Source organism: Lactuca sativa, chromosome 8 (genome assembly GCF_002870075.4).
Source record: "Lactuca sativa cultivar Salinas chromosome 8, Lsat_Salinas_v11, whole genome shotgun sequence".
In the NCBI taxonomy this organism is placed as follows: domain Eukaryota; kingdom Viridiplantae; phylum Streptophyta; class Magnoliopsida; order Asterales; family Asteraceae; genus Lactuca; species Lactuca sativa.
Genome location: NC_056630.2, coordinates 118,323,696 through 118,462,336, shown reverse-complemented (window position 1 = coordinate 118,462,336; position 138,641 = coordinate 118,323,696). Strand labels below are relative to the sequence as shown.

Sequence of the window (138,641 nt, the reverse complement as noted above, 5' to 3'; positions counted from 1 at the left end):
TTTTCGTATTAATTATTGTTGGTCTCAAGATAAAGACAACAAAATTTGGTTGCGTTAAAAAACCCTAATCCTTACTTAATAAAAGTATATTTGAAAGAAAAAATTAAAAAAAAAAATGTTATTTATATATGGTATTATTCTTGGATTTTAAGGAAAGGGGGAAAATAAAATTACATTTTTATGTATAGTAGGAGTATTTTTGGGTTTTAAAAGAAAAAAGAAAAAGAAATACAATAAATCTATTTCCAAGGATATTTGTTGGTTAAAAAAAAAATAAAAAAAAAAATAAAAAAAAAAGTTTGAAAAAATGAGTAAGTTTTGTGCGCTCAAAACCATATCAAAGAAGAGTAGAAGGCATTCTTTGTGGTCTCTATAGGTTCCAAGACAAAAATGTTTATCCTTTTCTTCTCCTTCTTAAAAAAACTCAAGAACTACTTTTTCTTTTTCCTTTCATTCCTTTTAAAAGAAACTAAAGAACAGAGAGTTAATCTCTTCATGTGCGATAAGATCATACAAAACAAAAAACAAAGATAAAGATTTAGAGATGGAAGACAATGTTGAGATTGAGATTGAGATTGAGAGAAGAGAAGACGCAACAGCAACTCCAACTCCAACTCGATGTTTTTGTTGGTGACAGAGGATGGAAGCACTACTAGAGGCGTCAGTTATGGTCACCCCTAAGGTGGCAGTGGTAGACGTATTTGCTTATGGTGATTAGATTTGTACAATGTTATACCATTAAAGCCTTCCTCTTATCCGGTTTAGTTAGATTCTTAAGGTATTTCTCTAAACCTAAGTCAAGAATTAATTTTAATGGATTTAGTTACATACACTTTATGAAGATTGACTCTTGAAATTGAATCTAAAACTGTTAAATGCATGTTGGAATTAAGTTGGATTTGTGAAATGCTCCAAGAAATAAATTAAAAGCATTAGGGACATGCTTAATGCTTGTGAATACAGTTTTTGATAAATTGGTATTGAATAAATTTGAATTATTAATATTCTTAGTTATTGAATAAATTGAAATAATTGTTATTCTTAACATATGTAAAATAAAAATACTTGAATGAGTGGTTGAAAGTGAACTTGGAAACTAAAAAATGGTCTACAACGACGCACCAAATAATTTATGTGTTTAAAAGACATTTATTGATAATGATTCGAAGCAGATGAAGCAGAAGAGGGTGATGTAAGGGACAACAAGAGTAGATAGACAGTGGAGTGGCGGGAGTTATATTGAAGGAAATCCGGCCTAGAACAGGACCCGGCCCGGGTCGGATACTGTCATAAGATGGTCTCTGAATTTATATGTATATATAATTGATAAACATTTAAATAATAATCTGTAAGTTAATTAATACTAAAAGATATAACTAATTTAATTATTTATAATTGATAAATATCTATTATACTGTTAAGAATAATATAGTTAGAGAAATTGAGTAAATTAACAAAATGCTATGGGTAAGTATAAGAAATTAACCACTTGATTATCATTTTTGTAAAATGACTATCTACTTTGGAATGGTCCATTACAGAGTAAGTTATCCAGCCCAGGCGACCAACCCATTTTGTATAGTGTTTCGGAATGAATGTTCACTACATATGAGATTCTAGAATATAAGCTGAAATATCTTTATATTTCAGATTAAGTATGGAAAGAAGAAATGACATTTGATTCCAATGAGTTTGAAGTTTTACAGTTCATTTACATCTACTTATTGATTTTTTCTAGTTTAACTGAGCACCCTAAATCTGAAACATGAATAATATGTTGGGAATGCAAATATCAGGAATTTCTTATTAATCGATACAAAGTGTCTTAGATAGGTAGTTATTTAGTCTTAATAGCGACCCAAAATATTAGATAAGTAGTTAGGTTAACAATAGTAACCTACTAGTAATTTCAGAATGATTTTTGTTTTCCAGAATACAAAGAACAATTATGGAATACAATGAACTAATCTGAATATGAATAAACAGTCTTAGTAATGACCCAAAAGATTGGATAAGTAGTTTTTTTAAAACAGCAAATCTAATTTACCCATAAACTCCTCCTAATTTCACTTATGTCCAAAACGGGACTTATACATCGACCGCAAGTAAGAAGGGTAACACCTAATATTGCTAGGTTAGAAACTGTTTGGAAGAAACTCAATGATTTAGTGTTGAACCATTTAGATTTTATGATGCATGAACCATTATGAAGCTTGAATCATTCATGTGGATACTTGTTGAACGGATATTTTGAATGAAAAAATTATCATTTTACCCTTCCAACAAAAACAACTTCAACTGCATATAAAATAGGATAGTAAAAAATACATTTTTTAAAGGCACAAATATTTAACAACAAACTAATGTAATAAATATATTAGTAATTAGAAAAAGAAAATTAGTTAACGGGGATGTTATTAGGGGTGAGAATTTGGTTAGATGGACCGGTACCAATTTTATGTATTTGGGCCGGATTTCGGTTCTTGGATTGTCAATTTGGCAGTTCCAATTGTACTATACGTAATAAATAATGGACCCGACCGGTTGAATGCAATGAATGTTGTACACATCCAAGAACCAGAAAAACGGTCCAAATGCACACGCTAGGTGTAAAGCCATTTGTTTTGTGCCTAGGTACAAACTAAACGAAAGTGAAACCAAGAGAAGAGAATGAATTTTTTTTACAAGCTTTATATCCATATGATTTTCACCAGAAACACAACACAACACAACACAGACACAGACCCAGTTCCAACTTCATCACTGTTCTAATTTTCTACATATCTCCCTCTCCTTCTACGTAAATGGCAACACTTCCATTCCCATCAACAACATCCTCAAGAGGCCTTTTTTTTAGCAGAAAAGCTCTTGCCTCTCAACATAAAATAGTAATAGTAATAATAATAATAATACAAAAGGCTTTCTTACACTCTCTACTATTATAAAGATGAAGATCGTGTGTTCTTCTTCAGTGTATAAAAACTTAACTCTGTAGTAAACCTATGTTGACTGACCTGAACTTGAAGACGACTGCTTTGACTTACTCCCGTTTTCTTCACCACTCAGCAAATGTGGTGGAGCCAAGTTGAACCCGTTTTCCTTGATGGACCCAAACGGGTCCTCTTTCTGTTTTTGGAAAGCTTCTATTCGTTTTAAAGATGGAACGTTTCCGTTACAGTAGCCTCGCCACATGTCCCGGTAAGCAGATTCCAATCCGGTGATGAATTTGGATCCGTTGCAGAGAGGGGAATTGGCCATGAGATTCCGGAGGTCCATTCTCAGGTTTGAGAGTGCGGTGATGTTTGAAGCTAACTCCAGTGCTGACCGGATATATTCTTCTTCGTTTTTTGCAACAAGGTGTTTTAAGCCTGGAATTACAAAGTAAAATCAAATTTACTAATATATAAATCAACTCTTAGTCTTAGCTTACTTAGGTAGGCCATAATCGAAAAGGAATGGAATGGAGTACTCCTAATGTGAATCTTTTTTCATTCTGGAATGGAATAGTATATTATAGAGTAAATCACATTTTTGATCCCTGAGTATAGCTGTTTTCAGTTTTGGTCCTAAAAATCGTACTCTCGCAATTTTGGTCCATGTTCCAAGTAAAATTACTGTTTTCAAGACCAAAATTGCAATAGTCACTGATACGCAAGGACTAAGAATGGTCATTTTACTTGGAACAGAGAACAAAAATGTTACCAAAACTTGTTGAAACCAAAATTGAATAAAATTAGCTTATAATAGACTCTATATCACATCTATAATCTATTTAATTTTTTTTATTCAAGTGATAAGTACACTTTTTTCAGATGACAAGAAATATAGTTATCTACAATTTGTTTAACGTAATATAATTATTTATTACCTTGTTCATTCCATATTTCCATTCCAACAATCACAGGGAAATAAATGTGAAGTGGAAAAATAAAAGATTGAAGAGGTCTTACCAACTGCATTTAAAAGACTGACACCAACATTATGCGCGTGTACTGACCCACCCATGGTGACACATGGCACTCCCATGTAAAGAGATTCACATGTGGTTGTAGTTCCAGCATATGGAAAAGTATCCAAGCTGCATACAAAAAAAATTAAATATCTTTTTTTCTGCAACCATTTGAATTGAAGATATGAACAAGAAGGAAGATTTAAAGATTGACCTGATGTCCATAAGAGAATAGGCTTGCATATGATCATGATTTAGCAGAATCAAAGGCAAAAGATCAACACGTAAAGATTCCAAACCTAATTGCTCCAATGTAGCCAGGAATCTCTGTCTTACACTATCACAGCAGAAAGGTTTGCACTTGACAATAAGCCGAGAGTTTGGAACTGCACATAAAATCTTCGCCCAAACTTGAAGCACTTTCGGAGTTATCTGATACATCAATCAAATCAAATCAAACTCAATGCTTGCTTGCTTGCTTGCTTTGTTATTAATTAATGAATGAAAACAACAAGACATACATACGGATGTTTTTATATTATAATTATAATACCTTTGCTAAATTGTTGAAACTACCAAATGTAACAAAACCGTTTGAAAGAGCAGGTGCTGGTGATGCGGGACCCGCCTCGGGAGATGGTGTGTAACAAAGAAAACAGTCTGGTAACCGAACCAGGTCCTCAACATGCCTGCCCATAATAATACATACAAATATAAAATACTTGCATATACTTTACTTTATTATTTATAATAAAACTTGTATGTCGGATCATTAGAATATAAAAGAATACAGATGGTTTGTTTGGTTCGATGGAATGGAATGAGTAGTTACATTCCGTGATCCTGTTTTGCTGGCCAGTAGGAATGGAATGAATTTTCACATAAATTTTTAATATTCTATAGGTTAAGTAAATACAGTGTATAATTTCAATTCTACTTTCTAAATTATTTTAATCATAACGAATCAACTTTTAAATAATTAAACATAGTAAAAGCTCACTAAAGAGTAACAAAAAATTATACTTTTTAGTTATTTTAGAAAAAAATAAAATTGTAATTTAATTAAAACTATGAAATTTTATTCATTAAAATAACATAAATAAAAGTTGTGCTATATTGCAAATTCTCATTCCATGATGGACCAGAAATAAATAAATAAATAACCCCCACTAAAATATAAAGATTAACAAAATGCAAGGAATTGTATTCCTTAAGGAATGATCCACTGCATTCCATTGGGAAAAACAAAAGGTTTTTTTTTCATTCCAGTGGAATAAACCATTCCAGTCCTTCTCTAATTCCATCATACCAAACACTAACTAAAAACATACTTTTGTTTTGTATCAGGAGGATCAGCTAAGGCGTCAGTGATTCGGTAGTCAATAGTAGGCAAGCCAGTGGTATTTGGGTACCCAATCCAAGTCACCTATTCAGTAAATGAAGCCAATAATCATCACTATACATATTTTACTCCACTTTTCATTAACAATATATGATAGACTTTCCTAATATGTTATCAAGAATATAATATTAATCTCCATGATTTTGTCAACTAGATAATAAGCATACCTGAAGAGGTGCAGGCCTGCAAGCCATCATTCCTAGTTTATTATTAGCAGTATGACCAGTAAGCTCCACCAAAATATCAACTTTATCTTCACGAACCAAACTTGCAACTTTCTTTTCATCAATTCCATAAATATCCCTCCATGCACCACCTCTTTTCAAAACCCTGTCTCTGAATTTCATAGTTTTTGCATCAGCCTGCACATGTACAACAAATATAAACATAAAATTTATAAATAAAAGCTGGTATATTTCACATAGATAAACACATACGTACCTTAACAACCGCTGAGTAAACAACCACCTTATAATTAGCATAGTCATGATAAATAAGAGGCGCTTCAATGAAATAAGATACTGAGTGTGTAAAATAATCAGGAGACACGTATCCAATAACAAGTGGTCTTTCTGGATCTTTTGGATTGTCCCATGTTGTATATTGAGAATATAATCTCATGAACCTCCGCCCCCAGTCCCTACAACCATATAGACAAAAAAAAAATTTACAAAAATGCCCTTGACATGAAATGGGTTAGAATTGGAGTTACAAGAACCTGTGGGCTTCAAATAGCTTTTCATCTGTTCCTTCATTAATGTAGTTCATTGCAAGTAATCGATTCTGCAACAAACAGTCAACAAATGGTCAACGTAAAGTCAACTAAACATCCAAAGGCTTAAAATAATACCTGGCCCGCATTACGAGAATCTGGGTCTATTTTAAGGCACTGTTCATATGCTTCAATGGCCAAAGATATACTTCCAGCATCTCTGTAAAGAACCCCTAAGTTATTGTAAGCTTCAGCATACGTGGGATTTGCCACAATTGCTTTTTCTATCATGCTAGCAGCAGCATCCATTTTACCCTGAATTAATATTATTAAAATATAAAAACGATTAAAAAGAGAAGAATATTAAATATTGTTAGATGCTGAGAGATTATATTTACCTGAACTGTGTAGACTACTCCAAGGTTGTTCAAAGACTGGGAGAAATTGGGCTTGATTGATAGAGCCAACTTCAAGAGGATAAAAAAAATATATAATCTATTAAAATTAAACCAACATGTATTATTGTATTTGACATCTGAGAAGTGTAAAAAGAAAATTTAATTACCTGATAACACTCCACTGCTTTATCAAGATTGTCTCTATCTTTATATATAACTCCAAGATTATTGCATGCCTCAGCACAATGGGGATTGAAGTGGAAAGCAAGTTCATAAAATACAATTGCCTGCACAGAAATGGGATCTTAATACAATTTCTACTGAATGTATTTCTTTTATATTTTAAATAAAAGATAAAGAAAGTGGTTTAAAATTCAATGATACCATTTCAAACTTCAGCATTTCTCCATAAGCAACACCAAGATTGTACATGGCATCCGCATAATGCCAATTATAATACAAAGCTCTTTTGTAATATGCCACACCTTGGTTAATGTCTCCCTCCAATTTGACCTAAAAAGATTATATAAGTAAAATAACTGAAAAAACAAGAATGGAAGGATTAGAAATAACCATGAAATTGTTACTACCTTAGTGCCTAGGTCTGTTAAAGCAATTGCCATGTTATTCTTCGCAATCTCAAAATTCGGTGACACAGCCAGACACCTGAGAAAATACATGAAAACCATATAAACAATTAGCAAAATAGAACAATGGTTACTAACCCCATTGGAAAATGATAAAAAAGACATTTATAACCTCTCATAACAAGCAATAGCTGACTCCAGATCTCCACGGTTTTTATAAATGACCCCCATGTTACAATATGCTTCAGCATACATCGGCCTCTCTAAAGCAGCCTTTTCATAGCAATTAAGTGCTGTATCATATTGCATCATTTCAGAATACACAACTCCTAGATTGTAATATGCAGGCTGCCATAAGGAAAAAAAAACCAACAAGATTAACATTGAGAATAGATTAGATGGAAAGACACCTGTAAAGAAGTATAAAGAACATGAAATGAAATTACAGCATAGTGAGGATCAATCTTGATAGCATCATAATACTTCTGAATTCCATCTTGTGTGTTGCCAGCAAGCTTTAAACTTGTTCCAATATCTGTTAGTACGATTGACAAACATTCTGCTGCTGGTTTATATGATGAATCTGCCTCCAAAGCCTTACGATATGACTGCATGAGTGAATAGCAAACTTATAAAAGATAATTATAGGAAAGATAAATACAAGTATGATTCATAATGTACAAACATACCTCAGCAGCCTCCACTAATCGACCTTCATCTTTATACAAGATACCACAATGAGTGAGTGCACATGCATTTTGTGGGTCTAACCTGACAGCTTCTGAAAAGCTCTCAAAAGACAGTCTTCCCATATTTTGCATCTGTAAGCAGATTCCTTTTCCAATATGAGCCTCAACATTGGTTTTATCTTTCTCTAGTATACTTTCATATATAACAAGAGCTTCCACAAATTTGTTTCTGGAACGAAGAACATTGGCATAACCAAGTGCGTCCTTCCCTTCATATCTCATTTCTATTGGACTAGTGGTTGATGTAGAATCGGTGACACTTAAGGACGGTTCTGTTGCTTTCAAGAAACCATTATCTTCAGTTAGACCCTTCTCTTTCCCTCCACCAACGCCCTCTGTCAATGCCATTCTAAACAGCTACAAGCTCTGATTCATGAACCAATTGCAACATATACACGTAGTTGATCCGCCTTAAAACCCTAATACAAGCACATGGGAGATACATCAAAACTACCAATCACATATAAACCTCGAAACCCCAGCCTCGTGCATTAGGGATCATGGATTTAGACTTTCCCCGAGTAATGGAAATTAAATTATTAAAAAACCTAAAAGAACATAATACGTTTTCATACGCACAATCTAATAATTACGAAAACAACTCCACAACAAAAATGCGCAAGACAAATTATGTAAACACGCATTCGAACCGGAGGTTTGAAGTGTAAGAGCGTTTGCGATGCTTACCTGTATTGCTTCCGGAAGAGATACCACACAGAGAGGTGAGGGGCTTAAGAAGGGTTTCTTTTGTGTGTGTGACGGCAGAAAAACGAAGATGATGAAAAGTTACTTGCCACCGCTGACACCGACACGGTGGTAGGATGACTGTTGGCGAGCAACGGAGCGCCACCGCGGCGGTGGTGTTGGGCAATCAAGCAGTGGCAGGCAGCAGAAAGAGGAAACAGCAATAATCGTGTATAGTCAATTGTTAACCCTGTTCGTCTATGATTTTGCCCGCGTTCCACTGCAACCCTGGCCCGAATAATAAATAATCAAAAAAAAAAAATAGTAATATTATTACTATATGTTTCAATAAACTACAAAATAGCCTCTCAACTTTTGACATATGGACATTTTCAGTCCCTGTACCTTTCTTTTGGCTCTCTTCCATCCAACAAGAATTGTTATGGCTCACGTGCAAAGCACATGACTTACTTTTTAAAGATATATGGCCATTTTTAGGGATGGCAAAAAACCCGAACCCCGAAGATTTTGGGGCGGGTCGGGTCACTCTTATCGGGTTTCGGGTCGGGTTTCGGGTCATTATCGGGTTTTTAGTTCGGGTTCGGGTCAGGGAGTGGGGTATGCATGCCCCGACCCGTCCCGACCCGAAAAATTATATATATATATAATGAGATTTCATCCCTCTTACCCATTTCAGCCACCCAAAGACTCTAACCTTCAATCCCATCACATATTCTCAATTTGTCACTATTGTGATAAATTTAGTTACAATATTAGACTTTACTAATTTCTATTTGGTTCACTTATGTTAAGAACTTATTTGTATTTTAAGCATTTGTAAGGTTTTAATTTCTCAATTGTTTTATTGTAGTTTTCCTAATTTTTTCTGCCACCATTTTCGGGTCTATATCGGGTTTCGGGTTTCGGGTCGGGTTCGGGGATATTTTAGCCCCGACGGGGCGCCCCGATAAGAAACCCGTCGGGTTTCAGGTCGGGCTCGGGGATAAATATAAATATCAGGTTCAGGTATGAGATATGCCGCCCCGCCCCGAACCCGTCCCGTTGTCATTCCTAGCTATTTTGACTTAACTACGTATAAAGCATTAAAGAGGCAAATTTTGGTTTGTATTGAATTCAGTATTTCACTAATTTGTATTAATATACCCCATGTGCGGTTGACTTGGAGAACAAAGACTCCTTTCCAACAATAAATATCTTCTTATTTCTATTATAATAAAAAATATATATTTAATCTCCTATTGACAAGTATCATACAATTAAAACATTTCATTAATATCTCCATCTCCATATTCTAATAAATGAATAGTTTTTAATCTCTATTTAACATGTGTCACTCTAATACAATTTTTCATTAATATCATGCCACATGTAAAAGAGATATATTAGGCAACATTTTAAAATCCAAATTTACTTTTTCTAATTATACGTTAAATTTGAAGTTATAATAACTTTAAAATTTTTGTATATCTCATAATTAATGATTTATTTAAAGTAATTGATAAATAATTTATGAATTTTTACTATGAAAATTGAATTTATTTTGTAATCGTGGTTCCCACGGGTTATAAACTAGTTATATATTATATATCACTTGTCATCCACTGTCAACTTATTAATTATTCATTTCAAATTTTAAATTTTATCACTTTAATTACATTAAACTAATAATTGATTATTTATTTTAAATTTTCTCACTTTAATTATATTAAATTAATAGCATTAGATTGAAAAATAAAATAAAATTAATACATATTATAAGATGATATAATTTCACGTATTTATTTAAATCAATGGTTATAATTTTATATAACTAAAAAAATATTTCTTAAATAATAAAATTAATAATTTTGATTTTTTGATATGAAAGTTTAATTATTTTTATAACTGTGGTTCTGACGGATTATAAACTATATTTATATGATGATATTATAAATATGGAAGCGATATTTATTTATGGAATTTTGATATAATAACGCATTGTGGGCTAACTAAGAACATATAGTGAAAAGGTGTCTCAAAGTCGGAATCCATGAGCTACCGTGCTACGAAAGAGTTGAGCCAAAAAAAACTACTTTTTTATTTTATTATAGGAGAGTATGTGTTAATTTGGAAGACTATTTCCACTGGTATAAATCCACCACGAAAACAAATTACGACTTTACGATGGTCTTAACCATCACAATAAATAAATGATACAAGACGAAGAATTGGTGTTGAGAGGTCAAATCCATATGTGACAATATTTATCAACGCAAATAACCTTTTTTATTTCATAAAATGTTGAGTAAATTACAAAAATGGTCCATATAATACAATGAAATTCACAGTTAAGTTTCGATTTTGTTGATTATCATCCTTATGATTCCGTATTGTTATGGTTTTAGTCATGTGGTTAAATTTAACCCGTTCAAGTTTTTGTTTTTATTGTTGTTTATACCCTACAACACTCATTTAAAGGGTAAATGACACAAAAAACATTTTTTTACACAAAAATTCGATTTTAACATCGTGTTTTTTTGTGTCAATTTTGACACTGTGTTTTCCAATTTGTTACAATTCTAACCACTTGATCGGTTAACCAGGTTGCATGATGACGTGTCAGTTTTGATGACGTGGCATGCTGACATGATATGTTGACGTGTCAAAATTGAAATTTTTTTCTCACAAAAAACACTAAGTTTAATTTTTTCTTTCAACTTTGACACTATGTTTTTTTGTTCCAAATCGAACATCATTTTTTCTAATTTTGTTCAATGTTGACAATTTTCTATTTGAAACCGTATAAATATTTTTTTAATACATTTAAACCGTATAAATATGTTTTTTTTTTCATTTAAAAACCATAGTTTTTTATAAATACATTTTTTTACACTCAAACCATATTTTTATGTATAAATATGTATTATTTATATAAAAATTGCACTTTATATTAAATATGCAACTTTAAAATATGTTTGGGGTTTGAAGGCGTGTAGTCGATCAAAACTCGGATATCAAGTTTGCAACCCATCAAATTTTTACATCTTATTAGAAGCTTATGGTTAGTTTGATTCTCATGATATAACTAATACTTTGAATGTAAGAAAAAAAAACACCTTGTATTTAAATAAAAATGTGGTTTTTAAACGAGAAAAAAATATGTTATACGGTTTAAAATGTAATAAAAAAAATATATTTATACGGTTTCAAATGGAAAATAGACAAAACTGAACAAAATTTGATAAATGATGTTCGATTGGAACAAAAAAAACATAGTGTCAAAATTGAAATAAAAAATTAAACTTAGTGACAAAATCGAAAAAAAATGAAAACTTAGTGTTTTTTGTGAAAAAAAATCAATTTTGACACGTCATCATGTCAGGTTAACCGGTCAAGTGGTCAGAATTGTAACAAATTGGAAAACATAGTGTCAAAATTGACACAAAAAAAAACACAGTGTCAATATCGAATTTCTATGTAAAATGTGTGTTTTTTGTGTCATTTACCCCTCATTTAAACATCCAAAATCCAATTACAAATCACTAACACAAATCATGCACAAAACACCAAAAAGGCAAAAACACACTTTCACCCCATTTTTTCAAACACGTCAAGAAAGATATGAAAAACGAGATCCATTGTTTTGTTTCCTCAACTTCTTGAGTTTTATCATTTAGTTGTGAAATGAAGTATGACAATGATACGGCGACGGTGTAAGTAACAATTACTATATATACAATGAAGGAGGTATTGATATCCTCTCAATTTAAAACATATTGGAAGTCGATGTGTCAACAACCTGCTCATATGGGTTGCAACATCTAGATGGCTAATGACTTGCTTAATTATGTAGTAAGCACATGTATATGAGAATACAAAAAAGCAAATGTATATGAGAATGGTACATTCTTTACATTCATGATAAGCATGTAATTTGTCTTGTATATTGTTCTATGTCTCATCCATGTAATGGACTGTGGCGTCACATTAGGGTTTCAACTCGCAATACTCTAACAATATGTAATGTTTGACATAACAATATGTAATGTTTTGCATTTCCAGATCGATCAATAAAAAATCATAATGTTCACTTATATAATTATGCTAAAATAAAACTTCAAAATAAAATTAAATGTATCTTGATTGTATATATAAAACCCATGAGGGTAGTTGTACTTTTGAAATTTCTTAGTGCCTCCAAAATATAGCCATCGGTTTTTTTCAAATTAAGTCGTTAGTTCCTTATTACACCAAGAAATGACATTAAAGTGATAAATGGCATGATATTTGTCAAAAGGCATCAATATCATATACCAGGATAAGTGTTTAATCGTTGTTGGGATGGCAAGACTCTTTCCTATATAATACGCTGGAACATCCCAAAAATCATGACCAAAAAAATTTGTTTTTAAACCATTAAATAAACCATAGTTATCAAAAACATCCCATCAAAACATAAGTCATATTATCTCAAAACATCATATCAAAACACATGTCACTATATCAGAGTAAAACATCTCATGCTAAAACATTGTGGTGTGTGGAATGCAGTCATCCCGAGCTCTTCCCCTTGCTACCGGAAGTACCTTAAACCAAAACTGAAAACTATAAACACGAAGCTTAGTGAGTCTTCCCAAACTACCACATACCATACACATAATCACATAATAACATATCATGGGGCTTGTCCGCTTCATCGAGCCCCGCCCGGCATTGGACAATGTCCGGCATCGAACCCCTCCCAGCATCGGACCAAAATTCGACATCGGGCCCCGCCCGACATCGAGCAAAGCTCGGTATACATATAAACATGTCAATAAATACACATAAATAATCACATCACGTAAACATATAAAGATTCCTCGAGCCTCGCCTGGCATCGGACCGAAATCTAGAAGCATACAAACATTCCCCAGGCTTTGCGTGACATCGGACCGAAGTCTGGAACATAGAAAATAGACACATGCAATAATCACAAAGACATCAAGCATACAAACATTCATTGGGCACTGCCCCGCATCAGACCTTGGTCCAAAACATACTAGCATACATATACGGGCTGAGATTGGTGCCTTCGACCCATTCATAAAGGAGGAAACTCACCTCGCAAAGCTGAATGCTGAATCTCACGGTAAGGAATCTCTAACGGCTGCTCCAACGACTCCCTGACTGTCATTATCACAATAACACTTAATCAAAATCCAATAATCCTTCTTAGGGTAAAATGACCACTCTACCCCTGATCTAATGTGGGCCATAACCTAGGCACAATTCCATAACATCCATGGTCCAATTCTATATAACCTTTCCAAGCCCATTTATGGCCCAATTTTCTAAATTGGGCCAAACTCCTCAAATGTGTCTTTCCTTAAGCCCAAACATGTCCTTATCCCAATAACTGACTTTTTATGGCCCGCTAAGGCCCAATAACTAATAAATCCAAAGATTGGCCCAAACCGAGGCCTAAACGACGAAGAATCTGAATCCAGTGAGTATGCGGGGTGTACTCCTATATACACTAAGCGTACAGGCTGCATGGCTTGTACGCTGCACGCTTGCACGTACGGGCTTGTACGCCTATCGTACTACCCTGTTAATCCATAAACTCCAAGAGGTCTTATTCCCTTAAGACCTTAAGCTCCAAACACAGATATAAGTCCACTAAAGTGTCTTAATCCATAAAGTCGATTGCTTGGTGGCTTGCAACCAACCAAATGGACCCAAACTTGAAATATGACAACTATCTTCCATGGAAATGACTAGAAATCATTTATGGACACAAAAGGACCTTCAAGATTGAAACTTTTATGTTCTTGTGACTCATATAGCACTAAGGGTGGCAACACTAAGCCTAGAAACGGATTTGGACCATAAAAATCCATTATTGGGACCAAAAAGGACCCAAAACACCATTATCATAAATCTAAGCATTCATGAGGCAAGTTGTGAGCTTTTTACCTCAAATGAGTGCTAAATGGTGATGTTGTCTCAGATCCTTTAGCTGAAGCTACTCAAGGTCTTCTTCGTCAAGTTCTTATTTCTCCTTCTAAGCTTCAAAACACCACAATGAGCTTCACATGGCCAAAAACACACAAAGATGAGGAATGAAAGGTTTCTAGGGTTTCTGAGGTTGAGAGGTTGGTAAGGAGGCTAGGGTTGGGGACATAATGTGGTATTTATATGGCTTAAACCCTAAAAATTAGGGTTTTGAGTTTGCACACATACGTTGTGCGTACTCCTTAGTACGTTGCGCGTACACATATTGGTCCCTTGAATCCAATGTTGTACTACGTCCCGCGTACGCCAAGCTTACGCCCAACGTACGTCTCCTGGTAGCCCAATAAACAAGCGGCCCACTGACTGAGGCCCAACTTAACAATCCAATAGTAAAATCATAGTCCCACCATTAATTATAGAGAAATTAAATAATTATCATCACCTCGAGTCATGGGTGTTACATATGCTCTCCAACATATATATGATACACACATGCACCAAATCCTCGTCTGGTAAGCGCCTAAGTGAGTTTTAGAAGGCATATGATACATGTTCTTGCTTCACCGACTCAAGTTAGTTATTAAACAAAAACATTCACTTTTTAAAGTTTTGTTGAGCTCAACCAATGACCAAAATAATTCAGAAACTACAAAACCATGTTAGAATAAGGGAGAATAAGACGGATTGAAATCAAAATATTGTTAGATACATGATTTATTTATAGGTTGATTCCCATAACTAATATTTTGACCATATATATATATATATATATATATATATATATATATATATATATATATATATATATATATATATATAGGTTTCACAATAATCAAATTCGATATAATCCACCAAGGGCACTTAAATTTATCCATGAAAAAAAAAATCAACATACCAGAGAATATAGGAATGTTTCGTATTTTAATATAGTTCCAAAATGCTGAATTATAAGTATAAATACTCATATTATCCAAAACAATAGGAAATTGATAATATAGTGGGTTTTAGTACTTACTAAACAATTGTGAAATAACCTTCGGACAACTCGAGTTGTTTGCAAAAAACTACCATTCAAGTTGTACAAGACAAGATTACCTTAACAACTTGATTTGTCTAAGGCAGCATGGTTGTCAAGCAGCTTGGGTTGTTAATAACTTTAGTTGTCGCACAATATGTGTAACATCTCAAAAATCACTGTAAATTTTAACTTTTCAAAAACACCCCAATAACCATGATTATTTACAAATCCATTGTACCAAATGTGTATTTCAATAAGCAGAGTATCCCAAATTCCAAATAACATAAATCTGAAGGATGTGCACGATCACGTTTTCGCCTTGCCACGGTCGTCTAAAGCACCTGAAACAATCAACTGGAACTGTAAGCCAAAACTTAGTGAGTTCCCATAAAGTACCACCACACAAACACATAACCAAACAAATAACGTGTCCACAACCTCCTGGCTCACAAGCTTACAATTGGAATGCCTCGACCCACAACCTTACGGTTGGCTTGCCCAATACATAACGGGTCCAAAACCTCCTGGTTAGATTACCCCCGGCCCACAACCTCCCGGTTGGAATGCCCCAGTATGTTGACCGACAGCACAAAGCAGTACAATATTAGTCCGACCATACCATGTCGACATATATATAACAAATAATATACACCCAACAACAGATAATCATATAGCCAGTCAACAGACAAACAGACAGATCTACTGATTACTACAGCATAGCAATATCTTATACAATGGTGAATCTAGAAGAAAAACCATGTGGTTCCTTAATTAAGTAAAGCTAACAAAAATAAAAGAATCAACAATACATATAACGGGTAGACCTAGAATCAACGGTCTTGGGCCGATTCGGCGCAGGCTGTGACTGCGTTGGGTCCTGCCTCTGTTCCCACAACTGTAACTCAATCTCCAGCTCACGCCGCCTAGCGGCCTCCTGTAACTCCAACAGTGCATCACAACGTTGGGTAGCAACAAACTGATGGATGTCGGTCTTGAGCATGCGCATATAACATGTCATCTGAGCATGCTCGGAAGCAAACTCCGGGCAAAACATCGCCCTCTCAGTGAAACATACGGGTGATCTCTATCACCGACTCCGTAACATGCCTTAAATCCAAAAACTCATGCAACGAGCGCGAAACTTCTCCCTGAACTGATCCCAAGTAACCGCAACTCTTTGATCATCAGTATATAACCCAATCATCAACCTCCACCAGTCCTTTGCTTCAGACCTCAGCATGTTCATAGCACATCTGACCTTCTGGTCAGCAGGACATGAGCATGTGAAGAAGCATCCGTCCACGTCAGACAGCCACCTCATGGCTACAATCGGGTCCTAAATACCATCAAAAGCCATAGGATTCGTGTTATCGAAGTCCCAGTACTGAAAAGTCTGGCTGCTCCCACCATAGCGGTCTTGATAGACCCAAACATCTCCGGCAACTGTGCCTGGAATAGTGTAGCAACGTCATCCTGCAAGATCTCCAGAATCCTGGCATCCAACTCATCTTGCCTCGTCTAACCAATAGTCTCGGGCACTGCTAGTCTACCCTGACTGCCCTTTCCTGATCCCGATCCGGATCCGGTCACAAACCGCCTCGTAGTCACCATGCTAAAAATATACCAGGAAGATATCAGACATTCCATATAATAACGAGGAACCAACTCCAAACTAAAACCCTAGGGGTTGTGACTTCCCTGCTACGCGTATGGGTCTTGTGCTTTCAGTAGTACGGGCTCATACTACCTTCCACGCCTACTTATATTTGTCTCAAGTATCATCACAAAACCCTAACAATATACATATGCATGGCGAGCGCTCAATCCTCACTCCTAGAGGAAGGCTAAATATCTCGTAACTGGTCGACTGACCCCGCACAACTCATCCATGAAGCTTCTACCAACTCTGCAACACTAGTGTATGCTACTCATACATAACATTGGACCCTATAGACACCCGAATATTTGATCCTACCCTAATCCCTTCATCAAACAAGAACGGTAAATAAGGCCAAACCAAACATTCTCAGGTCATAAGATATTAGTTATATACCACCGTGATGCATACACTAAGCAACTACAATAATGATGTCAATTTCATATAAGGAAAACGCTAGGCTATCAGGCATCATATACCCGGACAATTCTATCATGCAATTCATGAAGATCCCTAGCCTATCACTAGCATGCTATTCTAACATATCATAATATCAAATATCTGTATGGTATTTTGGGGTCTACTTACGGGCTCCGGTTGATCGTATTCTTTGCGACCTCCTTTAGTATTTTGAAAACCATTTGAAAATCATTTTGAAAATCTTTTCCTTGGTTTGAGACTAGATTCACACGAGTGTTCCTCTAATTCACTCAAACCAAGACTTTGATACTAACTTGTAACATCCATAAAATTCAAGAAAATTTAAAACTTTTCAAGCATTCAAAACCATTAATTATTACAAAATGTTTTCAAAATAGTTTCATATCAGAGTATCCCAGAAATCAAAATCATAAAATATGAGTAGATGCACGATCACGCCTTCACCTTCCCGCGATCATCTAAAGTATCTGAAACAAAATCCAAAATTGTAAGCCTGAAGCGTAGTGAGTTCCCCCCAAAATAACAACGTCATACAACATAACCATATCATAGCAAATAAACAACATGCATACCGAGCCATCAGCCTGACTAGACCGCCTCTTAGGGCCATCATCCTATTTGGACCGCTCTTCGAGTCATCAACACGTCTGGATCGCCTCGCGGGCCTTCAGCCTATCTGGACCGCTCGTCGGGCCTCCGGTTTGACTAGTACGCCCTTACCGGGTCTACAGTCTATCCGGGTCGCCCTGGGTATGTTGTCCTAGAGCAAAAAGTAGAGACCGCCTCAACCCATCCCCAACCACACAATCAACATATAAATCATATCAAATGCTAGCATATACAAACAGTCAGACCGATCTAACAGATCACTAACATAGCATCATCCTATATACCAGGATACCGACCTAACAAGTCACTAACATAGCATCATCCTATATAACAGGATACCAACCTAACAGGTCACTAAGTATATCTTCATGCAATAAACCCATATACAAATCCGAAAAGAAGGCCCCGCATTGGTGCCTTCTACCATGTTAGTATAGTGTGGATAACTCACCTCACAATGTCGATATGTAGTGATAAAATCAAACTCCTAAATCATATCCACGAACTCCACCACCTATAACCACTATAGGACCAAGTCCATCAAAACCCCAAATTACCAAGATACCTTCAAAAGTCCCACCGTTCAACCCTTAGTCAAAGTCAAAGTCAACGATCAAGGCCAACAGTCCATGTTGACCAAACTCGTCGAGTTCCTTCAGAACTCAAGGAATCGTGAAAACCTCAGTTGACTCGCCAAGTTTCCAGACAACTCGTCGAGTCCATGTTGTGTCCAAAATGTCGGGAAAACCCTAACCAACTCGCCGAGTTCATGCATAATCCAGAAATCGGGAAACCCTCATCCAACTCTTCGATTTGGCTATGCAACTCGTCGAGTTCCTTCAATCCTTTTCTTATTCAAACGCTTTTAAGTGAAACCAAGGCTCTAAACTATAGATCTAGCCTACTAGGGCGCAGTTACCACGTAAAGTTGCAAACTTTACGTGCATGCAAGGCTCCATGAAGCTAAAACACTCAATACTAGCCTTAGGAAGAGGTATTGCACATGGAGGAGGGCCAAAGATTTATAACGCTTGAGGCTTTGAAACCATGCCCTTGTGACAAGCTCAAATCCGAAAGCGACTCCATTTTTACACCAAAATTCCCATTTACTAACATAAGAAGAGATATAAGAAATGGAAAGCCAAGGTAATGACTTTTTACCTTCAATTGGATGCAACCACAATGTAGATTCTGGATCTACGAGCTTTCACTTGTTCCAAGCCTCTAAATCTTCAAGCATCTTCAAGAAATGCACCAAACACACACTTTTAGCCTCACACACATGCAAAATAGGGTTAGATCGATTAGGGTTTGCTCATAGACGTAAAAAGTGGTAAGGGTGGCTTGGGGAAATGACTTAAGGTCCTTTAAATAGGGTGCAAACCCTAAAAATTAGGGTTTTCATGCACAACTTCTACCCGTCGAGTTAGGGTCCTCCAACTCGTCGAGTAGGTTCCATAAACCACACGGCCGGCCATAACCGTTTCTACACGACGAGTTGGGGCAGCCAACTCATTGAGTAGGTCTCTAATAATGAATATAAAATTTTAAAATTTATACTTGGGAGTCGGTGTGTTACATTCATGTACTTCCGGTTCGAAAGGGAAAAACATCCCCCAAAGTTTATTCCGCATTAATAATTTTTACGCTGATGTTTATATACTATTTTTATCCTAAATGGTTTTTAGAACAATTTGTTATATGAATTATTGTATTAAAAATGAAAATTTATCATGTATTTTCGGGACGTTACACAAAACAAGTTATGGATTTTTAAGTTACTAAGTCAAAAGAAATATAACAAACTAAAAATCACTTTTCAAAATAGTTTTTTCATTAGCTCCAAAAGAGAGATTTTAAATAAACATATAAAACTTGGTTTTTAAATTCCTTTTAGCTTCTTAACCACAAGAGTTACAACAATAAGAATTGAAGTTAAATATTTTTTTAACTTATTGACTTATTATCCTTTGCAATAAAAAACATTAATCCAAACATTTAAAATTTTTTTTATCATCATCATAAATCAATAAACATTTTTATCCAAAAACTATTTAAAATAAAAAAAAAAAATCCCAAACAACCCCTAAAAATTGATTTCAGGAGACAAATGAATGAAACAAAATCTCCAAAAAAAGTTTCATTATTTTGGAAAAAATAAGAATCAAGTCCCCTAAAAAAATTGACTAGAAAAACTCAAGAAACCAACAAATTTCTTCACTTTAGCCTATTCTAACATGTTCAGAAAGTCATAAGACTAAATCATTGTAACATCCCGGTTTTCAGAAGTACAATTTAAGAGTTTAAAGTGTAATTTCGAAGAAGGGACTCGACGAGTAGGTACGCTTACTCGCCGAGTCGGAGCGGGTTTGGGTCGCGAATTAAGTGACCAACTCGCCGAGTCGGAAGCTGGACTCGACGAGTTGGTTTTGGGATGAGAAAAACCCTAATCTTAGGGTTTGCACCCTATTTAAAGGACTTAATGTCCTCCCCTCAGCTCCCTTAGCCCCCTTTGAGATCCAGTAAACCCTAGCTCGTGTGTATAAGGCCATTGGAGGGAGATTGAAACTTTGAAGAGGTGTTCTAGTGGAATAAACTTGAAGATCAAAAAGGGTTTGCATCAAGAAAGTAGTGTAGATCCAGAATCTATTGCAGTTTTGGGCACATCTGGGAGGTAATGAGATGTTACCTTTCCTTTGTTGTTTCTAGATTTATTCTTGAATGAGATTTGGGGCCATTTTGGTATGATTGAGATCCACTTCGGGTTTGGAGTCCAGATCTGAGGTTGCTACTTCAGATCTAGACTTGTATTGGTCCAGAAAATCATAAAGCATCAGTTATTGAATTGTTGGTGAAGCCATTTTGTCTAAAACCCAAGCCCTAGTGTGTTTTGGGCCTATATCTCTTTGGTTTCACGTAAAGTTTGCAACTTTATGTGAGGGATAGATTGTAGAAGGGTGGACCTACGGATTGAAGCCTCAGCATGGCTCGAAAAGCCTCTGAATGGATTGAGAATTGGAAAGACTCGGCGAGTCACATGGGTGTACTCTACGAGTTGTATGAACACGTGCATGGACTCGACGAGTTGGAAGAACAACTCGGCGAGTCTGTTGAAGATTGCCTTGGACTCGGCGAGTCTGTTCTTGGACTCGACGAGTCAGGTCGCAGAACCCCAACCTTTTTTGGTTAAAACCTTGGATTAGTGAGTCGGTTGGCGACTCAGTGAGTTGGACAAGATGGGACTCAGCGATCGTTGGACTCGACGAGTCTTGGGGTGACTCGGCGAGTTAAGTTGTGTCATGAGAGTTTTCTGGGTAAGGGAACTCGGCGAGTCGACGGGGTGGCTCGGCGAGTAGAGTCAACCAGGAAGGTTGACTTTGACTCAGGACTTTGACCTTGACCAAGAGTTGACCAGTTTGACTTCCAAGGTACTTTGGTAATATTGGTATTTATGGAATTGGTTCTTTGGTAGTGTGCAGTGGTCGCGATCGTGTCGGAGGTCGGAGCATCCTGGTCTTATCTTTTCAGTCAGCAATTTCAGGTGAGTTATCCTCACTATATCAATAGGGTCTAAGGCACCAAGGCCGACCCTTTTAGTTGTTATCTTGGTTACAGTATGTTACATGTGGTTATGATCTGTTAGATTGGTATCAGAATAGACAATATTGTAACTTCCCAAAAATACAGGCCAAAAATTTCATTTTTAAATACGTCATTATAAAACCAACAGTGTAATAAAACATTTGTAATATCATGTCATGTCAAAACCAAAGTAGAAATAATTAAACATGTTATCCTAAAACAATATCAAAGTGTAATCCCAAAGATCTCATTTGCGGAAAACCATAGTGTGATGCGCTGCGATCAAGCCGACTCCTTTCCTTTAGACACGAAGTACCTGAAACCAAAACTGAAAACCGTAAGCACGGAGCCTAGTGAGTTCCCCTATCATATCACATACCATAATCACATAACATACATATATTGTCAGGCATATCTGGGTGCCCAACCTACCCCTTCGGTCCTCTCGACCGGATACTGGTTAGCATATCTGGGTGCTGGCCTCCCCTTTGGTCCTCTCAACCGGATACTGGCTAGCATATTTGGGTGCTGGCCTCCCCTTCGGTCCTCTCGACCGGATACTAGCTAGCATATCTGGGTGCTGGCCTACTCTTCGGTCCTGTCGACCGGTAACCGGGGACTATTTCACCCCTACTACTACCACATAATATCATATCACATATATCATAATCTGGCTAGCGTGGTTGGGTACTAGACTTACCCTTCGGTCCTATGGACCGGTAACCGGGGACTATTTCACCCCTACTACTACTATCACATAACATCATAGCATACTAGCACATAAACATATTAAGTAGTAGCAAACCTAGATGAATATCATAAAGACAATCATCTAACATACGACTCCTACTGGTGGGATGGCATTGTGGTCGTAGACCCACCACTACTGGAAGGTAACTCACCTGAAGTGGAAATCACCGAATAACCACTGAACTGATTGAGATGGACTGTCCAGCTCCTTAAACACCTACAACCCAAATCCATATTTTATACTTAGCTTATGCTTTAAAAATATTCCTTAATATTACTTAGTATCATACTTATTTGCATTAATAATAAATAACGCCTTGATCGATTTACCCTTCCAAATCCCATCAAATATTCTCGTGTGCATTTAATTCATATGACCATTAGCTAATAAATAGTTAAATAATTTATCGATCCAATTTAGATATAATATGAGCCCACATACTTTTGCAAGAGCTTAATTCAAGTCTCATCTATAAACGTGTTTCATTTAATCATTTATTCAATCTATATATTTCAAATTATCATTCCATTAAATTACAAATAAATTTCACAGCCATAGATTATAATCCCAGTTAGATTAATTATGTTCTTCAATATGCCCAATTCGCATAGTCAATTACATGCCACCAGCCCATGATACGCATCAACCCATTAGCCCATGATACTCATCAACCCATTAAAGCCCAACAGGAGTTCAATTAGCGTACCTAGCTTCCAGGTGGCGCACCAGAGAAATCCTTCGACGGTGGTTGGATTTTTCGCTCACCGGGAAAAGCAACTCCACAACCAAATTATGAGTTCTACAAACCCATGCTCCGACAGATGTCGATTTCCAGGCCTTCATTCTGGCCATTGGAGACTAGTACCTCGTCTTCTTCCTTACTGTTATTGTTGGATGTCCAAAAACAGTCACCGGAAAAGCATTACGCCAAGAAAAGGGAATCAAAATCATCAATTAGTCTCTCTCTAATTGAAGTCACCGGTGAGGGATAAGAGGTTGATATGGGCTTGTTTAGTTATAAAATTCATGCATTATCTTAATACTTTATGTTGATTTTATCTCATTTAATGAACAAGAGGTGCTTAATTAGTTTATAATTTCATTTTTTCAGCAACAATGACATGCTCGGATGGAAAAGGAAGCGGAACTAGCGATTGGAAGCTTGGATCTTGGATTTTGAAGAAAGAAGGATGTTGCTGGACAGCTTGACCCCTCGTCAATGTTTTGGACATATCTCATGAACCGTAACTCCGATTTATGAGATTCAAAATGTTCTGAAAACTAGACACAATTTCGGACGACTTTCATGTTTTGAGAAAATGCTGATTCCAAATGGACTCGGCGAGTAGGCCATCAACTCGCCGAGTTGGTCAGAAGTTTCGCGATTCTTGACTTTGCCTTGCTGTACACGGGATTTTAAGTGATGGAATCGGCGAGTAGGTCACTGGACTCGCCGAGTAGCCCCTGTTTTCATAATATATATATATATATATATATATATATATATATATATATATATATATATATATATATATATATAGAGAGAGAGAGAGAGAGAGAGAGAGAGAGAGAGAAACGCTTCTAATTCGAACCCTAACGAATGAGGGAAGTTTAGGACGATTTTTGGAGGCCAGAAGGGTTCTTAGAAGTTGTGGTTTTCAAGATTTCAACCTAGATATCAACTTGGAAGAAGATCAAAGGCAATAACACACTACTTTTATCTTAATCTTTTGCATAAACCATGTTTCAATCATTAGATTATGTTTTTAGTTTGTTATTTGTTGTAGATATGAGCTAAAAACTCACAACTTCTGTTTAGAATAGATGATTTTGTGATTATGGTTTGATTTATGGTAGGATTGATTTAATATTGGTGATTTTGTTGATTCTAGCTTGTTAAAGAACCTTATGTGTGAATGATAACTATTTTTCTGTTAGTAGGAGGATAATTGAGCTGCATGAACATCTCTTAGTTGTTAACCTCATATGTTTATATGACCACGTTATCATATGTCTAGGATTAATGAACATGAAACTAGAATTAATAAGAAAAATAGGTAAATTCATGTGTGAGCTTGTTTGATGAACATCAGCAAGAGGTTAATTGAAGGGCCAATTTAATTAACCATTACAAGTCTTATTTAACCCGAATCAATAACTATAAAATCCGTTAATTTAGACAACTGGCCACTGCTTGAGTTAATTTGTTTCCTAAGGATTAGTAATAACGAACGTGAAACTATTCATCTTAGTCGGTAGCCAATGAAGAATTAATCCGATACATTGAAATCATCCATGGGAACAAATGAGTCGAACATAAACAGAAGTCCTCTTTATTATTGAATTTAGTTGATTTTTATTTGCTTAGCTCTTAGTTTCTTAGTTTAAGTTTTAGTTAATTGTTTAAGTTTCTAGTCTTGCAAAACTAGAGAAACCCCCTTTCTATTACTAGTTTTATTTAGATAATATTAGCATTTCTTTTAATTGTTTACCGTTCCCTGTGTTCGATACCCTACTTACCTGAACTAAACTGCTAATTGATAGGTACACTGCCTTTCGTGTGTTCGTGTTTGTGTTTAAGTTAGTAGGATTAAAACTAGTTCGTTTCACACACATCAAGTTTTTGGCGCCGTTGCTAGGGACAGTTCAAATATTTAATTTTATTTGCTAATTGTTATCGTTTTTATTTTATTGATTAATTTTTTTTATAGTTTAATTTTTATTTATTATGTATTTTCCAAATCTTGTTGCTTTTGATGCTTTTCTTGAGGATGTAGTACAGGAAATTGAGCAAGAGGATGAGGAGTATGACTTAGATGAAGATTTGAAGAAATTTGGAAGATGGTTAGATAATATATTGCCTAACACAGAAGGGACATTTGAGTTACAAGATGAAGAATTTAATCCAGAAAGAGACTTGGAGGAGTTGGAAAGATTGCTAGCAGAGAGGTCAGACGAAGAACAAGAACAAGCTGAATTGCAGGAACCAAGCTGTAGTTTGACCATTACCACGACATGGCCCCCTGTATTTTCAGTTTGTGTTTCGAAGCATGGGGTGACGATTCCAACTTTGGAGAAAGTTCTGAAGCGCAGTCCATTTCTGATTAGTATCCAACCAGTTCCAACCCTTGTCAAGATTGTTGGGTTTCATGAATTCAAGCTTGTTTGGCCAATTTTTGAATCAAAGAGCCAGATTTTACAATTTGGTCCAAAGAAAATATTTAATGCAACGGATGGATTAGCATTGATTTTATTGGAAGTTTATTAAGTTGAGAGTCCAGCTAAAGACTCGCACAAAAAGAAGCGCTTGCGGGAGGCAACCCGTCATTAGAGTTTGCTTTTCTTTTTCTTTTTAAACTTCTAGTTTGTTAGGGTAATTTAGGAATTTAATTTTGATGTTTATTTTCCTATTTCTATTACTTGTGTGTTGTTTTGATCTTTTCAGTTTGAAGCTTAGGATTGCATGTGAGGGTCTAGAGTCAAGGCTAACGAAGTGAGAAATCGAGTCTAGGCGAGAGAGGAAATGAAGTTTTGAGTCAAGCTATGAGTCCAACTGATAGAAGGATTATAGAGTGTTTATTCCCTGAAGAAAAATGAGGGAAATTATTGGTTTATATAACCCCCATACATCAGAGACGAACTTGGGCAAAATAATTTTTTTTTGTCACACAGCGGTATACTCGCCGAGTCCATGTGAAAATTCACGATTCTTCTGCCATTTAAGCTTCAACTCGGCGAGTCTACATACTTACTCAACGAGTCGCTCATTCTTCTTACTTTTCAGCTGAAGATTTGATGACATTTGATATGGGCATTGGTTCTATTCTTTGAAGACCATTTTCCGAGCATTTCCAAGAGTTTTTCCCTTATATTTGGAGCTTTTATAAAGACTGTACCACACGAGATTTTGACACCCAAGACATGGATGAGCTGTTCCCATGTCTAAAGTCAATTGAAGATGGAGCTTAAAGACGAAATATCAACTTCGCACTACTAGCCCAGGGGAGTTTGTTCCAATTCTCTCTTTATTTTATTGTTCTTTATCATGCATAATATGCAATGGGGACATTGCATAAATTAAGTGTGGGGTAGGGGGTTGGTTAAATTAGTTAAAATTTTAGTTAAATTTCGAAAATCTTGAAATTTTAGTTAATTTTGAAACTTTTGCATTAAAATTGCTAGAGCTAATTTAGAAAATTTTGGTAAAGCAATTAGGGATCATGCTAGTATTATATTTGATGTTTCTATGAAAACCCAAATGTTTAGTTGAGCATATATACGTTCTAGTGCATTTGTGGCTTCCTTATTCTAGTGAAATCACGGGATAAAAGCACGACCTCGCTTATTTTGAGGGATGCAATATGTTTAGCATCGTGTACCAGAAATGTATCCAGGAAAATTATTATCGTTAACCAATAAAGGTTGAAGTTGAGCGCCCCTGCTTAAACATGTAGGGTTTTGAGTGAAAAAAAAGTGAGGTACATGTAAAAAAAAAAAAGAGAATTACAAGAAAATTTTGAAGAATTTTTGGAGCATCAAAGTTAAGTATGAAATTAGAAGATCGAAAATTCTGAAGAAATTCAAAAATTGAAGATACCAAAAATCAAACAATAAGGTGGTGAATTCAAAGAAATCAAAGATCAAATTATCAAGGAAATGAAGAATTCAAAAAAAAGCTCCAATGTGGTATCACAAATTGTAATTGTCTAGATTATGTATGCTTGGGTTGCTCAACCAAAAATACCTTGAGGTTAAGAGGTTTTCTGAGGATGGATTCGGAGGGATGCATAAAATGAGCATTGTTCGAAAAAAGTGGGCGAATGTTTATGAGGATTGTGAGTATTTGGAGTATGGGAGGTTATTAGGAAAATTTTAGACACAAATGCATGCGTTGCGGTCTTGGCATAATGGCTGGGTTCGATTGGAGTTGTCTTATGTGATTCTAATGTGTTAAAATTCAGTTTTGCTTGGGGGCAAGCAAAAGTCAAGTGTGGGGTATTTTGATATGGGTTTATTTAGTTATAAAATTCATGCATTATCTTAATACTTTATGTTGATTTTATCTCATTTAATGAACAAAAGGTGCTTAATTAGTTTATAATTTCATTTTGCAGCAACAATGACATGCTCGGATGGAAAAGGAAGCGGAACTAGCGATTGGAAGCTTGGATCTTGGATTTTGAAGAAAGAAGGATGTTGCTGGACAGCTTGACCCCTCGTCAGTGTTTTGGTCATATCTCATGAAACGTAACTCCGATTGATGAGATTCAAAATATTCTGAAAACTAGACACAATTTCGGACGACTTTCATGTTTTGAGAAAATGCTGATTCCAAATGGACTCGGCGAGTAGGCCATCACCTCGCCGAGTTGGTCAGAAGTTTCGCGATTCTTGACTTTGCCTTGCCGTACACGAGATTTTAAGTGATGGACTCGGCGAGTAGGTCACTGGACTCGCCGAGTGTCCCCTGTTTTCATAATATATATAGAAACACTTCTAATTCGAACCCTAACGAATGAGGGAAGTTTAGGACGTTTTTTGGAGGCCAGAAGGGTTCTTAGAAGCTGTGGTTTTCAAGATTTCAACCTAGATATCAACTTGGAAGAAGATCAAAGGCAATAACACACTACTTTTATCTTAATCTTTTGCATAAACCATGTTTCAATCATTAGATTGTGTTTTTAGTTTGTTATTTGTTGTAGATATGAGCTAAAAACTCATAACTTCTGTTTAGAATAGATGATTTTGTGATTATGGTTTGATTTATGGTAGGATTGATTTAATATTGGTGATTTTGTTGATTCTAGCTTGTTAAAGAACCTTATGTGTGAATGATAACTATTTTTCTGTTAGTAGGAAGATAATTGAGTTGCATGAACATCTCTTAGTTGTTAACCTCATATGTTTATGTGACCACTTTATCATATGTCTAGGATTAATGAACATGAAACTAGAATTAAAAAGAAAAATAGGTAAATTCATGTGTGAGCTTGTTTGATGAACATCAGCAAGAGGTTAATTGAAGGGCCAATTTAATTAACCATTAAAAGTCTTATTTAACCCAAATCAATAACTAGAAAATCCGTTAATTTAGACAACTGACCACTGCTTGAGTTAATTTGTTTCCTAAGGATTAGTAATAACGAACGTGAAACTAATCATCTTAGTCGGTAGCCAATGAAGAATTAATCTGGTACATTGAAATCATCCATGAGAACAAATGAGTCGAACCTAAACATAAGTCCTCTTTATTGTTGAATTTAGTTGATTTTTATTTGCTTAGCTCTTAGTTTCTTAGTTTAAGTTTTAGTTAATTGTTTAAGTTTCTAGTCTTGCAAAACTAAAGAAACCCCCTTTCTATTACTTGTTTTATTTAGATAATATTAGCATTTCTTTTAATTGTTTACCGTTCCCTGTGTTCGATACCCTACTTACCTGAACTAAACTGCTAATTGATAGGTACACTGCCTTTTGTGTGTTCGTCTTTGTGTTTAAGTTAGTAGGATTAAAACTAGTTCGTTTCACACACATCAGAGGTCAAAGGATAAACTGAGCCTTACCTGCCCTTACTGGTTTGGAGGACATACGGGATTCATCGAGTCCCATGAAATTGTCAGAGGATGACGTATCCACTGGAAGGCGCATCCCCATCCCCACCAGGTTCATGGTGTCGCGTAGAACTGGTGCTGACAGAATGATCTCGTTCTCACTAAACTATCCCTACAGCTTTCTCTCAAGTAACGATCCAGTGAGAGTTCTGAATGATGCCATAGACTAGTGATTACATCCCTTCTACATTTGATGATAAAACCAATCGAACAGGTCAGAAATGATGACCTTATACCTAAAATCAACACCTCGCATGGAGCCCCTCATTGCTATTTCTCACTCTCTATATGGTTGTTTTCGGCAGGAGTTGAGACCGTCGGTGAAACATGGCAATGGTAGCTTCACCCTTCCTCATACGATTTCTTTGTGCGGCTCACTTCCTAAACCTAGCTCTCATTACAATAATATATATAAGAATTTTTGGTTAAACATCCAATTGCCTTCAAGGAGACGTGCTTCTCGCACGATAGAAAAAGAGAAGGATGTACCAGATCCTGTCGGGTAGCAGGGGAGGAAGAAAACGCAGAACCACAATCTGGCAGTTATGGTCCCTAGGGTTTAGCCTTATGACAAAATCTATCCTGGATGGAAATAACTCCTTAAAACTAATTTCTTCATAATTACAATTTAAACCCTCTACTTATATGCTTAACTTGTACTTACTAATTATTTTTTTACTTTTTTACTATCATTGTTAAATATCAAAATCTATTAAGTTTGTATGTTAACATTTAATATTTATTTCACTTAGCTTTCTAATACCATATAATTCGCTAAACCCCATTTTTATAAAAAGGTATTGATAATAAATAATTAAATATGACGGTAAAATAGGGCATCATAATTCTCCCCCACTTAAATTAGATTTCATCCTCGGAATCATTCCTTACTATTTTTTATATGCCAGACAACTTCTAGTAACATGATCACCGTCTTGGGCTCACCCTAGCCTTCCCAGGGTAGCTGTGACCAATCTTCGCAGAGCCATAATATCCTCATATGTACGAATTCTTCGCAACAGGTTCACATCTACTTCATCTGAATCTACTATCTCGAGATGGTCTGATTCCCCAACATACCACTTATACTAAATCATTATCATTGAATCCAGTCCGTTCATCCATCAACATGCTACTCAACTTATGATAGCTTTAGGTTATCACTATAAAACAGGTTCACAGACCTAATTATCTCTACAGATCACTTGTACCTGGCCAAGGCTTAGATACTCCTGTTGTGAGTGACTTGTCACTCCCCAATAAACCAGCTATTCCATGAGTACTTGCAACCTGAAACACAAATACTAATACTGCCCAAACACTAAAACTGCCCGAATACTGAACTGCTTGAAGCAGTATACGCTGCTACATAGCTGCTTACCAAAGGCTACCGAGACCTCCTGGGTCTCAATTCGCTTGCCAATCCTATGAAATACTGGGTTTACACCTGGCTGCGGCGCCAAAGGACTCACTACTTAGTCGCCTCACACGACTTCTAAACGAAATCCTTCTCTGGAACTAGTTGCCACTAGTTATAATGACACTGTGACTCTACTACTTTCTGATATAACCGATCGGGTCCATACGTCGAATCTTGTCATCTTCAAATCCAAGGCTGAAAGTGATTGCTACCTGACCAATGGTAGCCTTATCTTGCATGTCCTGAAGCAGTCCGTTGCTTCTCTGATCTCACAACTGTAGTGGTGCTCCTACAGTCCTATCACTGGCCCAACCAGATATAATCCATCTGGGTAATTCCGAAATCCAATCCGTGGGTTTCCTTATCCTTACTGCTACACCCGAGCTGGTGGGTACTACTATTCCTTCTGCGTCCTAACAGCGCGCTCACACTATCTACTAACCTAGTGAATGTTGCAGCTACACCCGCAGTCTCACAACACTTTATCATTATCTGACCGCTAGTAAATGCTACAGCTACCCCCGCAGTCTTACAATACTTTCCATACTATCTGACTACTATTGAATGCTACGGCTACCCCCGTAGTCTTACAACACTTTCCATACCATCTGACTACTAGTGAATGTTACGGCTACCCTCGTAGTCTTACAACACTTTCCATACCATCTGACTACTAGTGAATGCTACGGCTACCCCCGTAGTCTTACAACACTTTCCATACCAGGTCGGGCACGCACTCGACCTAACACATCATTGAACTAGAGTCCTAACCGGAACTCTGACATGGTTCCCGAAACCTGCTGTCATGTGACCCCACTGTATCAGTACCGTACCCATGCCCGTGATCAAAGCGTCACAGTAAACCATGAAATCATCTACACCCTCTTGCAGGGTGAGAATCAGTGCCTCGCACAACTGCTGTCTGAGATTATTGAAGGCTGCCTGCTATTCAGGCCCTCAACGAAAAGCCATCGACTTCTTGGTCAGTCGGGTCAAAGGAACCGCAATCTCAGAGAAGACCCATGTAAATCTCCGGTAGTAACCTGCTAGACCCAAGAAACTCCGAATCTCAGATGGAGACCTCGGAATCTCCCACTGCATCACGGCCTCTATCTTGGTCGGATCAACTAGAATCCCTTCTGGTTGACAAGGTGCCCAAGAGATTGCACCCCGCGCAACCAGAACTCACATTTGGAGAACTTTATAAAAAGTCTATCCCCCACTTAAATTCGACTAAGTCTTCACTGTACGCAAAATTTGGAGGATTTTCAATCCTTCTCGCTTTCTAATATCCCACTGATGACAACCTGTGCCTGCCAATGATAGTGTTTAATCACCGATTAAACCTTAAGATCTCACATCCTCGAAAATCTCGATGAGTACTCTTGACATCTGATCCAGTCTGATACCTCGATCCATCTATCATGTTGTCAATTGAAGGTCTCAATCTTCACTCTGGTTGACGAATCCTCGTTCTCATTTCCAATCTTGCAATACCACTGAACTCTAACCGAACACAGCCCATGCGGAAATACAATTCTCCTGAACATGCGATGACCAGCCACTTATGCATCTAACACCCACGACTGACACTACCCTTTTCATGTCACCAGCTCTGTCCTAGAAACGGTAGTGCCTTGAACTCCAAAGTTCATCCATAGACAATTACTGACCATACTTGAATAATGATAGAACCCCTGAACGCTGACTTCACTGTAGAACTATCACTCTAACCCTAACAGAGGATCTTCTAAACAATACTCCTGCACAGATCTCGACAAAGATCAGGAATGATAATGGTACACGCGGAACCCGCTCCGCAAGATGCATCCCTCTGTGGGTTCGTCAAGGACCTTTCGGCATGAAGGATGGCACATATGATTCTTGATAACTCAAACAATAGCAGGAAACCGACCCGAGATCTATCTTATCCAAACTCACTCATAACTCCAACGTGATACGTATCCCCAACATCCATCTAGTAGCAATGGAAGATGACATACCCACAACATCTGGAGGAATACTAATCACCTTCTGCTGACATGATCAACCTTGCTACCCTGAAGTAGCCTAAACCCTTGGAGTGACAAACTCCCTTGTGCACTGTCCTGTACGTGCTGCACTGACTCCGGCCCTGCTGGCCTTTCACCTGATGATCAGAAATCATGGGTCTCTTCCCGGGACCCTTACTATACGCACCTAGCACAAACCTCTCTTCTCAAAGTGCTCCAAATCGATCTCGCATCTGCAACTTCATGGAAATCATACCCCTCGGGGTCTGACACCCTGCTACGCTCACTAACTCACTTGCCATTGGCTAAGATGCAGCGACTGGAACATCCTCTGTCCCCAAACTGGGTCACAAAGTCTTCCATGAAGCTTCTCAGATTCTCCAAGACTCTCACTGATTCGAGTACGGATCATGTGCTTTCAATAGTACGGGCCCAATACTACCTTCCACACTTATCCATACTTTCCTCAACAATCCTCCCGAATCCTCCGAGTCACTTCCTCAACTGGTACACCCAATTCTAACTGAGCCTCACTACTAACTCACTGAAATATATCCTAGGCTTCCCTAGGTTCCCGAACTCACCCAGTCCTCAGCTGCTGAAAGATTCCCAGTAATGTCAACTAGCTACCTCATGAATACAACCACATGCAACAAAGATCAAATAATCCTTCAAGTAACACACTCATCCCTATAACGGTTAGACTCAAACGTGAGCTGCGCAATAGGGTCAAATCTATCACTCTGAGATTATCCATCCTGTGCCACATGTGACTTAGCATATTCACTTAATAGCTAACTCACATTACTAAGAGTCCCACAAAGCACAAAGCAAGCAACATTCAGACAATGGAAAATCTAACCATCATATTCCAATCAAATCATTCTATCCTCTAATCAGGAATCTGTACATGCAATCAAAGGCTCATACAATCAGGCATAACCTAAACAGGCTATACTATCACTAACTGATCAGTACTAGCATGCAAGTTTACAAGCACATATAATAGGCATATAAGGCATCCTCCTAGATCCTTAGCCCTAATCTAGCATGTAGTTCTCATAATCATATCAGAGCATAACATATCATAACATGTATGGGTATCTTGGGGAAAACTTACTTGAGCTTGACTGATTGCACGCATCACACACCTTGTTCTTTTCAAACTTCTGTTCTCTTTTCAAATTCTTTTCAAACTTCTTTTTATAAAATGATTTTACTTTTTGAAAATTTCCATACCAAGTCCTTAGTTTGAGTTCAGAACATCCGAGAGCGAGCCCGAATCCCTCAAACCAAGGCTCTGATACCAACTTGTAACATCCCAAAAATATAGGTCAAAAATTTCATTTTTAAATACGTCATTATAAAACCAACAGTGTAATAAAACATTTGTAATTTCATGTCATGTCAAAACCAAAGTAGAAATAATTAAACATGTTATCATAAAACAATATCAAAGTGTAATCCCAAAGATCTCATTTGCGGAAAACCATAGTGTGATGCGCTGCGATCAAGCCGACTCCTTTCCTTTAGACACGAAGTACCTGAAACCAAAACTGAAAATCGTAAGCACGGAGCTTAGTGAGTTCCCCCATCATACCACATACCATGATCACATAACATACATATATTGTCAGGCATATCTGGGTGCCTAACCTACCCCTTCGGTCCTCTCGATCGGATACTGGCTAGCATATCTGGGTGCTGGCCTCCCCTTCGGTCCTCTCAACCGGATACTGGCTAGCATATCTGGGTGCTGGCCTACTCTTCGGTCCTGTCGACCGGTAACCGGGGACTATTTCACCCCTACTACTACCACATTATATCATATCATATCATAATCTGGCTAGCATGGTTGGGTACTAGACTTACCCTTTCGGTCCTATGGACCGGTAACCGGGGACTATTTCACCCCTACTACTACTATCACATAACATCATAGCATACTAGCACATAAACATATTAAGTAGTAGCAAACCTAGATGAATATCACAAAGACAATCATCTAACATACGACTCCTACTGGTGGGCTGGCATTGTGGCCGTAGACCCACTACTACTGGAAGGTAACTCACCTGAAGTAGAAATCACCGAATAACCACTGAACTGATTGAGATGGACTGTCCAGCTCCTTAAACACCTACAACCCAAATCCATATTTTATACTTAGCTTATGCTTCAAAAATATTCCTTAATATCACTTAGTATCATACTTATTTGCATTATTAATAAATAACGCCTTGATCGATTTACCCTTCCAAATCCCATCAAATATTCCCGTGTGCATTTAGTTCATATGACCATTAGCTAATAAATAGTTAAATAATTTATCGATCCAATTTAGATATAATATGAGCCCACATACTTTTACTAGAGCTTAATTCAAGTCTCATCTATAAATGTGTTTCATTTAATCATCTATTCAATCCATATATTTCAAATTATCATTCCATTAAATTACAAATAAATTTCACAGCCATAGATTATAATCCCAGTTAGATTAATTATGTTCTTCAATAAGCCCAATTCGCATAGTCAATTACATGCCACCAGCCCATGATACGCATCAACCCATTAGCCCATGATACTCATCAACCCATTAAAGCCCAACATGAGTTCAATTAGCGTACCTAGCTTCCAGGTGGCGCACCAGAGAAATCCTTCGACGGTGGTTGGATTCTTCGCTCACCAGGAAATGCAACTCCACAACCAAATTATGAGTTCTACAAACCCATGCTCCGAAAGATGTCGATTTCCAAGCCTTCATTTTGGCCATTGGAGACTAGTACCTCGTCTTCTTCCTTACTGTTGCTGCTGGATATCCCAAAACAGTCGCCGGAAAAGCATTACGCCAAGAAAAGGGAATCAAAACTCATCAATTAGTCTCTCTCTAATTGAAGTCACCGGTGAGGGATAAGAGGTCAAAGGATAAACTGAGCCTTACCTGCCCTTACTGGTCTGGAGGACATACGGGATTCATCGAGTCCCATGAAATTGTCGGAGGATGACGTATCCATTGGAAGGCGCATCCCCATCCCCACCAGGTTCATGGTGTCACGTAGAACTGGTGCTGACAGAATGATCTTGTTCTCACTAAACTATCCCCACGACTTTCTCTCAAGTAACGATCTAGTGAGAGTTCTGAACGATGCCATAGACTAGTGATTACATCCCTTCTACACTTGATGATAAAACCAATCGAACAGGTTAGAAATGATGACCTTATACCTGAAATCAACACCTCGCATGGAGCCCCTCGTTGCTATTTCTCACTCTCTCTATGGTTGTTTTCGGCAAGAGATGAGGCCGACGGTGAAACATGGCAATAGCAACTTCACCCTTCCTCATACGATTTCTTTGTGCGGCTCACTTCCTAACCCTAGTTCTCATTACAATAATATATATAAGAATTCTTGGTTAAACATCCAATTGCCTTCAAGGAGACGTACTTTTCGCACAATAGAAAAAGAGAAGGATGTACCAGATCCTGTCGGGTAGCAGGGGAGGAAGAAAACGCAGAACCACAATCTGGCAGTTATGGTCCCTAGGGTTTAGCCTTATGACAAAATCTACCCTGGATGGAAATAACTCCTTAAAACTAATTTCTTCATAATTACAATTTAAACCCTCTACTTATATGCTTAACTTGTAGTTACTAATTATTGTTTTACTTTATTTACTATCATTGTTAAATATCAAAATCTATTAAGTTTGTATGTTAACATTTATTATTTGTTTCACTTAGTTTTCTAATACCATATAATTCGCTAAACCCCATTTTTATAAAAAGGTATTGATAATAAATAATTAAATATGACGGAAAAATAGGGCATTACAAATATGCTGTTATGCTCGTGTGATCCGTTAGGATTGGTATGTCAGTGACCTGGTTAGGTCGATGCCTTGGTCATGAGAGATTGCTATGATCGATGATCTGTGAGATAGTTATACCTGATATCTGTACTTGTACTATTGATGTGCTTATTGATCTGTTAGATCGGCGTCCTTGTAATTAAGATAGTATTATGTTAGTGACCTGGTTTAGGTCGGTATCCTGGTATATAGGATGATGCTATGTTAATGACATCGTTTAGGTCGGTATCCTGGTATATAGGATGATGCTATGTTAGTGACTTGGTTTAGGTCGGTATCCTGGTATATAGGATGATGCTATGTTAGTGACCTGATTTAGGTCGGTATCCTGATATATAGGATGATGCTATGTTAGTGACCGGTTAGGTCAATATCCTGGTAAGGATGATGTTATGCTTTACGATCTGATTGATCGATTTGTTTTCCTATGGACTATTTTGTGATTTCCTGTTATATGTACACATGGTTATTTGCTTGATGTTGGGTTGAGGCGGTCCTGCTTTGTGCTGAAGGCCAACATACCCTACGAGCGGTCCAAATAGATTGTAGGCCCGTATGGCGGTCCAGTCATATCGAAGGCTCAGATAGATCCAGATAGACTGAAGGCTCGGTGCAGGCGGTCCAGGCATACTGTAGACTCAGAGAGTAGACCAGGTGAACCGAAGGCCTGTTGAGGGCATACCAGTCACGTTGCAGACTTGAGAGGCATGGCTGTTCTGTATTGTGATACAATATGTTAAGATTATGGTTGTATGTGGTTGGTATTTTGGGGGTAACTCACTAAGCTTTCGGGCTTACAGTTCAATGTATTATTTCAGGTACTTCAGGAGATTGTGGCAAGATGAAGGCGTGATCGTACCGCTCCTCATGTTTTATGATTCATGTGATATGGTTATGAGGGATACTCTGATGTTTAAACTATTTTAAAAATAAGATGTATGAACTTAATGGTTTTTGAATGAAATAAAATGTTTTAAATTGGCTCAAGTTTTTGGTCGTTACAATCATTATTATTTTTTTCCAAAAGAAGGACTTTTAATACAATTTTTTTTTTTCAAAATTTGTATAGAATGTATAAACATAGGGATAATGACTTAGGAGGGTAATAACGTTTCTCGTTTGTTCGTATTAGGTCCTAACGTATTTTTTGTGTGTATTGCACCATTAAGGTTATTATAACCGTTTAGAAATAATTCATTTTACCGGTTTCTTCCTGTTAAAATGACTATTTGTAAACGGTTAGAATAACCTTAATGGTGTAATACGCACAAAAAATACGTAGGGACATAAAATGGACAAACAGGAAACATTATTAAGATTTTTAGTACTTATTATTTCGAATATATATATTTTTAAGATTTTTAATATTTATTTTTATATGTGTATTTCATATAAAGTTGTTGAAATTAAAAAGAATAAAAAGTAGAAATGTTTGGATTGGATTGTATTGGATTTTGTAACCACATCATCCAATTAACTTTTAGCAAAACAACCTCTAGCAAGGAGCTCGAGAGAATAACAAATTAAGGTCGGATTTGATTTTGTAACCACATAATCCATTTAACCCGAGCCTTAGAATTATGAAACGAAAACCAACGAAAATAAAGATCCATAACAAAATCAAAGAGCCTATATTTTCTAGGTTTATTGCTACTAAAAAGTAAATAATTACGAAACGTCCAAAGCACTCATATGACCACCATGAACATCGACTCAACAATCGGGTGTTCCATATTAACCGTTGGTATAGAATTCACCCAATCCACCACATCACGGATAGATGAAAACACAGGAAGGTCCGAATGAAGCCAATGTCCAACCAGACTCCAAACCTGACCAGCAACCGAAAACTGTAGCAACAAATGCTTCACACTTTCTTGAGAATTATGACACACAGAACACAATAAGGAATCTATCACCACCCCCTTTCCACCAGTTTAGCTCTTACCGAAATGCAATCCAAAACCACACACCATAAAAAAATGTTAATTTTATTAAGGAAAAAACGGTTCCACCTAGTAGGCATACTACCCATAGGAAACGTCATATCATTAACCGAATTCTGTGTTGACTTAACAGTAAAGATACCTGACGATTCAAGCTCCCAAGACCACTTATCCGACATTTCCCCTATGCGAATAGGATTTAATATCTCCACAAGATAATCAAATTGGGTCGATTCAGCCCCTCATTTAATCTCCCGATGCCAATGAAAATTACATCCCCCCGAATCCCATTATTCACTTACTCGAGCATCTTGATTAAAGGCCAAAGCAAAGAGCCTCCCGAACCGCTCCCTAAGAGGAATATCCAAGCACCAAACATCTTTTTAGAACCTCATTTGAGTCCCATCCCCCACCACTCTATACATGGAATTAGAAGGAATACAACAATTCTCATGGAGGTGATTAATGGATCCTACAATCTTTTGCCAAACACCCCCTCCAGTTCCTATTCTCGAATCGTCCGAAAAACCATCACCTTCCCCATGACAAAATTTGAAAATTTTAACCCATAGAACTCCATTGTCATTAAGAAACCACCACTTCCATTTATAAAGAAGACCGGGGTTAAAAATATCAAAACTACCAACCCCAAGACCTACAAGTTTCTTATTTAAAAAATAAAAATTTACTATAAGGGTTTATAGTTTCATACGGGGATAATGACTTAGGAGGCTAATAACGTTTTCCGTTTGTCCATATTATGTCTCTAACGTATTTTTGTGTGTATTACACCATTAAGGTTGTTATAACCATTTAGAAATATTCCCTTTTACCGGTTTCTTCCTGTTAAAAGGACTATTTGTAAATGGTTATAATAACCTTAATGGTGTAATACGCATAAAAAATACGTTAGAGACCTAAAATGGACAAACAGAAAACGTTATTACCCTCTTAAGTCATTATCCCATAAACATATTTTATGTCTCTATTTGTATTTTTTAAGTATTTTAACATATTTTCATGTATTTAAGTATTTTAAGTATTTTAAATATGTAAACATATTTTTTTATGTATTTATATAAAATTTTAAGTATTTTTATGTATTTTTCACATATTTATGTAATTTTACGTTTTTTATATAGTTTTTTTACATATTTTTATGTATTTTAAATGTATAATTTTTTTTACGTCTGTGTATATATATATATATATATATATATATATATATATATATATATATATATATATATATATATATATATATATATATATATATATATATATATATATATATATTTTGGTGTATTTTTTTACGTAATTTTTATTTTAAATTTCATCGTAAACTAACTATTAGACCTTATAAATGAAAAAAAACACTAAAGTACTTCAAAACAAACATTTTCCAAAGACGATCTTTAGCAATCAATGTCATTTTTGTAGATAAATTCTTCATTTTATTTTTTGAACTCAGTTTGTAGATGAATAAAGTTTACGACAATCTTTGATGTTAATAAAAATATTTGTAAACTTTGTTCATTTACAAATTGAATTCAAGAAAAAAACGAAGAATTACCTACAAAAATGACGTTGATTGTTATTATCGTCTTTGAAATATGTTGGGTTTGAAGGACTCAAATGTTTTTTTCTTAACGTACAAAGTTTAATAGTTAACTTACAATACATAAATACGTAAAAAATATATACCACAATACATAAAAGTACTTAAAAATACATATAAATATGTAAAAAAAATACATAAATACTTGAAAACATATACCAAAATACATGAAAGTACTTAAAAATCCATATAAATACATAAACAAATACATTTATATATTTAAAATACATAAAAAATTATATAATTTTTTTAAAAAAATACATAAATACAAAAATATGTATAATAAGTTAAAATACTTAAAAAATACATAAAAATACATTTATACATTATATATATTTTGAAGAAATCTATAAAAATAAATTATAATTTTGAAAAAGTTAACAATTTGATTTTATAGCTCAATAGATATAATTGGCTAAAATGAAGTTATTGGTTTTTTAGGTTTTAATTAGGGGTATCGAACGGGTAATTATCGGGTTTCGGGTAGAACGGGTATTTCCTTAAGAAAATAATACCCGATACCTGACCTATATTGTAATTCGGGTTTTCGGGTTTGAGGTCGTGTCGAGTAATTATCGGGTATACCCGAAAATTTCTTAAATGACACTTATTGATATATTTTTTTTAAATGTTGGGTGGTTTAATAAAAAATTAGGTAGGAAAATACTCTATACAATTAACAAGTACATATATAATAACAATATAAATCATTATAATATTTATGTACTTTTTTTTTAATTCAATTCCAAATTTTGATAAAAAAAACATGAATATGATTAGCATGGAATAATAGGTCTAAACACGACAAAAAAAGTCTAAATAATTAAAGTGTAAACATAACAAAAAAAAGTCTAAACATAACAAAAGAGTAAAATTCATAAGTGGTATCCTAACTCCAAACATAAAAGTCTAAACATAACAAAAAAAAGTAAAATTCATAAGCCATAACCCAGCTCAAAACATAAAAGTCTAAACATAACAAAAAAAGTTTTGCATCTTCATGTTGCCATATTCATTTCCATATTCAATCTGAGCTCTAATTAGACATACCAACTTCTCCCAATCCTATACAAATGGAGGAGTCGATGAGGGTTAAGGGTAAACTGAGAAACTGAGAATTGTCATGTCGTGCGATAGTGAGAAACTGAGAATTGTGATGACGGTTCAGGACTTCAGCTTCAACGTCGTATTCTCTTTGCAAGTTTGCGACGACTGTCGAGCCGTCGTTCATAAGAAGGAAACAAAAGGTTTTGTTTTATTTGAAGCGTGCGTACGCGAATGCATTGTATATTCGATATTATTTAAAAAAACGAATTCGGGTATACCCAAAAATAAATATTATTACCTAAAAACCGACTTATATTATTATCGGGTTAACTTATTACCCGAATGTTCATACCCGTTATCCGTTCTACCCGAATTCGAAAATAATCGATCGGGTAGAACGGGCTTAGGTTTATTTTGATAGACCTAATTTTAATCGTTAGTTTCAGCAAATTACGAACGAAGGACCTCCAAAAATATAAGACTAAAATGTACATGTTGTTCTCTCGTGGACGGTCGGTGGTGGGGATGATTATGAAAACAGGCATGACTAGCAACACACAGAGATTAACGTTCTCCAGAACCAAAATTTATCCTTCAAAATGTCGGTTATTGCATTCGAAGAGATCTTCAATTCCTCATCATCATCCAATAAAATTGAAAAACCCTACACTTTCACTGCCTTGCTAATTCATGGCTTACTGGGTTGTCGAGACGACTTTGTAGATTTTGCTAAATCCCTCGTTTCGTCTCTCTCTACTGGTTCTACTCTCTTCTCTCTAAATTTAATGCATTTTGTACACACACATTACACCTAGCTGGATAAGTATCTGGAATCGACTAGGATTGACGATACTCGGTTTGCTATTCGTTTTCTGATGTGAGAAACAGGCATAATCGTGATCTCCACTTTCTACTTTCTGTTGCTTTGCGATTATGATTTCCATGTCTTATGGACGGAATCAGAATTGGGAATTTTGTTATATTGCTGAATAGTTCACCTGCAACTAATCAATCACATATGTAAAGCAATAAATCATAGTTACTCTTTAAGGATTACTTGGTAACATATCTAATTTATAAGCAGATTGGAGGATGGTTGTTGTGGATTTGAGGAACCATGGAAGGTCGGTTGATCGAGAAGGTTTATCCCCACCTCACGACACACCAAATGCTGCTAGAGATTTAGCAAATCTCATTAAGTCTCTTGATTGGGCTTGGCCAGATGTTGTCATTGGGCATTCTGTTGGCGGCAAAATTGCCTTGCAATTTGCTTCAAGTTGTGCTAATGGTGATTATGGTGATTCAGCTCAGCTGCCTAAACAGGTATGACCGTATGATTAGAACTGTTTGACTATTAGTCAATTATATGAAATACGATTTCATCACAATTTAAAATCAACAAATGAATGTCTAATGAGACTTGAATAATCATAATTATGAATAAGATAATTAGTCAATCAGGTTCTCGAAGTTAAAGATTTGTTATGTAACTGTATATTTATCTCAATAACCAGTTTTTTACAGCAATCTTTTATGAATCTGGTTATTTTAACCCTTGAGCTGATTTGAATTAGGTGTGGGCATTGGATTCTGTACCTGGAAAAGTCAAGAATAAAAGTCATTATGAAGAAATGGAGAAAGCTTTCCATACACTACAGACACTTCCGACTCCCATCCAGTCACAAGAGTGGAGACCTAATTTCCCTTATTTGATCATAAACTGAAAAATTGTCTTTTTTTTTTCATCTTCTTAAAGTTAAAGATTACATTTCAGGTGGCTGGTAGATCATTTGATGAATCTTGGATTCTCAAAGTTCTTATCAGAGTGGATAAGTAGCAGTCTCAAGAAATTTGGAGAACACATGACATTTTCTTTCGATATTGATGGTGTTATACAGATGTTTGAATCCACCAGGTAAATCTTATACTTTTCAATAACCTAATTCTACCCTTATAAGACGAGAAGGGCATTCACGTCTTTTCTTTTGAACATACGACTAAGCCCCTGCCCCAATTTGTTCAACCCTTTTTGTGTGGGACAAAAAGCTAATGCATGCCAAACACAGTATATTTTGTTTTGTCTTGTCCTGGTTTTAGATGTGTTTTGGTGATAGTTTTGATTTTTGATGGTGGTTGTATTTTGTAGGAATAGTGATTATTGGTCGTTGCTAGAGGAGCCTCCAAAGGGAATAGAGATATGTGTAGTGCGTAGTGAAAGCCGAGTCACGTGGGACCCGGATGTGGTCAAGAGGCTTGAGAGTCTTGCTAGCCGGGAAAGTGATGAATCAAGAGGCAAAGTCTCGGTTCATGTTGTTCCTCGTTCCGGACACTGGATTTACAAGGATGAACCAAAGAGGCTCTTGGAGGTTATGACCCCAAAAATCGCCGCTCTGGTTCTACTTGTAAGTTACCAGCTAGACTAGACTTTTTAGCTAGTCCGACCTGAATATTTTGTATTAACATCAGATTTGATGTTAAAGTTCATTTGTACAAATTGGTTTTTCAACTATGAATGTATATACTTTTAGTTTGAATTTGTATAATAATATTTTACATGTTATAATTGTTACTTACTTGCTTGTGATATTATATTGAACTAAATTGCTATTAATTTATTATGTATATTATATTTATCTCAAATTTGTTTTACTTATTTATAAAATATATAATTATTATTAATTTTAATCTTTCAAACTTCTTTAAAATGGTTGCCTTAATAGTATGCCAATATGGGACTAGCCCATTTGGTAGAAGAGGAAGCCTTTTAGAAAGAAGGCCTCCGGTTCAAACATCGGTATAAACGAATTGACTAACTTGATGAATTTTAACATATAACCATGAACCTGCGATTCAAAATATATATATATATATATATATATATATATATATATATATATATATATATATATATATATATTGGTTATAACTGGTTATAATAATATGATATAATTCATAACGTTTCCTATAATATACGTGATCAAATTTATAGAATACTAATAATATTCGTTTTCTTTAATTTAAAATTAAAGTAACATCTATGAGATGTCTAAGGAAGGGATTATATTTAGACAAAATATTACATTATTTCATCATTTCGGTAAAAGAAAAAATATTTAATAACTGGGATATTTCTTAAGTTAGGGATTGGATAGATTTTTGGTGACCCACATGTACATGTGTGTCTCATCACACAAAATGGATGATAAGGAAAACAAGCATGGCACAAAGATAAAATATTAACGTTCTCCTCCCCCAAATTGTTGGTTCAATTAAAATGTCGGTTATCGCATTCAAAGAGATCTTCAATTCATCATCCGGTGGAAGTGAAAAAACCTACAGTTTCACGGCCTTTCTAATTCACGGCTTATTGGGTTGCGGAGATGACTTTGCAGATTTCGCCAACTCCCTCGTTACTTCTCTCTCTACTGGTTAATTCCAATTTCTTCTCTCTAAATCCAATGCATATCACGCACACACATAATACCTAAAACACTATGCATGTACATAATGCAACACAACATCCAACTGAGAGAGGATACGGATCGGATGTCTTACACATGTGAGTTGTAAGTGAGTTCCCGACCCGGTTCCTAACTGCCATCATCATGCTTTTTATTGCTTCACTTGTGATTAGGATATGGACTTTGATTTCTAGGTTTTATTTTATGGACCACTTTAGAATTGGGAGTTTAGTTGTACTACTAAATAGTTCATCTGTAACTCAATGGAACGATCGGTTCCCAAAACATAGTGAAAAGATTGTTATTTCTATTTTTATGGTCTATTAAGATTCTTTGGTGACGTATTGAATTTGTAAGCAGATTGGAGGATGGTTCTTGTGGATTTGAGGTGTCATGGGAACTCAACTGATCGAGAAGGTTTAGCCCCACCTAATGACACTGCAAATGCTGCTAGAGATTTGGCAAACCTCGTGAAATCTCTTGATTGGGATTGGCCAGATGTTGTTATCGGCCATTCTTTAGGTGGTAAGGTGGCCTTGCAATATGCTTTAAGTTGTGCTAATGGTGATTATGGTGATTCAGCACAATTGCCTAAACAGGTATAAAAATCACATTTTAAAATCAAGTTATTGGATATTTGGTTGTGTGTTTTTACTTTTCATATTGGGTCTAAACCAATGTGATTGTTTTGACCCGAAATCGGATTTCAAACAGGTATGGGTAATAGATGTTGGGCCTGGAAAAGCCGAAGATAAAAGTCAATATCAAGAACTGGTGGATGCGTTGCAAAAGTTGCATACACTTCCGTCGCTTTTCCCATCACAAGAGTAGAGACATCATTTCGCCTTTTTATCTTTAAAGATTCACATTTTAATTACGTTTTTTTTTTTTTTTTTTTTTTTTCAGGTGGTTGTTGAATCAGATGATTGATCTTGGGTTTCCAAAGTTCTTATCAGAGTGGATAAGCAACAGCCTCAAGAAATCAGGAGAATACATGACATTTTCATTCAATATTGATGGTGCTATACAGCTGTTCGAATCCGCCGTGTAAACCCTAATTTTTCACCTCACCCTTGTAAATTGTAATATGCACTCAACGACTAGATCATGAAATGATGGACCAAACCTATAAATTTTGAGATTGTCTGTCTTCCTTGATAAAGATGATGAGGGCATTCTTGTCCTTTCCATATACGCGGCCTACAAAAAAAAGTCTTAATTTTCGTAGAATTATATAACATTTTGACTTGCGTAACAATTTGATTGGGTGGTTGTATGTTGTAGAGAAAGTGATTATTGGTCATTGCTTGAGGAAACTCCAAAGGGAATGGAGATAGCTATAGTGCGTACTGAAAGCCAACTCTCGTGGACTCAGGATGTGGTAGAGAGGCTCGAGAGTCTTGCTAGCCGAGAAAGTGATGAATCAAGAGGCAAAGTCTTGGTTTATGTTGTTTCCGATTCTGGACATTGGATTTACAAGGATCAACCAGAGAGGCTATTGGAGATTATGACCCCAAAAATAGCCTCTTTGGTTCATTTCAAGTTGTAAAATTTCTTTAATATGTACACATATAAAAATACAAGTATGTTGACTAGTAATATTTTTTGTTTAAATATATGATTACAAATGAAATATGAAAAATATACTAAGCATAAACAATTAAAAATAATAATAATTCCTGAACCGATCAAGAATTGAGTCCCCTCCTTTCGGGTCCGTGGCAACACCCAAGGAAGAAAGTTTTAGACTTGATCCATATGTAACTTTTGGCAATATTTTTCTCTTTATATAAACTAGTAAAAAAAGCCCGTGTTTACTCTTTTTCTTCTTATGGAAACTCAAAAAAAAAAAATCAATTACCAAAAAGATAAAAATCACAAGAAATAACAACATACTTTACTCATTTTACTAATATTTACATTCTACTTTAACTTTTACCTATAATAGCAATATACTTAGGGGTTGTTTGGTAGGATCTGAACTATTAAGATCTGAATTTTTAAGAGGTCTGAATTTTTAAGAGTGCCTGAATTTTTAACATGTTGTTTGGTTAGAACCTCTGAATTATTATGTTGAATATAAAAATGACTATTTTACCCTTAAGTATTACTTTTGGTTGAATTTAATATTTTGGTTTTATAAAATAACCGGACAAACTTCTTAAATAATTATAAAAAATATACACACCATACAAATGACCATTTACCCTTCTAAACTATTTTTCAGGATAAATTCAAGCATACCAAATCATCATAAAATCAGCAAAATAGCATAGTCATTTCTTGGGATCAATATGTCATTACACACCCATTACACTACCAACCAAACTCTATTACACTATATATTTGTTTTAATTAAAAACATAGTTTATAATGAAAATATAATCTTTATAATCTATTCAATATGTAGACAAAATATAGCTTCTTAAAGAATATAAGAAACTATTATATATAAAGAAAACATCTATAATTATGTTACTAAAAACATCTAAAAGCAGAACAAGTATACAACAATGAATATATAGGCTTCTATTAATGCAAAAAATATGCTATTCATGACTGATTCCAATAACATCCATAGCCCTTTTGGTCTTTAAATATTCATCTGTACAAGTGATAATGCAAAAGATATATTTTAGTACATCACTGTAACTAGCAACAGGTTCACAAGTGATATTGAAAACACCGCTACTACAAGCATCAAAGAAAATGATCACCAGGCTTTTCATTCAAGCATTTCCTCAAATAATTCATGTGCTAGTAAAAGATAAAACATTTTGAGACAATCAATCAACGGAATTTCAACAAGAACACCAGAAAATCAACAACATTTCAGCAAGAACGCTAGAAAATCAGCATCATTTCAACAATAACATTAGAAAATGGAAAAGATTAAAAAAAAGGTGAAGAAGGCAAACGAAAAGAGAAAGTAGCACATAATTTGATCCAAATCTCAAATCAAATGGAAGGACATAAGTATTTAACGACTATACAACAAAATCATAGTGATTCGGGATAAAGGAATGAGGATCATGATGGGAATCCAAACCATAAACATGAAGAAGGTATTTGAAACACATCACATACCTAACATTAAACAAAAAAGCTTCAATTTTCACCATAAACAAAACTAGAAAAATGATTTAAGATGGATGAAATCGATTTCAACATGGATACACAACTCAATGACTTAATATTAATCAAGAAATATTTAGTAGCGGGTAAACGAGCAATGCCGCAACCATATGTTCGAATCTCAGAAGCACTTCACATAAACAACACCATATAATTTTGATTTTAGTATACTCGATTACAACAGAAAAATATAGAAACAGAAGCAGTCAACATACCGTTCAAATGCGAAGGGATCCGGCGACGACGGTGGAGAAGGGAGGGACGACGACGGTGGAAGAGGGAGGTGGAGACGACGGTGTGAGTGGGGGGCAACGATGGAAGTTGTTACATCCAAAGTCTAATTCACTTTATTTTGTTTTGTTTTCTTTTTTCTGTAAGTTCTTTTTTTACCAAAAAAAAAAAAAAAATCTTCTTGACCTCTTGCGCCGTGTAGCCAAGTCGTTACCATTTGGTCTCGCAAATTGTTTGTTTTTAGAAGACCACGTATATAAAAAGATATACGCGTCATCTTCTAGACGTAGATATGTACCTATGTCTTGCATTCTAACATTTTTAGCCTTGTCTTACCTCTTCCATAATCGTATATTTAACTTTTATAAAATAAAATATTTTTTTAGGTAATTGTTAGTCATTTTTCATTTTTTATACTTTTGTCCTGCTTTTTTATGTAATTATTTGTTTATTTATTTATTCTTTATTTGTTGCTTTTATATCATAATTATGTGTTAACCCAAATGTTTATGTATTAAGATAATATATTTATGCGAGAAAACTACAATAAAGTCTCTATATATTGACCTCATAATCAATTTAGCCCTTATATATTTTTTTTATTCAATTAAGTTCCAAATACCGGTAATCGTATTCAATTTAACTCTTTGACTCGGTCAACAGGTCATCAAACTTTCAAAAATTACATTTTCGGCTCAGATTTCAAAATTTATTACAAATTTGGTCCAAAATTTACACTTTTAGCCCAGATTTTAAATTTTTTACAAATTTGGTCCAAAATTTACCCTTTTTGCCCAAATTTTAGAATTTTATTATGAATTCATCCTAACTTTAGTTTTCTTTACAACTTTTTTTCTCAAAAGTTTGTTCTAATATATTTTTTCTTTAAAACTCATATTTATACAAAAAAAAAAAAAAAAAAACATATTTTCACATAAAAATCTTATTTTTGCTATATAAAATCTTTTTTGTATATGAAATATCTAATTATAAAAATAGGTTTGGATTATTTATGTGATTTCTCTTAAAAAATCAATTAAGAAATCAAGAGTAACCCTAAATTATACTATTAAATTATAGTTTGTCAAAAACTAGTTACACTAATTTTAATATTATTTATTTGTTCTTTAATCACATTTATAGGAAAAGTTTAAATAATAGAAGATGCTACATATTGAAAACTTCATATTTTTTCTTTCTCGCTTAATACATGTTCATACATATAGTTCATCATTACTTTGGATTTCTTTATTTAAACTTCTTTGTAAAATCGGATTCATGTGTCAATTTTGTTTGTTGTAATAACAAAAAATAACTATCTAGAATGGAGTAATTGTCATTTGTCGATAAGGAGGTTTCTGGCAGAAAAGGGCATTTAACAAATGTAAAAAAAAGTATTACAAATGTTGATAATTACAACTCCTACTGAAATAAATATGGATTGTCATATATGAGATTAGAACAACTTAACATACCTTTTGTCATATATATGTGATCGAATGTATGATTTAATTTACGAAAATGCAACAGATTGAAAATACATATAAACAACTATATTAAAATCTCATATAAAAAAGAATACACACTAAATAGAACACATATTAAAATCTCTATATTAATAGTATAATTTAGCGTTACTAGTGTAACTAGTTTTTGACAAACTATAATTTAATAGTATAATTTAGGGTTACTTTTAATTTCTTAATTGTTTTTAAGAGAAATCACACAATATTCCAAACCTATTTTTATAGTTAGATATTTCATATACAAAAAAGTTTTTATATAGAAAAAATAAGATTTTTATGTGAAAATATGTTTTTTTTTTTGTATAAATATGAGTTTTAAAGAAAAAACATATTAGAAACAAACTTTTGAGAAAAAAAGTTGTAAAAAAAACTAAAGTTAGGATGAATTCATAATAAAGTTCTAAAATTTGGGCAAAAAGCGTAAATTTTGGACCAAATTTGTAAAAAAGTTTAAAATTTGGGCCAAAAATGTAAATTTTGGACCAAATTTGTAATAAATTTTGAAATCTGAGCCGAAAATGTAATTTTTGAAAGTTGAATGACCTGTTGACCGGGTCAAAATGTTAAATTGAATACAATTACCGGTATTTGGGACTTAATTGAATAAAAAATATATATAAGAGCTAAATCGATTATAAGGCCAATATGTAGGGACTTTATTGTAGTTTTGTATATATTTTTATTTTTGTGCATGTTTACATTTAGTAGGTAAATATGATAACTTTTTTTTTATGTTATTTAGAATAGAAACAATATCATCGATTAATTAGTTCATATATATACTATCAAAAATGTTAATGAAGTTTTATTTTTTCAGTTTTCATAATTTATACCACACTAATAACTAAGTTCATTTAATTTTATACCACACTAATAACTAAGTTCATTTGATTTTTTGATTATTGAATCCTAACATAGTTTTATTAGCCCTTCGAATAATCACATCATCGAATTTTCTATCGGTTTCGGTTTGTTGCATTTTTATCAAGTTTTTTTTTATCGGTTCCCTAACTATATTTGTGAATTAGTTGTATACTTTATTTAGTTGTTTAAGTTATAATTGATGAAAAATTCAGTTTGTTGTAATATTTTTCATGTTTAAAAAAATCGGTATATCCAAATCTCAGTTTATTTTATACCATAGTCACCAAGGTTTATACAATAGGCGCTAACTCCATAGTCACCAACTATCCCATCTACCCATGTTCCACCCAACTGGTGAAAATGTCTCATCATAGTCAACTCCGCGAGTTTGAGTAAAGCTCTTCGCAACCAATCGCGCCTTATATGTGTGTACATTTCCATCCACGTCGGTCTTCTTCCTGAAGATCCATTTGCACCCAACGGTCTTACGTCCGGGCACATTATCAACCAAATTCCAAACTTGGTTGTCATACATGGATTGGATCTCGTTGTCCATTGCCTCCTTCCATTTTGTAGACTCCGGGCCTGCCATGGCTTCCTTATAGCTATTAGGTTCATTTAGATTTATTAGTGTACCATCACTAATATACGTGTCCCCTTCGATAGTAATATGAAAACCACAAAATGGGGTTGAACTCTAACTCTTTCGGAACGTCTAAGAGGTAAGGACTCGTCAATTGGTTCAACCGGAGTTTCCTCCTCGGGTTGAGCGCCAGCAGTTGAGGTTTCTTCATCAATCGATTATTAAATCTCTTCAAGCTCGATTTGCCTCCCACTGTCTCCTTGGCTTATGAGTTCTCGCTCTCGGAAAACCCCTCTCCTCGCAACGAAAACAACATTGTCATTCGGTCTATAGAAGAGATATCCAAAGGATTTCTGCGGGTAGCCGATGAAAATACATCGCTCACTACGAGGTTCAATCTTATCGTGAGTATCTCGTCTTACGAAAGCCTCGCAACCCCAAACCTTGATATGTGCTAACGAGGGAGCTTTCCCTGTCCACATCTCGTGAGGTGTTTTGACAACCTTCTTAGTAGGGACTCGGTTAAGGATATGGGCGGCAGTCTCTAAGGCATACCCCCAGAATGAGATAGGTAGTGAAGCATGACTCGTCATAGAACGAACCATGTCCAACAAGGTTCAATTACGCCTTTCTGCCACACCATTCAACTGCGGTGTCCTAGGCGGCGTCAATTGCGAAACTATTCCGCATTCGTTGAGATAGTCGTGGAATTCAAGACTTAGGTACTATCCTCCTCGATCGGATCGAATCATCTTGATTTTCCTGCCCAATTGATTCTCCACTTCATTTTTGAATTCTTTGAACTTTTCAAACGTTTTTGACTTTTGCTTGATTAAGTAAATATACCCATATCTACTATAGTCATCGGTAAAAGTCACATAGAAGCGGTTCCCATCCTTCGTGGTTGATCTAAAGGGTCCACATACATCGGTATGTATGAGGTCCAATAAACCCTCACCCCTTTCACATGTGCTAGTGAAGGGTGACTTGGTCATCTTTCCAAGTAAACAAGATTCGCATGTGTCATCTTCCCTAAGGTCGAATGACTCCAACACTCCATCCTTTTGGAGTTGGGCTATGCGCTTCTTGTTGACATGTCCAAGACGACAATGCCACAAGGATGCTCTATCCATACTATTGGAAGAATCCATGCATAAAACATCATTTCCTAGGTTATCTACAATCATAACAGTTTCATAAATTCCATTACACGGCATTGCTTCAAAATATAAGACACCATTTACATAAGCATAAATTGAACCATTCTCATTATTAAAAGAAAATCTAAATCCTTGTCTAAGCAAACCATGAAACAAAATGATGTTTCTTGCCATTTATGGCGAGTAGCAACAATTATTCAAATCTAAACATAATCCATTACTAAGCACTAGAGAATACACTCCAATCTTGGTCACAGGCGACGATCTTCTGTTCCCCATGATTAGATTTATTCTTCCACGCTCCACATCCCTATGTCTTCTTAGTCCTGCAATTCAGAACAAATGTGGTAACCACACCCGGTATCGAGGACCCAAGAAATAGCATGAGATGAATCATTAGATTTAATTGTGTAAATACCTGCGAAAGACAGCTTGATCTTTCCTTCCCTGATGGCTTGCAGGTATTCTGGGCAACTTCTCTTCCAATGCCCTATTGTGTGGCAATGGTGGCACTCTGCCTCCTTTGGGTTGGGGGTGGGCTTAGCAGGATCAACTTTGGTCCCACTAGAAGAGGAACCATCTCGGGACTTTCCCTTGCGGTGGCTCTTAGACGAAGTCTTCCTCTTCTTACCCCTTCCTTGCCCAATTGCCAAAACGGGAGCAGCGGGTGGATTGGGAGTTGGTACAACAGACTTGTCCTTGAGGTTGCTCCCAGCAACCCTTAGGAGACCTTGGGTGACCTCTTCCTTGTTCATGTGGTAGGTCATCCTAAATTGATTGTAACACGGAGGCAAGGAATGAAGCACCATGTCGATAGCCAAATCTTCCCCAAAGTCGACATTCAACTTGCAAAGACGATCGACATACCTTTGCATATTTTGCAAGTGTACGGTTAGAGATTCTCCATGTCCCATTTTAGCGGAGATCATGTTAGTGAAGATCTCGTAATGTTCCTGCCTTGCGTTTTGATGGTATCTCTCCAATAAGTCTTGATGCATTTCGTATGGATACATGTCCTCATAGGACTTTTGGAATTCGGCGTTCATTGTGGCTATCATGATGCAATGAACCTTCGTCGCATCACGTTCATGAGTCTCAAAAGTAGTCATTTCAGTCGGAGTAGCGATTTATGGATTGATCTTCTCGAGCTTTTCGTCAAGGACATACTCTTTGTCCTCGTAGCGAGCAATCGTGCGAATGTATCTTATCCATTCGCTAAAGTTTGTTCCATCGAACGTCACCTTTTGGCAAAGGCTCATCAATGTGAATGAACTAGCAGCAGCGTTGTTCGCGTTCGACATTGTAACGCCCGTGTTTCTAGGCTTGCCATTTTAGCAATGTAATAGTCTAGGTTAACCATTGTAACCCCAATTTGAAATAATAAAAAAATGTATTATTTGTGAATTATGTGAATTATGTGATTTATGTGTTTATTTTCTTATTTAATGAATTAAGAATAAAATAAGCGTCAAAATTTAAGTGTGAGATAATCCCGATATCTTTGCATAAAGTTGTAGTGGTTGAAACAAAGATTCCGGAGATATAAGGAATGCAAAAATCCGAGTTATAACGAAGAAGTTATGACCTGTCGAAGTTTCGCGACAGAACCGGCACGACGTCGAGTGACGTAAAATATGAATTTAAGATAGAGCGATATTTAGCCTTAGCGATCTAAACGAAAGTCGTAGATTTCGTTAAACTGAGAGCGTGCATAAAAGGAACGCCCAAATCTGAATTCGTATGAGGAAGTTATGATTTTTCTAAGTTTCGACTTAGTGGTATGCAGCCCGAATACTCGATTTGAGATCGAGCGGTTTTTAGCCGAAACAATCTAAATGAGAATCGAAGATCTCGTTGTTAGTAGCGAAACGATGAAAAGATAGGCGAGAACGGACGTCGGACGAAGAAGTTATGATTTTATAACGAAGTTTTCCTGTCCGAGCCTTCTAAAAATAAATAATAAAAATAAAAGTCAAAATTAGCCGACGGAGTCTAAACGAAAGTTGTAGAGCGTAGTCTCACCTTCGCGTGGATTTAAAGAACGTCGAAAACGGAGTTCGTATGAAGGAGATATGAATTTTTGAAGTTTTAATAAATATTTAATATTTTTTTTTTTTAAACTCCGATATTATCCGAAGAAGAAGCGAGGCGGTCTATCCGAAGTACGCAGCGCGTACTGCTGTACGCCCCGCGTACAACGTAGAGCACTCGAGTCCTGCGGAGTAGTGAGTCGTAAGCGATGACGTAGAGGGCCCGGTGACGTAAGCGCTGACGATCTGCGAAGCACTACGCCCCGCGTACCCCCGAAGTTACGCCTCGCGTAACCCCGAGGATCAGGCTATAAACGGAGGTCCGAAGCAGCTTCTTTTCTTTTGCAAATTCCTCATTCTCTCTAGCCTTTTTGCCTCGATTTGCGTGCCGATTATACCCCGAAGCCCCGGTATTATTCCCGAGCCCCGAAGCGAGATCCGAAGCCCCGAGAATCCCGAAGAGCGTTATTCCCGAGCCGAAGCCCTGCCCGCGAGGAGCCGGTTTTTTGTGAAGATCTTCCAGATCTGCGGAGAGACGCTACTTCTATAAGCCGTAGTGATGTCGGATCATCTTCTGATCAAGTGAGTGTATAGTCCCTTTTCAAAACGCAATATTATGAAGTATTTAATATAAAATACGTGCTACGTGTATATATTTTGTGGTTATATGTGTGAATGTATATTCACTCTCTTCTATCTCATAGATCTGATATATTCTCTATGAAATACATGTTATGTGTGTATGCCTCATCTGTTATGTGGAATATGTATTGATTAAAGCATGCTATACTGGTTTTTAAACAATGTATAAAAATGTATATTTTTATCTACTAATATGTTGGGTAGAACATGGGTAGATAATTGGTGTGAAATAAACAGATGAGAGGCCTCGGTGTTATTGGTGTTATTCTAGTCATTCAGCAGAGTATGGATGACGACCACGGACTATTCTAGACTGTCCTGTGGAACACTAGCAGGCTCATTACCTGTAGGTGTTGTGAATGACGTGTTCACCGGTGTACTCTATCCCCCACATGGTTGCCTTTAGGACACTTATCGTTAAGGAAGCCCCTCTGCAGTAATGTTCGTCCCGATGAAAATCCTGAAATAAGTTCCTTATAATAGACGTTATTTTTAGGAACGTAAGGTGAGGATAACGGGAATGGGTAATCGGGTTTATTGTGGATTGTTGAAATTAAATATAATTATTGTGGGTTGAAAACCCTATATGCTCACCAGGCTCCCAAGCCTGACCCACTCAGTTGATTTGTATTACAGGAAGTGGCGCAAGAGCTTAAGATGGACGAATCATCAAGTTGTTTTGTTTACAAGTCTGTATATGTATATATTTGATGAATGACTTGTAATGTTATCGTTTATGCTTTATGATCTATATCGGAACATGACATCCCAACTTTTGATTATGAAATGAAATCATATTTCTATATGAAATGTTTTGATAAATATCTATTTTATCATGTTTTGTTTTTGGGAACAAATTCCGCATCTCTTTTAAAATCAAACGGATTTACTCTGAAAATGTTTAAAAAGCATAAATGAAATCGGTCTTTTCTGGCCGAGATTTTGGGGATGTCACAGACATCTACAAATAGAAAGGACAAAGATTGATTAGAATTTAAAATCCCTAATTATCACCCAATATGAAAAATTAGGGCTAGGATCCAACAACATTATTTACATATTAGAAAAGGGATGTCGTAATCCAACATGCAAACAATTTGAAGGTAAGTGAATGACGATTCACTAATTCTCCATCACAAAACATAACCTTAAGTTTTAAATGCATTTAGAATTCCTAGATTTCGATGAGATTCATTGAACTTTTCAATGGCATGTTTAAATCTCGATATGCCCCTCTCGTTTGTGACTGGGATGCCGAGGATCACAAAGTGGGTGTGAATAACCATGCAAATCTACATGGTGCCTTCATTGTAACAATTACCTATTCGATGTGCCGGTAAACCACACACGCTCCATCGAACTATGATAAACAATGAATCACCCTTTGCCACCTATGCTTAGAACCAATTAGTGTGCCGGTAAACCACACATGCTCCACTAACTTCTTAGCAAGGGTGCAAAGTGCAATTTCATGGGATCGCATCAATTCACTTTTCCTAAAGTAACTAGGATTGGGAATTTGAAAAACATGTAGTTACTTTGTATTTAATATTATACTTCTAATGAGGAGATAGAGTTGCCCTATCCTACCCGTTCGGCTAACGACCCTCCACCGATCAAGCAAGCGGTGGGTGTGAGTGTACACCCATTAAGCGCCATTTTATAGGCCGCAACCTTATACCCACCTTATAGACTGGCTTCGTGAATGAGGCCTACTAACGGTAAGACTAGCATTTTAATTATATATATATATATATATATATATATATATATATATATATATCTTGTAATATTATATTAGTATAGGGTTAAATTTTAAACTTGTAAAATTCTAGGGTTTGAAATTTAAATTGTCTAAATTAAACTTTTAATCACAAAACATAAATTTCAAAACTTGAGGACAAGTTTTAAACTTTTCAAAACATGAGGAATCAAATAACAAATAATTCAAATTAACCATTTAATCACATAATTATTCATATTTGATTTATATAATTGTTTCTTGCAAAACAGTTCACCAATTCATTTAAAATAATCAATCAATTATCACATAAGGAAATTATTATTCAATTAATTGGTAAATATCTTGAATTAGGTCAAGGATATACTCAAATATATGTTAAAATCAGATTTATATTGACCCATTAAGATAAAGGCAAGTTTCCATAAGATAAACAACAAGAAATCCTGAAACTAGCTCCTTCTGACGCTCGAACTCGCCAAGTACCACAATGTACTCGTCGAGTTGAGGCCAACTCGCCGAGTACACTATGGTACTCGCCGAGTTCATCAGGCAGAAGGACAAAAAACGATTTTGCAATCAACAATCAAACAACCAATGCATCAATTCAATAGAAACGAATCAAGGCTCTGATACCACTGATGGGTTTGAGCCATAAGAACATTCCTATGTGCACATACAAACCCTAATGCTTGGATCTAGGTTTCTCTAATTGAACATGCAATGTATCCAAGACTTTGATTGATAGATATAATGAAAACCTTCATATCATAACACATGAAATCAGATTTGAAAGATTACCTTGAATTGCTTGCTTGAATCTTCTTGTCTTTGGAGTTTAGAGTCACAAATGTCACTCCTATAATGGCTTACAAACACCAACTTAGCAAGAGGATGATTAGAGAGAGAGAGAGAAGGGTAAGAAAAGTCGGCCATGGTTTCTTCAATCACAAGGGTGCCGATTTTCTTAGCCCTAAGGGTCTATTTATACTAGTGAGCCTCCTAGGGTTTCACCCTTAAACCCTAATTGGATAACTTAGGCCCTAAGCAATCCAATCTCCTTATTGATAAGCCTTGGACGATTTCTAGGCCTTTCCTAAACCTAAAATCGTCCACTCCCTTATTCATAAGGAATCGCAGCCTAAAGTACAACTATCATACAATTGACAGTTTATGCTCCTTTATTCAATTAATCACTTTAAGTCACCAAATTAATTCCTAATTAATTTATGACTTATATTAATCAAATAACAATATTATTATTCCTTATATTATTCTCATAATATATTAATAATATTTCTTCTCTCATTATAAATCATCCTGTCAAGTTGCTATGTTGAAGGCAACCCAAAAGGACCATACACAATCGGGTCAAATACTTGTCAAATATAGTTGCAGCCTTAGACACTATTCCAACAGATACACGATAGGGGGTGACGTGGCATCACCAGAAGGCCACCACATGCACCAACTCGGCGAGTAGGTCCCCTACTCGGCAAGTCCATCAAATATTTTCACTATAAATAGAGGTGTCGGGCATTCACTTTTCTTCACACCTCCCAAACTCACTTTCTCTCTCTAGTTTCTCTCTCTAGCCTCCCAAACCCCCTTAAAGCCTAGGTAAACCCCCTAGCACCCGAAGGAAGCCCCGAGGCTCCCAGAGTCCCGAGAAAAGAGGCTTTCGGCTCGGGAACGCTGCTCCAGCGAAGCCCGATTTTCGCGAAAACCCACTGTAAGTGAGCTATGCCTACCCTATCTTTAGTATAACTTATGTTTTAATATAGTAACGTTATTAGGAACTTATAAATGAGTATTTGGGCTATTATTATGAGTTATATTGAGTGTTATTTAACGCTTATATAATAATAATAATAGCTAGACTATTAATTTGTCGCGTTTATCGTTAGACTAAACCCTAGTGGTATTGATATTAGGTTTTATCGAAGGAAAATTGTTTTGAGAGTATCGAAGCGCTGTCCGAGTGCTGAGTCACCTCCTTTCAGGTGAGTGCATGGTCCTCTTCAACTTACACATAGACATGAAGTATTTACTACGTGCTATGTGTGCATATTGTCTGTTTACTTGCTGTCTATGCTCGGTGAAAGATTTTATACATGTTTTAAATGATTTAAACTATATATGTATTTTATATCTACGAAAATGTTGGGGTAAAACATGGGTAGATATAATAGATGAAATATGAGTTGGACGATGAGTTGAGAGGTGATATAGACCATGAGGTATGAGTGAGAGGTGTACGATGTGAGAAGCCTTTTTCCTAAACGATGTCCCCGTCATTCAGCAGAGTATGGATGACATCCACGGACTATTCTAGACAGTCCAATGGAACACTAGCAGACTCACAACCTGTAGGTGTTGTGAACGATGTGTTCACCCGGTGTACTCTAAACCTTGGTGACCATGCAGACTTGGTGCCTAAACCTTGGTGATCATGCAGACTTGATGCCTAAACCCTGGCGACTATGCAGACTTGGTGCCTAAACCCTGGTGACTATGCAGACTTAGTGCCCGTTGTGTAAACCATGACAACGATGGACTTCGTGCCGATTCCTTTGGATGATTCTTAGGAACGAATGAACGAGGAATAAGCTGATTCTTAGGATAGATCCTTAAGAATAGAGAATATAATGGGGATGGGTAATGGGGTTTAATTGCTTGATTGTTTAAACATAATAATTATATTATTGTGGGTTGAAAACCCTGTGTACTCACCAGGTTTCCCAACCTTACCCACTCAGTTTATTTATATCACAGGTGCTGATATGAAGTCACATTACACCGAGAGATTTAAAGAGATGTAGATCACTAGTGTAATAATAATGTAAGTTCTATTTATGCTTATGTTTCTGTATTAACGATGACATCCCAAACGTTTTAAAATGAATAAAATACGTTTCTTCAAAAATGTTTTAATAACGTATTTATCATGTTTTTCTGGGAACAAATTCCGCAACATTTTTATAAAATGAAGTACTCTGATTTTTATAAAGCATAAACAAAATCGGTTTTTTTAGGCCGTGAAAATGGGGATGTCGCATTATATGTACGGAATCCTTGTAACATATACTACAACTTAGTTAAGATTAATCGTCTCTAAATAATTTTCCATCAAAAAGTCATTTTTGATGCTTATCATCTCTAAATTGACTAGCCCTGATGTACGGGCGTTACAGTAACAAACTATTGCATCTGTTCTCATTTGATCTCCTTCTTATTTTTGTACATAATATATACCAAACTTGTTGTTTGTGTCTATCATAACACTTTGACCGACTAGAACAGGTCGAAAGTCGGTCATAATGGTTATGGTAAACACAAACAAGTTCGATGATATATTAAATACAAAAAAGGACCAAATGAAAACAAACACAATATTGAGGGGGTGTGTGGCTTAGTTTTTCATATGCTAAAAGAACTTTTAGTAAAAGATCAAAGCCAAAAGATGTTTGGCAAAAGACTTTTAAAAACAACTTTTGGATTTTAGATAGAAGAAAAATCAATTTTTTGGAAAAGTTAGGAAAACGACTTTTGGCCTCTAAAAAACTAAGCCAAACACCCCCCTAAGTTATCTAAAATATCTAAAAGTCATTTTCCAAATAACTTTTTGTGACTTTTTGGAAAATGACTTTTGGCCTGTAAAAAACTAAACTACAGCCCATAAGTTATCTATAATATATCTAAAATTCATTTTCCAAACATACAAATTATCCCGACCGGTAACATTCGTGTCTGTGAAATAGATACCAACATGCTCCGTTACCATGTAAAAGTCATTTTCCCAGCCCCTTATTAACGGGATTTATGTACCGGATTTATTAACCAGCAAGAAGGTAAAGCGAGGTCCAAGAACGCAACAATGGCGAGAGTCTTCAACAACAAACCCAGATTATTTACCGGATTTATTTACTCATGGAGATCGGTTCTCTTCCCTTCCACATCTACAAGGACGATCGAAACCCTAGCTTTCGAAGAGGCCCGCTCTCCCTCCCACAAACCCGTACCCGATTATTCTGCATTTGTTCTTCATGGCTTAATGGGATCTGCCAGAAATTGGCGATCTTTCTCTCGGAATCTGGCTTCTTCCCTCTCTACCTCCTCTCCACCTTCAGGTAATTTCACATCTATCCATCAGATTTAAAAAAAAAAATCCATACTTTGACTTCGATATTAAACATGGTAAAGCTAAACTTCAATTTCACATGAGATTTAAAATTTTCAAGGAAATAAAAACTGTGAAGTATGTTATATTTAATCATATGCAAATTACAGAAGGAAACAGAGTGTGATCTGTGAGCGTGTGTGTGTTGTGTATGTATCCTCTAACTAATACTATTTACTAATCATCTTGAAACGTCTCCAATTTCCTTGATATGTATAGACTGGAAGATGGTTCTTTTGGATTTGAGAAATCATGGTCGATCAGCTGGTTTATCTGGTTTAAATCCACCTCATGACATACCTAGTGCTGCTAATGATGTTGCTAATCTAGTGAAATCTCAAGGTTGGAGTTGGCCTGATGTTGTTTTAGGGCATTCCATGGGTGGCAAGGTGGCCTTACAGTATGCCATGAGCTGTGCCCGTGGTGATTATGGCACTTCAGCCAAGTTGCCCAAACAGGTATTTCCATACGAAACTTTCATCTGTCACCAATTCTTAAAGCTTGTATACGATTGCACAGGTCCTTATGGTTTTTGGGTATTTACAATTAAGTCCTTGTGGTTTTATCAATTGACAATAACTCACGGACACAAACACATGATGCAGAACAGTTGTGGGTACTGGATTCTGTTCCTGGGATAGTGAACCCTGAAGAAACTAGTGGCGAGGTGGAGAAAGTTCTAGAAACCTTGCAGGGTATATCAAAAACAATCCCATCACGCAAGTAAGTTTTTTTTTTTTCTACTCATTAGTTATTTGATGTTCCATTTCATATTTACAATGTGAATGTTTTTGGGGACAGGTGGCTAGTGGATTACTTGATAAATCTAGGATTTTCAAAATCTTTGTCTGAATGGCTCGGCACCAATCTCAAAAAATCAGGTGAACATGAGACATGGGCTTTCGATCTTGATGGAATTATTCAGATGTTCGATTCATACAGGTATATTGTATCCAAGGTTAAAATAGTCAATTTGCTCCTTCAATCAAAGTTAAAATAAGCATTGATACAAGTAAGATTGAAATTTATTAACTTTTCAGGGAGATGGATTATTGGCCGCTTCTAGAACATCCGCCTAAAGGGATGGAGATAGTGATTGTGCGTGCGGAAAACAGTGACAGGTGGGACCCACATGTGACTCAGAGACTCGAAAGCCTTGATAAAAAGAGAGGCGATGAATCAGAGGGTAAAGTTTCAGTTGTGGTTCTTCCAAATTCTGGACATTGGGTTCATGTGGACAACCCAAAGGGACTTTTGGAGATTGTGATACCCAAAATGTCCTCTATTGTTTAAACCCAAAGGGTTTCTATATATGAACAATCAACAATCTCATCATATCTTTTGTTACATGATCTGTATTTGGTTTTAATCTAACTAAATAACTGAAATCATCAATCTGTGACAAAAGGATGAGGGGGAACAATTTATTGAAGAGACAGACATGTTTGATTTAAATGTTCAACTATTTGGTACATGTATGTTCTTATGGGATTTGAATTCAATCATTGATTTTTTTTTTGAGTTAAATGTTTGCTTGGTTTTAATATAGATATTTCAATCATATTGGCAAAACTTGCTACAAAAATCTCGGGTTGCTACGTCAACCCTTGTTAAGAGAGATGCATGGTTTGTTGGTAGGGTTAGAACTCTTAATTGGGTTATTCGGGTTAACCCGACTAACCCGAATTATTATTAGGGCCGGGTTTAGGGTTGATTTTTTCAAAACAATTCGGGTTTCGGGTCAACCCGAATAACCCGATTAAGAATTTATTACCAAAACTTTTTTTACTGCCTTGAATGATATGAATTCAAGATCCCATGAGATTTTATAACTAATACATATTTCTTATTTAAACAAAACAAATTGTAAAATTACTATGTATAGAGATGTATAAAATGATATAACTTTCCTCTCTTCTTAGTGCAGTAAGGTTGTGTTGTAACAGTTTTACGAATTTTATTCACTGTTTACATTACTAATATGGTAAAAGAAACTCCAAAAATTCATATCGTATACCAACTTTACATTTTAAGTCCCTATACATGTGAATTATGTATTAAAATGGAACAACATAAATTCATCTTACATTTCAACTTCAACTCGACTAACCCGATTAACCCGACCCTACAAATCCAAACCCGGTTAACCCGAACCCGACTAACCAATATCTTATTAGGGCCGGGTTTAGGGTGAATATTTTTTCTAGAAAAACCCGACCAACCCGACCCGTTTAACTCGAATCCCGATCAGGTTAACCCGATTAACAACCCTATTTGTTGGTATCGTTTTTATTGGTATAAGTAGCAAATTTTATAAATAATCAAAAAATTATGTAACAAATATTGTGTGAAAGACCTGCAACTTTCTGCCTCGCCTAAACTTGAAGTTGTCATTTCAATTTGAAAAAATTAATTATCTTTGTATCTTTTGTTCATATTTGCCTACTTATTCATACGATATAATCACATGTAGTGGGTAAAAACATATAATCACATGTAGTAGGTAAAAAGATGAGTAGCAACAAAAGATACGAGAATATTTGATTTTTCTTTTCAGTTAATTATCTTCGAGCAACTTTCATAATATGCATATTGATTATTGATGTATTCCTTGTTTTGTACTCTCTCTATAGATAAACATCATGTTTGGATGTAAAATGGTTGAGTAGTTTCAATATTTTCTTGGAAACATAGCTTATGTACATATTTAGTATGATAAAAAAATGTTTAACTCTATATAACGTAGCTAAGATATTTTGTAAAATATTATTGAATTGACTTTAACTTAACATTCATAATAAATATATATGGTATCATTTTACTAGGTTCGTTTTATTATCGTTACTCTATAGGGAGACGAATATTTAAATTTTATGGAGAAATTATAGGTGATATTTTGAGAAAAATGTTTTTCGATAAAGAATTAAAAAAGATTGGGCCAGTGGGCCTAATATAGCCCAGCTCAGAACCCTAATCGCGAAACATGAATATAAAGAATATCATGTCCCTGAACCTTCACTAGCGTCGGCGCCGAGAGATACAAAGATGCAGATCTTCGTGAAAACCCTAACCGGGAAAACCATAACCCTTGAGGTTGAGAGCAGTGACACCATCGACAATGTAAAGGCAAAGATTCAGGACAAGGAAGGTATGGTGTTTGCCGATATATTTAATTTGAACTCGAGGATTGAGATCGTCTATAAGCAAAACGCGATTGAATGATTTTGTATCGTAGGTATTCCACCGGATCAGCAGAGGTTGATCTTTGCCGGAAAGCAACTTGAAGATGGTCGAACTCTTGCAGATTACAACATCCAGAAAGGTTTTACTCTTGTCTGTTCATTGAAACTAACAATTTATGTCGATTTAATGAATTAAACCGTAATTGATGACGTATTACAGAATGACTGTTTAGAAGCATGGTATGTTCTCATTTATTGGAAATATAGTCATTGCTTGACTTCATGTTAATATGTTCAAGTTTCTGAACATCATTTGATTAACTAAAATTCTCATTGCCATACCTTTTCATTCGATATTAGTAATGGTCTAGTATCATCTTCCGACTATACCTTTTTGTTTATATTCATTCGTTTAGGCTAAGATGTTATAATTAGGATGCTCAGTGGATCGTCACCAAGAGATTCCCTTTGAATTCTTATTGTCTTTTTCATTACTTGCATTGTATGTAGAAACAGTACTGGAATTGCATAAGAACTATCACATTTACAAATTCAGATTTAATGCTATTAAATTATACCACATTTAAAATGCAATCCTAAAATGTTTGTACAGAGTCCACTCTTCATTTGGTGTTGAGGCTGAGGGGAGGAATCATCGAGCCCTCTTTGATGGCATTGGCAAGGAAATACAATCAAGACAAAACTATATGTCGCAAGTGAGTTGTTCTTCAAAAACCTATATCCATTTTATATAATGTTTTTTCCAATCTTTACTTTGCGTTTTATCTGGTGTTATAAGATTTATTGATCACAATGTATGGGCTTAATGGTTTCCTTTTAGGTGTTATGCTCGTCTGCACCCAAGGGCTGTGAACTGCAGGAAGAAGAAGTGTGGCCACAGCAACCAGGTATAAATTAATTTTTCCCTTCAATTTTTTCATAAATTGCTTTTTGTTGTGTTGAATTTCCATGTTGATTGGAAAAATCTTCTTTTCTTTCTTCTTTGTGGTTGCAGCTAAGGCCGAAGAAGAAGATTAAGTAGACAGTTGTTGTGGGTGTTGGAAGAGGATCATTTTGGTTAATTCTAGAAGGCTGTTTTTTGTTTTTGAGTAATTTTCTTTATTAACATTTTAAAGTAAACTTGATGGGTTGTCTGTTTAATTCAAAGAAGCACTATTGGTCCTTTTACATTATTGTCTCTTACATCTACTTGTTTTTTGAAATATTTTTAAGCAAGACCATAAGAACAAGTTAATAAGGATGCTTTCTCTTCTCAATCTGGATTTTAGGATATCAATTTCTGGGTTTTGACATTTCCGACCCCTTCTTCATCTTAAAAAAAATGGATCCTTGAAATGAAATAAATTACTATAAAATGACATAAGGCATAATAGTTTAGTTAATCTATAGCAACATACTTTCTATTGAAAGCCACAATAGCTATAAGATGACATAATGTTTTTTTTTTCCTATTTATCCAGAAATAATAAAAATAGAGTATGATAACTATTATATTTATTAATAGTTTGAAAGTGAGAGAATAAACATCCTTGTCAATAATTATTCTCAAATTCAGTAAGTCATGAAATACCAATATCCCTTCCAAATAATTACATCACACTGAAAAACACACAAAAAAAGTTAAAAAGATAGTCTTCATGTTAGAAAATGTATTTATAACATATCAGAGCAAAATCTACATGCATTTGAATATTAGCTTAATATAATATTTTGTCATTTTTCTAACTTTTAAGATTATAAGCTGTTTAGAATATTAGCCTAACAAAAATTACAGTACTGTGTTGGAAAATGGTCATTTTACTGGGTGTAAAGGGATCCATTTGTGGCATGTGGGAATAGAAATGTTATAGAACTTTCTGCTTACTATTTTAACAGAAAGGGTTAATTATATATGAAATATGTCCCTCTTTTATAGCATGTATGTTTATTCTGTTGTTCCAAATCTAATATTTTTTATTAATGACTAGTTTAGTTTTTGTTTGTGTCATGTCTTATAAACACGACGAAAAAGGGCTATTTTTTTAAAGTATAACGCCATTCCCTTTTTTTTGTCTTAAGTATAATGCTATTATGGGCTTAGTTTGCTACCAGTTTTGACATTTTTTAAAGTATATTGCCATTCTTTTTAGTTTTTAAAAGAATAATGCTATTATGGGCTTAACATCTTTTAAAAAATGTCATTTTATTTTTTATTTTTTAAAGTATACTTTTATTATGGGCTTAGTTTGCTAACGATTCTGACATTTTTTAAAGTACAATGACATTTCCTTTTAGTTTTTTTAAACTACTGCATACAATCTCTTCAATCATTTTATTAAAAAAGTTCGATTTTTTAAAGTATAATGTCTATTCCGATTCATAGATTTGTAGAAAATTAGTGATTGGTTGATTTGAAGTTGTCAAAATAATCAGGTTAAATTGTAAAAAAACCATTGCTTTTGAAGTTTAACCAACTTATCATTTATGTTTTTAACCAACCAATTCTGACATTTTTTTAAAGTACAATGCCACTTTTCCAAATGATCAAATTTCCCCTCTTTCCCTGTTTAATTATGATACAGTTTTGTAAAATCTGAACTTTATTTTCTTTATTTTATTTTGAAATTATATTATACCTTTGGTAATTTGGTCCCATGGTGAACCATGGGTCACTTTTTTTTTGATGGGTTTTATTTTGGAGTGGGGATTGTCGTTCTATTTTTTTGATGTAAAAGTGGCTAATATGGAAATTTTTTTATGTCAAAATGCTCCAATAAACATGTCAAAATGGAAAAAGAATATGTAGTTAGAAAAGACCAAAAATATGCAAGTTGGCTGTTTAGTTTTTGTTGTCAAAGTGGTTACTCTTTGCTATTAAAATGATCCTTTTTGTCGTTCGTTGGCTGTGAAAAAAAGTCTTTTTTTGTTGTATAAATGTTATTTGTTTGTGTTGAGCATTGCTTTTTCTGCGTAATAAAAAAAATGCAAGTTGAATGGTTTAATCTATTCTAAAAGAATAAAAAAACATGGTTTTTAACTTTTTATATTGGTGTTTGTTTTAGTTTAAATATGTTTGGTTTTTGATCAATTAGGAAAAAGTATGTTACTTTTTCGTTTTTTTTAAGTCTCAAGTGTTTTTAAGGAAAAAAAGAGCACAAATTGATCAACCACTGACCTCTATGTTTTACGACTCTTTCATTACACCAAAAACTAAAACTATAGGTTGGCAATGGCTGTTTAGCTTCTATTCATGTAATTAAGAAAATACCAAATATATTGCTAATAAATAAGTGACACATATACATTTGACTTTACAAGTCAAATGTATAAAAGATATGGATGTAAGCCAAAAAGGATACTCAGAAGAATGTTTTCTTGCTTTGGATGTAATTCCATGAACTATTTTCATTGACTTCACTTTGACCATGACCCTATATTAAAAAAGTCAACTTATAATCTAACAAACTATAAATATTTTTAAGAACAAATAAAAGGTCAAGGTAAATAGAGCGTACTTGAAATCTTCATATATTAGTAACTAGGTGTGAGACCCGTGTAATACATAAGTTTTATTTTTTTAAAAATAATATATTTTGTTAAGCATTACATAATAATTTACAAAACTGAATTTGAAAAAAATATCAATATTAGCTGTGAATGAACCAATCTTTGCAAGGTTTATGCAAATTATTGTAAATTCAAAAGGGATTGGCCGAAAATTATGTTTTTCAATTAAGAAAGTTGATTTGAATTTAAATTGAATTTAATACATTAATTGACAAATTACGTGAGAATTTATGGAGACATTTAAGTTTTTTTTTTTTTTTTTAATTGTATTTTTAGATTATATTTTTTTATAATTTGATAAAAAAGCCAAAAAAAAACCACAATTTGCCAAGTGGATTTAAATAAAATTGAAAAAATTAAAAAAAATATCATGTGACATATTGAATTAGATGATAACATGTGGTAAAAAACCTTTCATTTATTAGCTAGGAAAAAAAAGGTAAAAATTCACATTGCAAACAAGTGTAGTTACTTCATGCTATTATTATTTGTTCTAACTCTAAACCGGATAATCCAAACACCCTTTCACTGTAATATTGTCTTTACATTAACGATATAGAATGCATATTAAATTGTAATAATAATTATATTGTGGCATAAATTTATACAGATTTGGTCCTTATATAGATAATATATTACAATAATGGTCCATGTTGCATAAATTTTTATAGAAATGGTCCTTACATAAATAATCTGTTACAGTAAAGGTCCTTGTGGCATAAATTTTTATATACGAACGGTCCTTATATCAAAATATGTTACAGTAATGGTTGTTGTGCCAAGAATTTGTTACAAAAATGGTCCCTATATTAATTATTTGTTACAAAGTTGGTCATTGTGTGAAGAATCTCCTTAATTTTGCTTCATTTTCTATGTTTTTTTTGTTGTTTTGATCATATAATTAGTCTTTAGCAAATAATATAAGTTTTCGTATGTATGATTGCAATTTTAACAGATGGGGTGATTAATATATGAATTATATAATCTTTGCATGGTGTTTTAGTTGAATTTATAGCAATTTATGTTGATTAATGACTAATATGGTTGTTCCCAATATAATTTCTTTGGAGGAAAGCTAAGATATCCTTCATGTTGAAAAGAATCCATGGATTACTACAATCATAGAGTAGGCTATTGATATATGATAAATGTATGTTAAAATATACTCCAATAGTTAGTTGCTAATCACAATAGTTAGTTTCAAGTTTACTTTTTTAGAAACTGATTTTCCTTTTGGAATAATTATAGAGTATGTTAAAAGTTGATGAAATTTTGATTTCCATTTCAGTAAATTATAGACTATGCTTAATAACTGTGTTGACTATATATGAAGATTAAAATTAACAAGCAGCAGTGCAACACACATGTACGTCAATCCGAAAATACCAGAAACGCAAACACTCATTGCAATGTATGTTATACTCTTACTACCAATCTTAACCATAGTTGACCAAACTAAAAAACAACCAAGTAGTGCACTACATATATTCACTGACAATGGTTTCCATAATTACAGATTTCGACCCAATGTCACTAAAAAACAACACCGGTTATGATAAGTACTACCTTACAACGCTTGAAAACCTCAGAATACTCTCATATAGTGGTAAAATGTTTTATTTTTGTATAATACTACAATTTCATACTTAAGAGTAACTAATATAATTCTACAACATGTTCAAGGACAAAGTATATGCTTTCAAGACCACAATATCTGATTTCACATTCAAAGATGTTTGCAGTGACGGAGCTCAATAGGGGCCAGGAGGGGCCATGGCCCCCCTGCTTTTAAGCTTCATAATACCCTTATATATTGTTTATTTTGGGATAAATGCAATAATCGCTCAAATGGATAATTAGACCCCCTCTGTTATTATAAAAACCCAGCTACATGAACTTAGAATGTAGATAAGTAGATAACCATATAACTAAACTTCCGAGAATCAGTAATAAAATCTAATACCACCTTGATGGTTAGGAAATTAACAAACTAAAAAAATCATCTTTTAAATCCTATAAAAAGGTAAAATAATCAGATTTACATAATTCTTAACTCAAACTTTAAGCTTAAGAAATAAAAAATAAATAAAAAAAAAACAGCAAATATTTCAGCCATCGGAAAAGTCAAATCTCACCGGAAATAACGTCACCATCACCGGCCTAACTATATCTCCCCCACTGGTATCATTCATTAGATTGTTGCATTCTCTGTGTGTGCGTGCGCTCTCTCATATCTGCCTACCTCAAGCATCTTCCTGCCTCGCCAGACTGCTAGATCTGAACTCCGTTGTGCCTCTGTTGGCTTCTCGGCTGCTGCTCTCTGTCTCCAATATCCTCTTCGTGGGAGTAAGCTTTAACATTTCTTCATTTCTCTCTTTTCCTCTCTTTTTTTTTCTTTTTTTTTTCTCTCAAGTCAATATAAGCTAACATATATGGGATTGTGTGAAAATATTGATATGTGATAGTGTGATATCCCCAATTTCACAGCCAGAAAAGACCGATTTCGTTTATGCTTTTTAAAATAAAGTCAGAGTAATCATTTGATTAAAAGTGTTGTGGAATTTGTTCCCAAAACCAAACATGATAAAAAATTATCAAAACCTTTCTTTAAGAAATATATATTTTTATTTCATAACAAAACCTCGGGATGTCATGTTCCGATACAGATCAAAAGCATAAACAAGACATTATAAGCCTTACACAGTTATTTACAACTACTGGCCTATAATCCAAAATCACTCATCATCATCATCCGACTATGCTCGGAGTCCACTACCTGTAATATAAAAAGCTGAGCGGGTCAGGCTTGGAAGCCTGATGAGCATATAGGGTTTTCAACCCACAATAAATAATAAACTCTTTAAGTTTATCAATCAACAAATAATTTATTAATTTCATCCACCTAAAACAACCCTATTTACCCATACCTGTTATCCTTACCTTACGTCCCTAAAACAACTATCACACGGGATGAAACTGACTACACACTCACTTGATTTAATGAAAACCGGGCAGCAATTTGTTTCCTAAAACGATCGTTTCTAATAAAACCGAGAGTTTTATTGAGAAACCGGGCTCTGCAAAAGTCGGGCTTCGAAACCGAAAAAATAAATTTTCCGGGCTTTACGGGCTCTTCGTGGCGTATTACGGGCTTTGAAATAAGTGCCGGGGCTTCGGGGGATATTAATATGAAAGAAATATGAGATTTAGGGTGAAAAATGGCAAATTTCCAAAGTTACCCGGGAGGTTTCGCATGGCTGCTATTTATAGGGGAGGAGGATCGAAGGCTCGGATCCGAACCGAGAAGAGGATGGCACGCGTCTGCGAGGCTCGGACCAGGTGGCTGCTTCAGCGAGGCTCGAACTGGTCAGCTGCGAGCTTCGGATTGGTCATCAGCCTCGGTCCAATGAGAAGAGTCCACGTATGCGAAGGGGTGTCCGAGGAGCATCCGCGGGGTGTCTCATGCGAGCCTGTCCGAATGCGAGTGGACCGCGGACTTGGTCCAATCAGAAGACGACACGCGAAGCTCGGTCCTATCAGGAGGTGCCACGTGGAGGCCTCACATGCGAGGGATGACGTGTCCGAGGTGTCTCAGCGAAATTTCTCGGTTTTGGGGATTTTTCTTGTTTTTCGCGCAAAAACTTCTAAAATCCATAACTTTCGCATACGAGCTCCGTTTTTGATGTTCTTTATATGCACGCGTAGCTAAAATTACGCTCTACAACTTTCGTTTAGAATTCGTCGGCTAATTTTGAATTCAAATTTTATATTATTATTTTTAACAGACCGGGACAGGAAATCCGTTAAAAATTCATAACTTCTTCATCCGACGTCCATTTTCGTCAGACTTTTTACCGTTGTGCTCCTAATGACGAGACCTTCAATTCTCGTTTAGGTTGTGTCGGCTAAAAATCGCTCGATCTAAAATTCGAGTTTTTAGTTGTCTACTGCTAAACTGAAATTTCGAAAAATCATAACTTCCTCATACGAAGTCAGATTTGAGCGTTCTTTTTATCGAACTCCTCGGTTTAACGAATACTACGACTTTCGTTTAGATTACTAAGGCTAAAAAGTAGTATATCAAAAACTCACTTTTTACGACATTCGGCACCGTGCCGGTTTTGTCGCGAAACTTCGACAGGTCATAACTTCTTCGTTATAACTCGGATTTCGGCATTCTTTATATCCCCGAAATCCTTGTTTCGACCACTACAACTTTATGTAAAGATATCGGGCTTATTTCACACTTTAAATTTTGACGCTTATTTTTATTTTTAATTAATTAAGCCCTAATAATTAAGCATAAAACACATAATTCAATAAAATTCACATAATTCCTTTTCATTTCTTCTAAATGAGTTACAAAGGTTAACCTAGACCATTATGTCAATATTAATGCCTAGCCTAGAAACACGGGCGTTACAAATAGTATGATACAGACTAATCTCAAAAAACTGACAATTATTTAATATTTATTTTTTATTTGTTGAGAAATTACTTAATGTATTTGTATTTTACTAGTGTAAAAGCAATTGGAAGTTGGAACACCAGAAACAAATGTGTATCATGATTGTTATTTTATTTAGAATACAATGTAATCAATTAAATAAATTTAAAGAACTTCTATATTTATCGAAACTTAGTTGGCTAAAATATATTTCTTAGTTGTCAGTAATTTTTTTTAATGTAGTACATATATCAACAGGTAAAAACAATCAAATATCATTATACTATTTAATCAAGATTTCGAAAAGCCACTAAAGATAATTTTGAACCAAATTTTTCTAGTTTATATAGTTTTTATTTTGAGGTATGATTTCGGCCCCCCTAAATATAAGGCTTGTGTTCCGCCCCTGGATGTTTGGTATCATTTTATATACATACAAATATGGAAATTATTTAATATCTATCTTTATTTAATTAAATAATTATTTAATTTTACTAAATTCCTATTGGTGAATTGTAGCACATAATAAATGTCAGAAAACAAGAATGAAAGAAACAATATTTTTAAAAAAAATTACTTTTTGTTTGCTAAGAATTATTACAAGGCCCAATTGATTCAACAATTAGATTATTGGAGTTATCGCGTGATATTTATATATATATATATATATATATATATATATATATATATATATATATATATATATATATATATATACACACACACACACAATAATAAATGAAGATTTTTTTGTTACGTGGCATACTCTCATTCACTTTGTTACGTGGCATTCAATTTGTCAAATATCATTTTATGATTATTTTGAATTAATTTTTTTTTTCTATATGCCATTTTATGCGTTTTCCTATTTTATTAAATTCTACATAATATATTAATATAATAATTATAATAAATGTAGTAATAAATGAATATCAATTTTATTAATGGACTTAATTTCTAATTTCAAAATTCCCAAATTAAAGTTCATTTATTTATTTATTTAAATATAAAAGATACAAAATATTTCAATTTTAATAATTCGTTATTTTTCTTATTTTCTTGTAAATCTAAAGTTCTCAAATCTTTAGACCCTTATATTTACCTATTTGATTTGTTTTTTTTTAATTAATTCATTTAATACATGGAAATTGAACTTAGGGTTTCTTGTTTATAGTGATTTCAATTTTCAGATAGTTTTTCGATTTGGAACAAAGAACACACGTAATCCTTTAGGGGTTTGTTTGTTCATCGATTTTTGTTGGTTGTGTGTGTGTCATCAACCTCGATAAACCTACATCTACAATTTAGGCTTTGTTTGCTCTTCGAGTAACAAGTTGATTTGATTTTTATATTTTCGTTAGATTTGATGATAGTGATTAACTGTAGTGGTTGTTAAAGGTGAACATATGTATCAGTGGTTGGTGATGGCGGTTGTTGGAGGTGGATAGGGGTACCGGTAGTTAGTGGTTGTTCGATTTTTTGATTAAGGAAGGGTATGTTGTCGGTGATATTGGTCGGATGTAGAGCTCGATGATATTAGTCAGAGGCGGCGACCGATTATGTGGTGTGGACTAGTGCTACTATTCGTGGCAGGTGATGGATTGATAGTTCAAGGTTTGATATGGTTGAAATGGTGAAGGGGATGCCTTAGAGGATGTGTCCCATCTTATGAATGAACAAGATTTTTAATAAAAAATAACAAATTAAAAAGGAAATAAATAAGGGTAATTTAGTCATTTTATGCCTACGAGGGACCCATCGTGCAACAAAAATACATCTTAGGGATCATCTGAATTAAAAACAAAAAATTAGAGACCAAACGTGCAAATTATCCCAAACAACATGGGCCATTCATATAATTTACTTTAAAATATATTTGTCTAACGAATTAAATAGAAAGATTAATATATAATAAGGTGAAAATTACCAAAAACTATTTATTTAAATTAACTTATTTAAGTTAATAATTAATTTTAATTCTTTTCTATCCAAAACAAAATGCTTATTAACAACCTTAAACCTAATAAATTAATAAGTCCCTTAAATACACAATTCCAAACGTGCCTAAATATATTCACACCAATTATTTGAGAAAAAAAATGTGGATAACATAAAAATAAAAAGAACAAAGGCCAGTGGGCCTAGAATAACCCAACTCAGTACCCTAATCGCGAAACATGAATATAAAGCCCATCATGTGCTCGAATCTTCATCAGCGTTGCCGCCGGGAGAAACAAAGATGCAGATCTTCGTGAAAACCCTAACCGGGAAAACCATAACCCTCGAGGTTGAGAGCAGTGACACCATCGACAATGTAAAGGCAAAGATTCAGGACAAGGAAGGTATGGTGTTTGCCGATATATTTAATTTGAACTCGAGGATTGAGATCGTCTATAAGCAAAACGCGATTGAATGATTTTGTATCGTAGGTATTCCACCGGATCAGCAGAGGTTGATCTTTGCCGGAAAGCAACTTGAAGATGGTCGAACTCTTGCAGATTACAACATCCAGAAAGGTTTTACTCTTGTCTGTTCATTGAAACTAACAATTTATGTCGATTTAATGAATTAAACTGTAATTGATAACGTATAGCAGAACTACTAAAATTCTCTATTTTTTTTTATCGTAATTGTTCAAATTTAACCGATGATGAGTTCATTTGATATTAGTAATGGATCAGTATGATCGTCCCACTATAGTTTAGATGTTAAAAATTGGATGCTCACTAGATCCATTAATTTATCACCAAGAGTTGCCCTTTGAATTCATATTGTATTTTCATTGCTAGCATTGTTTATAAAAACAATACTAGAATTGCATGATAGCCATAACATTAACAAGTTTAGATTGAATGTTATCAAATTATACCAACATTTAAAATGCGATCTTGAAATGATTGTACAGAGTCCACCCTTCATTTGGTGTTGAGGCTAAGGGGAGGAATCATTGAGCCCTCTTTGATGGCATTGGCTAGGAAATACAATCAAGACAAGACCATTTGTCGCAAGTGAGTTGTTCTTCAAAAATATGTATCCGTTTTATATACTTTTTTTTTCCAATATTTACTTTTGCGTTTTATTTTATTTTATAAGATTTATTGATCACAATGTATGGGCTTAATGGTTTCATTTTAGGTGTTATGCTCGCCTGCATCCAAGGGCTGTGAACTGCAGGAAGAAGAAGTGTGGCCACAGCAACCAGGTATTAATTAAATAATCCCTTCAAAAAATTTCTTTTGTTAAAATGCTTTAATGTGATGTATTTTATCGTATGTTTATTAATTTTTTTTGTGTGGTTGCAGCTAAGGCCGAAGAAGAAGATTAAGTAGACTTGTGTATGTGTTGGAAGAGGAACATTTTGGTTAATTCTAGAAGGCTGCTTTTGTTTTTTAGTAATTTCCGTTGTTAACAATATAAAGTAAACTTGATGGGTTGTTTGTCAAATTCAAAGAAGCAGTATGGAATTTATGTTCTTCAAATTTTTTTGTATTCTTAAAACGTTGCAAGAGTGTACAAGTAGTTGAAGCAGTTTTTCTTCTATTATGCCTGATAAAATTTAGTCATTTTTTGAAATAACCATAAAAAAGTCATAATTAGTAACCATAAAATCGTAAACAAGTTTGCAAAATTTTCCTTGTGAATTTGAAGTGCCATTTTCGTAGATATGGTGATTTATTTGGGATATCCATTTAATTAGTGAAGTACTTCAAAGTGCGTAATTGGCAATTTATAAAGTGTACAGAAATGCTGTCATTTTTATGCCACTTTACAAACCGTTTTCCCTAAAAAATACTCGGACGTTTTCCTTTCCCAAACCAATATGTTTAAGATTCTTTAAAGAAGAAAGTGACTACGAAAATATTGATCAACCAAGGTATTAGGTATACCATAGTCCACACACATCGACGTAGTTTTTGAGTTATGTAGAAGCAAGTTCTTAGATCAATTTCATCGTTGTTGATGCTGATGGTGTCGAATACATTTGTGCGAATCCAACGACTTCTTGCATACTCAATTGTGGCAGGAGTTTTAAAAACTCCTTCCCTTTCTCCTCATAGCCTTACGGAATAGTCTATGGTTGCTATATCTCTAATTTTAAGTAGCATAAAATAATTAGTTTATTTATTTATTTTAAATACATGTAGATATATCCTGAATATTTAATCCAGTCATTATTTTGCAATTGTAGATGTTTTATGAAAATGATGGAACAACGGAAAACATGTAAAATCCTCGTGCAACAATCATTGGAGATTACTTCACTATTGGAGGCAACTGAAAACTCAAGACTATCCAATAAATTGAAAAAATTGTTGGGCACAATCATTTTGGTGAGGATATGGTTCATCTAGAGAGCAACAAATGAAGCGAAGTTTAATAATAAAAGACGTAATCTGATAATGGTATTCGATCTAGTTACTTCTTATGGGCGAAATCTAAGATGAAACTTAGGTCATGTTTGTTTACCTATTATTGTCTCTTAATAAGAGGCAACTTTAAATTTGACCAGTTCGGAGCATTTGTTTACTTCTTATTTTCGCATCTGAATTTGAAAGGCACATATGAGTGAATAAGACTTTGGAGGGAGTTCTCAATGGAAAAAGGACACACTTGCATATTAGGCCTTTATGCACAAACTTCTCCTTCGCCTTCAATCGACCTCCGCCACTTCATCTTCATTTGAACAAATCACACCGATCTCTCCTTGCACCACTATCAACCCTAAAATCCTTCATTTTATGGTCGTCAGAGCCTCCTGACCTCCTTCACATCATCAGCATCTCCTAACCACAACCTCCTCACTCCACACATCCTCTAATCTCTCTCTCTCTCTCTCTCTCAATCAAGCTGTGATGAATTGTTGTTTAATTTTGGATTAAAGCTCATATTCATCCTCTTGGTATTTTGAAGGTTCAAAGTATGCTATATAGTTGCAGTTTGGTCTGTCCATATCCGAAACAAGGATCTAGTTGACTATTTTATGTAAGATAGTATTATATGCAAATAGGGGTACATACTTGTACAATGAAGGTTCTTCTAGAAAAAACTTGGTATTTAAGCATGTCCATTGTATACATCATTATTTTGAGATACGGATACGAAGTGAAATTTTAATCCCATGAGGTTTAATGCAATGAAATTTTACAGAAAGATCACCTTTTGATTGTGACAAGTTTAAGTCAAGTATGTCCTGATTCAATCAGGGTTACACAAAGCATAGATGGGGAAAACATCACAGGAATTTCCTACACCATAACAACCAAAGATGACTGCGACCAAAATCAACAAAAAAACCTTTCAACAAGGTAATATAACAAAACAAAAAGTGATTTCACTGAAGAAAGAGAAGGACACACACAACCAGAATTGTCACAAAGTAATATAACAATTCTAGTTGTGTGGGAACAATCAGAGACAAGGCATGGGCACGTTGCCAGGGATAGGAAGAAACAACTTCTACATGAAGAAGCAGACATGTTTCCACTGTGGAACACCTGGACACATTGTCAGAAATTGTCCAAATCGTGCGTATGTTCCCTACTACAAACAAGGTTGGAGAATATGCCAAGAGGGAGATCCTCCAAAAGAAACCCTTCGAGGTCATGTTCACATAATGGTAACTGGAATGCTAAGAAGGGAAAGAATCAAAATCCCAAGGACAAGAAGGGAATGTCTAACAAGAAGCTAAATTCAAGAGATGGTTCTGTTAGACCAAGATCGGTTAGGTCGAAGTCATCTCGGAGGTCAGTTTCAAGTTCTAAAACGAGTGCTGAGGCATCCATTCGATCAAACAAGAAATGAGTTAAACCAGACTACAGATGGGTACCAAAAGTTCACACTCCTAAATCATCTAATGATTCTAACATCTCTTCATCTTCTGTGTGTGATAAACATGATATGTCATGGGAAAGAGTAACGCGTGTAGATAGTGATGGTTAACCCAGCTTCAAAACAGTCTGGGTTCCAAAGACCAACTAATCCCGCACTATGTGTCGGAGCAACTATGGAGGAATATCATCAGACTTCAGTTTGTTGATAATGGCTGTTCCAAGCACATGATAGGAGACATCTCTCATCTATACAACATTCATAACTTTAAGTGAGGGTATGTGTCCTGCAGGATGGAAGAAAGAAAGTATCATAGATGGGGATCACATTTAATGGTGTGATGAATATTGAATATCTTAACTTTGTTGCGGAGTTGAAACACAGCTGATGCTGAACACGTTGCTGCATCTGCGTGCTGTTCTCAGGTCATTCGGATGCAATTTAAATTGTTGAATTACAGTTTGAGTTTTCTTCTCGATACTTCTGAGTTTTTCTTAAAATGATCCGTTTTGAAGACAATTTTTAAACTAGCTCATTTATTTTATTTCCTTTCTTCCCCATGCGTAAATTAAGGGGGAGAAATCAAAATACAAAAAAATTAAAAAATCAAATACACAAAAATATGTGTTCTTTTGTAAGTATTTTTGGGAAGTGATATGAAGTTTAGTGTTAAAGGGCAATATGAAATTCATGTAATGCACTGAAGCTAAATTGTTTAGACTCTGCGTTCAATGTGCTGGTAGGCACGAAAGATTCAAAAGGACTAGACATAACTGACAATGAAAGGTCTTGACAATGTTAACTCATATGGATTTAGATAGTTACATTTGGACTGACCATACGATGCTTGGATAGATTGAGCAGTGAGATAAACAAGGTAGCCTACGAGATACATTAAAGTTACTTATCATCTAGAACTGTGGCTCAACACTTCTTCGATGTACAAACTTATGTCTTTAATTCTGGTGCTGATAGGGTGACCGGGGATTCTGATAAAGTAAGTCGGTGTGAAATTGTTTTTATTTCTTATCCTCTATGTTAGTCATATGTTTCCCCCTTTGCGTTATCGGAAGATCGACCTGGGACGCAAAATATGCATCTCTATTTCTATGCATCTCTCTCTCTCTATGCATCTTTCTATCTATCTATGTCAATTATATGCTGTCCCCTTTGCGTGATCAGAAGATCCGACCTGGGACACAACATATGCACCATTCTATCTCTCTAACCCTCCATCTATGTTAGTCATATATTGTCCCCTCTGCGTGATTAGAAGACATCTGACCTGGGATACAACATATGCATCTCTATATCTATATTCTCTCTCAAATAATTGAGCACTCAACTAAAGTAAAGAGCTTTTTGGAATTCATTGATTGCTAAGGTATGTCGTGAACTGGGGAACACGTTCTAGTGAACTTAAAATTGAATTGGTTCATGATTAAAGGTTGACTGTAGATCTCGTTGCTGAATTTAAGTGGACAACAATATCCTTGGTCGTCATCAACAAAATGGTCTATTTAGGAATATAATCACAATGTCTTGTCATTTATAATCTGTCCAACTTGTCAATATCCTTTGTGTTTAAGTGGACTACAATATTGGTGATTAACCAGAGCCATTCATGCACGTGTGTGCTGAGAAACGATGTTAAAATTGCTTGACAACTTTGATCCCAAAAAGTTTTAAATTTAGTTATTAAATAAACAAATGTTTTATTTTATTTTATTTTATTTGTTAAATTTGTTCATACTTTTCTTCTATGCACAAATTTAGGGGGAGAACTAAAAAAATCAAACAAAAATCATAAAATTTAAAAAATCCAAAAATATGTTTATTTCTGTTTTTATTTCTTTTTCAAAAAAAAAAAAAAAATCCAAAATCCCAAAATATTTTATTTTGAGTGTATTTTTAATTTTAATTTTATTTCTTAGTTATTTTATTGTGTGCTAAGTATTTTTACTTTTTTTTTTGATCTCAAAGTTTCGTTTGTCTTACAAAGGGAATTCAAAAAGAAGAAGAGATTCAAGGAGACTGTATCGAAATTTTCCGAGCAAGGAGAAGAAACTTGGAAAGGAGTTGATGGTCATTACACTTCACTCTATTTTCACAAGGAATTGAAGGATTGGAACTATACAAATTGTCAGTTAGGCAGTATCTTTCGAAGAACTGTCGTATTTAATGAATTAAAAGTATGAAACTATATATATATATATATATATATATATATATATATATATATATATATATATATATATATATGTGTTATGGCACTATGGCGATGCACCTCGCAAGGTATTATTATCGCTGAACGTCTCACCAAGGGCCAAGTTAACTTGTTAACTTGAAAAACTGTATTGAGATCTTTGATCTAGGATATAGAGGGGATAATATCAAAACTAGCCATGAGTAGTTCTCCGATACTCAAAAAATCGCAGTGCGTTCCTCCGTGTTCACACATATACTATGAGTAGTCAATTTTTGAGCCAAGGCTGGGTCCTTGAACAACTGTGGTGAGAAGGGTCTTTATGATTCTGTGATCCACAATGACTTTTTATTCATGGTTACTTTCAAGACACATATGTGATCGACAAAGAACTTTCATTCGAAGGAACTGGAAGTGAAAATTATTTTTCAACATTCAATCTTTCAACCCTAGAAGCAATGTGAAGCTATACTTGAAGTTATGTGACAAATTGCATTGAATCCTCCTCAATCAATTTGCTGCTATCTGTGAACCTGCTGAAGTGATCCAGAAGAATCGGTCTCTCTGTCATTATCTCTGAAGTTTTTCAAAGCCGAAAGTGCTGATTTTCAAGAACCTTTATAAGAAGCCTGTACACCCAATGTGCGTTCAAGGTCAAATGTTTGAAGGAATTCCAACTGTTCATGATAAAGTCATTCATGTAGAAATTCATATGTTCATCTTGAATTTGTGAAGAAATCGAAGATAAAAGCTGAAGTCAAGAACGAGGAAAAGATTGAAAAAGAAAAGAAAGCTATAAACCAAGGGGGAGATTGTTAGGTCACAAATTGTGGTTTATACTTTGCTTTTCATAAAATATTAGATTTCTCGGTCTAGGACTAAAAACACCATGTTTTGGTGTTGTTTGGACCAAAATCACATTTGATTTCGGTTAGGCTTAATATTGTCTTGTTTGGGTTTTGGGCTGGGCTGGGCCTTTGTTATTAGGTCTAGGTATATATAGTGTTATTTTACCCTTGTAAAGTGAGTGAGACGTTTTTGTGGTGCTCCATAAGCCAAGAACATGTTCAAGAGAGAAACAAAGAGAAAACCAAGTGTAATTATAAATCTTATGTACCCGACTATTCATTTATAATAGTGGGCATTGAAGATTAATCATCTTGTTCTGATTCCATATAACATCTTGCATCATTCACTAGATTGGGATTCCACACCATCATAGTGAATCCGATTGATACATAGCGATTTGGGATTTTACAATGGTGATGACGACGACTTAGGATTTGCGGAGTGAAGGGAAGGAGAGAATGATCAGCGGGTGGAGATGTAGAAGAAAGAACGTGCAGTAGAGGAAGGCAGAGCAAGTTATTGACAAAAAGCCCTAGCTCTATTCAAGATTTAATTAATTATAGGCTAGGAAAGCGCATTTGAAAAATTATAAAGCGACATGCTTCCACGATACGCATTTTATGAAAGGCGCCCTCCGTGTTTTTTACTTTTATGTTTTGACACTAAATTTAGGGCACACACAAATGCGTGTACTCTATCCTTCAACTTTTGGAAAGCTGACAATAATTTTACGACACACAAAAAATGCGTATCGGAAATCAATGCGTGTCATTAAAGGGTTGTTTTCTAGTAGTGTATGTAGTTACAGTTGGCACTAGTTTTAACATGGATTGTTTGTAACATCCAAAAATTTTACGCCAAATTTAAACTTTTCCAATCATAAATAAAACCAGATAGTATTTGTTTAAAAAATGTTTTCAAATCATTATTCATCAGAGTGTCCCAATAACCACATCATAAGGATGAGGAGCGGTACGGTCACGCCTTCGCCTTGCCATGATCTCCTGAAGTACCTGAAACAATAAACTGAAAACTTGGGCTTAGCGAGCTACCCCCAAAATACCAATACCACACCGATAATACTATATCAGTAACAGACAATCAATAACAGGCATACTGGGCCATCTGCCTGACTGGACCGCCCTGCAAGGCCTACAGTTTAGCTGAATCTGTCCCGAGCCTTCAACATAATTGGACCGCCACGTGGGCCTACAGTCTCCCCGGACCGCTCATAGGGTGTGTTGGCCTTCAACACAAAGCAAGACCGCCTCAACCCAAGCAACAAGCAAATAACCATGTGCACATAACTAACATATATTGACATATGCAAACATCAACATATCTATCTCACTGAACATCAATCATAACAATCTCTCATAACTAGAGCACCGACCTAGCAGGTCACTAACATACCAATCCTTACGGATCATACGAGCATAACATACTATCTATCCTGATTCCGATCTAACAGGTCATAACCACATGCAACATACCATAACAATAACCGCTAAAGGGTCGACATTGGTGCCTTAGACCCTATTGATATATTGAGGATAAGTCACCTTGCAGATGTCGACTCGGTAGATGAACTCCAACTCTCGGATCACTGCCAAAAACTCCACCACCTATTACCATAATATAATCATACCCATAAGTTCCCAACCTTTCAAGGTACCCCATAAGCCAACTAATCAAACCCTGGTCAAAGTCAAAGTATCCAGTCAAGGTCAACAGTCCATGTTAACCCTAACTCGCCGAGTACCCTCGGCTACTCGCCGAGTTCCTTGAAGTATTTGTCCACTCGCCGAGTCACCGGAGTGACTCGTCGAGTTCCTTCCATTTACGATCGAAACTCTAAGGCCACTTGTCGAGTTTCCTTCTTGCAACTCGATGGTTACACACGCATATATAAATTGAGGATACCTCAACCGACTCGCCGAGTTGTTCATACAACTCGTCGGGTCTACGACAATCTTCATCGGACTTGCCGAGTTGTTCATCCAACTCGTTGGGTCCAGGCTCATCTTTATGTGACTTTTCGAGTCAACCTTGCGACTCGCCGAGTTCCTTCAGTCCATAAGCCATACAGACTCTTTTAAGCCATGTGGTGGCTCCAAATTACAGATCCAAGCTTCTAAGGCATGCTTTTCTCGTAAAGTTGCAAACTTTACGTGCATGCATAGCTAAAAAGGCTCTAAATATCAAATCCAATCTCACAATGGGGTTTCATACTCAAAGAGGCTTCATACATGACCAAACTCGGAGCTTTATGACTCTAGAACCCAAGAAGGGTCCAGATCTGAAGTTACAACTTCAGATCTAGCTCATATCCAAGATTATCATCTCAACCAAACCATAAAAGCCCTAAATCTTAACCAAAGAGGTCTAGAAGGAAAAATGAAGTAAAGGTGACAACTTGATACCTCTAAGTGATGCTAACTGAGGTAGATTTCTGATTCCCACGCCTTCCTTGCTCCTAGTCTCTTGCCCTCCAAGCTCTTCCTTTCCAAAAACCTCCTTTCTAAAGCTTAAGACACACAAGAACGAAGCACCACACGAATTAGGGTTTTCTGAGCTCTTAAAGGACTGCAAGGAGGCCAAAGGAGGCTTATGCTTCTTTAAATAGGGTGCAGAACCCCACGTTTTAGGGTTTCATCTGCCAGCTCCTACTCGTCGAGTTCTTCATTGACTCGGCGAGTAGACCACTGAATACGCGATCCATCCCGCTGCTACTCGACGAGTAGGGAAACCAACTTGTCGAGTAAGTCTTAAAACCAAATAAATTTTCATTTAAATCGATACCTGAGAATCGGGGCGTTACATTGTTAAACTTGAATAATAGCTATTCACAAACACAAATTGTTTGCATTAGTGGTAGAAATCATCTATTGATGGTTTCTGGCAAATCCATCAAATACCAAGATGCTATGTCAGATCTCGAATCTGATAATGACTTAGAGTCATGAACATAAGATGTAATCCATGTATGATAATCAAGTATGGTCTTGATTGAACTTCCTCTCTTTATAAAAGATAGGAGTAAGTGATTATTCTAGAAAGAATATATTATATGGATAATTATATGTAACGCCCGTGTTTCTGGGATTGCCATTTTTAGCAATGTAATAGTCTAGGTTAACCTTTGTAACCCCAATTTGAAATAATAAAAATGTATTATTTGTGAATTATGTGAATTATGTGATTTATGTGTTTATTTTCTTAATTATTATAATTTAATGAATTAAGAATAAAATAAGCGTCAAAATTAAAGTGTGAGATAAGCCCGATATCTTTGCATAAAGTTGTAGTGGTTGAAACAAGGATTCCGGAGATATAAGGAATGCCAAAATCCGAGTTATAACTAAGAAGTTATGACCTGTCGAAGTTTCGCGACAGAACCGGCACGACGTCGAGTGACGTAAAAATATGAATTTAAGATAGAGCGATATTTAGCCTTAGCGATCTAAACGAAAGTCGTAGATTTCGTTAAACCAAGAGCGTGCATAAAAGGAACGCCCAAATCTGACTTCGTATGAGGAAGTTATGATTTTTCTAAGTTTCGACTTAGCGGTATGTAGCCCAAATACTCGATTTGAGATCGAGCGGTTTTTAGCCGAAACAATCTAAATGAGAATCGAAGATCTCGTTGTTAGTAGCGAAACGATGAAAAGTTAGGCGAGAACGGACGTCAGACAAAGAAGTTATGAATTTATAACGAAGTTTTTCTGTCCCGGCCTTCTAAAAATAAATAATAAAAATAAAAGTCAAAATTAGCCGATGGAGTCTAAATGAAAGTTGTAGAGTATGGTCTGACCTTCGCGTGGATATAAAGAACGTCGAAAACGGAGCTCGTATGCGAAAGTTACGCAATTTAGAAGTTCGACGAGTCAATTACGCCCCGCGTACTCAGTCGGATGCAACTTGTCTGACCAATACTCGAGTGCCACCAGTCGACGCACGCAGTGACGTCAAAGTACGCCCCGCGTAACCGAGTATGCCCCGCGTACTGAGTACGCCCTGCATAATTTGAGATTACGCCCCGCGTAATCCCAGACCCTCAGCCTATAAATAGAACTCGAAATCAGCCATTTTCTCTTGTTCAAACTCTTCCCTCTCTCTAAGTTTTGCCTCGATTTGCGTGCCAATCATATCCCGAAGCCCCGGTATCATTCCCGAGCCCCGAGGATCCCGAAGAGCGTTATTCCCAAGCCGAAGCTCTGCCCGCGAGGAGTTCGGTTTTGGTGAAGATCTTCCAGATCTATCGAAGTATACTACTTCTATAAGCCGTAGTGCTGTCGGATCATCTTCTGATCAAGTGAGTGTATAGTCCCTTTTCAATACGTGATATTATACAAGTAATTTTTAAACGTATTTAAGAATACGGGATGTGAATGTGTAGTTATTTTCTTTCCAACGCAATATTATGAAGTATTTAATATAAAATACGTGCTACGTGTATATATTTTGTGGTTATATGTGTGAATGTATATTCACTCTCTTCTATCTCATAGATCTGATATATTCTCTATGAAATACTGTTATGTGTGTATGCCTCATCTGTTATGTGGAATATGTATTGATTAAAGCATGCCATACAGGTTTTTAAACAGTGTGTAAAAATGTATATTTTTATCTACTAATATGTTGGGTAGAACATGGGTAGATAATTGGTGTGTAATAAATAGATGAGAGGCCTCGGTGTTATTGGTGTTATTCTAGTCATTCAGCAGAGTATGGATGACGACCACAGACTATTCTAGACTGTCCTGTGGAACACTAGCAGGCTCATTACCTGTAGGTTTTGTGAACGACGTGTTCACCGGTGTACTCTATCCCCCACATGGTTGCCTTTAGGACACTTATTGTTGAGGAAGCCCCTCTGCAGTAATGTCCGTCCCGATGAAAATCCTGAAATAAGTTCCTTATAATAGACATTATTTTTAGGAACGTAAGGTGAGGATAACGGGAATGAGTAATCGGGTTTATTGTTGATTGTTGTAATTAAATATAATTATTGTGGGTTTGAAAACCCTATATGCTCACCAGGCTCCCAAGCCTGACCCACTCAGTTGATTTGTATTACAGGAAGTGGCGCAAGAGCTTAAGATGGGCGAATCATCAAGTTGTTTTGTTTACAAGTCTGTATATGTGTATATTTGTTGAACGACTTGTAATGTTATCGTTTATGCTTTATGATCTATATCGGAACATGACATCCCGACTTTTGATTATGAAATGAAATCATATTTCTATATGAAATGTTTTGATAAATATCTATTTTATCATGTTTTGTTTTTGGGAACAAATTCCGCATCTCTTTTAAAATCAAACGGATTTACTATGAAAATGTTTAAAAAGCATAAATGAAATCGGTCTTTTCTGGCCGAGATTTTGGGGATGTCACATTATACACATTTAAAGAAGACTTGTTGTAAAAGAATTTTCTTATACTCATGTCATTGACTATGGTCCTTATCATACTCATGACATTGATTATGATCAAACCTTTTTCACAAGTAGCTATTATTAGATCAACACAAATATTATTTACTATAAATCATATTCTTAATATGAGATATAGCAAATAGATTTCAAGAAAGACCGTTTTTCTTAATAGACATCTACTAGAAGATATCTATATAAATTAGCATGGAGGTTTTCTTATTCCGTGTTATCCTAACAAAATATGTAAATCTTGAGATCCACTTGTGGATATATAGCAAGCATCTCAATGTTGCAATAATCATTTTAATATAAAAGCATAAGGTATGCTTTTATATCAAAATGAATAAAACATGTGTGTTTACTAAGAAATAGTGGGAGCATAGTGACATTCCTAATCTTATATGAGTGAGACATACTTAATCATAATAAATTACATTCTGACCATGCCAGACCTTTTTAGCTTGACTCAGAATGCATTTCTAAAATTAAAGACTTAGGAAAGACAAGATACATTCTTAGAATGTAAAATTTATAGAGATAGCTAAAATAAATGTTAAAAGTTTTATATATTTATGCATATATGAACAACATCTTGAAAGAAATCAAGAAACAAAATTCCTGTGGGGGAATCTTGACATTGTCACATGGCACTAAGTTTTGAGCCAACCTCAAAAGGACCTAACTCTTAGGTTTGAACTAGATGAAATGATTTATATTCGATTTTCTTGGCAAATGAATTCTCATTTTTTCCATATTATGCATAATACCTGGTATATGATCATGCTATGAGCATATCATAAGATACCAATTAAATACATAGTTAAGTCACCGGATGACTATCAGAAATTCTAAGAGTATTTTAGAAGAACTAAGATAATGTATGAGACAATTAGTTTAGAATAAAATCTTCATGTAAAGAGCTACACAAGATTCTGATTTCTAAGAAAATATAGATAATTATGAATTATAATTAGATTGTGACTTCATTGTGGGATGAAGAGTAAGTTTAGTTGGAATGAGGCCCAAGTAAAAAAAAATGACACAATCTAATACAAAATAAGAATACACTACTTTAGAAGTTGAAATATAAATATGAGTGGATGAATGAGTTCATTGAAAAACTATGTTGATTTCTACTATTCAACGATCACATAGAAATCTTTGTGACTTCGAGAGTATACTTAATTGAGCTATGAGACTCTATGTCTCTAAAGAACACCAATCATATACTCCAAGATATTTAAATATACCTAGAGTAAAGTCAAATATGGAGATGATAGCATTTGCAAAATTCACACAAATTAAGTTCAGTCGAACCCATTAATAAAGTCCTTATTCTAAGATAAGTATGAATGGTAACACTTCAACTACAATACTTTATTATTCTAGAAATGGGATTTTGATTTGGATTTAGTATTTGGATATTGGAACATTGTGACAACAACTATTATATAATGTTTTGATATACTGGGATATGATCATAAAATTGATACTTGTTGTGTTCCATATTAACATGTTTAATCCATGAATAATCTTATTATTCTAAAGGTTCATAGTCAGGAAATTATGAAGTAAGAATAATATGAATTGGATTGGTTAGCTTTCTCTGAATGAAGGTAGGCAATGGGATGTAACCAAGCTTCATAAGTACTTGTCAGATAAGTAGTATTGAACTAACCCGCATCAAGATCACCTTATGGATCGCTATCATGAATGATACTTGATTAAAAGGTACTATCTTTGTATCCTTAACACCTGAGATACATAGTGGGACTTAAGTGTAAGGAGTACTATGCTTTGATATGATCAAACGTTGGTCCTTAACCGGGCAGTTATAAAAGCCATTTTTAGGTATAGTGTGAACTATGCAAGAGGCTTATGTAGCAAGATGGGATTTGTTCCTCTTATGTGTTGAGAGTTAAAAATCTAAGGCGCCTTACCAAAATTTGAACACCTAATGAGATTGATCGTGATCCGTATCTCATGTTTAACATGATGTCTATGACAAAGGGATAACTGATACACGCAAAACATGCCATAACATATCCGATCACAGAACAACCATGCACTTCGGGTCTACTATGTGACTGGTCCGCCGCTCCGACCAACAGTCCACCTGGTCCACCCTCCGAGTCTAGCCATATACATCGAGTCTGCAGTGTGATTGGTTCACCCGCACCGGTCCTTCAATCCACCTGGTACACTCAGTGAGTCTACAGTATGACTGGTCCGCCCGCACCGGGCCTTAAGTCGGCCTGGTCCACTCTCCGAGCCTCGACACGTCTGGTCCGCCCTCTTGGGGCCTACAGCCTATCCGAACCGCTCGCTGGGCCTTTGGGACAACCGGTCCGCCCTAGGTATCTTGGCCTACAGCACAAAGCAGGACCCGCCTCAACCCAACCCCAGTCCAACAACCATGTGCACATAAACATAAAATCATATAACAATTCACAGTCAACAAGCCGATCTAACAGATCACATAACATATCATCATCCTAACCAGGATACCGACCTAACCGGTTACTAGCATAGCATCACCCTACATAACAGGATACCGACCTTAACTAGGTCTCTAACATATACCATCCTAGCTACCAGGATGCAAACATATCAAAGCAGTAACATAACAACAAATACCCGGATCTCAATCCGATAAAGGGCCGGCCTTGGTGCCTTAGACCCTGTTGATATAGTGAGGATAACTCACCTCGCTACTGCCGAAACTCTGAACTGAAGAAGCAGAATCTCGAATCACCGACTCACCAAAAATCCCAAACTAGCCAACATAGCACAAATAATCATTAGGCTAAGCACAATACCCTTCCAAGGATAAATTGACCAATTTACCCTTAACTTATTCTGGCCCAACACTGGATAAGCTCTCAAGCCCACTAATGGCCCAAAGTCCAAAAGTTCGAAGCAAGCCCACTATTGGCCCAATTTACTAAATTGGGCCCACCTCACCAAATGGGCCTAGACCGATGATCCATAACAACCAATGGGTCCACAATACTTTATCCATAATGTCCAGTCACGGCCCAAAATCCAGCAGCCCAATAACAGCCCAATCACTAAGGCCCAAAATGAAAGACCCAATAGAGGGAGTACGCTGGGCGTACACGCTGATTCGCAACTGGGGATCGGGGCACTAACCCGCTACGCGGGGCGTAACTTCGCTGCTCATTAAGTCCTCATAACTTCTTAATGGCTTAAGCTCTTAAGCCCAAACTTCAGATCCTTAGGCCAAATATGCCTAAGATTCATAAAGTCTCAAATTTTATCACTTAGGACGTCTATAAAGCTCTTAATCCAAGGTCTTAATCCATTAAGACCTACATATCTCACACATGGAACAACCACAACCCTTGGGACCTCATTTTTCTCACTCAAGACCTCTCCAAAGGTCTGAAAGGACATATAATCTCGACCAACTCAAAACATGCATCAAGATGAGGACTTTTGGGTCAAGAATGATGTCAAAACTTCACAACACTTAGATCTATGCAATATAAATGACAAGCAAGAAGCTTTATATCTCAATCAGATAGGCTCCAAAGGATGATATCTTTCCAGATCTATAAGCTCCAGCCACTCAACTCCTTCTTTGACAACTTCCTCTTTCTTCTTCTAGCCTCTCCTTTACCAAAATAAGCTTTCCAAGGCCAAACACACCCAACAATGGAGGTGGAACGGCTATCTAGGGTTTCTGAGGTTAAGGGAGAGCTTATGGAGGCTAGGGTATGAACCAACATGTTCCTTATATAGTGGCTGACCCTAATTTTAGGGTTTTAGAACTCTGAGAGTACGCTGGGCGTACCTCTAGTACGCTGGGCATACTCAACCTTGCACCCGCGTCCAATTACACACTTACGCTGGGCGTAACCCAGCTTGTGCTGGGCGTACTCGGCGTGTCCCCAAATTTCATATTTGGCCCTCTTCTTCCACTTTTCCCACAAGATGACCAAAATACCTTTCCTCTTAAATCCCGGGGACTCACAATTAAGTACTCTTAGGAACAGGGCGTTACAGAGTGGTGGCCTACGGAGTGGTAGCTTGGAAACGAAAAGAGGGGGGCCAACCGTGACCAACGTAGCCGTGACCAACTACTTTATGAAGGCTTTCATATCTTACTCTCATTCTTGCACAAAACTGTAAGTAACTAGCATGCATGTAGTGTTCTCTCTCACTTTTGGTTCATTTTTTGAAGATTAACTCTCTTGCCTATGCTCTCTTGATGTTCATATTGGTTATGAACTTTAAGCTTATGAGTCTTAAAAGTTTTATACAAAGTGTTGAATCTATATGCCTAAGAATCATCATGGAGTGATATTGCTAATAATATATGATCCTATAGAGTCACACCTTTATCAAATTTTCATATTTTGTATATTTATTATTCTTATGATTATTAGTAAATAATATCAATTCTTGTATTCAATTAGGGAATAATTACTGTTATGTGAAAATAATAACTATAAGAGAGTATAACTAGTTATTATTTCATAAGGTATGAATTAATAAGTCATGCACAACCTTTTGGACTAGTTGAATTCTTTTGTCTTTTACCTAAAGAAAATGTTTATATTTTATAAACTTTGAGTTTATAAAATTTAAAGAACCCTTCTCTTTTCAAGAGGTATGACCAAAAATACTAAACAAATATGGGGGATGCTTGTCAACCTCCGTTCTTTGTCCCCCCATGCTTCTAAAGGCTACCATTACTTTAGAGTATTTTAATGGTTACATCTTACTTTTCATGGAGTATTTAGAGGAGTGTCTTGCTTGATTTTTGAGCAAGTTTTTAGCTCTTCTTTTCTTCTCTTTTTTCTATCTAAAACCATGAGTTTTATGCCTCTACAACACTCTCTCTTTTGAAGCTAGATGTTGGTGTTTAGAGCCTTACTTTGTGTCTTACTTTAGTGCTTAATTGCTTAAGCACCTAAGGCTTAAAGAAAAAAGTAGCATTCTAAGTGCCTTAATCTTGACACTAGAAGGAACTAGCATTCTAAGTGCCTTAATCTTGACAGTTGATACACATAGAGAAAATCATACTCTTTGATTTTTTTGCTATCTCCATCAACACCCCAAAACCAAGTGGGTTCAAAGGCTTCAAAGGTTATCATTATAAAAACTTATTGGTTGTTTTTATTTCATTTTAACATCTATAAATGGATCCATGATGGTTTGGTTTTGTTATGAACTAAAAATAAACTTGTTATTTTTAAAGTCTTCCGTTGCGGTTTTTTTGAAAAACAAACTTATATTTTGTTTCAAAACACATCAATGATATCAGAGCCATTCAAATCAACCCTTTAAAAAAAGAAGTGTTTACAAAAGCATTGTTTCCAAGACATTATTTAAAAGTCAAAATCGATTTCCAGATAATTTTCAAAACATTCACATTATTAGAGTTTTCCTAGAAATCATAAGCCCAAAACGCGAGGATGTGTACGGTCACGCCTTCGCCTTGACAAGATCCGCTGAAGTAAAACTGAGGCCTAAAACCAAAAGATCCAGAAAAGGCCCACTAATGGCCCAATTTTTGAATTGGGCCCAAGCCTATATGGGTCTTATCCTAAGCCCATATTTTCCTTAAATACAAATTAGGCTACTACAAACACCCCTTGGGACAAACTTGGTCAAAGACATAAGTCAAAAGTCAAAGTCAATGACCCAGGTTGACCCAACTTGTCGAGTTTCCTTCATCAGAATGAAAAATCGAGAAGAACCAATCCAACTCGTCGAGTTCACCCTAAAACTCGTTGAGTTCGTCAAGAACCAAACATCTTAATCCATTAAGCCGACATAATCGAAACTAACAACTTCCCCACTTAGATCTTAACTGAAATAACGTCTAGAAGGGTAAAATTTCCAACTTTACCCCTAGGGACCTCCAAGTGGGCTCAAAACCCAAATCCTAGGCTTAAAAGGTTAAGGGCTTAATTAATAATCACTTAATCACCAAGACAAGGCCCCAAAATACAGATCTGGTCCTTTAAGGCTACATGGCCACATAAATCTACCAACTTTACACTCATAAAGGGCTAAGGGAGGCTCAAAAGCTCACAAGAGACCAAAAGAAGAGCTTAATAGATGCATGAAGCGCTTAAGACCATAAAGTTGGCACCTTTATGGCAAAAGAACTCATGAATATCATATATATGAAAGAATAAACACTTGGGACTTCTACTTCCCCAACAATCACCCATCAGTAGCTAAAAGCATGTAATTGAACCAAAGAAGATATCTAAGCATATATTAAGCAAGGTTTGAACTTTATACCCAAAAATGTGCTGGAAATGGAGCAGAGAATCAAGATCTGAAAGCTCCTACTTGAACCACCACCTTGCACCAAGCTTTTATTACCTTTAATGAGCTTCCAAAACACCAAAACACACCCACAATGAGCTCACAACACTCAAGGAGGCTCCAGGGTTTCAAGATTAGGTTTAGGGGCTATGGAGGCTGGGAATGAGGCTACCAACTGGAACTTAAAGTGTTTAAATAGGGTGCAGAACCCGAAAATTAGAGTTTCTCAAACAACGTCCAACTCGTCGAGTTCCCTTCATCAACTCGACAAGTTGGTACTTAAAAACACGCACCCCAAAAGCTTCCAACACGTCGAGTTTATGCCATAAACTCGACGAGTTGGCCCCTAAAAAGGGAATTTATTTCCATAAATGACGTTCTAGATTCTGGATGTTACAACCATATTTTATATGTTAGAATGCTTTTTTTATGTTTGATAATATTTGGTTTTTGGAAAACAAGCATAAATTTCTTTTGGTTTAGAAAAATCCATATTTGTGTTCTTTGGCAACTTCTTAGTTAAAATTGTTTATTTTTATATATAACCATTTTCATGCATTTTGGTTATATAAAAGTTTCCTTAGAAAAAGTAAAGAGTTGTTTGTTATAATATTTGATATGTTGTTGTGTATAAACAAGCCATTTGGACCTTTGTGTTGTGTTTGGTTGATATTTATTTATTCATAAGATGTAATAGATAAATAGGTAATTTTTTCATTTGTTGATTTGTTGTAATAAATTAATTAGACTAGTTGTATTTCCTTTCAAATGTTTCAAGATGAAGAAATGACCTCTTTGAAGATGAATTAATCACTTAAGACCATAATCCCAACCATAAGCTTCTACTTTTGGTTTTGGGCTTAAATATAGTCTTAATGGGTTAAGTGTTACAACGTTCACAACATGAAGATTTGAAGTCTTTTTTGCAAGCAAGAGTTGACTTGATAAGTGTCCCTTAAGTCCTTTAGTAAAGACTTAATAATTCTTATCCTTTAGTAAAGACTTAATAATTCTTATGACGGCTCACAAAAATTATTACTAGACATGGTTTGGTTTATATACATTATAATGCATGCATGTGATATTTAATTTTATGTTATTGTATGTTATGTTTTATGTATGAAAACGACATGTCAAACAACATTTTAACATAAGATAATATTACTTGGAGTTTGAGTAAAAATATTTAAAAGATAATATAAGATGTTTATAAATGGATATTTATAAAAACGTTTTTACCGGTTACCGGTTAAAAATTGATTTTCGTTGAAAATTGTTTAATAGTAAAAATTATAAATAATCAACTTTAAATATTTGAAATGGTTTAAAAGGTGTTTAAACATTATATAAACTCTATGTGTTTATAATAAAAAAATAGTTTTTATTAAAAAGACTAAAATCGGTTTGTAGCGTTATAACGACAAATAATAAAACTAGCGATTATTTTTTGCGTCAAAACTTAATATATGATATTGATGTTTTATACATAAGGCAACATGTTGATATTATATTTTATGCATGCCAAATGAGATTTAAAACATAAGTATCATCATCCAAGTTTTGGTTCATCAAAATACGACTTTATCATAAGATGCATAAAATTGAGTTTATAAAATAAAATGAGTTTATTCTAGAAATTCATGAAGTCATAAGATTTTGATTATTAAAAGGATATTTAAAATAGTGATTTTATTGTAACACCGTAAATTTTCAAAATAATTTTTCATTTCCAAAATCACATAATGTATCACGTCACAATCAAAAATCCATAATCAATTCTGTTTTCAAAAACAAATCCCAAGATCTCTACATATGAAAATCTCCATCAGTGTGTGTGTACGTGTCAAGCCGTCGCCTTCCCACGGTCCTCGCTGGTACCTGAGACATCAAACATAACAACTGTAAGCATAAATGCTTAGTGAGTTCCCCCAAAATACCACATACTACAAATACGCCACTCGAGGCTAACCCGACCCTCCGGTCAAGATGTCTCAGCGGTACCTTCCAGTCCCGCAGCTCGTCGGACCCTCTGGTCAGTCATAGCTCATTGGGCCCTCTGGCCCGATCTGAATCGTTGGACGCTCCGGTCCGGTCTATATAGTCATACATCATACAATAACACATAGGATACAATCTCATAAATAGCACATAACCTCATACATAACACATAAGACCCTCTGGTCAACTCATAATACCACTCAAGGTAACTTATGGTGAGGAGACTCACCTCGCGTGTCTCGGTAACTCGTAAAGCTCTCAACCACTAGTGCTCGCTCTCCCGAGCTATCGTCCTCCTACAACACAGGTGTATCTTTACTTAATACTACTTGAATCTGACTGACTAATACTACTAAGTCAAACCAGTCAACGGTCAACCCGACTCGCCGAGTCTGGCGTGGACTCGCCGAGTCCCTACAGGAACCCGATTTCCTCTGGATCTCTTCCAACTCACCGAGTCACTCACCCGACTCGGTTACACAGTCCCTGGTCCGAAGTCTCTGAACAACCCGCACCAACTCGCCGAGTCTGGGATTGGACTCGGCGAGTGCACTCCATGCACAACCTCAAACGACCTTCTAAGGTCAGATCCACTCTAGTAACTCATAGATCCAGTCCCTTAAGCTTATTAACCACGTAAAGTCCGAGTCTTGGTGCTCAATAAGCATCATATAGCTCATTAATGGAGGTTTAGCCTCAAATACATAGATCCCAATCTAAAACCTCCATGGATGCACATAAAGCTTGGGCAAGGAGGTGCTCTGGACCTCTATGGGTCTAGATTCAGAGCCAAAACTCGCCAAGGGACCATAATGATGCTAGATCTAGCCACAAATGGGTTCAAAAACCCTAAATCTATATGAACATCACAATAAAAAAGAAGGATTCGAATGGTACCTCAGATGTGATGTCCTAGACCTTAGCTCTTCAAGAATCCACCCCTCTCTTGCTTCCTCTTGGCTAGATCTTCTCTTCCTTTGCTAGACAATAACTCCAAGAATCAACAATGGCTTCTTCCTTCACTTGAATCACTCAAATGATCTAGGGTTTCACTCTGGGGACTAATGAGCACAAATGACGGCCATAAGGCCCTTTAAATAGGCCGCAAACCCGAGAAATTAGGGTTTCATTAAACGTCGCAGACTCGCTGAGTCCACTAAGGCGACTCGCCGAGTCCGAGCATCAATCCAGATGAGAACCCGCGTCTTAACTCGGCGAGTCTACGCACCAACTCGCCGAGTCCCTTCTCAAAACTCAAAATAAAAAGATTAATTAATATACCTGAAATCCCGGATGTTACAATTCTCCCCCACTAGAATCTGACTTCGCCCTCGAAGTCTCATTCCTGAAATAACTCTGGATACTGCTCCTGCATCTCCCGCTCCGGTTCCCAGGTCAACTCGGATCCCTTCCGATGCTGCCACTGAACCTGTACCAGCGGCACTTCCTTGTTCCTCAGAACCTTGATCTTTTGATCCACAATCGCAACTGGTCTCTCTGCGTAGTTCAGGCTCGCATCCACTTGAATATCCTCCAACGGCACCACTGCCGACTCATCGGCAATACATTTCCTCAACTGCAAGACATGAAAGGTATCATGGACCTGTCCCAACTCAGCAGGTAGGTCCAACCGGTAGGCTACCCTGCCTACCCTAGCAATTACCCTAAAGGGTCCAATGTACCAGGGTCCCAATTTGCCCCTCTTCCTGAATCGTATCACTCCTTTCCAAGGAGAGACCTTTAGGAGCACAAGATCACCGACCTGAAACTCGAGCCCAGACCGACGCCTGTCCGCATAACTCTTCTGGCGACTCTGCGCAGTCAACAACCTCTGCCTGACCTGCTAAATCTGCTCGGTCGTCTGGAGTACAATCTCCGTGCTACCCATCACCCGCTGCCCCACCTCTCCCCAGCAGATGGGGGTGCGACACCTCCGCCCATACAACAGCTCAAAGGGTGGCATACCAATGTTCAAATGATGGCTATTGTTATACGAAAACTCTGCTAAAGGTAGGTAGGTGTCCCAGCTCCCTCCAAAATCCAGAACACATGCTTGGAGCATATCCTCAAGTGTTTGAATTGTTCGCTCGCTCTGTCCGTCCGTCTGCGGGTGGTATGCGGTACTGAAATGCAATCTCGTACCCAACTCCTCATGAAACTTCTTCCAAAACCTGGAAGTAAAACGCACATCCCGGTCTGAGACAATCGACATCGGAACCCCATGCCGCGATATCACCTCTCTCACATACAATTCTGCTAATTTCTCCGCAGAAGAACTCTCGCTGATGGCTAGAAAATGAGCGCTCTTCGTCAATCTATCCACAATCACCCAAATCGCATCAACTCCTCTCGCAGTCCTTGGCAATTTGGTGATAAAATCCATGGTAATCTGTTCCCACTTCCACTCAGGAATCTCCAACGGTTGCAGCTTACCATGCGGACGTTGGTGCTCGGCCTTAACTTGGCGACAAGTTAGGCACCTCTAGACGAACCAAGCAACATCCCTCTTCATACAGGGCCACCAATACTCCTTCTTTAGGTCCAAATACATCTTGGTAGCCCCAGGATGGATCGAGAACTTCGATCGATGTGCCTCCTCCATCAAAATGGTATGCGTCCCGCCCACAAACGGTACCCAAATCCGACCCTGAAACGTCATAAGTCCCCGACCATCGGTAACGAATTCCGATACCTGACCAACCACCCGCTCCCTCTTTTGATTTTTTGATCTCGCAGCCTCAGCCTGAGCCCCTCGGATGGTGTCCAAAATCGGAGTCGTCACCGTCAACCTCAAACAGATGTCTCGCAATGGGGCACTCTCTGCCCTACGACTCAGGGCGTCGGCTACCACATTAGCCTTGCCCGGGTGGTACAGGATCTCGCAATCATAATCCTTTACCACATCCAACCATCTCCTCTGCCGCATATTCAGATTTGGCTGATCCATCAGGTACTTCAAACTCTTGTGGTTCGTGTATATCGTACACCGAACCCCATATAGATAGTGACGCCAGATATTGAGGGCGAACACCACATCCCCCAACTCCAGATCATGGGTGGGATATCTCATCTCATGAGGCTTTAACTGCCTCGATGCATACGCGATCACATGCCCTCTCTGCATCAAAACCGCTCCCAACCCCGATATCGATGCATCACAGTGCACTACAAAATCCTCCATCCCTTCAGGCAATGCAAGCACGGGAGCTTCGCACAATTTCTGGTGAAGAGTCTCAAATGAGGTCTGCTGCTCCGGGCCCCATGAGAAAGTAACACCCTTCAGGGTTAACTTGGTAAGTGGCACAACAATTTTGGAGAAGTCCCTGATAAATCTCCGATAGTAGCCTGCCAGCCCCAAGAAACTCCGGATCTCCGCAGGTGACCTCGGCACTTCCCAACTCATCACAGCCTCGATCTTGGCCGGGTCAACCAATATCCCATTCTGGTTAACGAGATGCCCAAAGAACCGGACCTCCCGTAACCAAAAATCACACTTAGAGAATTTGGCGAATAGCCTCTCCGACCTCAGATTCCCGAGGAGCTCCCTCAAATGCTCCTCATGCTACTCTCTGGTCCTCGAATACACCAGGATATCATCAATGAATACAATGACTGAACGATCCAACATCGGCCTACATGTGACAACCCTATATTTTTCAAAAGCATTGTAACGCTCGGAAGCTAAGTACAACGAAATTAACCTCGAAAATAAAGTGTTCAAGTATCTAAGTTGAGATGCATCAAATATTAGATATCATGCCAAGGTTTCCAAAAACATAAAGAACGCTCAAAACCGGGTTATATTGAAGAAATTATAACCACTCGTATATTTACGACGCGACGTTAAAACATTATTTGACGTAAAAAGTAGAATCTCAATAAAATGCATTTTAAGCCTTAAGTATCTAAACAAAAGTCGTAGATCTCGTTGAAAGGTGAACGTGCATAAAAAGATCGCCCAAATTGGACCTCATATGAAGAAGTTACGAATTTTCAAAGTTTCGTAACGGTAGTAGAGGGCTAAAAACTCAGATTGAAGATCGAGTGTTATTTAGCTAACGCAACCTAAACGAAAGTTGAAGATCTCCTCAGTAGTAATAAAACAATAAAAAGACAAACGAAAACCGACGCCGAATAAAGAACCTATGAATTTTTAACGAACTTTAGGAGGCCCGGCCTATTAAAAATATATCATTAAAAATAAAGTCAAAACTAGCCGACGAAGTCTAAATGAAAGTTGTAGAGCATAATCTCACCTACGCGTGGATATAAAGAACGCGAAAAACGGAGCTCGTACGCGAAAGTTACGGAATTTAGAAGTCGGAAGCAGGGATTACGCCCCGCGTACTCTGGGAGTACGCCCCGCGTACTAGACCCAGAGTCGAGTCCCATCGGCCCGCCCAAGCTACGTTTAGCTAGACCCGAGTCGTAAGCCATGATGCCATTCTACGCCCCGCGTAACCAAGAACGCCCCGCATACCGAGTACGCCCAGCGTACTCCGGAAGTACGCGCCGCGTACGAGGGTTTCCAGCCCTATAAATAGAAGGCATGAGCTCGAGTCTTTGCACACCTTTCTCAATTCTTCAGTCATTCTCACACCCTTCCAAGCATCAGAGACCATTCCCTCACCTCGGTTTCCGCACTCGAGCCCCGACGAAAGATTTACGCTGCGGAGATCCCCGAAGAGCCCGACGACGCAACCATCCGCGGACGAAGTTCTGCTCAACCCTAGCCTCTCTCTTCGAAACGAGTGAGTTCATACCCCTACTTTTCAATTCTTTTCACGTTTTAGGGGGGAAATACAAGTACATTACAAATCACGATATTATTTTTATAATATCGTTCTTATAGAGTGTTGATACAGAAATAACTTTATGTTTTAAAAGGGATATTATATCACCAAGTTGTTATTACCAAATGGGAACATACTTTTGACAAACTATAATGAGCATAGTATTCAAGTGATTCATACATTTTACATATACATCTCGACAAATGAAATGCTTTCAAAAGAAGTACAACCTTTTATCATCGTAAATCTGTTTATACCTAGTAATGTGAGACAGCTTCACGTACGTTCGAGTATGCATTATTAAGTCCTGTATTATATACCATAATCCCTTGTAGGGGGAGCGTGATACTTGTGTATAGATCTATACGGGATTGACAATCCCACACCTAAGCTATTAGCTACAGCTAGGCCGGCAGGCCTGGGGTGACAAATGTCATAACAGTTCCAACGCCTGAAGAACGTTGTTACAGGCCATCAGTGTCAATAGCATGGTTATAAAACTCACATAAAAGTATAAAAACAAGTTAGATTTACGAGATTCATACATGCATTTCAGTTTTCCATTTTATTGTTAATACAAATTTTATCACTATTATTCAAGCATGGAAAACACTAATGCACTCCAACACGGGAAACTTTTCAAATCATTTATAGAAAATATTGGATTTTCTGAAAACCTCGTTCATCGATTTACTATCAAAAAGGACATACTTTTTAACGCAAAACACTTATGAACTCACCAACTTAATTGTTGACACTTTTTTGAAACCACTTGTATTTCTCAGGGAATCAGTAATACAGGTAACCACCAGCTTTTGGAGAAGGAAACACTAAAGATGTTTTATTATTGAATATTTATCATCTCATTGTAATATTCTTTTGCTATTATGTATAACGCAACAACATACGTTTTCATTATATATGTGATGGTTGTGTTACTTTCTTTACAATATTCAAAGGTTGTGATACTACGTGAAGTCATCCACCCCCGAATGTTTCCGCCATTCTGTTTTGGGGGTGTGACAGATTGGTATCAGAGCATTGTTTATAGTGAACTAAGTATATCGAACCACATACGATATACAAACTATAAATGCTAAGGGGACCAAAAACCCTCTGATGAAACATTTTCATGAACAAAATACATTCTTTTAAAGATATACATTTTTACAAGCATGCATAAATCTCGTATCATAACAAGTTTTACTAAAAAGTATTACGGCAAGTTACGACACTACGATTGAGCCTCGGGGTATGTAATCATGTTGAGAATAAATATAGCCTGATCAACTATATTTATCCTGGATTTGACCAACGTACGTCGAAGAATGGTCGTAGTGGACAACAAGCCGAAAACTTACCAAATACAAAATTGTTCTAGTTTCGCCAAGTTGAAATAGTATAGAAGTATTATTAAAAATAGTTGTACAATAAAAATTATAGTTAAAAATAATAAGTCGCTAAATAGAAATTTCTTTTCTTATAACGTTCTCATACATCTATCCTAGTACAGACAAATGGCCGGATTCCATTTAACAGGAGATCCCTACTACCCAAACCAAGGCAACGGCGGTTGGATAGAAGAAGACCTGGAGGAAGACCCAGAGGAAATCGAAGAAGAGGTCGAGGAAGAATTCGAAGTCGAAGTCGGAGAGGAGTTCGAAGTCGACGAAGAGATCGTGGAGATTTCTAGCGGGACAGACTCCGAGCCAGAAGTGTACGACCCTCCCATCCCTCATCCTCCCGTAATCAGACCAGATCAACCGGGACCCATCCCCATCTGGGGAAGCCACCTCTATACTGGAGCCGCCAACAAGGTGTACGCCCTCCATTCGGCATGTGTCGGGATTTTTACAACGTCAGTGGGGGAGGCTCAGCAGATCGAGCACTTCCTGTCGTCGTGAATGCTATAGCTAACCAGAACTACCAGGCGGACCAACAAGCAGCCAGAGTTCGTGAAATCAATGCTGGTACCCAAGGTAATGCCGCTGACATCCGCTGTTTGGAAGGACTACATGAGAATACCCAAATCTACACGGGAACACTTCAGAACCAAATGATAGTGGCTCTGGCAGAAATAAGAGGGATGAAGGAACAACAGGCAGATCTCGAGAGGCGACTGATGGGAGTCAAACGGTCGGATGCCGAGTCTAGCTCCAAACGCCGCAAGTAGAGCTTGTTCGATACCCAACAATTTTGTTATAGATTAGGATCTCGGATAAAAGTTTTTCCTTATTTCCCTTTAGTATCTGCAATCGGAGACCTCTAGGAGGGTCAAATTTTTCCCGAACAAGTTATGTAATGTAACACACCTCAAGTGTGACCTATATAAATGAATATGAAGTATTTCTTATTATATACCTCTCAAAAAAAAAATTACGAGTTTTAAATTTCTACGCCTACCTTGAAACCATAAACTAAAGTCAAAACAAATTACAACTAACACATGATTGTCAAAACATTAGAAACTTATAGTATTCATTTTTATTTTTCTCTACCAGAACATGCCTCCTCGTAGATCAACACGCAGAAACTCAACTTCAACACCACCTCCACCACCTCCTCCAATTATGGACACCGTTATGTTCCAGACTGCTGTAACCGCTGCTGTAACTGCAGCAATGGCTCAAATGAGCAACAACGGATCGGGGGGAGGAACAAACAGTTTTACAAATGGCCAAGGTCAAAACCGTTCAGGGGTATGCACTTACAAGGACTTCACCAACAGAAAACCTATTCCCTTTTACGGGACTGGGGGAGTATTGGCTCTATCTCAATGGATAGAGAAAACAGAAGCTGTATTCGAAATCTGTGCATGTCCTGAAGAAAGTAAAGTAAAGTTTGCCGCTTTTACTTTCTCCGAACGCGCCCTGACATGGTGGAACGGCCACGTCCAGACACTAACCCTGGTGGTGGCAAACTCCATGGGTTGGGAAAACCTGAAAAGAATGCTCCTTCGAGAATACTGCCCAAGAGGCGAGATTCAGAAGCTTGAACAGGAACTGTGGAACCTCTCGATGATAGGTTCGGATATAACAGGTTACACCAACAGGTTCAGTGACTTAATAACACTTTGCCCAGGAATGTTAACCCTGGAGAGCCAGAAGGTCGAGAGATACATCTGGGGACTATCACCCCCACTTCGAGGAAGTGTGCTAGCTTCCAGACCCTTGACTTTCGCCAGCGCCAAGGAACTAGCGCAATCACTTGTTGATCATGGTGTCTGTCAAGGAGTCGCGGCTATCATGGCTGAACCAACCAAAGGGAACAGCAACAATGAAATCAATGCCAACAACAACAACAAGAAGAAATTTTGGAACAAAAGGAAGGGGAAAACTTCACAAGAACCTTCAAAGAAACAAATGGTTGCGGTTCATGCTGCTACTACCCCCACCACAACTCCTGCTACCTCTGCACCAACAAAACCATATGCAGGGATTCTGCCCAAGTGCAGCAAGTGCAACTACCATCACCATGGTATTTGTCGCGAGATGCACTGCAAGAACTGTGACAGGAAAGGGCACACAGCCCGTTTCTGTAAAGCACCGGCACGACCAATTACTCAGGTTTCTGGCACTGGGGTAAGCCGGGCATGTTATGGGTGCGGAGAGACTGGACACTTCAGGAGGGATTGTCCCAAGGAAAGAAATATTGGCGGTATGGGGAGAGTGCTGGCAGTAGGACAGAGAGAAGCAATAGCGGACCCCACGGTGGTTACGGGTACGTTTCTACTCAACAACACTTATGCATGCATACTTTTTGACTGCGGTGCGGAGAGAAGTTTTGTGAGTCATAAATTCAAACATCTACTTAATCAAAAACCTCAACCACTCAATAAAGTATTCACTGTAGAAATGGCAAACGGTAAAACAGAACACGCAAACGATTTATACGTAGGGTGCACACTAAATTTAAACGAGCACTTGTTTCAAGTCGATCTTATGCCCATTTCCATAAGAAGTTTCGATGTCATCATCGGTATGGACTGGTTGAGTCTTCACCATGCCGATATCCTTTGCCACGAAAGGGCTGTTCGCTTAAATCTGCCAAACGGCGAAACTCTTGTCATTTATGGCGACAAACCTAGTTCAAGTTTACAAATCATTTCCTGTATTAAAGCACAAAAGTATCTTCGTAAGGAATATCATGCCTTTCTAGCCCACGTAGTAGACAAGAAACGAGAATCGAAAAACATTAAAGATATTCCAGAAGTCTGCAACTTCCCGGATATTTTCCCAGAAGATCTTCCAGGAATCCCACCCGAACGTCAAGTTGAGTTCAGAATCGACTTAATCCCCGGAGCTACCCCTGTAGCAAAGTCACCGTACCGTTTAGCCCCAGCCGAGATGCAGGAGCTATCCAGTCAATTAAACGAGCTGCTGAGCAAGGGATTCATCAGACCGAGCTTCTCACCATGGGGAGCGCCAGTCCTGTTCGTGAAAAAGAAGGACGGATCCTTTCGCATGTGCATCGATTATCGGGAACTAAACAAACTCACGATCAAGAACCGATATCCCTTACCGCGCATAGACGGTCTATTCGACCAACTGCAGGGGGCAAGCTACTTCTCAAAGATCGATCTAAGGTCTGGTTATCACCAACTGCGAGTACTGGAAGGAGACATCCCCAAAACGGCTTTCCGAACACGTTATGGTCACTACGAATTTGTGGTAATGCCCTTCGGATTGACGAATGCTCCAGCAGTGTTCATGGACTTAATGAACCGAGTATGTCGTCCCTTCCTGGACAAGTTCGTGATCGTGTTCATAGATGATATACTCATCTATTCAAGAAGCCAGGAAGAACACAGCAAACACCTCCGCCAAGTACTGGAAACATTAAGGGCAGAGAAACTTTACGCAAAATTTTCAAAATGTGAATTTTGGATTCGGGAAGTGGATTTCCTAGGACATGTTGTAAGCAAAGAAGGAATACACGTGGACCCTTCCAAGATAAAGGCAATAGATAATTGGACTACTCCAAGAACCCCTACAGAAATCCGGCAATTTTTGGGACTCGCCGGGTATTACCGAAGATTCATACCGAACTTTTCAAAGATTGCCAAGCCACTTACCACCCTAACCCAGAAGAATGTGACCTTCGACTGGGGAGAAAAACAAGACAGCGCATTTCAGACACTAAAGCGAGCCTTATGTAGTGCACCCATCCTAACCTTGCCAGAGGGAACAGAGGACTTCGTGGTCTATTGTGATGCATCAAACCAAGGACTTGGGTGTGTCTTAATGCAAAGAGGGAAGGTCATCGCCTACGCCTCAAGACAACTAAAGACGCACGAAGTGAACTACACAACGCATGATCTTGAGCTAGGAGCAGTCGTTTTCGCTCTGAAGATATGGAGACACTATCTCTACGGCACAAAATGTACCATCTTCACTGATCATAAAAGCCTCCAACATATCCTAAATCAGAAAGAACTCAACATGAGACAGAGGCGATGGGTAGAACTACTTAGTGATTATGAATGCGAAATTCGATATCACCCCGGAAAGGCTAATGTAGTGGCTGATGCACTCAGTCGGAAGGAGTACTCAGGTCGCCGAGTGAAATCCCTAACTATGACAATCCATTCACACCTGTTCACGCAAATCAAAGAAGCCCAAATAGAAGCCTTGAAATCCGAAAATGTGACAGGAGAAGCCCTAAGGGGAATGGATAAGAACCTTGAGACCAAGAACAACGGAATTCGTTATTTCATGGATCGAATTTGGATACCGAAGTTTGGTGTATTCAGAGAAATCGTTATGGACGAAGCCCATAAAACACGATACTCCATACATCCCGGCTCCGATAAGATGTATCTCGATCTCAAGAAGTTGTACTGGTGGCAAAACATGAAAGCCGAAATTGCTACCTACGTGAGCAAATGCCTGACATGTGCCAAGGTCAAGGTGGAATATCAGAAGCCCTCGGGTTTATTACAACAACCAGAAATACCTGAATGGAAGTGGGAGCGGATAACCATGGATTTCATAACAAAATTACCCAAGACAACAAGCGGACTCGACACCATTTGGGTAATTGTCGACAGGTTAACTAAGTCAGCGCATTTCCTACCGATCAAAGAGACGGATAAATTGGAGAAGTTAACAAGGACATACCTCAGAGAAATTGTACGATGCATGGTGTGCCCATATCCATTATCTCGAACCGAGATAGTAGATTCACCTCAAGGTTCTGGCAGTCGTTACAAAAAGCTTTGGGGACAAGACTAGACATGAGTACCGCTTATCACCCACAAACCGACGGCCAGAGTGAGAGAACTATACAAACCCTAGAAGACATGCTGAGAGCTTGCGTAATCGATTTTGGCAAAGCATGGGACACACATCTACCATTGGTCGAGTTCTCGTACAACAATAGCTACCACACCAGTATCAAGGCTGCCCCGTTCGAAGCCCTCTATGGACGCAAATGCAGGTCACCTTTGTGCTGGGCCGAAGTGGGGGACACGCAACTAGCAAAAGGACAAGCAACTGACAACACGCTCACTGGACCAGAAATCATAAGGGAGACTACGGAGAAGATTGTTCAAATCCGAGAACGTCTAAAAGCATCAAGGGATAGACAAAAGAGTTACGCAGATAAAAGACGAAAACCCTTGGAATTCCAAGTTGGAGACCATGTCCTACTCAAAGTCTCACCTTGGAAAGGCTTAATACGCTTCAGAAAACGTGGAAAACTGAACCCTAGATACATCGGACCATTCGAGATCCTTGCCAGGATCGGTCCAGTGGCTTACAAACTTAGACTACCTCAGGAACTCCACAACGTACACCCTACTTTTCACGTATCGAATCTGAAGAAGTGCTTATCCGACGAGACCCTTGTCGTCCCTCTAGACGAAATTGCAATAAATGAAAACCTCCAGTTTGTCGAGGAACCAGTAGAGATCATGGATCGGGAAATCAAAAGGACTAAACAAAGCCGAATACCCATTGTAAAGGTCCGCTGGAACGCCAAGCGAGGACCTGAATACACTTGGGAACGCGAGGATCAGATGAAACAAAAGTACCCGCATCTTTTTCCAAAACTGTAAACGCTATCTTAGAGTAAATTTCAGGACGAAATTCCCTTAACAGGGGGATGATGTGACAACCCTATATTTTTCAAAAGCATTGTAACGCTCGGAAGCTAAGTACAACGAAATTAACCTCGAAAATAAAGTGTTCAAGTATCTAAGTTGAGATGCATCGAATATTAGATATCATGCCAAGGTTTCCAAAAACATAAAGAACGCTCAAAACCGGGTTATATTGAAGAAATTATAACCACTCGTATATTTACGACGCGACGTTAAAACATTATTTGACGTAAAAAGTAGAATCTCAATAAAATGCATTTTAAGCCTTAAGTATCTAAACAAAAGTCGTAGATCTCGTTGAAAGGTGAACGTGCATAAAAAGATCGCCCAAATTGGACCTCATATGAAGAAGTTACGAATTTTCAAAGTTTCGTAACGGTAGTAGAGGGCTAAAAACTCAGATTGAAGATCGAGTGTTATTTAGCTAACGCAACCTAAACGAAAGTTGAAGATCTCCTCAGTAGTAATAAAACAATAAAAAGACAAACGAAAACCGACGCCGAATAAAGAACCTATGAATTTTTAACGAACTTTAGGAGGCCCGGCCTATTAAAAATATATCATTAAAAATAAAGTCAAAACTAGCCGACGAAGTCTAAATGAAAGTTGTAGAGCATAATCTCACCTACGCGTGGATATAAAGAACGCGAAAAACGGAGCTCGTACGCGAAAGTTACGGAATTTAGAAGTCGGAAGCAGGGATTACGCCCCGCGTACTAGACCCAGAGTCGAGTCCCATCGGCCCGCCCAAGCTACGTTTAGCTAGACCCGAGTCGTAAGCCATGATGCCATTCTACGCCCCGCGTAACCAAGAACGCCCCGCATACCGAGTACGCCCAGCGTACTCCGGAAGTACGCGCCGCGTACGAGGGTTTCCAGCCCTATAAATAGAAGGCATGAGCTCGAGTCTTTGCACACCTTTCTCAATTCTTCAGTCATTCTCACACCCTTCCAAGCATCAGAGACCATTCCCTCACCTCGGTTTCCGCACTCGAGCCCCGACGAAAGATTTACGCTGCGGAGATCCCCGAAGAGCCCGACGACGCAACCATCCGCGGACGAAGTTCTGCTCAACCCTAGCCTCTCTCTTCGAAACGAGTGAGTTCATACCCCTACTTTTCAATTCTTTTCACGTTTTAGGGGGGAAATACAAGTACATTACAAATCACGATATTATTTTTATAATATCGTTCTTATAGAGTGTTGATACAGAAATAACTTTATGTTTTAAAAGGGATATTATATCACCAAGTTGTTATTACCAAATGGGAACATACTTTTGACAAACTATAATGAGCATAGTATTCAAGTGATTCATACATTTTACATATACATCTCGACAAATGAAATGCTTTCAAAAGAAGTACAGCCTTTTATCATCGTAAATCTGTTTATACCTAGTAATGTGAGACAGCTTCACGTACGTTCGAGTATGCATTATTAAGTCCTGTATTATATACCATAATCCCTTGTAGGGGGAGCGTGATACTTGTGTATAGATCTATACGGGATTGACAATCCCACACCTAAGCTGTTAGCTACAGCTAGGCCGGCAGGCCTGGGGTGACAAATGTCATAACAGTTCCAACGCCTGAAGAACGTTGTTACAGGCCATCAGTGTCAATAGCATGGTTATAAAACTCACATAAAAGTATAAAAACAAGTTAGATTTACGAGATTCATACATGCATTTCAGTTTTCCATTTTATTGTTAATACAAATTTTATCACTATTATTCAAGCATGGAAAACACTAATGCACTCCAACACGGGAAACTTTTCAAATCATTTATAGAAAATATTGGATTTTCTGAAAACCTCGTTCATCGATTTACTATCAAAAAGGACATACTTTTTAACGCAAAACACTTATGAACTCACCAACTTAATTGTTGACACTTTTTCGAAACCACTTGTATTTCTTAGGGAATCAGTAATACAGGTAACCACCAGCTTTTGGAGAAGGAAACACTAAAGATGTTTTATTATTGAATATTTATCATCTCATTGTCATATTCTTTTGCTATTATGTATAACGCAACAACATACGTTTTCATTATATATGTGATGGTTGTGTTACTTTCTTTACAATATTCAAAGGTTGTGATACTACGTGAAGTCATCCACCCCCGAATGTTTCCGCCATTCTGGTTTGGGGGTGTGACACTACACACCCTGTTCATGAGATCCATGAATGCCGCTGGTGCATTGGTGAGCCCGAATGGCATCACCACGAACTCGTAATGCCCGTAACGAGTCCTAAACGCCGTCTTCTGGATATCCTCATCCCGAACTCTCATCTGGTGATATCCTGATCTCAATTCAATCTTGGAGAACCAAGACGCCCCCTGCAACTGATCGAATAGATCGTCGATCCTCGGCAACGGATAACGGTTCTTGACTGTCAACTTGTTCAACTCCCGGTAATCAATGCACATCCGGTGTGAACCATCCTTTTTCTTGACAAAAAGGATCGGCGCTCCCCAGGGAGAGCTACTGGGATGGATGAATCCTTTCCCCAACAGCTCTTGCAGCTGTGAGGATAACTCCTGCATCTCTGGCGGTGCCAGCCGATATGGCGCCTTAGCGATAGGCGCAGCCCCGGGAATCAAATCGATACGAAACTCCACTTGCCTCTCGGGAGGTACGCCCGACAACTCCTCGGGGAACACGTCCCGGAACTTACGCACTATCGGTACATCGTCCACTGAACTTGGCCTTCCAACGGCCTCTCGTACATCCGTCACATAGGCCACGAATCCCTTGCAGCCCTGCTACAAACTCCGCCTCGCTCTGGCAGCTGAACAGAATACCGAACCACCACGAGTCCCCTCGCCATAAACTGTCAGCACTCCCCTACTAGGATCTCGGATCGTCACCAACTGACGCTCGCAATCTATGATAGCCCCGAAACGGCTCAACCAATCCATGCCTACTATGACACATACATCCCCCATGACAATCGGAATCAAATCAATCGGGAAATCCACCCCGAAGATCTCCAGCACGCATCCACGTATCACCTCGGTAGCACATACCTCACGCTCATCTGCTATGGAAACCCGCAGAGGTCGAATCAACGCCTCTCTCGGAATACTAATGCGCCGACTAAAAGCTAAAGATATGAAAGACCGACTCGCACCCGAGTCGAATAAAACCAATGCAGGTACAGAACTCACAAGAACAGTACCTACGCACAACATATAGCAATTACAATAGCATAAACTCAACATGAAATAGATAAAGATTACATACCCGCCACGACATCAGGTGCTGCGCGGACCTCCTCCGCAGTCAGCTGGAAGGCTCTCCCCCTAGCCTTCGGTGCTTCGGCCTTCACTGGCCGGGTCTCGGTAGCTCGAACCACATGTGCAGATCCCTGCGCTATCTCTGAAGCTGGGGGCACTCGGCCTTCCGATGGCCGGTCTGGTTGCAATGGAAGCAAACCGAGAACCCCTTCGGACAGTCCCTCGCAAAATGTCCTTCCTTCCCGCGCTTGTATCATACCCAGTCTTGCACGGCCCGTCATGGCTCTTGCCGCACTTCCCACAAGTGCGGCCCCTCGAACTGCCTGTCCTCGAATTAGCGGGCTTTGCCCACTTGGCGGCCGGCTGCGACTGTGCCGGTCGCCGATCACCCTTTTGCAACTCAGTCTCCTCCCTCGCCTGTGTCTCAAGCTCGATCTCCCTCTTCCTGGCATTTGCCTGGAGCTCGGCAAATGTCCGATATGTCGAGTTCGCCACGAACTCACGGATGTCCCTCCTCAAGATGCTCAAATAACGGCTCATGCGAGCTTGCTCAGTGGACACTAACTCTGGGCAAAACAGCGTCCGCTCATGAAACATCCTCGTAATCACTGTCACCGACTCGGTCCCCTGCTTGAGGGTCAGAAACTCCTGAGCTAAACGTTCCCTCTCCACCTGGGGAACATACTCGTCACGAAACATCGCAGTAAACCTCTCCCAAGTCACTGCAGTCAGCTCAGCTGTAGAATAGCTCGCGGTCACAAATTTCCACCAGTCCTTCGCCCCCAAGCGAAGCTGGTTGAGTGTGAATCGCACCCTCAAGTGCTCCGGACATGAGCACGTATAGAAACACCCCTCTATGTCTGAGATCCACCTCATAAAGGTGATCGGATCTTGTGTACGATCGAACTCTGGTGGTTTCGTGTTGCTGAACTCTCGGTACAGCAACGAATCACCACCTTGGGGTCTCGCAGCCGCAACAGCTGCGGTGGCTGCAGCAACAGCAGCATCAGTCAAAGCAACGTAACGCTCGTCAAATGTCTCGATCAGTGTGGTCTTAATAGACCCAAACATCTCCGGAATCTCGGCTCTGATGGCAGCGGCCACCTCCTCATGGATGATCCGACGGATCTCCTCATCACTCGCCCCACTACTCTCGGGGTTATGGCGTGTCCCAACCATGATCAACCTCTGAAATACAACATAATAAATATCAGGAATACTCTCGAGTATACTCACAATCGATAACTCAAATATCCTCTCTTCTGGTACTCCCAAGGATTCTTACTTGGACTGCGCACCAATCCGGTGTCTTCGATAGTACGGGCCCAATACTATCGTCCTCACCGAATCGATTTACAACCCAAGTCCTCCTCCTAGGATCCCAGATCGTAAACACTCTACTGTCACTATGCACTGGCTACTCTCAATAGCCCTCCCTTGAGCTCCTCACTGCTACCTACTCACTCTCTCAAAGCGTCTCCTAGCAGCAGCGATCTCCTAAGCTAAGGCAGCACAAATCAGGCCCACTCTAGTCCTAATAGGAATACCTAGCCTCTCTAACATGCACCACATAATATCTCATAACTCATAACATATAATGTAAAGGGATTTTGGGGATTCACCGTTCGGGCGCTGGCTGACCGTACACACCTTCCACTCTGCTCGTTTCCAAAAACCTCTTTTTCTTTTTAGAAAATTTTAGTTTTATTTAAAAATTCCTCAAATCCTCGGTTTGAGTTCAAATTCGCCCGAAGGTGCATCCGAATCCCTCAAACCAAGGCTCTGATACCAACTTGTAACACCGTAAATTTTCAAAATAATTTTTCATTTCCAAAATCACATAATGTATCACGTCACAATCAAAATCCATAATCAATTCTGTTTTCAAAAACAAATCCCAAGATCTCTACATATGAAAATCTCCATCAGTGTGTGTGTACGTGTCAAGCCGTCGCCTTCCAACGGTCCTCGCTGGTACCTGAGACATCAAACATAACAACTGTAAGCATAAATGCTTAGTGAGTTCCCCCAAAATACCACATACTACAAATACGCCACTCGAGGCTAACCCGACCCTCCGGTCAAGATGTCTCAGCGGTACCTTCCAGTCCCGCAGCTCGTCGGACCCTCTGGTCAGTCATAGCTCATTGGGCCCTCTGGCCCGATCTGAATCGTTGGACCCTCCGGTCTGGTCTATATAGTCATACAGCATACAATAACACATAGCATACAATCTCATAAATAGCACATAACCTCATACATAACACATAAGACCCTCTGGTCAACTCATAATACCACTCAAGGTAACGTATGGTGAGGAGACTCACCTCGCGTGTCTCGGTAACTCGTAAAGCTCTCAACCACTAGTGCTCGCTCTCCCGAGCTATCGTCCTCCTACAACACAGGTGTATCTTTACTTAATACTACTTGACTCTGACTGACTAATACTACTAAGTCAAACCAGTCAACACTGGTCAACGGTCAACAGTCAACCCGACTCGCCGAGTCTGGCGTGGACTCGCCGAGTCCCTACAGGAACCTGATTTCCTCTGGATCTCTTCCAACTCACCGAGTCACTCACCCGACTTGGTTACACAGTCCCTGGTTCGAAGTCTCTGAACAACCCGCACCAACTCGCCGAGTCTGGGATTGGACTCGGCGAGTGCACTCCATGCATAACCTCAAACGACCTTCTAAGGTCAGATCCACTCTAGTAACTCATAGATCCAGTCCCCTTAAGCTTATTAACCACGTAAAGTCCGAGTCTTGGTGCTCAATAAGCATCATATAGCTCATTAATGGAGGTTTAGCCTCAAATACATAGATCCCAATCTAAAACCTCCATGGATGCACATAAAGCTTGGGCAAGGAGGTGCTCTGGACCTCTATGGGTCTAGATTCAGAGCCAAAACTTGCCAAGGGACCATAATGATGCTAGATCTAGCCACAAATGGGTTCAAAAACCCTAAATCTATATGAACATCACAATAACAAAGAAGGATTCGAATGGTACCTCAGATGTGATGTCCTAGACCTTAGCTCTTCAAGAATCCACCCCTCTCTTGCTTCCTCTTGGCTAGATCTTCTCTTCCTTTGCTAGACAATAACTCCAAGAATCAACAATGGCTTCTTCCCTCACTTGAATCACTCAAATGATCTAGGGTTTCACTCTGGGGACTAATGAGCGCAAATGACGGCCATAAGGCCCTTTAAATAGGCCACAAACCCGAGAAATTAGGGTTTCATTAAACGTCGCAGACTCGCCGAGTCCGAGCATCAATCCGGATGAGAACCCGCGTCTTAACTCGGCGAGTCTACGCACCAACTCGCCGAGTCCCTTCTCAAAACTCAAAATAAAAAGTTTAGTTAATATACCTGAAATCCCGGATTTTACATTTATAAATCATCCAAAACTCTAATTCTTAAGTATAAAATGAAATTTTATTAAGACTATCATCGGTTCTTAAAACCGATCTACGACTAAACTTTAAAATACTGAATTTTAGTTTATAATTGATCGCGGATAATGACAAATAAAATAAAGTTTTATTTGGCACCTAAAGAACATCATAAAGTGATATTAATTTTACAAAAGGGTACATGAATTGTTGGATGTATGCAATATTTATAAGACCATGTTTTCATAAACTATAATTGTAAAACATATATAAAAACCTTTTATAATAATGAAAGTCATTGTTGTCATTTTTAAGAACACTCGTTATCATTTGTACTGTCTTAGTGTCACAGGGTCACCTGGTCATTAGGATTGTCTTATGATGTTCGGGGTAGTTTTGTAGTTTCTCGTTTCTAAAGGGTCACCTTGTCACTGAAAAGTTACAATACTAAAAGTTGTTTTAAGTAGGATGACTTGATCAGAATCTTATGTGATAAATGTCACCTAATTATGAGAGGTCCGATGCATAGATGCAATAAACATGCCAAGTTAAGCAATACTTGTTTGGATCCCATAATCTAGGAGTTACATATTCTATGCAATTGGTAATCACTATATATCAAATTTGATTTTGTTTATGGGATAAAGGTTACCTAACTATTTACTTTTTTCGTTACTTGGATCCTAGACTTTTATAAATTAATGTTTTAAGAAATAATAAAAGGTATTAGTTTTTTTAAAGACTAAATATTGAGAATACTAAGTGAAACTTTGTTAAATTCTGTTAATACTCTTATGCCCTGCAAAATCTCCCTCTTATTAAGTTTCAAGAGACAACAATACTTGACGATTATAATTTTTGTAACTGGTATAATATCTTGAGGTTCTACCTTAAGGATATATATATATATATATATATATATATATATATATATATATATATATATATATATATATATATATATATATATATATATATATATATATATATATATATATATATATATATATATATATATATAAAACCCCCGGATCCTGGTATGTATTTTAAAACAAATTATTCATTTTTGCAAAAGGACTCGACGAGTTGGAGGACCCAAACTCATTGAGTAGGAATGGAATTTGGACGCGGACTTGAAGTCTACTCGACGAGTTGAGAGCCTCAACTCGACGAGTAGGGCTGCCAGAGTGAAACCCTAATTTTCAAGGTTTGCACCTTATTTAAGCATCTTAATCACCAAAGGGTAGCCTCATTTGCATCCTCCATCACTCCAAACCCTAGCTACAAAACCCTAATCCACCTTGGAGTGTTTTTGAGCCATTTTTGTGTGTTCTTGGAGATTTTGAAGCTTGAGAAGGAAGGAGAAGCTTGAGGAGACAAGAGGAAGCCAATAGATCTGGAAGTTGAGATGCATTTCTGACTCATTGGAGTTATAAAGTTTATACCTTGGCTTTCCATTGCTTAGATCTTCATTTAGGGTTATATTTTGTTACTTTTGGGCCATATTGAAGTCATTTTCAGGATTTGAGTGTATCATGAGGTTTTGACTTTAGATCTAGGCACTCATGAGCTTAGGAGGCTTAAAGTTGCTAGCTTTATCAAGTCTTGACCCTTCCCAATACCCTAGACGAAGGGTTTTGAGCATTCTAACACTCCTAAGGTGTGCATGCAACCCTAGAAACCTTGGATCTATGTTTTCTCTATTATACATGCAAACTTTCATTTTTCCAAGGTTTCATCCTAACTAGCATACCATGAAGTATATGTAATACAAAAAAACAAGTAGAATGACACACCTTTTTCTTGTAGCTTGATTCCTTAAGCCTTTAGAACCTAGCACCCCAAGTTTGATGCCTCAAATACTTCACACAGCACCGCCAAAGAATGGAATGACTTGAGAGAAGAATCCTTGTACTCAAAATCGGCTAGCCCTATTTCCTTTCACTTAAGTGCCGATTTCATAGCCTTGAGGTCTCTTATATAGTGTGGCAAACTAGGGCATGTAAACCCTAATGAATTTCCATATCCCTCATGATCCATGGGTTAAAACCTCCATGGAGTATCCATGGGTCACCACATGAATTTAGCCCAACATGAAGAACTATGGATCATAATCCCACTATATACGAATGAATGATTTACACAATTAATCCCCAATTATTTAATTAGTCTCTTTGGATCATAAATTTAATTCCAAACTAATTCTTGATCAATACTAATTAAATAATATTATTTCATATTAATATGTTAGAACTTATAATATATTAATAAATCATAAATGTCCTCTTCTCAAAAGTCCATCCTTCAGATTGTTCCGGTGCCATGCAACCCAAATGGACCATGCTACTCTTGGGCCAAGCACATACCAATTATAGTTATGGGCTTAGACACTAAATCCAACACTAGATCTCTTATATAGCTTGGTTTTGGTGATTTAGCTTCGTGACACCATGCATGGACGTAAAGTTAACAACTTTACGTGGTAACGTAGCCCTAGGGGACCAAATCTATGGTTTGGAAGCATTGAACGTAACTAGAAATGACTTAATGGGTTTAGACTATGGGGGACTCGACGAGTTGTTCATACAACTCGGCGAGTTGGGTCATGGTCCCCCAACCTTTTCTATTACTGAGCAAACTCGTTGAGTGTAGGAGATGAATTAGCGAGTTGGCCATGGTTTTGGGTGATGAAGATTGAGGAACTCGACTAGTTCAAGGAAGGACTCAGCGAGTTGTGAGTGGAATGTCCCGAGTATGTTATGAGGAGGAATCGACGAGTTCATGAAAGAAATCGACGATTTGGATCAAGATTTCTAGGGTTTATGGATCATGGAACTCGATGAGTTGAGGGATCAAATCGGCGAGTTGAGTCAACGAGGATGTTGACTTTGACCAATACGTTGACTTTGACTAGAGGGTTGGCTTTGTCTTGGACTTTGACCAAAGTTGACCCTTAGAGGGGTTATGAGTATGAAAGAGTAATTAAGGAGATTTTATGTGTAGGAGTTTGAGAGGAGTTGATCAAGGAGCCGAGGACAGTTCAACTACTACACGACACTCGAGGTGAGTTACCTTCCAGTAAAAGTGGGTCGAAGGCACCAATGCTGGCCCACTAGTAGTTGTTTGTAGTTGAGACGATTGTCTTTGTGATAATTGTCTGGTATGCAACTATCTGCTATGATTTATGTGCCAGAATGCTATGATATTATGTGATAGTGGTAGGAGGGGTTAAATAGTCCCCGGTTACCGGTTAAAAGATACCTAAGGGGTAGATAGTACCCGTGTATAGGGGTGTCAAAAAAAACCCGAACCCGATTAACCCGACCCGAGCCTAACCCGAATAAGGTAATTAGGGTCGGGTTCAATAGGGTTAGAATTCTAAATCGGTTTATTCGGGTTGACCCGACAAACCCGATTTATAGTTAGGGTCGGGTTTAGGGTTGATTTTTACAAAAAAATTGGGTTTCGATCGGGTCAACCCGAATAACCCGGTTAGGAATTCACAACCTTAACATATTATACTGCTCTTTACTTGAACTATACAAAGACTACAAATCCTTTGAAAATGTAAATTTTTGTGACTCTAGAAGCATATGAGGGTCAAGTAACTCCCATTTGTGAAGTTGAAGTCCAAAAAGATATAAAACCTCCACATCTCAAAATTACTAGAGCGGCTGAGAAAGTAAAGATTTTATTTTGATACTTATTTCTACTTTAAACTAACTATAAACATGAATAAACTACATGGTGTTGATCGCTAACTAGAGATTGAAGTTCATCTATTTAATATTTATAATGGAAGAACTCTTTTAGCTATTGTCGTATGCATGTTTTCTCGTATGTTGTAATAACCATGAGGTCCATGATCTTTTATTTTTAATTTGTTTAAATTTGTATGCATTCTTGATGTTAAGAAAAGAGTAAAAAAATGGTTTGGATTTATATCAGATTGCACTCTTGAAAAAACCATATATATTATGTTTAAATTAAGTGTTTAGTGTATTCACCCGGCTAACCCGACCCTATTAACCCGAAACCCGATTAACCTGAACCCGACCAACCCATACCTTAATAGGGTCGGGTACCAGGTTAAATTATTTTTTGTGAAAACCCGACTAACCTGACCCGTTTAACCCGAAACCTGATCGGGTTGACCCGATTAACAGCCCTACCCGTGTATGCCTAGTAGTATGTTTATGATATGTTATTATGTGGTAATAGTAGGGGGTGAAATAGTCCCCGTAACTGGTTGAGATAAACTGGAGGGTAGGTCGGGCAGCCAGATATACCTGACAGGGGTAGGTTGAGCACCCCGGTATGCTCAGCAGGGTAGGCCGGTCACCCATATATGCCTGAAAATATGTTTATTGTATGTTATGTGGTATGATGGGGGAACTCACTAAGCTTGGTGCTTACGAGTTTCAGTTTTTGTATTAGGTCCTTCTTCTTCGAAGGGAAAGGAGCCGACACCGTAGCAGCGCATCACACACACGATTTTCCACATATGAGATCCTTGGGCTTTGTACTCTAACATTATTATTATCTTATGACATGCTTTTGAGACATATGATCTATGGTTTTTTATGAAATTAGATAACTTGATGATGTTTTCTGTAATTCGTTTTATGAATTGTTAAATCAAAAATGAAATTTTTGGTCTTGATTTTTAGGATTTTACAATATACCTAAATAACCTCTGCAAGCCAGTCAGTCTGATCATGATACTTTGATGGAAGTATTATAGTGATGATATTGATGTATCTCACATCATACTGGAGTAATTAACCTTGACTTGCAAAAAGTCGTGGATAATTATGAAACGTATCAGATGTCTTATCAAGTAAAGCGTATATTCAATTAGAACAGTAGAAAGTGCTTCAAATCTATTCAAACATTGAATAATGGAAATCTAAGATATTATGTACTAAAATAGACTTATAGTCTAGTTAAGGGAAATACAACTTAAACCCAAAAATCAAGAAAGGACCGAATGATTAGTGTTGTTTCTATTGTGGAAGAAACTGGACACTAAAGGAGGAATTGCTCCTCTTATCTCATCGAGCTGAAGAAGTCTAAATTGGACAAGACTTCAAATATCTATATGATAGAACTATTTATCTTTCCATCATTCAAATAATTGATATTATGTGTTGATGATTGGAAGAATCAACTGATTAAAAACGAATGACATTTTGTGTTGAAGATATAACAAGTGCTGTTATAGTCTTTTATTTAAACAATAGATGTTTTGTACCTATTTTATAGGGACATGTAATAGGTTTAAATTTATGAATAAATATAGATATACTTATTGTTTAATGAATGTTCATATTCATGTTCTGAAAAGATGTATTCTGTGTTAAAGAATATTTTCTTGTAATGTCATTTATGAAGTAAATCTATAATCTTTCATTAAATTGATAGTTCTGATCATATCACCTAAATAATCAAATGATATTTTGATTGTAACTTATATATGTCATCATCATCATGACTATATAAATATGAAACACATATACCAACTTCAAAAGGATGGAGTTTTTTAAGATAAATGAGCTTGATTAATTTGATATATGTGGGTCCTATTTATATGGAAAGATGATTCACAAGTGTCTTTATATATTAGTAGTTAAAAAGGAAAAGACTTGACAAATAATTATACATAAGTGATGTATGTAATCTTTTCAATCCATGAATATATTTGGTGATAGATACTAAGTCAATTTATCTGACAATTTTTATTCATTATTGTTGAAACCTTTGATTTGCTCAAATAGTTTCATAGTGACGATTGATTTACAACTGAATAAGACCATTATTAACCTTTTATTGTGATAAATAAAATGAGTTTTGTAAATCAAGTATCCTTGGAACATCTTAGGAGTTGTGGAATTGATTCACAACTCATTCCGACAAAAACACTCACTTATCATTAGTATGGTTCTTATGGTACAAGATCACATGGTCACTTGGATCTATGTTTTAATGTTCGAGGTAGCCTTCATATTCTCTAGTGGGATAGGGTCACCTTGCCACTAGCTGAATGTCGATAGTACACTTTTTGAAGAGGACAAAAATAGACCCTTCATTCTGTTGTATGGTGTTTTTAAAAGAACTATTTACTTTATAAAAATTTGGAATTATGCTCAATGCACCAAATATAAATTGAATATATATTTTTTCCAACCAAACAAGTGGATTAAATACTTTCATTAGAATAAGGATGTAATGGTTTGTCCTTATCTAAATGGTATGGAGTTACAGAGCTTAAGTAAAACAACCCATAAATCATCATTGTTTACAAATATTTTTTAAAACAAGTTTAATATTAAAGTGTTCCCAATATCATAATATCAAAACTCGAGGAGGTGCACGGTCATGCCTTCACCTTCCTGCGATCCTCTGAGGTACCTGAAACATAATCCATAACTGTAAGACCAAAACTTAGTGTGTTCCCCCAAAATACCAATACGCAAGCAAATAGCATATATATATATATATATATATATATATATATATATATATAACATCATGCAATAGGTACACAAGTAACAGACTGGATTACCCCTGAGCCCACAACATAAGACTGGCTTGCCCTTGGCCCACAACTTATGTCTGGATTGCTCTCCAGCCTGATAAGTCCTTAGACTGAATATCACTAAGCCCTCAGTACGAGTATGACATGCCCTCCCTGACCCTTAGCTCGTATCAGCAATGCTCATGAGCCCTTAGTATGAGTCTGTCGTGCTCTCCTCGGCCCTCAGCTCATATCTGGTTTGCTCCAGGGTTTGTTGGCTACAACACGGATCAGTACAACCTCAACTAACCCACACAATATGTCGACATATAATACATAACATCATAAACAGACAGTATCACAGGTAGTCCTATAGATCTACCAAACTAGCATATCAAGACTAGCATGCATATCTATTCCATACTCAACCTATCAACAATATCAGGTTATTAACCAATATGTCGACATTGGTGCCTTCGACCCGAAACTATAGTGAGGAAAACTCACCTCACAAGCTGAACATAACTGATAAGGCCTGACTTCGAATCTCGAATGTCAACTCAAATGCCTACAACCACCAAGTGACTAATTCCATCAAAATCCCAACAATACCCAAAATACCCTCAAAAGTCAAACGTGGTCAAACTCAAAGTCAATTGGTCAAAGTCCATAAACCCATGAGTCAACCCAACCGAGTCAACTCAAAATGGGCTGAACCATGCTAGTATGCAGGGCGTACACCGGAGGTACGTTCAGCGTACACAAGGCTTCGCAGAGGACCACCATCGGGGTGGCTGACCGGGTACGAGGGGTGTACCCTAGGCTACGCGCGACGTACCCTCACTGAACCAAATCCTTCATTAAGTTCTTAATGGCTTTAGCACTTAAGCTCACACTTTAGATCCAAGGTCCAGAGGCATACTAGGGTCATAAAGTTCTCAACTTTATGACTTTGCACGTCCAAAAAGTCCTTAATGCAAGGTCTTAATCCATTAAGACCTTCTACAAGAAGTATGAAGCCAAACTTCCTATGGTCTGAAAGGACAACCCAAAACGTCCAAAACCAAACATGCATAGAAACAGGACTTTTGGGACAAGAAGAACAACATAAAGTCACCAAAATGAGATCGAAGAAAACAAAACACCATGGTGAAGACTTTTTACCTTCTAGAGCTTCTCAAGAAGGTGATGATCCAAGATCCACAAGCTTGATTCAACTTCTTAGCTCCTTGACGCAACTCATTCTTCCTTAAGCACATAAAGGACACACTTTTAGCTCAAAATACACTCTTATGGGGTTAGGGTTTGCCAAAAATGACTCAATGGATTGGATGCTGGAAAGGTGGAGGTAAATGAGCTATAAAGGTGCCACTTCCTTCCAATCCAAGGACCAAAATGACATAAATTTGAACCAAGGGATGAATTTGAAAATACCTGAAAACCGGAGTGTTACATTATGTTTGACAATGAGCTTAACCACTGATGTGTGTAAAATGAACTAGTTTTAATCCTACTTTTAGTTAATAAATTAAGCACACAAAGGCAGTGAACCTGTCTTTTAGTGGTATAGTTGGATAAGTAGGGTGTTGAACTCAGGGAACGGAAATTAATCTAATAACTAAATTTAAGTAAACAAGTAATAAAAGTAAAGGGTTTTTTTCTCTAGTTTTACAAGACTAGAAACTTAAACATAACACTTAAAACAATTAACTAACTAAACAATTAAAGCAAATGACAAATTCACCAAATTTATTAAAGGGTTTCTGTTTAGGTTCAACTAATTCACTCCTACGGTTATTTAAATGATAAATTAATTATTATTGGTTACCAACTATAGTGGTTAGGTTCATGTTCATTATTCCTAACCCTTAGACAATTAATCAATTCAAGCAGTGACCAATTGTTTAAACTAATTAATTCCCTAGTTTAATTAGTTGGATTAAATAAGATTTGTAATTGGTTAATCAAGTTGGTGTTTCAATTAACCTCTTGTTTGTTGGTTTCTCAAACTAGCTCACACATTAATTTACCCATTCTCTAATTAATCTTAATTTCATATTCATTACTCTTAAGCATATGATCAAGTGTTCACATAACATATGAGGTTAATAATTAAGAGATGTTCATGCAACTTAATTACTTTCCAATTAACAGAAATTAGTTGTCATTAATGCACAAGGTTCTTTAACAAGCTTAATTTAATAAAATCACCAAATAATAATCAATCATAAAGTATATTTTAAACCATAGGAGTAAATTAGTCTTCCCCAACAGAAACAAGACGAATTTAGTTCATAGTCATGATAAAAACAAACTCAAAAGCAGATTTAACTAAGCTAAACATACTTAATTCCTAAATCTAAGTGGAATGATTAACCTAATTGCCTTGATTCTTCCAAGGATTGAAGATTAGGGTTCCTTAGCTCCTCCAAGGGTTCTTCAATCGCAGATGAAGCTCCAAAAACGTCAGAAGTCCCCTCCAATCGGATAATAGTTTGGTATTTATAATTATCACAAAACAGGGTGTACTCGGCGAGTAGCAGACCCAACTCGCCGAGTAGATGCTAGTTATCCGTCTCATACCAGGAGTCTTGACTTATCTTCTGGAATATTCTAATGGACTCGCCGAGTAGGCTCGTGAACTCGCCGAGTAGGAAGGCTTTTGTCCCTCATTCTTCATTCTTTGGTCTCTAATTGCTTCCCCTTGTTCCCTTTCACTCCCAAGCATGTCTTTTGGACTGAAAACAAAATTTAAACATTATTAAGTACCTTTTGTCCACATTATACACATAATTAGTTAAAAATGAATAAAAATGTATGCTAAATAATTAACTAATTATGCACATATCAAAATACCCCACACTTGACTTTTGCTTGCCCCCAAGCAAAACTGAATTTTAAACATATTAGAACCACATATGACAACTCCAATCTAACCCAACCATTATGCCAAGACCGCAACGCATGCATTTGTGTCTAAAATTGTCCTAGATACCCCCATACTCCAAATACTCACAATCCTCATAAACATTCGCCCACTCACCCCGAACTATGCTCATTTTATGCATCCCTCCAAATCCATCCCTAGAAAACCTCTTAACCTCAAGGTATTTTTGTTTGAGCAACCCAAGCATACATAATCTAGATAATTACAATTTATGATACCAAATTGGAGCTCTTTTGGAATTCTTCACTTCTTGGCATTTGATCTTTGATCTCTTTGAATTCACCACTTTGTTGTTTGATTTTTGGTATCTTCAACTTTTTGAATTTCTTTGGAATTTTTGATCTTCTAATTTCATATTTGACTTTGATGCTCCAAAAATTCTTCAAACTTTTCTTGTAATTTCTCTCTTTTTTTATTTTTTATTTTTTTACATGTTCCTCACTTTTTTTCACTCAAAACCCTACATGCTTAAGCAGGGGCGCTCAACTTCAACCTTTATTGGCTAAAGATAACAATTTTCCTGGATACATTTCTGGTACACGATGCTAAACATATTGCATCCCTCAGGCTGAGCGAGATCGTGTTTTTGTCCCATGATTTCACTGGAATAAGGAATCCACAAATGCACTAGAAGGTATATAGGGTCAACTAAACATTTGGGTTTTCATGCAATTATCAACACAATTCTAACATGGAATCCTAATTTGCTTTTACCAAAATTTTCTAAATTAATTCCTAAGTAATATTTTTGGTATGCAACAATTTTTTTTTTTAAAATTAGCCTAAATTAAGACTCTAAATTTTCTAATATGTGACCAACCCCCTACCCCACACTTATTTTATGCAATGCCCTCATTGCATATTATGCAAAAAACAAAAATGCAAATATAGAGAGAATTGGAACAAACTCCCCTAGGGTAGCAGTCGATAGGTTGATACTCTTTTCTTCAGCTCCATCTTCAATTGACTTTAGCCATGGGAACAACTCATCCATGTCTTGGGTGTCATGCGTCTCGTGTGGTTGACAACTTGAAAATATCACGAAACAAGCGTCTTAGAAAATCCCCAGTAACAGCTCTTCACGAAAAGTGGATAAATGCTGCAGTGAAAGTGCTCAAAACAGTTATGAACTTGAAAATTGCAAGTCTACTCGGCGAGTATCTCTTGACTTGGAACTATAACGTGTAATATCCCATGTACTCGTCGAGTAGAATTTGTGCACTCGGTGAGTAGGCACTATATTGCCAAAACTGATCCAGCTCGTGTTCCTTTTGACTCAGGTTTTTAAATTGGAAATTTCACTGACCCTTACTCTAAATCCTTCAGCAGCAACACTCTCCATTACTCTCAACTCTAACGGACTCAATCCTAAGGACAAGAATTCGTACTTTTTCTTGAACATCTCTCATTCCTTACTTGACCCTCAACACTTTATTATGCTTCCTAACCTTCCATCCCTGAAACATAAGCAACTAAAAGTGAAAGTAATAAAAATCCTAAAAACAAAAATCATCCACGTTTTAACAATTGTTCAAAACAAAACATCATAAAAAAACAAAACATAAAAATAAAGTCCTTAATCTTCTTCTTCCATATCGGCTCCTCCTGCGCCACTTCCTCCTTCTTCATTTCTTTTCCTCATTCTTTCGTCCCAACTCATAATGTATGGATAGCCGGGTCCGGGTCTTGGTACAATGTTCATCTGTTGGAAGAAGTATTCAAAAGATTGATTATTATAATTAACCCCTCGTCCAATATCGTCCAAATAGCGCCGGTACTCCACTTGATTCCACCCATCGTTGTCCTCCTCCACCGGAATAACCGGTGGGTCTTCTCGTATCGCTCGCTACGTTGCCTTACCCGTCTTCCCGGCTCCTCGGGGATTGCCGGCTTGTCTGCATGTGGAATGGAAAAGGAATCACCAAACTTCTCCACGATCTGTGCCCTCCTGTATAATGCAGTGTTGAATGGGGGAGGATAAATGACCGTGAGTGCTCTTGCTTCTTGCAAGTCTAAGACCCCAAACGACCTGGCAAGCCTTGTAACAAACATGCCTCCATTAATTTTTGAGTTCACCTTTTCCTTAACCGCCCCTTCAGCAAGATACTTGGCGATGCAATAAGGGAAATTGCAGAAAGCATCGGGAGTAATAATACTCCAAAGATAGAAGATATCAAGGGTTGGGACCTTGTCCCAATCCTTCCGCATGTTGATGGTGCTGGCCACGAAGCAGTGAATAAGACGATGGATCGGCGAGCGAATATGACCCTCCTGAGAGGTAGAAGGAATATACACCCGGTTGGCAATAGTATTCCACCAGGTGGAGGCCACCACTGCCTCGGGAAGATCCTTATGGCAGTTCTCCAGAAAGGCTTCAAAGTCCTCAGTCAGCATAGTGCTCTGATCATAAATCCCCAGCCTCCAAGAAAATTCAGCCATGCTGCACTGTCACAGCTCCCCACCCAAAGAAAAATAAATTATGTTGGGGTTGTAATACTCACTACCACCTCGGAATGAGATGGTAGCAAAAAAATTCCCAACACAGTTCAGCATAAATAGGCTCTTGTATCTTGAATAACTGTAACCAACCATCACATACGATGGTGGTATCCCCCAAGTTGCACTCCTTCACCAAATATGGGGTGAGATCCTCCTCCAAACCCACTTTTCTCAACCAATCCCAGTCAACAACGTTAGGCAAATGGATCTCCTTTTGTTTCAGCGCCTCTAATTTGCTTTTTGCTCGAGCTCGGGATGATTTGGACGTGATTTGTCGAAATGAGAGCCACGGAATATCACCTTGGCTTCCTCCTCTAGAAGACTGCTCCCTTCTGGACATGGTATCTGCATATCAACTTTAAGAAAATACAAACAAACAACACCCATTAATTAAAATCGAAATAAACAGGGCTGTATAGTCTCCTATTCGCCGAGTTCATGTCCTACTCGGCGAGTAGGATGAACAGCGGGACCAAAATCCGTCAATCATATATGGGGTGCCCAAAACTTCTAATTTTTCACAGGGGTTTGCTGTATTAAGTCAAATAACCATAAATCCAAAAGAAATTTCTCCTAACATTACCTAATTCGTGGCAAAATTAGAACCCTAGAATTTGAGGAATCCCCCAAATCCGAATTTAAGCAAAATAGGGGCAAATCAATGATAAAGCTTGAACCTTTGATGAGTTTTAAGTATAAAGATCTTACCTTTTCCTTTGAAAGACGAAGATTAAGTGGAAAACTGAAGAAATAGCAGAGGGTGCTTGAAGGACGCTGTGCACGGCGAGTGAATGGGTTAAATGGGTGAAAACCCTTATTTTACAGTTTTTATACCATCTGTGTAAGTTGGCTACTCGCCGAGTAAAGAGGATCTCTACTCGCCGAGTAGAAATGCTGTTATGCGTTTATTGGGTTATTCGGGCAGGTACCCGCCGAGTATACGTGCCTACTCGGCGAGTAATCCTTGCAGTTTGAATAGAAATTAAAATGTTTTTGAAAAATTAATGTATTTTCTCATTTTTAACCATCCACCCCACACTCTAGGCATTGCTTGCCCTCAAGCAATTATATTATTAGAAGAAGACGAGTGAAAAAATAAAATAATAAAAATAAAGTAAAGGAAAGAAAATGCAAACTTGAGACTCGGGTTGCCTCCCGAGAAGCGCTTCTTTTTAAGGAGTCATTAGCTGGACTCCTCCCCTTCTACGTGGTTGCAATCCCTTCCAACAACATCAATTCTTCCATACCTTCATTCCTGGGGACTCCTTCTTCGTACTTTTTGACCCTATGTCCATTGACCTTGAAAGGTGTTCCATCTCTTGACAATAGCTCTATAGCACCATGTGGAAACACCGTCTTTACCAGAAAAGGACCATCCCATCTTGACTTGAGTTTTCCTGAGAAAAGCTTTAGTCGTGAATTAAAGAGCAACACTTTTTGGCCTTCATGAAATTCTTTATTTTCTTTTATCCTCTTGTCATGCCACATCTTGGTCTTCTCTTTATAGATCAATACACTAGAGTATGCATCATTACTAAGCTCCTCAAGAGCATTCATTTGCATTAACCGGTTGCTCTTGAGTTCCTCCATGTTGAAGTTGCACATCTTTAAAGCCCAAAATGCTTTATGCTCTATCTCCACCGGCAAATGGCATTGCTTTCCATAAACTAACCTATATGGTGTAGTACCAATAGGTGTTTTGAAAGCTGTACGGACGGCCCAAAGTGCATCATCTAGCTTATCCGACCATTCCTAGCGATTGCTCCCCACCGATTTCTCCAAGATTCGCTTTAAAGCTCAATTTGTCACTTCAGTTTGTCCACTAGTTTGTGGATGGTAGGATGTAGAAAATTTATGGGTTACCCCATATTTCTTTAACACCTTCTCCAATTGGTCATTGGCAAAATGCGTGCCTCGGTCACTTATAAGAGCTTTCGTGACCCCAAATCGTGAAAATAACTTCTTTAAAAACCGCACCACTACCCGACCGTCATTAGTTGGTAACGCTTGTGCCTCCGCCCATTTGGATACATAATCCACCGCCACCAATATGTATTTTTTTTCCTTTAGACATGGGAAATGGTCCCATGAAGTCGATCCCCCACACATCAAACACCTCATGCACTTGGATACTATGTTGTGGCATTTCATTTCGAGATGAAATGTTTCCCACTCTTTGACAAGCATCACATTCTTAGACAAATTGGGCTGCATCTTTAAAAATCGTGGGCCAATAGAACCCAATGTCAAAGATCTTCTTTGCAGTGTAATGTGCTCCATGATGTCCTCCCGTAGGCCTGCTATGACAATGCTCTAATATTTTCCGGCTTTCATTCCCGAACACGCATCTTCGTATGATCCCATCCGCACAACTTCGGAAAAGATATGGTTCATCCCAAAAGTAATATTTTATCTCGGAAAAGAATTTCTTATTTTGTTGACTTGTGAGATCTTTTGGGATGTAATTGCTAGCTAAGTAGTTAGCTATATTTGCAAACCATGGTTCTTCTCCCACGGTCACCATAATATACTTGTCTGGAAAATCATCGCCAACTCTATCTTCGTGCAATCGTGGGTTTTCAAGCCTTGACAAGTGGTGAGCTGCTACATTCTCGATTCCCTTTTTGTCTCGTATCTCTATGTCAAACTCTTGAAGAAGTAGCACCCATCGTATCAGTCTTGGCTTTGCATCCTGTTTGGCAAATAAATACTTGATAGCAGAGTGGTCAGTAAAAACGGTTGTTTTAGATAAAACTAAATAAGGACGGAACTTATAAAAAGCATACACCACAGATAATAATTCTTTTTCCGCAGTGGTGTAATTTTTTTGGGCTGGATTTAGAGTCTTGCTAGCATAATATATGGGTCGAAAGTGCTTATCAACCCTTTGTCCAAGGACAGCTCCTAATGCAAAGTCACTAGCATCACACATAATTTCAAAGGGTAAACTCCAATTTGGTGCAACAATGATCGGGGCATTAGTTAATTTTTCCATTAAAAATTCAAATGCCTCTAAACACTCTTTAGTAAAATCAAATGGTGCATCTTTTAATAGTAATTGTGTTAGAGGTCTAGTTATTTTGGAAAAATCTTTTATGAAACGCCGGTAAAAACCCGTGTGTCCTAGAAAACTTCTAATGCCCTTCACATTAGTTGGTGGGGGTAATTTGGCAATGGTGTCAATATTTTCCCGATCCACTTCAATTCCCATTTTGGAAACCTTGTGGCCTAACACTATACCCTCCTTAACCATAAAGTGACATTTCTTCCAGTTGAGGACCAAGTCGGTTTTTTCACACCTAGCAAGCATTAAGTCAAGATTTGTGAGACAATCATGGAAAGAAGATCCAAAAACAGAAAAGTCATCCATAAAAACTTCCATGAATTTTGCCACCATATCGTGGAATATGGCTGTCATACACCTTTGAAAAGTCGTGGGTGCATTGCATAGCCCAAAGGGCATGCGCCTATAAGCAAAAGTCCCATTGGGGCAAGTAAATGTGGTATTTTCTTGGTCCATTGGGTCTATGGGTATTTGGAAATAACCCGAGAATCCGTCTAGAAAGCAATAGTAACTATGACCCGATAATCTTTCTAACATTTGATCAATAAAAGGTAAGGGAAAGTGGTCTTTACGAGTGGCATCGTTTAGCTTTCGATAATCGATGCACACTCTCCAACCGGTTACCGTTCGTGTCGGAATTAGCTCGTTCTTTTCATTGGTTATGACCGTCATCCCTCCTTTCTTGGGCACACCAGACTCACCCACGGACTGTCAGAAATGGAATAGATAATTAACGCATCTAAGAGTTTAACCACTTCCTTCTTGACTACTTCTTGCATATTCGGGTTTAATCTTCTTTGGTGCTGTACAACCGGCTTTGCTCCTTCTTCCAGATTGATTTTGTGAGAGCAATAAGATGGGCTTATTCCCTTAATGTCAATGATGCTCCATGCTATGGCCCGCTTCCGCTTCTTCAACACTTGCACGAGCTCTTCCTTTTCAGATTTGGACAGGTCAGAGGCTATGATTACTGGCTTTTGGTTTCCATCTTCAAGGAAAGCATACTCCAAATGTTCTGGTAACTTTTTGAGCTCAGATTTTTGGTTCTGACTGTTGTACTCGCCGAGTGCAGGTAAGGTACTCGGCGAGTTGGTAGCTGCATTCACGACTTCTGATTTTTCTGAGGATGAACTCCACGAGTAGATCGGCCCTACTCGGCGAGTAGAGCTGTCAGTTTGCTTGACTATTTCTTCAAATTCAGCTTCTTCCAGCAGCCTTTCAATCTCCATTAAGTCTCTTTCTGCATCAAATTCTTCATCACAAATTGTGGACTTGCTGGAATCTTCACTTATGCACTCCTCCAATAGTTCGTCTAGCATGTCAATTGAGAACGCCGTGTCGTTACTGTTCCTTGCGTACTTCATGGCTTGATCAACCCCAAAAGTTACAGAATCATCACCTACCCGCAAAGTAAGCTTTGAATCCCTCATGTCTACTATAGCACTCGCAGTGTTGAGGAAGGGTCTTCCGAGGATGATCGGGACTTGAGGATCCGCCTCCATATCTAAGATTATAAAATCCGCAGGAAAGACGAATTTGTCCACCTTGACTAGTAAGTCTTCGCATATGCCTCTTGGGAACGTGACTGTCTTGTTTGGTAAGTGAATTGCCATGCGAATTGGCCTTGGTTTCAGGAGATCCAGCTTCTTAAAGAATGAATATGGCATTAGGTTCACACTTGCTCCTGAATCGGCTAAGGCATGAATGGTAGCCAAGTTGCCAAATTGGCAAGGTAGAGTTAAGCTCCCCGGGTCACCTTTCTTCTTTGGTAGCTTATTTAGCATAGCAGTTGAGCAGTTTTCATTGAGGACTACCTTCTTCACTTCTTCCATCTTCCTTCGATTAGTGAGAAGTTCCTTAAGGAACTTAGCATATTTGGGCATTTGGGCGACGACTTCAATGAAGGGTATGTTGATTTGAAGAGCCTTGATATGATCTAGAAACTTCTGGTACTCCTCTTCCTGCTTCTCTTTCTTAGCTCGGGCTGGGTTTGGCATTGGAGGCTAATACAGCTTTTCAGGAACCTGTTCCTTCGGATTTGGCAGTGTACTCGCCGAGTCCATATTTGGTACTCGGCAAGTAGAGCTGTCAGATTGAAGATTTTGATTTTCTGCTTGATTTTCTGCTTCCTCCTTCTGTGAGTCTTTGGGTTCTTCATTCTGAATAAGGGCCAGAGGAGTATTTATTTTCCCACTTCTTGTTGTAACTATATTTATATGCGCGCCTCATGGATTATTTTCGGTTTTACTGGGGAGTTCGCCCGGTGATCTTTGGTTGATTTGTTGAGCAAGTTGCCCTAGCTGCGTTTCTATGTTGTGGATAGATGCTTGCTGGTTTCTAAGCATGGTCCTTGTTTCTTGAATTGCAACATCATGATCACTATGTCTCTTTTCTGAAGCAGCTACAAATTTGGTAAGCATCTCTTCCAAACTTGGTTTTCTTTCTTGTGCCGGTTCCTCCTTTTGGTAAAACCCTCTTCCTTTCTGCCTGAACTTCTCCTCTTTAGCCTTCTTGTACTCTTCATATGGGAGCCACTCTTTCTTTGGTTTTCGCCTATCTTCATCATATCGGTCTCCACTTGAGTAACAAACTTGCACCTTCTTGTTGCCATTTTCATCCAAGTCGCAATCTCTAGTAAGATGAGGCCCATTGCAGTTTTCACAACCCACCTGAATAGCATGGATCGTTTGATCCATTTTATCCATCCTCCTATCCATGGTTTTTAGCATAGCCATGACCACGGACAAATCTTCAGTAGCTGCATATGCGGCTCCCCTAGTAACATCATTTCTTCGGTTGTGGTATTCTCTAGAGTGCTTAGAGAATTCTTCAATTAATTCCTTGATCACCGGGGGTGGCTTCTTTGTGAGCGGGCCTTGCGAGTCAAGTAACTGCCTGGTTGTGACATTGACTCCATCATAGAAAATGGAGACTTCTTGCTGGCTATTTAGGTCATGGTGTGGGCAGTTTCTTAGTAAGCTCTTGTACCTCTCCCAAGCTTCATATAGCGACTCTCCAGCTTGTCGTTCAAAGTTTGCAATGGCCTTCTTCAACTTGGCTATCTTGGAAGGTGGGCAAAAGTGGTCAATGAATTCTTCTTTCATCTTGGCCCATGTGGTGACTGATCCGGGGGGAAGTGACTTGATCCAGTCTTTTGCAGCGCCTTTGAATGTCACTAGAAGCATGCGAAGTAGCTGAGTCTCGCGAGGCACATTTGGAACATTGAAGTAATCAGCTATATCATTGACTTCATCCAAAAGCTTGTAGGCGTCTTCGTGGTCTTTTCCATAGAAAGGAATTTCTTTAAGTAAAGCTAGGATATGACCCTTGAGCTCAAAAGTAGCAGTCGCGGGAATTACAGGTTGCACAAGTCCCAGGCCAGTGTCGTCGCGCATCCTCTTCTTCCATTCCCCCATGGGGATTTCATCAATGTTAGCCATGGTAAGAGCTAACTCGTTGCCGGAATCGGAGTCGTGCCCGTATGTGGGTTCTTCTTCTTCCTCGGTGTCGTACTCGGTATCTTCCTTGATCGGGTCTTCGCTTGTTATAGACGCGTTGGATGCTCCTGATTTGCTGCTCTTCTTCTTCTTCCTAAAAACAGTCTTCAAATTGGACAAAGGTGACTTCTTTGGTCTACTCGAGCTCTCCACGTCCTTTCCTTTGTTCCTTTTTAATGTGGATTAGGGATCTTCAAACGGGGGTACCAGCGGGGTGTTTGATCCTCTGGTCATGAAAGTCCTGAAATAAAACAAGATAAAAACGTAAAAAGAACAAAAAAGTGTACTAAAAAATGAAAATTAATCTGAAATACTGTTGTACTCGCCGAGTAGGTGCGAATGCACTCGGCGAGTAGCAGTGAAAATTTGAAAAACTTCTAAGCTTAAGTATAAAACTAAAACAGATGCTAAAACCTAATTACTAACTATTAATTTGCAATAAATTAACTTTGTGCCAGTAAACTCACACAAAGGATAAAAAAAATTAGAAATTAGATAAATTATTTAGAACCGTTCCCCGGCAACGACGCCAAAAACTTGATGTGTGTAAAACGAACTAGTTTTAATCCTACTTTTAGTTAATAAAGAAGCACACAAAGGCAGTGAACCTGTCTTTTAGTGGTATAGTTGGATAAGTAGGGTGTCGAACTCAGGGAATGGAAATTAATCTAATAACTAATTTTAACTAAACAAGTAATAAAAGTAAAGGGTTTTTTCTCTAGTTTTACAAGACTAGAAACTTAAACATAACACTTAAAACAATTAACTAACTAAACAATTAAAGCAAATGACAAATTCACCAAATTTATTAAAGGGTTTCTGTTTAGGTTCAACTAATTCACTCCTACGGTTATTTAAATGATAAATTAATTATTATTGGTTACCAACTATAGTGGTTAGGTTCATGTTCATTACTCCTAACCCTTAGACAATTAATCAATTCAAGCAATGGCCAATTGTTTAAACTAATTAATTCCCTAGTTTAATTATTTGGATTAAATAAGATTTGTAATTGGTTAATCAAGTTAGTGTTTTAATTAACCTCTTGTTTGTTGGTTTCTCAAACAAGCTCACACATTAATTTACCCATTCTCTAATTAATCTTAATTTCATCTTCATTACTCTTAAGCATATGATCAAGTGTTCACATAACATATGAGGTTAATAATTAAGAGATGTTCATGCAGCTTAATTACCTTCCGATTAACAGAAAATAGTTGTCATTAATGCATAAGGTTCTTTAACAAACTTAATTTAATAAAATCACCAAATAATAATCAATCATAAAGTATATTCTAAACCATAGTCTTCCCCAACAGAAACAAAAAAAATTTAGTTCATAGTCATGATAAAAACAAACTCAAAAGCAGATTTAACTAAGCTAAACATACTTAATTCCTAAACCTAAGTGGAATGATTAACCTAATTGCCTTGATTCTTCCAAGGATTGAAGATTTGGGTTCCTTAGCTCCTCCAAGGGTTCTTCAATCGCAGATGAAGCTCCAAAAACGTTAGAAGTCCCCTCCAATTGGATAATAGTTTGGTATTTATAATTATCACAAAACAGGGTGTACTCGGCGAGTAGCAGACCCAACTCGCCGAGTAGATGCTACTTATCCGTCTCATACCAGGAGTCTTGACTTATCTTCTGGAATATTCTAATGGACTCGCCGAGTAGGCTCGTGAACTCGCCACTAATCCCACTAATTGCATTTTTGGTAGACTATTCTAAATGATTGTTTAAGATGAAGTCTCCACTAATCCCACTAATTTTCATTCCAGAAGACAAGTGCTTCGAAAGTTCTTTTTCTAAGTGGGAGCAATTTGGAACTTTAAGAGCTAAAGAACCATAAACTAAATGCATCATAGTTGGGAACTAGCAAGTTTTCAACTGTTGTTGAATCTGCTCAATAGTTGATCAGAAACTAATAAAACACAAAGAGATGCATTCATGTATGATTATCAAGTATGGGCTTGATTAATCTTCCTCGATATATTATGAATATAAAGCGTTAGTGAGTTTTCAAAGGAGAAAACATACATGAATGAAAATCCTTCCAAATTTAAGCTAAACATCTCAAAGTAAGAAACTTCTTTCTTCTAAGATAATTACATAGTGTGATTTGATTATAAATAAAAAAGATTCCTGTGTTTTATACAAAGCTAGTGGGAGTGCAATAACATTCCTAGTCTTATATGTAGTCGACATACTAATACATGGAATAAAGATCTATATAGATAGATGATGGAAACTTAAAGGATTAAGTAAAATTGCATTAATTTCAAGGATCTTAAAGAGCTTAAGATAAAGGACTATGAGAGTTATCTTGTCAAATACCACATGCCATGATTCTGAGCGAAATCCTAGTGCAAATGTTTTGAACTAGATAATATGATTGTATTCCTTATGTTTGTTGTAATTGGAATTAATCATATATGTCATGATTATGCATAAAGGCCAAATAAGTAGTATCCTTAGAGTGTGTCGAATGATACTAGTATAATTTGAGAACAATTCATTGTGTGACTTATTGGAACATTCTAAAGTACTTTCAAGAACTAAAGAAATATTCCTAATCTGCAGATTATTTGAAATAAACCTATGTTTAAAGCTATTACATATGTGCTAAACATTCAAATAGATTGAGATGACTCTCAGTCACATTCGGGCATGTCCTCGTTATGAATGAAGAGAAAGTTACATGGATAGTGCTTTCATATAGATTATTATTATAGTTACACATCAGAGTTAGAGTACATTGTGGTTTGGAGAACCACATGCTAAGAAGCTTAATGTATGGTTCAATATTACTATGAGTAACCCCATTACGCAAGTATTGGTATCTAAGTCATATTTAAGCATCTACTAAATTCTCAATAGTTTTCTTTATATATGAGTTATATATAAAACTGAAAATGTTTGTATTCACAAAGTTTATACAAATCAAGTTTGACAAATCTACTTGACAAAGCTCCTTCATTAGCTAAAGCATGAATGTCAAGCTGGTGCTATAGGGCCTTGTTGATATAACTAGATGTATTTGATTGAAATTTAGTATTTGGAAATTGGAACTGTTGGGTTTTGAGCATTCTAACACTCCTAAGTGTATGTGCAAGCCTAAATACTTTGGATCTATGTTTTTTCTATTATACATGCAAATATGAATATCCAAGATATTACCCTAACTAGTATACAAAACATTTATAGTTGGGAAAAAAACTAGATAGAAATACATACCTTGTTGATGTAGCTTGACTCCATGAAGCTCGAGAACCTAGTGCCCGAAGTGTGACAGCTCAAATGGTTCACACAACATCACCAACACATGGAATAACCATGAGAAGAAGACACTCATGCTCAAGTCGTCTTGCCCTCATATATGTATCACTATTGCCAATTTCTTGAGAAAAAGGGGTCCTTATATAGTGTGCACATTAGGGTTACTCCATGTAACCCATGACTTTACCCATTCCTTATGCTCTATGGGTTTTAACCTCCATGGAGTATCCATGGATCACCACATGGGTTAAACCCAACATAAGGAATCATGGATCATAAGCCCACATATATAAGAATGAATGATTTACACAATCAATCCCCATATATTTAATTAGTCTCTTTTTGATCACTAAATTAAGTCCAAATTAATTCTTGATCAATACTAATTAAATAACATGATTTCATATTAATATATTAGAACTTTTAATATATTAATATGTCACAAATGTCCTCTCCTCACAAACGCTCTATCTAAATGTTCCGATGCCATGCAACCCAAATAGACCATGCCGAGTCGGGTCAAGTTAATACTAATTATAGTTATGGACTTAGACACTAATCCAACAGTCTCCCACTTGGATAAGTCTAAAACTGTTATTGCGTATGAGTTCAAGAACCAACTGGCAATCGTAACACTCAAAAGCCGCTGTCGAACTCTAACCTTGTCGATGAACTCTGACCTTTGTCAATGACTTGTCCATTAGATAAGGGATCATATATTCCTCCATCCTAGATGTCATATGGACTGAGACGTGGATTATAAATCATTCTCTCTGTCCATTTGTTGTTTCCCGATTTCCAATTTATGACGACTGACTAATTGAACAAATCAAATCAGTCCAGGCCCGGCCAAGCACTTACATTTGTCATCACTAAATCATCGAGGGGCCCACAGATATCGCTTTTATCCCGAAGGTAAAAGGAATGGATAAACTTCGACTCATATGGCTTGTTCTACTACTTGTTGAATCATACACAAATGCATGTTTTATAACATCGAGTTACCAATGCGTTCTCGCGCAATCAATGTACAACCAACTCATAGTAACAACTCATTTCTCTAGGTTTGAAGAATATAAGATATTATCATCTCATGATCACTCATGATAAAATCCATGAAGTGAGTCAAATGAGCGTAGGTTGAATCCAATACTCAGAACTTATGAGCACTCATGAGTGTTGTTGCACCGCTTTGTCCAACATCTTAGACTTCTACAAGCCAACCAATGATAGTCTTGATTCATATCTACTTCCAACATATGACCAACTATGGATGGTTTGAATAACTTAGTCATTCAGGAAGAACGACCTAGTTCTTCTGGAAGTCAAAACATTCAATGTGAAACACAAGAATAATCGAATCTAATATGGTCTCTGAACTTATGAATATAAATAAACACACCTTTTATTTATCACCATATTGATTACCCATCATTCATTGCATACTGTTTCAAACTATCAACTCTATACTTGAATTAAAACAATAGATGTCCCATGCTCCAAGCATGTACACTATGTTTTTCTAAACACTAGTAATGTTATACACCAAGTATGCATACTAGGTTTGTCTAAACATTAGTTATGCCATACACCAAGTATGCATACTAAGTTTGCCTATGATCTTTGCTTTGTAAAATAGATCGACTAACATAATTCCAATGATTCTCATTTCACAATCCCAAATCCTTACCGCAAATGCAATAATTCCAAATTCCTTCCATTTACCTAAATCTGTTAGATTCTAAACTTATATACATTGATCCTCTTGTAACGATTATGCACATAGTCACCAAGACTTGTCAACAGACATTACAGAGTATTCCAATGGAGATCAACTCCATGGAAATGAAGTCTCATATTCAAAGTACATTTCTTTGAACGCCCTTCTTGCATTAAGTTTCCTAATCTTACACAGATTTAATGAATAACTTCCACCTATGGGAACATTTCCATATTCCCATTCTGACTATCAATCCTGAACAAGAGTTGCCTCTTTTCAGAATATGTCAATATGGTCCTTCCAAAATTTAACACTATACTTCCAACTGTCCCTGAGCAACCAATCTTTGATAAACCTTAGATTGTCCTCGACAATTGCTTAATTAGTTTAGTCATATCCAATTCAAGACTTTTCCCCTCTTAATGCCTTGAGCATTTAGAAAATTTAGAAAGGATGAGTATTATAGCACATGCAATCGATCCTATATCCGAAGCATATGGGACACGATTCATGATGTCTCACATAAAGACTTGATACTAGACCAATCCTTTTGCTATAATATTTCAATTTGCCAAGTTCTCATAATTCAGATTATGAAAAAGGATGTCGTAATCATAATCGAATTTTAGAATGCAAATAATGGAATCATATATAGAATTTCCTTATGTTGAGCCATTCCAACAAAATCCATATATATATATATATATATATATATATATATATATATATATATATATATATATATCCTTAACTAACGATGATTAAAATCTCAATCTAAGCTTTTAGAATTGAAATGAAGTACAATTTCCTCTCCCTTAATTATAGCAAAACAACTTTTTCCCAATTGAAACTTTTGTTTTCTATAATTAACATTACTAACTTGCAACACTTATCATAATTATCATGCTCTCACTAACATGAAAATTATTAGCATAACACTTATGCTCCCATTAGCTTTGACATGTACCCAGAAATCAGATGAACTTCCAGAAATCAATACTTTATTGACTTTCTTACCAAAGTTCAAATTTCTGATACGAGATGCTTTGATAAAACTTTATCAAAATCAGACACCTTCCCTTAGATAACTCACATGTGTGTCTAAACAATTTTTAGAACTATGAAAAAGAATTCCGTAATCATAGTCTCAATTGTTCAGACCTTTGCCATTCCTCACAATTCAATGTTAGTGTGCCGGTTAACCACACATGCTCCACTAACGATTTTGATAATGCAAATATCACACTTGCTATCTACCTACAATCTACTTAGTGAAAGCGTTTCCTCACCATCATTTTCATGAATCAGAGAGAAACCTAATGACACTTAGATTTTATGGTGTATGTGTTCATATCCATGTGAATTTGTCAAAACCATAATCACAAGACAAGGTTAGTGACAAATCCAAACTCATATAGATTGAACTTGTGCAGTCTTAACTTCTTGCCACATGGCAGCACAAGGGCCTGCTATTGCTTCCAAGTTGTTATGCAAACAATTGAGAACATGTAGATCTCAAATGTATAGCCAACTTTACTGGAAAGGGGACAGAAATGTCAATATGTTAACACGATAGGTTATAAACCTCAAGTCGCGAGCTAGTGAGAAACTACAGGTTTTATTCTTGATTAGATCTTGAAATACTTTCAGAATCTTTTAGACTCCCACTGTCCTCTTGACATATAAGACTATCTTGCCAAATATTCAAGAGATCGTGCTGATTCTTTATCTATACAAACACTTCACACAATTGGCCTTAGTTGGTCTTTGTATTATCCAAAACATCACAACTTACCGATTTCAAGTGTACAAGAGTTGGACACTTTTACTCTTACATTTGACAAGTGTTTTAAACCTTTCTTTAAGATATATCACTCAACTTACATTCTTGGAGTATGACTCTAAGACTTTTTTTGGAACGAAGTATGACATATCTTCTTGATTTAACCATTTCAGCAATTCTTGATTCCTCTTCTTAGCCATAGGAATGCACTAAGATTTCCTTAGAGGACTAATTGTGATATGATTTCTAAATCATTAAGATGATCACAAAACCTGATACTAAAGGACTCTCCTATCTTTTAAGATTTGAGAGACTTTTATCTTTCTGCCCAATGTGATTCTTCTCATTC

The 138,641-nt window shown here is 37.0% G+C and overlaps 6 protein-coding genes, 1 long non-coding RNA gene and 1 other non-coding gene across 8 annotated transcripts; 6 read left to right on the top strand and 2 right to left on the bottom strand.

The window, feature by feature from the left end:
• Positions 1–2,663: 2,663 nt before the first annotated feature.
• On the bottom strand, positions 2,664–8,778 carry LOC111902006 (probable UDP-N-acetylglucosamine--peptide N-acetylglucosaminyltransferase SPINDLY). Its single transcript, XM_023897875.3, has 17 exons — positions 8,485–8,778; positions 7,738–8,216; positions 7,495–7,656; positions 7,221–7,396; positions 7,052–7,127; positions 6,846–6,974; positions 6,629–6,748; positions 6,462–6,530; positions 6,202–6,378; positions 6,070–6,134; positions 5,793–5,991; positions 5,519–5,713; positions 5,281–5,375; positions 4,503–4,638; positions 4,164–4,381; positions 3,951–4,078; positions 2,664–3,368 (listed from the first exon to the last, which is right to left on the bottom strand). Exons 2-17 carry the CDS (start codon positions 8,143–8,145, stop codon positions 3,001–3,003), a joined length of 2,721 nt encoding a protein of 906 aa, XP_023753643.1. The 5' UTR covers positions 8,146–8,216; positions 8,485–8,778; the 3' UTR covers positions 2,664–3,000.
• A 32,763-nt stretch (positions 8,779–41,541) lies between these two features.
• LOC111902007 (uncharacterized) lies at positions 41,542–43,633 on the top strand. The gene is made up of 5 exons (XM_023897876.3): positions 41,542–41,819; positions 42,145–42,383; positions 42,635–42,747; positions 42,835–42,975; positions 43,207–43,633. The coding sequence occupies exons 1-5, from the start codon at positions 41,660–41,662 to the stop codon at positions 43,481–43,483; spliced, it is 930 nt and encodes a 309-aa protein (XP_023753644.1). The 5' UTR covers positions 41,542–41,659; the 3' UTR covers positions 43,484–43,633.
• A 625-nt stretch (positions 43,634–44,258) lies between these two features.
• LOC128125827 (uncharacterized) lies at positions 44,259–46,137 on the top strand. Its single transcript, XM_023897878.3, has 5 exons — positions 44,259–44,488; positions 44,882–45,120; positions 45,236–45,348; positions 45,428–45,568; positions 45,806–46,137. Exons 1-5 carry the CDS (start codon positions 44,335–44,337, stop codon positions 46,068–46,070), a joined length of 912 nt encoding a protein of 303 aa, XP_023753646.1. The 5' UTR covers positions 44,259–44,334; the 3' UTR covers positions 46,071–46,137.
• A 791-nt stretch (positions 46,138–46,928) lies between these two features.
• LOC111902015 (uncharacterized) lies at positions 46,929–48,182 on the bottom strand. Its single transcript, XR_002853654.3, has 2 exons — positions 47,872–48,182; positions 46,929–47,126 (listed from the first exon to the last, which is right to left on the bottom strand). It is a non-coding gene; the product is annotated as an uncharacterized LOC111902015 (long non-coding RNA).
• Positions 48,183–60,217: 12,035 nt separating this feature from the next.
• LOC111902008 (uncharacterized) lies at positions 60,218–62,068 on the top strand. The gene is made up of 5 exons (XM_023897879.3): positions 60,218–60,563; positions 60,833–61,071; positions 61,224–61,336; positions 61,415–61,555; positions 61,654–62,068. Exons 1-5 carry the CDS (start codon positions 60,311–60,313, stop codon positions 61,904–61,906), a joined length of 999 nt encoding a protein of 332 aa, XP_023753647.1. The 5' UTR covers positions 60,218–60,310; the 3' UTR covers positions 61,907–62,068.
• A 1,537-nt stretch (positions 62,069–63,605) lies between these two features.
• LOC111902013 (ubiquitin-60S ribosomal protein L40) lies at positions 63,606–64,983 on the top strand. The gene is made up of 5 exons (XM_023897884.3): positions 63,606–63,761; positions 63,849–63,935; positions 64,409–64,511; positions 64,637–64,703; positions 64,811–64,983. The coding sequence occupies exons 1-5, from the start codon at positions 63,659–63,661 to the stop codon at positions 64,835–64,837; spliced, it is 387 nt and encodes a 128-aa protein (XP_023753652.2). The 5' UTR covers positions 63,606–63,658; the 3' UTR covers positions 64,838–64,983.
• Positions 64,984–73,995: 9,012 nt separating this feature from the next.
• On the top strand, positions 73,996–75,288 carry LOC111902009 (ubiquitin-60S ribosomal protein L40). Its single transcript, XM_023897880.3, has 5 exons — positions 73,996–74,151; positions 74,239–74,325; positions 74,715–74,817; positions 74,945–75,011; positions 75,112–75,288. The coding sequence occupies exons 1-5, from the start codon at positions 74,049–74,051 to the stop codon at positions 75,136–75,138; spliced, it is 387 nt and encodes a 128-aa protein (XP_023753648.1). The 5' UTR covers positions 73,996–74,048; the 3' UTR covers positions 75,139–75,288.
• A 55,673-nt stretch (positions 75,289–130,961) lies between these two features.
• On the top strand, positions 130,962–131,068 carry LOC111902016 (small nucleolar RNA R71). Its single transcript, XR_002853655.1, has one exon. It is a non-coding gene; the product is annotated as a small nucleolar RNA R71 (small nucleolar RNA).
• The last annotated feature ends 7,573 nt before the right edge of the window (positions 131,069–138,641 follow it).

Bases quoted from the DNA above. Each gene is read 5' to 3' on its own strand.
- LOC111902006 (XM_023897875.3), bottom strand. From the start codon at position 8,145: ATGGCATTGACAGAGGGCGTTGGTGGAGGGAAAGAGAAGGGTCTAACT. The intron at 7,128-7,220 runs GTTATAAATGTC...GTATTTTCTCAG, and splicing joins GCTATTGCTTGTTATGAGAG to GTGTCTGGCTGTGTCACCGA. The intron at 5,376-5,518 runs GTATGCTTATTA...TTTACTGAATAG, and splicing joins GCAGGCCTGCACCTCTTCAG to GTGACTTGGATTGGGTACCC.
- LOC111902009 (XM_023897880.3), top strand. From the start codon at position 74,049: ATGCAGATCTTCGTGAAAACCCTAACCGGGAAAACCATAACCCTCGAG. The intron at 74,818-74,944 runs GTGAGTTGTTCT...GTTTCATTTTAG, and splicing joins GACAAGACCATTTGTCGCAA to GTGTTATGCTCGCCTGCATC. The intron at 75,012-75,111 runs GTATTAATTAAA...GTGTGGTTGCAG, and splicing joins AGTGTGGCCACAGCAACCAG to CTAAGGCCGAAGAAGAAGAT.
- LOC111902013 (XM_023897884.3), top strand. From the start codon at position 63,659: ATGCAGATCTTCGTGAAAACCCTAACCGGGAAAACCATAACCCTTGAG. The intron at 63,762-63,848 runs GTATGGTGTTTG...TTTGTATCGTAG, and splicing joins AAAGATTCAGGACAAGGAAG to GTATTCCACCGGATCAGCAG. The intron at 64,704-64,810 runs GTATAAATTAAT...TTGTGGTTGCAG, and splicing joins AGTGTGGCCACAGCAACCAG to CTAAGGCCGAAGAAGAAGAT.
- LOC128125827 (XM_023897878.3), top strand. From the start codon at position 44,335: ATGTCGGTTATCGCATTCAAAGAGATCTTCAATTCATCATCCGGTGGA. The intron at 44,489-44,881 runs GTTAATTCCAAT...ATTTGTAAGCAG, and splicing joins CGTTACTTCTCTCTCTACTG to ATTGGAGGATGGTTCTTGTG. The intron at 45,569-45,805 runs GTAAACCCTAAT...TGTATGTTGTAG, and splicing joins CAGCTGTTCGAATCCGCCGT to AGAAAGTGATTATTGGTCAT.
- LOC111902007 (XM_023897876.3), top strand. From the start codon at position 41,660: ATGTCGGTTATTGCATTCGAAGAGATCTTCAATTCCTCATCATCATCC. The intron at 41,820-42,144 runs GTTCTACTCTCT...ATTTATAAGCAG, and splicing joins CGTTTCGTCTCTCTCTACTG to ATTGGAGGATGGTTGTTGTG. The intron at 42,976-43,206 runs GTAAATCTTATA...TGTATTTTGTAG, and splicing joins CAGATGTTTGAATCCACCAG to GAATAGTGATTATTGGTCGT.
- LOC111902008 (XM_023897879.3), top strand. From the start codon at position 60,311: ATGGCGAGAGTCTTCAACAACAAACCCAGATTATTTACCGGATTTATT. The intron at 60,564-60,832 runs GTAATTTCACAT...TGATATGTATAG, and splicing joins TACCTCCTCTCCACCTTCAG to ACTGGAAGATGGTTCTTTTG. The intron at 61,556-61,653 runs GTATATTGTATC...TTAACTTTTCAG, and splicing joins CAGATGTTCGATTCATACAG to GGAGATGGATTATTGGCCGC.